At 42.2% G+C, this 144,179-nt stretch overlaps 2 protein-coding genes across 2 annotated transcripts in view; both read left to right on the forward strand.

Annotated features, from left to right (window-relative positions):
* Positions 1 to 27,458: 27,458 nt before the first annotated feature.
* On the forward strand, positions 27,459 to 94,537 carry LOC134444597 (NACHT, LRR and PYD domains-containing protein 3-like; the record flags this gene model as incomplete). Its single annotated transcript, XM_063193856.1, has 13 exons — positions 27,459 to 27,520; positions 29,160 to 29,258; positions 31,403 to 31,501; positions 31,671 to 31,754; positions 35,069 to 35,147; positions 35,898 to 36,093; positions 36,203 to 37,964; positions 39,902 to 40,075; positions 44,762 to 44,935; positions 51,514 to 51,687; positions 51,792 to 51,965; positions 69,464 to 69,637; positions 94,390 to 94,537. Coding segments are annotated over exons 1-13 (3,399 nt in total), but the record flags the coding sequence as incomplete, so codon positions are not given.
* Positions 94,538 to 125,476: 30,939 nt separating this feature from the next.
* Positions 125,477 to 144,179, forward strand: part of LOC134444598 (NACHT, LRR and PYD domains-containing protein 3-like) — a 71,101-nt gene continuing 52,398 nt past the window's right edge. The window contains exon 1 of the mRNA XM_063193857.1: positions 125,477 to 125,670. Within this exon, the coding sequence (XP_063049927.1) occupies positions 125,477 to 125,670 (194 nt within the window). The remainder of the gene's footprint in view (positions 125,671 to 144,179) is intronic.

The raw sequence follows: 144,179 nt of genomic DNA on the forward strand, positions 1-144,179 counted from the left end.
CCAAGTTAAACTCACTTGCAAGGCTCTCATAGCGGTGCGTCAACTCTCCTGGCTGTGTTTCCCGGTGTTTCCCAATTTACATAAATAATGCAGAGAAACGAGCGAATCACGAAAGCCTTTCTGTGTTTCGTCACGTCGAAAGAAGGCGTTGCCCACAAAGGTTTATATCGACCCATTTATCTAAAAACATGTCGAGTAATTTTTTTCTGCTTGTTTTCAAAACAAGCAACGTCTGGTGGCCCGAAACATAGCTTAGCTTAGCTATCAGCTGGTTGCTACTCTCAGGTACACACACTGTCAAGTTGTCGGTTTTGTTTTGGTTTTTGTTTGTTTTTTCAGTTTTGTCTGGTTAAAGTTCTGTGCATTATTTTTCCCCAACTTGAAAAGAGTGTCACTGATGGAGTTTGAAGACTGGAATTCACTCAAGGATTTTGGACAGGACAACTTTGATCCGTTTTGGTTTCTCCTTTTTTTCTTTTTATTTAGAATTCAGAGCACATCCAAGCATAGCAATGGTTGTTAGCACCAGGAAACAAAGCAGTTTTTGTCCTCTTTTGTAGTGTTGTTTTAGTTGAACATAAAATAAACAGGAACAGTAGTTAGTGACCACAAATGTGCAAAAAGCAATTCTCCTGTGCAAATGCATGCTTTCAATATGTGCAAAGATGCTACCAATAAATATTTACAAAAAATAAATATTTACAAAAATAGTTACCAAGTTCATACTGAAACCAGAATGAATATTGCATTTAGTATTTGTAGAAAAATACCTCATCTTGGAGTTACAATAAATTGAACACAAGAAACCCCACTATAAAATGTGAAGCGCCCGTGCTCTACTTGAAATGCAGGGTTTGAGATTACAGTCAATGCGCTAAAATCGCCACTCAGACTGCAGGAAAAATGATTCAATGTGCCCAGGTCATTAGCTTAACTTAAATTGCTACAGAAGACCAATATTAAGCACTACCATGTTTACAACAGCAAAACACCCCAAACTACAAAACATTGAGTGCAGTTAAAATCACAAAGATGAGAGCTTACCGGCTACCACTCCAGGTTTTCAGTGACTTGTAATGCACGGTACTTCAAAGTTTGAGAGCACAGCTCAATTTTGCGTGTGACTCTCTCCAGTTCTCTCTCAAACTGAATGCAAACCCACTTAATTAAACCACCTGTGCAACGGGTTTGCCACGTAGCCCAATCAGCCGAATCATTGACAGCTGACGCTGATCAGTCAGCCTGCGCTTTTTTCAATTAACTTGCGTTTACCACGGTGCGGACACCTAATTTTTTTTTCCAGTTGTTTCTCCCGTGTTTTTTTTCAGTGAAACTTAAAACAATCAGCGCAGACCTAGTCTGACGCGACACCTCCCACTCGAGCTTCCCGTCCTTCGACAGGAAGGTCGACCCCAAACAACCCACCCACATTAACAGTAAAGGCCTTGCAATACAAACCACCTTACAAATCTGTACCATAAAATTGAGACTAGTATTCAAGGTGGGAACTGCTGGTTGCTGAAGGTGGACTGAGACACAGCTTTCTGGGGTTCAGCATCTCTGACTGGGTCCAAACAGTTTGAATGAAGTGGAACGGTCCACTGACGGGTCACCCACGGCTTGTTGGCGGACTTGAGCTCTGGCCTTCTGGCAATGGATGCACTGGTTGATCTCCTGGGCACCTTGAACACCTTCATGGCCTTCTTGCCTATTTTGGCATGCCAGCGGGGTCCCCAAGAGGGTCAGTGGGACAACCTGGTCGTAGTCTTTGGGGAGCTGGAACCTGCCACCGTGCAGCAACAGCCCACCACCTTCATCCGTATGCATGGCCAGTTGGTCTGTTGTGGCGCTGGGAAAGGTGGCTCCATCTTTCACCACAAGGCAATGGTCTCGGAAGGAGCTTTCAGTTTTGACCACGGTGACTGTACCGGCCGATAGGACTGCCTCCCACTTTGGTTTTACCTGGTCTTTGAAACCAAGGAACTTCTTTGCTGCCCTCCAGACCGGTACAAGTGCCTTCGCCGGTATGGTTTGGCTGCTGAGCTGCCGAATTGCCACCAGGTTTGTAGCTGTAGCACCAAGAGGAGGTCTGTGTGGGTTGGCAGTATTTGAGGTTGGTTCCAGCTTGGATTTGTTCTTTGCTCCAACTTGGGTTTGAGCGGAGACTTGACTGAGGAGCTCTGGCTGGGTGAGTGCATTTGACTCCTGGGCCTTGACCTCATTCTTCGAGCGGTTGACTCTCAGCCATACTTTCCTTTTCTTCCTCTTTTTGGAGGGATTTGCTCCCAGCCATTTTTTCTTTTTGGTGAGTTTTTCTCTCAGCTATTTTTTCTTTTTGGTGAGTTTTTCTCCCAGACGTTTTTTCTTTTTGGTGAGTTTTTCTCCCAGCCGTTTTTTCTTTTTGGTGAGTTTTCCTCCCACCCTTTTTTTCTTTTTGGTGAGTCCTTCCATCCGTTTTTTCTTTTTCTTTCTCTTTTTCGAGACGTTGACAGCCACCATCGAGTGAAGCTTGTTTTGCTCTGAATTGTACGCAGGACTCTGGGCTTTATGGTTCTCCTCTGGGAGTGGATTTGGAGGGACAATCACTGCAGGTTCTCTCTTCCGTAGATCAAGTGGTTCTGGCCTCCCACTTTGACCTGAGTAGGCCCTGAGCAAGTTATGCAGACTCCAGCTATTCCAGGTGGTATGGACTGGTGTACTCACGGGGCGAGGCTTTGGAACAGTCAAGTGGCTGTTGTTCCACGCAGGCCCATTCCAGCTTGCCACATCTTTGAACAGTTTGACAGCGAACCTCTGCTTCACCTGGACTTGAGCTTTGTTGGCCGCCTTCAATTTTGGCTTCCTTGCCGACTGCTTTTCTGTCCATGGGGAAGTTGCTTCAACTACTGTCCTGTTCGGAAAGGTTGCTGGATCTTCCACCCATTTGGCGTGTGGCTTCTTGCTGTGGCTATTTTCAGTGGTGTCCAGTCCACCCTTTATTTGCACCAGTTCTTGCTCTTCCGAGATTGACATCTTCTCTCCATGCTGACAGCCACCGCACGTAGACTCGCACGTTGTCCCGACACCATCTTGACTGACCGCAGACAGTGTGGCGTGGACAAGCTGAGGTGGCTGCAGAGGTTTAGAGGTCAACTGTAGCAGCAAGCCCTCCACACTCCAGATCCGTTGCTGGAAGTCAGGTCGCTCCGCTTCTGGGATCCACTGAGTCCATTGCCGCATGGCGTCTTTTGCCCTCTTCACCAGTCTCTCCAGGTTGCTGAGCATCAGCTTGTAGACCTCCAGCTTCAGGTCAGGCTTCCTTGCAGTCAGACTTTTGCAGTCCTTTTCAGCTGCCTCCAGTGGAAGAGAGAGTTCGAAACAGCCAAAGCTTTGCCACAGCACCTTCTGGATGACGTCCTCCACCTCCTCCAGCTTCTGCGCGCAGTCCTGGGTTGTTCTCTTCACATCGGCGCCGATGTCTGCTTTTGCAGAGGCTTCGAGCTCCGCCTCTTCAGTGAAGATCCCCACCTGCTTATTTGCCTCCATCACCTTTTCAGCCTCAATTTTTACCTTGCTGAAGGCTTCCATCAATTCTTCTGCCGACATTTTCTTGCAGGACTTTAGAAGTGAATTTGCATGCCGGGTGAACCTCAGTTTGGCAGTCGTTCTCTCCCTCTTCAACTGTAGTAGAGACTTGGATTCTGCCATTTTGGGAAGATCGATGGGCCTGGTTTTCAGCGGCAGGCGGGCTGGGCGTGGACTCAGCGGCAGGCGGGCTGGGCGTGGACTCAGCGGCAGGCGGGCTGGGCGTGGACTCAGCGGCAGGCGGGCTGGGCGTGGACTCAGCGGCAGGCGGGCTGGGCGTGGACTCAGCGGCAGGCGGGCTGGGCGTGGACTCAGCGGCAGGCGGGCTGGGCGTGGACTCAGCGGCAGGCGGGCTGGGCGTGGACTCAGCGGCAGGCGGGCTGGGCGTGGACTCAGCGGCAGGCGGGCTGGGCGTGGCACGGCACTCCAGCTTGGCTGGGCTGGCTTTGTCGCGGTGGTGGGCTGGGCTGGTTTTGTTGTGGCGCTTCAGTCTGGCTGGATCTTCAACCAGCTGGACGCCGGTTTTTTACTGTCAAGTTGTCGGTTTTGTTTTGGTTTTTGTTTGTTTTTTCAGTTTTGTCTGGTTAAAGTTCTGTGCATTATTTTTCCCCAACTTGAAAAGAGTGTCACTGATGGAGTTTGAAGACTGGAATTCACTCAAGGATTTTGGACAGGACAACTTTGATCCGTTTTGGTTTCTCCTTTTTTTCTTTTTATTTAGAATTCAGAGCACATCCAAGCATAGCAATGGTTGTTAGCACCAGGAAACAAAGCAGTTTTTGTCCTCTTTTGTCCGCCTAGGTAAAAAACCTAAGTTGAACATAAAATAAACAGGAACAGTAGTTAGTGACCACAAATGTGCAAAAAGCAATTCTCCTGTGCAAATGCATGCTTTCAATATGTGCAAAGATGCTACCAATAAATATTTACAAAAAATAAATATTTACAAAAATAGTTACCAAGTTCATACTGAAACCAGAATAAATATTGCATTTAGTATTTGTAGAAAAATACCTCATCTTGGAGTTACAATAAATTGACCAAAAATTGAACACAAGAAACCCCACTATAAAATGTGAAGCGCCCGTGCTCTACTTGAAATGCAGGGTTTGAGATTACAGTCAATGCGCTAAAATCGCCACTCAGACTGCAGGAAAAATGATTCAATGTGCCCAGGTCATTAGCTTAACTTAAATTGCTACAGAAGACCAATATTAAGCACTACCATGTTTACAACAGCAAAACACCCCAAACTACAAAACATTGAGTGCAGTTAAAATCACAAAGATGAGAGCTTACCGGCTACCACTCCAGGTTTTCAGTGACTTGTAATGCACGGTACTTCAAAGTTTGAGAGCACAGCTCAATTTTGCGTGTGACTCTCTCCAGTTCTCTCTCAAACTGAATGCAAACCCACTTAATTAAACCACCTGTGCAACGGGTTTGCCACGTAGCCCAATCAGCCAAATCATTGACAGCTGACGCTGATCAGTCAGCTTGCACTTCTTTCAATTAACTTGCGTTTACCACGGTGCGGACACCTAATTTTTTTTTCCAGTTGTTTCTCCCGTGTTTTTTTTCAGTGAAACTTAAAACAATCAGCGCAGACCTAGTCTGACGCGACACACACACACACAGTTTTACCTCATACATAAAGCCAGCTCACTCTGGTTGCTCCGTGCCTGCAGCTCGCCTAGGGGTCGCTGTCGAAAGGGGTCGCTGGCGCCCCAATAGTGCAGTACCACCCGGGGAAGTGGCGACTCTGTTTCCCATTACATTCTCTCCAAGAACAATTCTCGCCAATCAGAGACGCATTTCTTCGAGAGCAGGAGGAGTGAGCCAATCAGAGACGCATTTCCACGAGAAACACAGAACACTCTCTCGTTTCTCCACAAGCCACCTTGCCAGCTTGCAAAAACGTCTTGAAACAAAGCAACCAGAACGTTTTTTAAAACAGGACCAACGCGTAACACATTCAATAACAATGGGGAACACGGCAATATTAATTAAATGACGTTGAGAGGCCATCTTTAAGGAATGTCCTCAGATCTGAAAGTCATAAGGAGCCAGTGCCGAGTCTGGATTTAGGCTACTGCAGGTACAGTGTACCATTTTCTGGCTGTCCATTATGTCATACACACAAATACTGTGTCAAGAAGTCTTCAACTCATAGTAAACTAGACTGCCTGTGCAGTCGCCTTCGACTGCTTAAGGTAGGCCTATATCCCCGAAACGCGACGCTTCCAGTCCCCAATCATTCCTACCACTCCCGTCCACCTTTTCATAAACGTTAATGATAAATACAGACGTGACATGACGTGCATAGGCTTAAAACCAAACAACTATTGTGAAAATGAAGCAAAAAATGGGGCAAATGGTAATACTGTTTTAATGGTTCAGTGGATCTACCACATTAGGTACAGTGTAATAACCAGTGCAACAACATTTAATGCCATGTAATACCAGTGTAACACCATGTACCAATCTTGTACTTACATCATGTATTTGTGTGTAAGTGGTATTACAGGTATTGCATATTGTTACACTGGTATTACACTGTTATTACATGGCATTAAATACATTACGCTGGTTATTACACTGTACCTAATGTGGTAGATCCACTGAGAGGGTGAACCTTTAAAATAAAGTGTTACGGGGCAAATCAATCCACCCAGTCAGAAGTTATGTGCCAAATGAAAATTCCGCCATTTTGAAATTATTGGCCTCCAAAATCTAATCAGTTCATGAATCTACCCTAGAACATTGAAACACCAAATCTGGGACAAATCCATCCAACTGGTCAGAAGTTATGGGCCAAACCAAAATTCAGCCATCTTGAATTCAGCCATCTTGAAAGTGTTGGCCTCCAAACTCGAATAAGTTCATGAACCTACCCTAGAGCATTAACACACCAAATCTGGGACAAATCCATCCACCCAGTCAGAAGTTATGGGCCAAACAAAAATTCGCCCATCTTGAATTCAGCCATCTTGAAAGTGTTGACCTCCAAACTCGAATCAGTTCATGAACCTGCCCTAGAGCATTCACCCCAAAAAATCTGGGACAAATCCAAACATCCGTTCAAAAGTTATCGCGTTAACACGAAAGACCTTACGCGGCGGCGGCGGCGGCGGCGGCGGCGGCGGTTACCCTGTAATGTCACAGCTATGTTGTTCTGATGTATTTGAGTGTTTAGTCGACGGTTCCATCTGCAGTAAGAGGCATGAAATGCAAAGAAAACTTGTAGTTTGGGGCAGGACCCAGAAGTGGACTTACCATTAGACAAACAGCAATTTCCTAGGGCCCCGACCATAGGCCATAGACTATAGACCACCATAGGCCTGAAGACAAATTGGCCGGATCTTAATTGGTCACTTACATACTGTATGTAAAGAAATCAAAGATATTTATGATACACAAAGCGCCGATTGGTGACCCCTATTTTGTGTGCGTGTTTCAATAATGACTTTTGAGGTCGCCACATTCATGTTCCACCTAGGGCCCCCAAAAAATGGATAGATCTGCCCCTGGCAGGACCATTATCTTTTGCAGTATAAATACTGTATTTATGTACCCCCTGTTTTCTTTCATACCCGCCCCCCTAGTTTTGTGTCTTTTGTTGTGTTGTTGTTGTGTTGAAATAACATTCCTAACCTCTGCATTTTATACTGTTGACATGGTTAAATAAACTTGAACTTGAACTTGAACTTGAATATTCTGTAAACTCGAGTGTCGTAGATATGAATGGTAACACTTTATTTTAGGGATACATCTACAAGCACTAATAAGTACAATGTTAATGCCTGATTAAGTAACTTGTAAGGCATAAGCAAACACCAAGGCCTACTAGGTGTTTACTAAGGTTAAATTGGTAATAAATCCCTTATTGTGCAAGAACAAGACATTTGTGAATACATGCCTAACAAATGCTTGATTTTGCTCTGTACATGCCTAACAAGTTACTTACTCTGCATGTATCAGTGCTAGTAGATGTACCCCTAAAATAAAGTGTTACCCAAATAACATTCCTAACCTCTGTATTTTATATTGTTGATATGGCTAAATAAACTTGAACTTGAACCTAAACTTGAACCTGAATATTCTGTAAACTCAGAGTGTCGTAGATGTGAACTTCTATGAGCATGTCACTTGTGCAGTTGGCCTGGCAGTTGAAACAAATCTGTGCATATGCAACGGGTGGTAACATGAGACTGCAAAATAAAACCTGCATGGAATAAATGTATGAAACGGCAAAACAATACAACACCCACCTGATAAGGGCCGTGCCACACTATTTTCTTTCAGTGCAACTGGTTAACACAACTTGATGAAATTGGTGCATTCCTAAAACCATTCAAGTACTATAGAAAGCATAACACATATATAAACATTGTAAAGAAGAAACTGATTCCACTTTGTTTAGCTTATTTTTGTTTTATTTTAGATAGGCCTATTCAAGTTATTTAATGTATAAAATAATTGAGTTGATTTCACAATATTTTTCCTGCCAACCTCCCGCGGCCCCCCAGGGGTCCCCGGTCCCCACTTTGAAAACCACTGTCTATAGTGTGCAGTGCATGATAACACAATGCTGATTAAAAAACTCACCTGCAGTAGACTTTGCTATGTGTCATCCTCAGACTCCTCCCCTCCTCCTCCTCCCCCTTCCTTCCTTCATAATGCCAGAGAGAGTAGAGAGAGAGGTTCCATTGGTCCATTGTTTCCGGGTTCTATTATTAGGGGGGAAATCCCCCTTTAGGCAGACCTACAGTAGGCAGACCTAAGGACTGTTCTATTCAATGCTAGGAGCATTATGACACGCCCCTTTAGGCAGACCGGAACCTGGTCACGTTAGGTGCCCATAGACACCTATTACATTGGCATATCTCTATATACTTAAAGAATCTCTGTCTATAGTGTGCAGTGCATGACAACACAATGCTGATAAAAAAAACACCTGCAGTAGACTTTGCTATGTGTCATCCTCAGACTCCTCCCCTCCTCCTCCTCCCCCTTCCTTCCTTCCTTCATAATGCGAGTATCAGATTACAGGAAGTTGTTTCTTCTCCTTCTGTGTTTCCCACGCCCATCCCCTCCCCGTTTGTCCTCGAGTAGAGCCGGATGTTTAAAGTTACTTCCTACTGCTGCTCTCTGTTTAAGCCACCAGCCTGCCAAGAAAGATTAAGAGGTAAGTCGAAGTAGCCTATATTTAATGTAATATAAGGATTACGTAGTGTGACAGAAGTAGAGATTAAACTTTTTTTTTACTTTAACTGGAATGAGAGTCAGTAGGAGGTTATGTTTTTTTTCTGTGGCTGATAGTAGTGTAACCTGTAAGGTTTGAGGAGTGTGACAGAAGTAGAGATTAAACCTGTTTAACTGGAATGAGAGTAAGTTGGAGTTCAAGGGTTTCTTCTGTGGCTGATAGTAGTGTTACATGCAGCAAAAAAGATTATGTCGATTTGGCAGCAGAGGTGTCAAAAGTGAAAGTAAACACTTCACTAGCACCAGGGCCGTAACCAGACGTTTTCAAATACAGAGGTCAAAAACTGCGTACTCTACTGCACATTTAGAATGCTTCCAACACTTCAGTCAAACTCTTAAGTTTGTTTTCATTAACCCATTGATGCCTATGGCACCTTGCCTGGTTAACACCAGACCTAATCACAAGTTTCAAATCGAAACGGTTGTGTAGAACTAAAGGCAGTATGGGAGTTCCCAGGCTATATGGCACCTGCAAAAAAGGGTGCTGAATGCCTGAACCCTTTTTAAGAAAAGCTGCCCTCGGCCTATAAAAACCTAAATATCTCAGCTTCTGAGGCACATAGAAATATGCACTAAGTTGCATTTAAACGCTAAGACCGTCATCTTTCATGAGAATGTGTTGATTCATCTCAAACAAACAGAGATTTTTAATAATGATGTCTCAAATCTCATGAGCCTGAATGTTGCGCAACGCAGCTCCAGGCGTCATGGTCAATGTACTGTAGCGCAACGTAACATCAGGCATCAATGGGTTAATCACTGCCTTGAGGATACATGGGGATGGCATATACAGACTGAATTTATCATTGTTGATCATATATAGTCAGGGGTGGAAAGTAACTAATTACATTTACTCAAGTATTGTACTTGAGTAGCTTTTATGAATACTTTGTACTTTTTAAGTAGTTTTTAAAATTAATACTTTTACTTGTACTTGAGTACATTTTGACCCAAGTACTTTAATCAGTTACACTGGAACCTGGAGTAAAAAAAAAATTGACAAAATGGCATGCAAAATCATGCCACAATCCACGCAGATGAAAGATTATGCAGGATGGCACACAGCATTTCCACTATTTTACTATATTGAATCAATGTATTGGATGATGGCTGGTGCCAAGCAAGAGATGGAGGATATGAGGACAATATTCAAGAAAAAGAAACATTAAATTCTCAAGAGGAAAGCTAATTAAAAGTAACTAAGTAACTTTTACTCAAATTACATTTTAAGTGAAGTACTTTTTACTTTTACTTGAGTAGATTTTTAGATAGGTACTTTTACTTGTACTTGAGTAGAATTTAGGCAAAGTAAAGATACTTCTACTTGAGTACACATTTTCTGTACTCTTTCCACCTCTATATCGATTTTCATCATAAATACATTTTACATTACAGAGAAAAAAATACATGACCATGACTCACACATGACATTATATAGTGGTTTCACCATTTACTCCATTGTACCTAATGGCATAGATAGCAGGCTTGTACGAAATTCCGAATTGAATGAAATTCAATTCAAAGTAATGCCATAATACAAACACTAGGTGGTGTCATTACCTTGAATATCTTTGAACACCATCACCTAGTGTTTGTATTATGGCATTACTTTGAATTGAAATTATTTCGATTCGGAATTTTGTACAAGCCTGATAGATAGACTGTGCTGTTACTAAAAAAAACCTAACAAGGGCCCACTACAACCTTGATCAAACCAGTGCAGTCATCTGATTGTATGACAAGTGCACAGGGGCACATTTCTCAAAAGAGAAACTGTTAGCCTGTTAGCAACGTCGGTAGTTGCCAATGGAAAATGCATTGAAAACAACAAAGTGGCTAATGTAGTAAGCAACGTTGGTTTCGAGAAATGCACCCCAGGTGTGATTGTTACTCAGATAAATCACCTGGTTTGGAAGGAAACTGTGTGTTCTTTTTTTACTTTTACTTTTTACTTTACCCACCCACACACGCCTATGCATCGTACAGGAAGACAACTGTGATTGCACTGCATGTTTTCACCGTATTACTTGTAATAATTGTGTGAAAGTGACAAATAAATCTCCTGGTATCCATACATCCTTGCAAGATAAGGATTGAGTAACACATTGCATAAGCACGTCACACCGCAGGAAATTCACTGAATTGTGGCCATTTCAATCCTTTTGTATACATGACTGACCTCTGAGATCATGCTAGCTAGATAATGATATTGTGTTTAATCTTAATAAACACAATCTTTATAAAAAAAATTCTCCTTTTATAACTATAACTTGCGGACCAGGAGTACGAGTTGGTCTAAACACTAGTTGTTGTGGAATTATATCTTTTACCTCTGTGTCCTGCCATCTACGTCCATCTTCAGTTTGCGGCAAGTCTCTCCCCCTTCCTCCTGGCGGGCGGCCGACTCCTCGTCCTCTACCTCTGCCACGTCCAGGAGGCCTACCGCGCGGCCGGCCTACTCCTCTGCCCCCAATCTTCTTCGCTGGGGGTATGTATTCATCTCTGTAATAGAAAACAATGCACAGAGACTTTCAAAACATGTTACCCCGACCGAACAGCTCTTGGCCCGGTCTGACTAAAAAGAAAAAAAACACTCAGTAATACACAGAAGCGCTGTCCATGGTACTTACCCAGAGTCTTCGTCTTCGTCCAGGGACGAATTCAAAAGTGTTGTGTCTGTTAGGTCGCTGTTTTCTCTGTGAGGTTCCCATTCGTCCCCGTCACTGGATACTGTTGGTTCAGTGCTCGCCTCAGTCGTGTTGCATATTCTTTTCCGAGGATTTTGTGACATTATGCAGAAATTAGTCTAGTTCTATGGAAAAACGCCAAAAATATGGCGAATATTGGGCAGCATGTACACTTTTACACTTCAGCTTCAATAACAAGCTGCACCTGTGCAGTACAGAACTGCATGCTGATTGGATGTTGCACTAACTCGACCGGGGGGCTCATTGAGTGTTGATTGGAACCCGCCGACGGGGGTTCATCCCGGGCGCGGGGCTCATTGATTGTTAATTGGAACCCGCTGACGGGGTTCATCCCGACCGCGGGTTGCATTGATTGTTAATGGAAACCGCGGGCGGGTGTAATCACTGGCCCTCAGCTGGCAGCGGCAGCTGGGTGTTACACATGCAGCTGCAAACCCCAGCTTCATGTGCCTGGTACTGTCGGGTGCCTACTGATGCTTAGTGCCCATGGAATGTGGTATCTGGGCAGGCTGGTTGGTATCAGCTCAGCCCTGTGCAGTGGTAGTGGGGCCTGGCAGATTGGGGTGTCTAGTGTGCCCTGATTACCCATAGCAAGTGTCTCTCGAGAAGTCATGGTGGTGTGGATATGGTGGTGGAGAAAACTCTTTGAAAAAATTGATTCGTAACCGCCGGCCAGGCTGTATCCCGCCCGTGGCTGGTGAATATTAACTGGTTAATGTTACAGTCACACCGCAGGATATTTGAAATATAAACCTTTACATGAATCTTAACAAAAAAAAAACTTTTACTTTTACTTTTGACACCTCTGTGTGGGAGACACAAGCACCCCACCCCCTGCTCCGTCCAAACCGAAGACAGCGAGATTGTGGATTACGAAAGATTTGTTATCATCTCACTACTCTTGAGTGTTGACTCTGACTAAGCAAATAATACAATCTCCAGCCTGTGTAGTCAGTGTTGCCAGATTGGGCGGCTGCCCGCCCAATTGGGCTACTTGGGATGAGCTTCTGCGGGTAAAAACGGGAAAAATTGGCCATTTGGGTTTGTAATTTGTTGAATTTGGGCGGAATTTAGCACATTTTGACGGGTTTTGAGAACCTTTTGGGCGGGATTTGGTCAGACATATCTAGCAGCACTGTGTGTAGTGCCTGTTAGTAGTGGGATTGTGGATTGCGAAATCTTTATAGTGTAAAATATCTTATATTGTTATATCATCTCATTAATCTGGTGTGTTGACTGTGACAAAGCCAAAAATAAAATCCCCAGTTAGTACAGTGGGGGGCAGCCATGATGCCTGTTAGCGTCTTGAGGAAGTCACCTGTAGCTGACTTTTGGAGGGCACACTAACTCTGCAAGGCTGCTCAGTGCAGAACACTACCAGATTACTATTCCAAGAACATGGATTAGTGTTGAACCTGGCTAAGCCAACCTACAGGAAGTGGTAAACCTCCTAATAGATAGTCCACACGTGTCATTTAGCTTAGAAAATGAAGACTGCAGGCTCTTCTATTACATGATTTACCACTAGGCCTACCTAAAGGTTCATTTAGGCCTACCTAAAGGTTCATTTATCCTGGTTTACTACTTAACCAGGTTCTTGGAATACTCCCCTGATTACATGTTGTCGTTGTTGTTGTTGTTGTTGTTGTTATTATTACATTATGTATTTGTCAGAGTGAAGTCCAGAGGAAAATGGCTCTCTGCATGTCGACTGAGGAAGCGATCGAGGGGCTGCAGAACAACCCAATGTTGTGGTATGAACACACAAACACACGCACCCACACACACACGCACATGCACACGCACACACACATACCCAAGTCGTAGCAGCATCTACGTATCTTGCACACAAACACATTCCTTTTACTGCATAAAGTACAGCTGTATAATTCTATTTCCATTCTTTTACAATATTTACGAGGGCCCACCAGGCTATGACATGAAAAGTATAGTTAATACTTTAAGTACTTAAGCACAGTTAACATTAATACTTATATTTAATACTTTAATAAGTACAGTTAACATTCAAGCCATAAAAGAAGAAGGAAAAATCTGCACACTGTTGCTGCTCACCGATTTATTGAACACAAAGTTTCAACCTCAGGCGGTCCTCGTCAGCTGTATATTGACCTATACCTGACGAAGACCGCTTGAGGTCAAAACGTGTTCAATAAATCGGTGAGCAGTAACAGTGTGAATTTTCCTTGTATGACATGTGCATATGAACAAAGTGGCAATAAAAGTGGACAGTGCAAGCAGCAAGTCTCAATGGAATTGCAATACCACAGTGACACCAAGTGGTCATTTGGCATAATAACATCCACATTACAGAGTGCTACATAGTAGACACTCTATTTAACATTAGAGAGTGCCATGTCACCTAAATACCCACCTGATATAGTTTTCCTACACGTAGTTCTCCTATTATGCTATGAAAACAAGTTCCATTTGAAAAAACAGTGCAGATAAACGTTTTGTTTTCTTAACATTGACATTCATTCATTCATCCATTTTAAATATCTTGTATGCACGTGATATTATAGCCAGTGTTTCGATTATGTGTATAAGATTGATTGTTACATTGAACAACATAAGAATGTGAACACAACACCCTCATTATTTCCACTTTGTGAAATAGAAATCATGACCTTCCCTTGGAACTTGAATGTACTACAATAAAACACAATCAACTAACCAACATGTGTGTGTTTGTGTGTATGTGTGTGAGTGCGTGCGAGTGCGTGTGCGTGTGTGTGTGCGTGCGTATGTGCGTGTACTGATGGTTACAGGGTGTCTCCCAGTTTTATTTAATTTTTATTTCTCCTTATATACATTGGGGCAGTTTCCTCTTTTCCACGTGGGCCCTAGATCATTTCTTGTCACTCTGACAAGAATAACTACTCTGTCTCACGATCAGCTGACTCTGCACTGGTTGGTTCAAGTTTTTGATGAGTTCTTGTTGGGTTTTTAGTGTTTTTCAGTAACAACATAGTCTGCCTCATTAGGTACAATGGAGTAAATTGTGTAACATGTAAAATCATGTGTTGTTGTACTTACACACCTCAGCAAACTCATTACAATCAACATCATTTATTGGAAATCTGATTCCAAAAAATTTACAATTTTGTATTTTGTGGAAGAAAAAACATGCTTTCAAGTATTTAATATGTTTACATTGAAAAGAGAGAGAGAGAGAGAGAGAGAGAGAGAGAGAGAGAGAGAGAGAGAGAGAGAGAGAGAGAGAGAGAGAGAATGTGTGATACACTATCCCCTAGTGGTGGAGACAGCAGCATGCAGTCAAGTCAGTAGTCCGCTGTTTACAGTAATTCACACACTACAGTAATATTCCTTTATGGCCTATGAAGTAGAGCAGTGATTCTCAAAGTGTGGTCCGAGACAGAGCTCAGGTGATCCACGAGGGGATTTCTATTTTTCCAAGACAGGCTAGCAGTAGGCTATATTTGGAACAGTATTGCAAAACTATAGCTGAAGTCTCATTTTCATTTTTCATTTTCACCACAATAAGACAGACTTGTAAATGTGAATAAAAAGTATGTGATCTGCATCGAAATTAGCAGTGTCAAATTAGCACCCGTCAACTGTCAATTCAGTTAACAGGTGGTCCTTGAACATTTTTGGGGGGACTAAGTGGTCCTTGGTCTGAAAAAGTTTGAGAAACACTGATGTAGAGGCATATGGCATGCCAAGGCCCTGGGCTTTTATTCCAGTGGAGACTCATATTCGAGTCTTGTCATCTCCCAAACCTGTCTCTCTCTCCTGCTCACCTTTTCTCCACTCACACTCTCCTATCCAGTCATAATAAAGGCCACAAACAGCTCCTGAAAATGCTTAAAGAAGAAGAAAAAAGAACAAAAAAAGAGATGTATATTGGTTCAGATTATACATTAAATTGCAGAACATTTATAGTATGGAAAGGGTACTTTTATTGACACACTGTACATACACATACAGTACACTGTATGTCAAGAAATGTTATAGTGTAAAAGTATAATAACTTTCCCCTCCACTTTATTCCTAACCAACGACGGAAAGGAGTGGGCATTTGAAACAGAAGCAGTGTTAACTTAACTTAAGACACAGGAAAGACAAATGGCATGATACAGATGAGGAGATGGAAATAAATGAATGTTATATGACAATTTAATTATCAACTGCAAGGTAACATTACATTTAACTCAAGGCTACTGTAGGTTACATAGGGTACAGTGAAATCAAAGACATTTTAGCCAACCTCAGAATGTTTAGGACAAAGAGAGAGAGGGAGAGAGAGAGAGAAACAGAGAGACACATTCGTCTTGTGCATGGGAGAAAGAACTCAAAGAGGGGCTCATTATCATAGGCTTTTATACTGTAAGGAGAGGTGGCCAAGGTCCTTTGTCTTAGGGTCAGTGACACCTGACCCAGGGGTTTCAGCCACCACATGGCATGGGGGTGATGACCTCCTACGTCAACTTTGCTGAGATAACAGCAAACAGTGACAGCAACAATATCAGTTCTGGGTCATCCAATAATCTCCATATTTACAATAGTATGCAGTAAAATATGAACACACTGCAAGTGAAAGCGGTTGTCTTGTATCATATACAGTAAAATGATCTCTGAAGTCCAGGTTGTGGTTGTTGTTCAGCAGGAAGGGTCCAGTTTGCTTCAGGTTACTTCTTAATGGCCTTTTCCCACATCTAAACATCATAAAGAGCCCGTGCAGCGTCTGGATTTAGGTTACTACAGGTATGGTTCACTATTTGCTGGCTTTGTTGGCTTTGTTGTCAAGAAGTCTACTCATAGTAAAATATTAACAATGGCCCGATATTTCAGGTGAGGGAGTGGCGGAGATGGCAGAAACAGGGGAGAGTCATATTATCTCTGGAGTCATTTGCCCAGATTGTAGCTGTTGTTTGGCAGGAAGAGTCCATTGAGCTTCAGGTTACTTCTTGATCTCGATTTTTTTCTCACATCTTAACATCGTAAGGAGCCAGTGCAGGGTCTGGATATACTTCAGGTATTCCTGACCTTAACTTCTTAGAGCAGGGATGTCAAACTCAGGCCCGGGTTGGCCCGCGAAGCCATTTTATTCGGCCCGCGAGATCATTTCAAATATCTATTGCAGTTGGCCCACATACACCCTAATGTATAGCGTAACAAGACTTGGATATGAAACTTGCTGTGTCATGGGATGTGCAGACACATTTGAACTAACAAATATGTTGGGAAAGAGTGTGCGTGAAATTTAACTATGAATATGAAGTGCATGTACACACAATTTTAGTCCATTTTTTAAAATAATCTCTCTACAAGTCTTCTGTTGTCCAGTCTTGCACTTTAAATGTCTGTATAAGCACTGTCTATGTCCATACTGTCTTATGTCCATGTATGAGTACTGTCTATGTCTATACTGTCTATGTCCTTACCTAGATTAGTCTATGTCTGCATGGGAAAGCAAGAAACGTAATTTCAAATTCTTTGTATGACCAGTGCATGTAAAAAAATTGACAATAAAACCAACTTGACTTGACTTGACTTGACTTGATAAATGTTGAATTCGGCCGACGACTTTGTTCCAGATTTTGATTTTGGTCCTCGGTCAATTTGAGTTTGACACCCCTGTCTTAGAGCCTCTGTTATAACCTTATTGTCTTCAAAACTGTCATGAGCAAGTATTAATCTGTTACTTACAGTAAAGCACCCTGTAATGTCACAGCTATGTTGTTCTGATGTATTTGAGTGTTTAGTCGACGGTTCCATCTGCAGTAAGAGGCATGAAATGCAGTGAAAACTTGTAGTTTGGGACCGGACCTAGAAGTCGACTTACCATTAGACAAACAGCAATTTCCTAGGGCCCCGGCCATAGGCCACAGACCACCATAGGCCTGAAGGCAAATTGGCCGGATCTTAATTGGTCACTTACATACTGTATGTAAAGAAATCAAAGATATTGATGATACACAAAGGGCCGATTGGTGACCCTGATTTTGTGTACGTGTTTCAATAATGACTTTTGAGGCCGCCAGATTCATATTCCACCTAGGGCCCCAAAATGGATAGATCTGCCCCTGGCAGGACCATTATTTTCAGCTTTCGCAGTATAAATACTGACCTTGGTCATTTACCAAAGACAGTTACAACATATTTTCCTTATAGGCCAAGAGTATTAGCTCAAAAATAGGCCCAACCCGGAACAAATTAGTAACAAGCTGGATTTCTCAGAATATGCTGAGAATACCTTTAGGAACAACATACTAAAAGTCCCCGGGAATCCACCTTGGGCTTTCCGAGAAATTCAAGATGGTGTCTAAATTATATGATATAATAGTGTTAATGCAATAACTTCTGAACGGGTGAATGGATTGTCACAAAATTTGGTGTGCTAACACTTTGTAATTACTAAGTGATGTGATTTAATTTTGGAGGCCATCACTTTCAAGATGTTTCAAGATGTTTGTGCCATAATTTCCGAATGGTTGAACGGATTTCCACCAAATTTTGCGTGCTAACACTCTATAGTAGGTACGTGATTTGCCAAAAATTTGGAGACCAACGCCTTCAAGATGTTTTTGGTTCAAGGTCCCAGTGACTGTAATATTACAACACGTTATACACATAATGCATATAGATATTGTTATGATAAGTAGTGGAGTCTGTTTCGGTAGAAAAAGGCCTTTACCGTTACGGAGCTGACGAAAGTGTAAAATTTTGCATGGTGCTTCCTTAGGACTTCCTCAATGATTTAAGCCTAGGAGCCCAACTGAAATATTACGTTTTCATATCAATCAAGTGAATAATCCATGTACATATGAAGTGTCAGTGACAACTTGAATGATCTACATCAACAAGGCCATTACAAAGTAAAAATGTATGCTGATTTGTGTTCAGATATGTATGTCCTGAGTGTACTATGGAGTGATAGGTGCCATTATTCTTAGGAAATTATGAACAATTGATATGCAATACAACATACATAGAGTATATTGACAAATACTTTATATTTTAAAAGAGCAAAATGGTAACATGTCTGTTTTCTGTTCTACTTTGGGCTTTAACCTAGACAATATGTTGGCTACCTAACCACTTAATTTATTGATTGCTCGTTATTTCTTATTTGTGGGTGTGGTCCTTTGTTTAAAACATCTGCCTTCCCTCACACACACACACAAAAAGTATTTCAAAAACTTTAAACAGCAGCATAAAAAACGCATTGGCTTTGGAGGGATACAGCTGTCAAAGTAGCCTATAAGTCATCAAGACTATACTGTACTGTACTATAGTGTAATGAACTGTAATATACTCTACTGTACTGCAATGTACTCTGCTACACTGTACTCTACTGTACTCTACTGTACTGTAATATACCATACTGTATTCTACTGTACTCTAGTGTACCATACTGTACTATACTCTACTGTACTCTACTCTTGTGTACTGTACTGTACTCTACTGTACTGTACTCTACTCTAGTGTACTGTACTGTACTGAACTGCACTGTACTCTACTCTACTGAACTGTACTATACTGTACTCTACTGTACTGTACTTTACTGAACTGTACTGTACTATACACTGTACTTAGCCTAACTATACTGTACTCTACTCTAGTGTACTGTACTCTACTGTACTGTACTATACTGAACTGTATTGTACTCTACTGTACTGTGCTGCACTGCACAGTATGCTACTGTACTATTGTACAACTACATAGGGCTGAAACATGTAGAACATTATGAGGTCAAGTACAATAGGATGCAAAAAAAGGTGTGGTGGGAATGAGTTATGTTATTGTTACAACGGTTGTAAAAAGGTCCTCTGGCATTTTGTTGGGGAGGGGGGGATGCATGGTAGGCCATCCTTCTTCCTGGACTATGTGTGCCTTGCATATCAAGAAAATGAATAATGGTTCACCTTTATAGTAGGCCTATATGCCATATGAGAATTGTTGCTTTATATTTATATTTTTCCTATTGGTAAGGGTGGCAAAGACGTACGGTTCATGTTGTCCATAAGCTGCCAGTTTTGAAGTAGCAGTGGAGGTACTCAATGATCACTGAGGTAACGGTAATACAACACAAGTAGTCTACTAGGTGAGGACTTGTTTGCAAATTCTGAAAAAAGAAATCATTTTACCTCTGTCTACTTACTGAACACCTACTTAGAAATCATTTTCTTTATTTCATTTCAACTGAAGATATACATTGAGTAATGTATAATGCCATTCTTAAAAATGACTGAAATGCACTCACTATATGCACAATACTACCTGTGAAGATGTAGAATTTGGTGATGTTATGGGTTATTCACACATATGGAGAGGTCTTGTCCCTTACTCTATCTCATGCAAATAAAAATATCTGTGTAATGGAAATTAGAGGATGGAGAAGCTGCTACCTTTGACACCTTGTTGCACTGACACCTCCCCATTCAGTATGCTGCTGTGTTAGCATTAGCAGCAGTCTATTCTCACCGTAGTGTAGAATCATGGCTGAACGACGGCATACCCGATTCGGCTTTACATCTGGAACAACTAACGTGCCACCGAGCGGACAGAGCCCTTGCAGAGAAAAAACGAGGAGGAGGAATATGTGTCTACACACATGATGCTTGGTGCAATAATGCTACGGTAGTACAGAGGCACTGCTCTCCACGAGTGGAGTTCATGATTATCAAGTGCCGACCCTTCTATCTACCCAGAGAAATATCCGCTATCCTATTAGTCGCCGTCTACCTCCCACCCAGCAACAACAATGGCGTCAAAAGCGAGGCACTGAACGAGCTGCATCGGGGCATCAGTGAACAACAAGATGCACACCCAGATGCCTTCACAGTGGTACTGGGGGATTTCAACCACGGAAATCTCAAAACAGTACTCCCAAAGTTTCATCAACATGTCAACTTCCCAACAAGAGAACAAAACACCCTGGACCTCGTTTACACAAATCAGAAGAGAGCATACAAGGCAAAGCCCATCCCCCACATTGGATCATCAGACCACACGACAATTCTGCTACTGCCAGCTTACAGACAAAAGGCAAAACTCACCAAACCAGTTCAGAAGGAGGTGAGAAAATGGCCTGAGGGAGCCATCTCACGACTTCAGGACTGCTTTGAAACCACAGACTGGGACATTTTCAAAACAACTGCCACCCACAGCAATCACATTGACATTGAGGAGTACACAGACACCGTGACCTCCTACATCACAAAATGCATCGATGATGTTACAGAAATAAAACACATCACTACCAGGGCCAACCAGAAGCCATGGTTCACAGGAGACGTTCACCGACTGCTGAGGGCCAGAGACAAAGCCTTCAGAGCAGGAGACGTAGCTGGCCTAAAGACAGCAAGGGCTAACCTGTCCCAGGGCATCAGGAAAGCAAAAAAGGAATACTCAGACAAAATAACAACACACTTCAAAGACAGCAGAGATGCACAGAGCCTGTGGCAGGGCATACAGGCCATCACGGACTATAAGCCTGCACCACGAAGCTGTGACAACAACACCTCTCTGCTAAACGACCTGAACAGTTTCTTTGCCCGCTTTGAAGCACAAAATGACACTCACCCACAGAAAACTCCCCCTCCCCCCCATGATCAACCCCTTTACCTGTCCTCTGCCAGTGTTAAGAGGACACTGGCCACCATCAACCCACGCAAAGCAGCTGGCCCAGACAACATACCAGGCCGAGTGTTGAAGGATTGTGCAGAAGAGCTGAAGGATGTCTTCACAGACATCTTTAACATCTCTCTGGAGCAAGCAGTCATCCCATCACTTTTCAAAGCTGCTACCATCATACCTGTGCCGAAGAAATCATCACCATCATGCTTCAATGACTACCGTCCTGTAGCACTGACGCCCATAATCATGAAGTGCTTCGAACGGCTAGTCCTGTCACACATCAAAGCCACCCTACCCCCCACCCTAGACCCCTACCAGTTCGCATACCGAGCCAAGCGATCCACGGAGGATGCAATTTGCTCTGCCCTCCATCCAGCCCTCACCCACTTGGACAATAAAGACTCATATGTGAGAATGCTGTTCATTGACTTCAGTTCAGCATTCAATACCATAATACCACAACAACTCATCAGAAAACTGGACAAACTAGGTTTCAGCACCTCCCTCTGCAACTGGCTGCTGGACTTCCTGATGCAAAGACCACAAGCAGTACGGGTAGGGAACAACACCTCGAGCACCCTGACCCTGAGCACGGGGGCTCCGCAAGGTTGTGTTCTCAGCCCCCTGCTGTTCACGCTGCTGACACACGACTGCACAACGACCCACAGCACTAACCATCTAGTGAAGTTTGCGGATGATACAACACTGGTGGGCCTCATCACCAAGGGCGATGAGACTCACTACAGAGAAGAAGTAGACCTGCTGGCCAGATGGTGCAAAGACAACAACCTCCTGCTGAATGTCAACAAGACCAAGGAGATTGTTGTCAACTTCCAAAGGGTCCAAAAACAACTGCCACCACTGACCATCGACGGCGATGCTGTGGAGAGAGTGAGCAGCACCAAGTTCCTTGGAGTGCACATCAGCGACGACCTCTCTTGGACCACCAACACTACATCACTGGCGAAGAAGGCCCATCAGCGTCTCTACTTCCTGCGCAAACTAAAGAAGGCAAGTGCTACACCCTCCATCATGACAACATTCTACAGAGGAACCATAGAGAGCGTCGTGTCCAACTGCATCACAGTGTGGGGAGGAAGCTGCACGGAGAAAAACAGGAAGACACTCCAGCGTGATGTGAACACAGCGAAGAAGATCATTGGAGTACCCCTCCCCTCCCTGCAGGACATTTACACCACACGCCTCACCCGGAAAGCACTGATGATCATCAAAGACACAAGCCACCCTGCACACAAACTGTTCAGCCTCCTGCCCTCTGGAAAGAGGTACAGGCGCCTCCGTTCCCGTACCACCCGGCTGGCGAGCAGCACAATGCACCAAGCGATCAAGATGCTGAACACTCAACCCACTCTCCCTCCACTGTCAGCCTCTAGCCAGCAAGGCCACTGACAACCCCCCCCCCACACTGTCAGCCTCTAGCCAGCAAGGCCACTGACAACCCCCCCCCATCCCCCACCACCATATCTGCGACTGAACATTCCACCTGCACTACTATACTTGTGACTGAACTTTCAACCTGCACTAACTCAAAACATGCACACACACACACACACACACACACACACACACAACACACACACACACACACACACACACACACACACACACACACACACACACACACACACACACACACACACACAAGCACACTGCACTTTCTGCACTAAACCCAAACATACACACACTGACACACACACACACACACACACACACAGACACACAGACACACGAACACACACACAAGACGCACACCGCACCTTCTACCTGCACTAAACACATACACACACATACACACACACACACACACACACACACACACACACACACACACACACCACACACACACACACACACACACACACACACACACACACACACACACACACACACACACACTGCTGCTGGTGTACTTGACAGACCTTTTTTATATTTATTTTCTTCAAAATGCTACTATTACCATGTCAGAACGCTATAAAGGACTTTTTTAGGAAAAGCACAAAAGCACAACAAATACCTCTTAATGTATGTCCTCTACAAGTCTTCTGTTGTCCAGTCTTGCACTTTAAATGTCTGTATGAGCACTGTCTATGTCCATACTGTCTTAAGTCCATGTATAAGTACTGTCTATGTCTATACTGTCTATGTCCTTACCTTAATTAGTCTATGTCTGTATGGGAAAGCAAGAAATGTAATTTCAAATTCTTTGTATGACCAGTGCATGTAAAGAAATTGACAATAAAACCTACTTGACTTGACTTGACTTGACTTGACTTGAAATACTAATTTTAATTCAGGCCAAGTATTAATCTTAAGAAATTGTTCACAATGTTACATTTGCTGTCATATGACATGTTAGAAAGTTTTTTTTCAGAGGGCTCCTAGGCTAGAATTACTACATATACCCTAAAGAAACACCATGCAAAGTCTGGTGCTTTTGTCACTTCCATAACGGTAAAACCCTTAACAGACTCCACTAAAGTTGTTATCTTTTAATATAAGCATTTAAACAAGACCTAATGATGAAAATGATTCTACATCTACCATCAAAACATGCATTTCCACCTTTAGACTGCTTTTAAATGACATTTCAAGCCTTAGATATGTCCAAATCTCCAAAAGGCGGCAATTTTGGACGCCATCTTGAATTTCTCAGAGAGCCCAAGGGGGACTCCTGCGGATTTATTCTAAACATATCCTGACATTTTCAGCTTGTTACTAATTTGTTTCAATCCACCCAGTGATTTGTTATTGCGCTAAAACATGAAAAATCATCAATTTTGGACCCCACCTGGGCCACCATACTGAATTTCTCAGAGATGCCAAGTTGGATTCCTCTGGATATTTTGGTGCCAATCCAGCCACCCATTGAAAAGTTATTACATGAAAACATTTAAAATATCAAAAAAATTGGACGCCATCTTGAATTTCTCAGAGAGCCCAAGGGGGATTCCTAGGGACTTTTAGTATGTTATTCCTAAAGGTATTCTGAACATATCCTGAAATGTTCAGCTTGTTACTAATTTGTTCCGGGTGAAACTCTAATACTCTTGGCCTATTACGGTCTGACTTATTCTGTGTTTGTGTGTTGTGTTGCTGGAAGAGCATTCTGTGTTTTTCTTAACTGCTAATTGTGTTGAGTGAATTTGCAAAATATGAGTGTGTGTCTTAAAGGCTACACGTGTTTGTATATTTGTGTATTTGTGCTTTACAATTGATAGACCATCTGAAACATAAGGATGAATCAATCATAACATTGCTGACTGAATCCTCAGTGCTGAAGTGCGTATTCAGTTTTGACCTTTATTGCTCAATTTGAACTGCAGATTGTCTTGGTCATGTCTACATGATTAACTGAGCTGACATAGTCTGATTGACTGATTAGAGCTTTGCGTTAATGAGCAGTTGAAAATGTATGCCTATTAAAGTGGCCGGTGCGTTGAATGTCCTGAATTTCACTTGCCTCATTTCCAATGTAGGCTCAATGTTGGGGGTGATGTCAGTGGTTTAGGCCGCAAGGCAATCAACAGCTATGGCAGAAAAAAACAATTTCTTGTCAGGCCATATTTACAGTACAATAATTTATATTCACCACACATAAGTAAAAAATCTGAGCTTTCATGTGTAGTGAAGTTATGTGTGTTTGCTAGCCTGCCGAGCCAGACCCGTACAGCAAAAAGCTGTACAAGGGTCTGGGCGAGCTCGGAGAGAGTGTGGGCGGGATAAAGGGTTGTCTATCAAAATGCCTTGGCAATAGGATGGTGGAACAACCAATCCCCACACAGTTCTGTGTAACGTCAGGCACAGCTGTCTTTCAGAACGTACACGCGACACGCCCCTTTGTAGATGAAGCGGCAACTTCGTGCCTTCATAGGAATGAATGCGTGTTTTCACTCACACAGTTTAAAAATGTCTCGTTTTCAACCACATGGCCCTCCTAGATCAACATGCGAAACATGCGCAACATGCGCAATATGGGGCTTCTTAAATGGTTATATTTATGATTGTTGTCAACATGGCATGTTTGGTGTTAGCTAGCTAGCTGTATACCCATAGAACTAATACATGGCTGGATACCTAGCTCTCTGTTATTGACGACAGGTTGGCTAGCCGCTAAATCGGTAGACTGGGTGTCATTCCCATCTATTTAGTAAGCTACTTAAAGACTTTCAAAGCTCCCAAATGTCTCGTTTTTAATGGCATGTGTCTTATTAGAAATTGGGGCAGCAATTTCATTCTACACCTACAATAGTGGTCTGATAATAGCATGTGACTATCTGGTTCTGTAAAATGCTCAAATTAGCTTACCGAGCTAGCTTAAAACATCGAATGATCAAATGGTAATGTGTAGTGATAAGTTCATGGTGTATTTTTACATCAATCCATGTCAGTCACGAAATGTATTATCATCCAGGCTTTTTAAATTAAGTAAAAATGTTCGAGCTGTAAGTAGCACGAGCGGCCGCCATGTTTCTTCTTAGAAAGTTTTCTGTGTTTACTACGTAGCCCGGCCCCCTATCTCGCCCCTCGCGATTTGATTGGCCCTGTCATCGTGGGGGCCGCTAGGGGGGGACAAGAGGTACAGATTCTAAGGGCCCAAGCACTGATAGGGGCCCTTAAGGAGGCCCAAGCACTGAGAGGGGCCCTTAAGGGAGCCCAAAATTTGAATCTTTCATGGGCCGCAGCATTTCTGGCAGCGCCCCTGCCTGTCATCGAATAACTTTCAGCCTCGCGAAACGACCGGGGTCCGCTAGACTGCCCACGGGAGCAAATTCAATTTGCGGTCGCTAGTTTGCGGTCGCTAGGTCGCTAGCAACTTTGTAGGCCTTGGCCTTGACACAAGCAGCCAAACCAGTGAATGTGCAATATTACTGTACAGGTAGCACTGCATAATAGGTAATGTACATGAAGTGATTCATAGCAATTTTTATTTTTGCTTGAACAATAATTTGGACAGGCACGGAATCTTCTGTGCTTTAATTCACAAATGAATGGCTTTATAGACCTGAAAGCACCACTAATGTTGATTTTGCTATACAAAATGTCTGCCATCTTGGATTTTGAGTTGATGTAATGGCTGACTTCACATTCATTTAACAAATATTACCAATGCAAGTCAACAATGGCTTTATGGACTTAAAAATATAAATATGCCATTTTTGCCATATGTGAATTCGGCCATCTTGGATTTTGCCACAAAAAATGAAGGAAAGCATTCGAAACAAGTTGTTTTCTATTCAATGTTGAACCTTAAAACAGCATTAATGGTGAAATGTCTTCACACAATGGCAGCCATCTTGGATTTGCCACTAAACGTTAAAGGGGGTGGGGGTTCTAGAAGTTAAAAATTCTGGAAAAATGAAATGTTCCAAAACTTACATGGACCTACACTATTTGGTTGTTATCAGACTTGTTCCCAGAGGCGGACATTACATAAGGCAAACTTAGGCAATTGCCTCGGGCCACGACCGATTCTGCCATTCATAGGGGCCCCAAGTGTCACACCAGTCGCAATAAACACACAAAAAAGTAGGCCTAATCTTAATTTGTCATTTATGTAAAGTATTCGAAGATATACGTATACAAGACAAAATACAGAGACAAAATATCACCCTCACAACGTCCATGCCTATTGGGACAAGTTTAAAGATGACATGTATGAAGAATGACTTTTGAGGGCCCCATGTTTTTATTTTGCCTAGGCTAGGGCCCCAAAATGGCCAGACCCGCTCCTGCTTGTTCCACAAGTGTGTGGTGGTGTGTAAGGGGTGCCATACAACTGTGAAGAAATCCTTTATAGTCTTAAGTGCAGAACAGGACAGAACTCAAATGTGAACTTTGATCAGTAGTATGATGCTCTGACAATATGCTGTACAATGACTGTTAAAGTGGAGTTTGGTTATTTTGCATTTTGTAATTTCCAAAGGCAGACAGGTCATTCCCTGTCAACTGAACAATTCTTCATACACATAACACAGATTGAGGGTGTGTGACTAAACCAACACAAACACACTTATTTTAGAAAGCAGTAAATTCAAGAAGCCAAGTGTTAATTTTTCATTAGGTTAGAAACATCCAGCATTAATTTTGTGTTACTTTGTTTTAAGTATTTAAACTACGCAAGTGTCTAATGTCAGGGGCAATTGCAAATGCTGCAAAATGACTAAAAACAGTTTTGTGAACAGACTGCTGATTTCTCATGTTTCTCTTGTAATCAGGTAATGAGTTGAGGTGCTGCCATCTGGTGGAGGAAAGGGTCAGTACAGGCTCCTCAGGATGAGTTCCCCTGGCAAACAGGAGTCCCAGCTGGGGGAAGAACCGGAGGCTCAAACTCACAGGTAACATCAGTTACAGCTTCAACTTGAACTTTTCACCTGGCAGGTCTCCTTCATGTGGTACCAATAACTTCTTCATATCTCATACACACCTTTACAAACCTGGTCAAAAAGAGCATCTAAAACAGTGTGTTCAGTTCAATTACCTCCGCCAAGTAGGTTATGTTTTCGGTCGCGTTGGTCTATCTGTCTGTCTGTCTATTTGTCGGTCTGTTTGTCTGTCTGTCTGTCAGCAAGATAACTGAAAAACTTATGAACTTATGTGTTGTTGGAAAGCGCCAAAGGAACAAGTGATTGCATTTTGGTGGGGATCTGGATCACAAACCTGAAGCAGGATTAAAAAAAGGATTCTGCACCATTGCTAGCCTACAAATCTAGACGCCCCTAGTAACCGCAAATTGAATTGCAGGACAGGACGAATTTTGACATTCCAGTTTGTAACTCCACAAAAAGAAGGCAGAACAAATTAAATAAAAATAGGGTGTAGCATAGTCAGATGCTCCATCAAACAGCCTCCTTGGCGGAGGTGTGCACTCTCTGAGTGCATTTCTATTTCTTGATTTTGATCGGCTGTTCCAAGCCATAGACCACTAAAGTCTTGGAACCAGGGGTGGGGTTTTGGCCAGATTTTGGTCTATGCTAAGTTGAGTGTGCTTCTATATTAGGGCCTCGAAAAGGACCAGGATCTGTTGAGTCCATGGGGAGCAGGGCCGGCCCGAGGCATAAACAAACTATGTGATGGCCCCACGCCACCAGGTTCCCCCGTGAGCAGCAAAGTTCCAGGAAGAAATTAACTATCCACCATTTTCCCAAGTTTTTACCATATTTCTTTCTCATGTACCACTTACTGCCACAATGGCACACAATGGAATGGGTACACAATCTAGACGCAGCCTACATCCTTAAAGCGGCGTACACACACAAAGCTAGCTTTTCGCTTGCTCGCCTACTCGCCACTCTTTCATGGAACGTTCACTGAAAGTTCCCGCGGCTTTAACTGCCAATGAACAGGCGAGAAGTACCGAACTCTGCATTCCAATTGGTTACTCGCTTACTCGCCTCGCTGGAAGATAAAATATTTTCAACTCGGAATCCGCCCACATCGCATCGCTTGTACAGTGCTCGCCTACTCGCCTGCGAGTCTCGCTGGAACACATCGACATTCTATTGACTTCATCCGCTGAGCGAGTAACTAGTAGCGACGTGTGTGTACGGCCCTTAACCCTCTGGGGGCTGAGTAGGTGGTGGTATGTGGGCCCCGGATTAAATTTTGCTTAGGGTCCCATAAAAGCTTGGGCCGACCCTGATGGGGAGTGACTGGTCTAAATATGATGGCCCTTGCATGGCAGAAAGGTATTAGACTGGTGCCAATGTATTATGCAAAAAGTCTTACTTTGTCCATTTGGGTGTGCTGATTTCAAAACTGCAATTTTCCAAGCTCTACCTGACCTCTGTTGACCTCTAGAAGTTAGGCCTATTGAACTGTAACTAAGGTAACTTAGCAGGCATGCTTATAATGCTTACATGCTGATTATGCTAACCAGACCCGGCAGCAGAATCAAGCTATTGGACATCATGTACCAAGTTTCATGAACTAAACAAGGAACACCTTGTCCTCTGTTTTAACCCTTTATTCTAGCAGGCTCTCCAGGAAGGGACCAGGTTCTGGTGTGTCCAGAGCTCCATCCATGAGGAGTGACTGGTCAAAAGAAGAGCCCCCTTACATGGCAGAAGGGGAAAGGTAGACATGGGCAGACATTGGTATACGTATGTGAATCAGGGGCGTCAGCTGGCTTAATACTATACAGGAGCACAGCAGGGCACAGAAAAAGAATGGCAAGCATGCAAAGCACGCGAGCAATTTTTGCTTGCACTTTAATTTTAGAAAAGCATAACAAATTGCAAAAATAGCATAATAAAACGCAAATAATTCAGGTTTTATTCAATGTATCTTAACTAGCTTGTTTCTCAATAAGTAGCCTAATTTTGCCATACTTAATTAGGCCTATGCATAGGCTACTTTCATTGCCTTGACACAGTTGGGCCTACTGGTCCATTTACTCTTTGCAATAATGACTTAGCCTAACTTCACCATAACATCATTGTTATGATAGAGCAGAGATATTTAAGTAACAGATTAAGACTTGGTCAATACAATTTTGCTGACAGGTTATAACAGAGGCTCTGCGCAAAGGGGTTATTAGCCTACTACAGTGGGGTATTTGGATAGCCTATGTGTGTGAATATGGTCAAAGAAAAATAATAGTCATGCCTCATAGCCTACTTCATCCATCAATAGGCCTAAACAAATTCTGAAAATAAATGCATTCAGATAGATTGGTTGTCTTTCATAGGAAAAATCTACTAATCTTCCATAGGCATAGCTATTACCATTTTACTGGGGAATTGCTGCTGCAACCTGCAGATGCTTGGTAATTCACTAACAATGACTACCATTAACAGCTATCAAGAGTGCTAAACTTCTCTATATGTAACACTGGACGGATTTTCAACAACACAAAAACGGCAATTTACACATTCTAAAGATCAATTTAGGCTCAAAATAACTAATTGAAAATTCCTAACGATGTCACAGGTTTTTTTTACAAGGGTCTACATTATTCTCAACACTCCCAAAACGGACATTTGACAAACAAGTAGTAGGCCTATTCACAAAGATTGAACGATGCACACAAATGGCTAAAATTAGGCAAAAATAAAGTGTAGCTTGTATTCCTGCTGAAACGAAGTCAAAACCCAAAACCCATGACACTGACTGGAAGAAGCACTCGCTCATTGAACTGCACCCTATAGAGTTCGCAAGTCACCGGGAAGCATGTAGTAGACGGCAGTCTTTCTTGTTAGCATTTAAGGACTTCCCGGTTCCCACGAGCGATCGAAAATGAATGGGGACCGGTCTCAAATAAGGCGTGTGTGCAAAAATGCGATTAGCGTACCCCCACAAACTGACATGGGTGTTAAAAATGGTTACATACCACCATTCAGACATACCGCCATTCCAACATTGATGTTCAATTGTCTGAATGGTGGTATCGAATTTTCCATCTCCGTGCGTCACTCGGAGCAAATGCAAATTTCAGCACCACACAAGTGGACAGCTCCGGGCACACCGTTGAAGGTGTAAGCTCACGTCACTCGGACCAAACACAGATTTCAGCACCAGGCACGTGGACACCACCGTTTAGATGTAGGCTCGCGCGTGAAAAGCTCCCCATAAGAGAACCGTAGTGTCAGAATGGCGGTATGATTAAGTGTGGAGGTGTGTCGGAATGGCAGTATGCTACAATGGAACACAATGGAATGGGTACACAATCTACAGGCAGCCTACGTACGTATGTCCTTAACTCCTACCCCTCACTCGTGCAAGTAGCCTAAATGATGCCGAGTAGGTAGTAGTATGGGGGGAAAGTAGGTGGTGGAATGGGGGGCCCCGGATTCAATTTTGCTTAGGGCCCCATAAAGGCGTGGACCGGCCCTGACGGGGAGTGACTGGTCTAAAGATGATGGCCCTTACATGGCAGAAAGGGGAAAGATATTAGACTGGTGCCAGAATTGCAAGGAGTTAAGGGCATTTTTGAGACAAATATCTTATTTTGTCAATTTATTATGCAAATATCTTATTTTGTCAATGTTGGTGTGCTGATTTCAAAACTGTAAGATGCAGAGTCCTGTCTGACCTCAGTTGACCTCTAGAGGTCATTGAACATTAACTAAGGTCACTTAGCAGGCATGCTTATAATGCTTCCATGCTGGTTATGCTAACCAGATCCAGCAGCAGAATCAAGCTATTGGACATCATGTACCAAGTTTCATGAACTAAACAAGGAACACCTTGTCCTCTGTTTTAACCCTTTATTCTAGCAGGCTCTCCAGGAAAAGACCAGGATCTGGTGTGTCCAGATCGCAATCCATGAGGAGTGACTGGTCAAAAGAAGAGTCCTCTTTCATGGGAGAAGGGGAAAGGTAGGCATAGCAAGATATTGGAGTACAATTTTAGCATGTGAACTGGCCTCAATGACATGTCTTAGTTACATGGTTTAAGGGTGGAAGTTGGAGGAAATTCACTGCGCCTACGGTGGCAAAATAAGGACTAATAAAAAATGTCTGTCTGCATTAACTCTTTTTGTACCAGGCTCTCCAGGAAGGAAACAGGGTCTCCATCCATGAGGAGTGACTGGTCAAAAGAAGAGCCCCCTTTCATGGCAGAAGGGGACAGGTAGGCACATTCGAATATACCAGATATTGGTGTACGCATGTGAATCAGGGTCGTCAGCAGGCCCAATACTATACAGGGGCACAATAGGGCACAGAAAAAGAATGGCGAGCATGCAAAGCACGCGAGCAATTTTTGCTTGCACTTTAATTTTAGAAAAGCATAACAAATAGCAAATAGCATAATACAACGCAAGTAATTAAGGTTGTATTCAATGTATCTTTACTAGCTTGTTTCTCAATAAGTAGCCTATTTTTCTTTCTTAATCAGGCCTATGCATAGCCTACTTTCATTGCCTTGACGCATATGGGCCCACCAGTCCATTCACTCTTTGCTGAAATGACTTAGCCTAATTACACTATAACAGCATTGTTATGACATAGCAGATAGATTTAAGTAACTGATTAAGAATTGATCATTACAAATTTGCTGACAGGTTATAACACATGCTCTGTGCTAAGGGGTCATTAGCCTACTACAGTGGGGAAGGCTACTGCTTCATGCCTCATAGCCTACTTCATCCATCAATAGGCCTAAACAAATTCTGAAAATAAATGCATTCAGATAGTTTGTTTAGCTTTCATAGGAAAACTCGACTAATCTTCCACAGGGACAGCTATTATCATTTTACTAGGGAATTGCTGCTGCAACAGGCAGGTGCTTGGTAATTCACGCCTAACAATGGCGGTCATTAACAGCTATCAAGAGTGCTAAACTTCTCTGTATGAAACACTGGACGGATTTTTGACAATACCAACACAAAAACTGCAATTCACACATTCTAAAGATCAATTAAGGCTCAAAATAACTCATTGAAAATTCCTAACGAAGTCACAGGATTTTTTTTACAAGGGTCTACATTATTCTCAAAACTACCAAAACGGACATTTGAACATTAAAAACGGACAAATAGTAGACCTACTCACAAAGCTTGAACGATGCACACAAATGGCTGAAATTAGGCAAAAATAAAGTGTAGTTTGTATTCCTGCTGAAACAAAGTCAAAACCCAAAACCCATGACACTGACTGGAAGAAGCACTCGCTCATTGAAGTGCCCCCCATAGAGTTCACAAGTCACCCGGAAACATGTAGTAGACTGTAGTCTGATATAAGGACTTCCCGGTTCCCACCGACGAACGAAAATGAATGGGGACTAGTCTCAAATAAGGTGTGAGTGCAAGCACGCGATTAGCGAACCCCCGCAAACTGACAAGGGTTTTAAAAAGGGTTACATACCGCCATTCTGACATATCGCCATTCTGACATTGACGTTCAGTTGTCTGAATGACGGTATCGATTTTTCCATCTCCTTGCGTCACTCGGAGCAAACGCATATTTCAGCACCACGTACGTGGACAGCTCCGGGCACACCGTTTAGGTGTAGTCTCGGCGTGGACAGCTCCCCACAAGAGTAACATGGTGTCGGAATGGTGGTATCATTAAGTCAGTGATACTCACTGTTTTTTCCTCAAGAGCCACATTAGGAGAAAAAAAATCAGGAGGAGAGCCGCATGGAGCGCAACACCCCCTCCCCCCCCTTACTTTTCAGGGCCTTTCTTTTTTTTGTACTACTTCATGTACTACTGTACATGGTTGTACAAAGTAGTATTATTTATGCTAATTATTATTATTATTAGTAGTAGTATTGATAATTAAATAATTAGCATTATTAAACTATTAAATTATTCATTAATTACCCTATGTCAGCAAATGCTGTTAGGCCTCCTAGCTCACTTTTAAACACTAAAAGACACCTCTGCTGAAGGGCACTTTTACATCAAAGAGCAATAGGGCAGTTCAGTTTAACCTGGCGCTGACAGATGGCCAATACATGCAACCAGAGTCAAAACCAACACAAAAACAGAGGGACGAGTCCAGTTTTTGTTGTTTCTCTCTCTCTCTCTCTCTCTCTGGCGCTGTCTGCCAGCATATTTTTGATGGCTGATGGATAGACCTCCGGATCGTCATTCACAATGTAACGAGGACGGAATTAACAGATTGGCTCAAGAGTTATTGAGCTTGTGAAGGATGGTTGCCTGATGCTCTTGTGAACTTATTATCTATAAAAACGTGACGTCGCCGAAAGCACTGAGTTCTATCAGCTGTGCGGAGAGAGAGAGAGAGAGAGAGAGAGAAAGTATACGTTTCCAACTTGCAGCATTCCAACGCGACTCCACGTGCTTTATTCGCGCTCTGCTTGCCTTCATTGCCCGTTTGACAGCGCCAGGTTAAACTGAACAGCAATTTGGGAGGCGATCACCAAGCAATCTGCGCGAGAGTTTTACACCAGGCGCGAAAATGAACAGCGATTTGCGATGTGGTCACCAACAAAGCAATCTGCGCGAGAGAGTTGCATCAGGCGCGTGCACGCATCATTCACAATGTATGATGGAATTACTCGTTTGATGTGGACAAGATAATTTATTGGTCTCCGCCATTGAGTGTCGTGGCGTTGTTGTGAAGGATGTTTGCCGAATTAGGTTAAGTTTCGAAGCTCTTTTCTCTGCTGATAGACGACCCCCAGCCATTTAGAATGTAAAGCCCTCTGTTTTTAAAATAATGCAAAACTAAGCCACCAATGAAAATGTGAACAAACGTCCATAAAAATGACAGCCAATGCATTTTCAAATAAGATCTGTGATTGATTTTCGCGGCTCACTTCGGAGGAGAAATGTGGCTTGCTGCGCGCCCGAGTCAAATTTGTCAGTAAATAAACGACGACGCATGGGGTGCTGGGTCAGCCAGGTGGAAAAAAAGAGATTTTGATGAAGACGTGCCCATAGCCTAGCCTACTTGGCGTGATGCAGATGACTGTGGTGCGTGTTTATTGTATAGGCCTATTTATGTAGGCATGGCAGATTTTAAATGTAGGTCTGTTGATTGTGTTGGGCTATAGCCTAATATTTTTTTCTATAACATTGCGAGTCGCCAAGTTAGGCACGCGAGCCGCGCAATGAGTAACAGGGGATGTGTTGATGTGTGTCGGAATGGCAGTATGTCGGAATGGCGGTTGCCCCCCATTAAAATTAGGCTGTAGAGATGACAAGATTGATCATTTTTGTGTCAAACGGCAACATAAATACGATGTTGCTATCACATGCTTAACCCGGAAAACTGGCAGACTACAGGAGGGAGATTTCACGAGCCGTGACCATGGTAACCCACGGCAAACTGCCACAAAACTTACTATTTCTAACCAAGCTCTGATACAGGTTGTTTTTCACTTCTGGTAACACTCTTTTGATAAAACTTAAAAAGTGACATTACTGCAATTACTCTATTCGTAATGAATCGTGTTTTATTCTTTATCATCAGGGAGGAAGAGAAAAGATATGAACCAGGCACCACCAGCTGCAGTCAGGATAAGCAACGAGATCTACTTCGTATTTTTGAAGTAAGTGATTCAGTTTGCATCTGACTTAACTCTTCCACTCTGATGTTACAGCAGATTCTCTGTTCAGTAAATCCATCTGTTTTGAAGCAGTCAATAACTGATTCATTCATCGACCGACATACAGTATATTGATTGATCAATTGATTTCAGCGTTCATTTCATATTAGCCACTGAATACATAAACGTACTATTTTTTTTAAGCTCTGTTGAATACGTAGATCTTATTTACATGTAAATGAATATGTATATACGTAAACCATTTGGACCTTTTGTTTACAATGTAAATTTATAAATAATAATAATAATAATAAATGAGTGAAACAGATATGTGTGAACGAGACAAATGCAAGAAATCTGCTTTTCAAAGTTTTCAAAAACAATGGCTTTATTGATACTTGATACAAAGACTTGATAAAAAGCCAATCCCATGGTGAGGGAATCCCATGTAAATGTGTATTGATGTAAAAATTGGGTTTTAATTTTGAGATTCATATTAATCCATGCAAAATGCCATTACAGGTAAACAAAGCCATAGTGGAAATTGAAAGATTTAGACTAACTTTTTATATGAACTGGAAATTGTGCAAATAGCTACATGAAAATATTCCAATCTATTACAATGGCAGTCACACCTTGAAGAACAAACCAAATCAAGTGCTCAGGTCTGGACAGTAAATGCTAAAAGTGTGTGACATGTGCTTCACAGTAAGGGCCCGTGTGATGTATGCTTGTATGGGATGTGTGATGTAGGTGCTAGAAGAGAAGATGGTCACCTTTTTAAAGAATGAGCTGCAGAGGTTTAAGCAGATTCTTAGTCCAGACTACCAGGAAACCCTTGAGATGAAATCAGATTATGAAAGTGATGCCAGAGAAGGAGCTCTCAAGATGGCATTGCACTTCCTTTGCCAGATGAAACACCAGGATCTTGCTGATAAACTCAACGAAAGTAAGAATGTTTTTCTTGTTAGTAACACTGTAATTCTACATCATGAAAAAAAAATGTTCCTTCTCGCTTTATCTTTCTTGTTGCTTATGTTGTATTTGTATTTAACCAGATGAGCTCAATATAATTTGTCAGAATGACTTGAAAAGAAATCTCAAGAGCAGATACCAGAACGTGTTTGAAGGAATAGCCAAACCCGGAAACTCTGTTCTGCTGCAAAAGATGTACACAGACCTCTACATCACAGAGGGAGGAAGTGGGAAAGTAAATGAGGAGCATGAAGTCAGGCAGATTGAGTACAGATCCAAGAGATCAGCTGATCAGGACAAACCAATCAAATGCTGTGACATCTTTAAGCCTTCATCTGGTCAGGACAAACCAAACAGGAGAGTTCTCACTACCGGGGTGGCTGGCATTGGCAAAACTATCTCTGTGCACAAGTACATCCTGGACTGGGCTGAGGGAAAGGACAACCAAGAAATTAATTTCATCTTCCCACTGTGCTTTCGGGAGCTCAACCTCGTGAAAGACAAAGAGTGCTCTTTGATGGATCTTCTTAACCACTTCTTTCCAGAGACAAAGCAGTTGGCTATTAATAGCCAGAAGAAAAACAAAGTGCTTCTTGTGTTTGACGGCCTGGATGAATGTCGGCTCCAACTCAACTTCAAGAGAAATGAAAGTTTAGCTGATGTGACAGGTGTCACCTCACTGGATGTACTCTTGACAAATCTCATTAAGAGTAATCTGCTCCCCTCTGCTCTCATCTGGATAACCTCTCGACCAGCCGCAGCAAGTGCAATTCCTCCTGAGTGTGTTGATCTGGTGACAGAAGTGCAAGGGTTCAATAACTCACAGAAGGAGGAGTACTTCAGAAAGAGGATCAACAATGAGAGTATTGCATGTGAAATCATTTCACACATTAAATCATCAAGGAGCCTCCACATCATGTGTCACATACCTGTGTTCTGTTGGATTGCTGCTATGGTTCTTGAGATGATTTATTCCTCAGGACAAACAGAGATTCCAAAGACTTTGACAGAGCTGTACAACCATTTCCTTATTGTCCAAACCACACAGAGAAGAAGCAAACTTGTGAATGATACTGACCCACAATGGAACCATGAGCTGATCCTCCATCTTGGAAAGCTGGCCTATGAACAGTTGGAGAAAGACAACCTGATCTTTTATGAAGAAGACCTCAGAGAGTGTGGCATTGATGACAAAGATGCAACAGTGTTCTCAGGAGTATGCACCCAGATCTTCAGAGAAGAATCTGGGATCTTTCTTGGAACTGTATTCTGCTTTGTGCATCTCACTGTCCAGGAGTATCTCGCCGCTTTGTACGCGATGATGATGTTGGGTATTGAAAAGAAAGACATAATATCCTCACCACATTCACCTCCAGTGATGAAATCGATAATCACCTTGCAAAAGAATGCTGTGGACAAAGCTTTGGCTCATGAAGATGGACACTTCGACCTCTTCCTTCGCTTCCTTCTTGGCCTCTCTCTGGAATCCAATCAGACTCTCCTGCATGTTCTAACACCGCTGAGACAAATTAAGATGGACAATGATGAAACAATCAAATACATTAAGGAGAAGATCAGGGAGGCCTCTTCCTCAGAAAGGATGATCAACCTCTTCTATTGCCTGAATGAACTGAATGACCACTCCTTAATGGATGAAATCCAGAGCTTCCTTAATGCAGGGTCACTTGATGAAGTCCAACTATCATCTGGACAATGGTCAGCTCTAGTCTTTGTGCTGCTGACGTCAGACCAGAATCTGGATGTGTTTGACTTGAAGACCTACATCAGGTCTGATGAAGCTCTCCTGAGGCTGACACGAGTAGTGGAGGAATCCCACACAACTCTGTAAGTAATGGTGTAATGAAAATGTTAACAATTAATTGGCTCTGTTATGTGAGTTATGTATTATATATATATCAACTGGTCCCCTTTTAAATGCACAACATTGAAACGGTGCATGTTTCATAAAAACCTCAATATCTCCATTTGAACCTTCAATAACCAAATAATATGTGTCTCTTTTATTAGCTAGGGCGTAGGCCTATGTCACCTGGTAAGCTTTGGTATTAGTTCACCTGTAAATTAATTGTGGGATTGGCAAATGTGATTGGTCATGCCATATAGGCCCTACTGTAGACTAATTTGGAAATTATTGGATCCCATCGCTATAGCCTTGGTGACATTATTCATTCATTGTGTTGTTGTAAACATTTTGATGACTGCCAAATTTGGCTGCATGCCTTTCATCACATAATTTTTTAAGCAAGTAAAGAGGTGGATCGCACTCAGGGTCTTCTCGTCTCCCTCAGTGCGATCCACCTCTTTACTGGCTAAGTTTATTCAATTGGAGACGCACCACACGGAAGACCGCGGTGTAACTATCAATTGTTTTGCCACAATATTAAATGGCGCAGCTATTAATATCCACCCATAATATATAGTGAATGATATTACTACGGTGGTCAACCGTGCCCTTGGGGAACGAGAACGCTTTGGGATCACGGTCACTCAAGCTCACAACACAATTTTGATTAACCTTAAATCTAGTGAACTGGATACCTTTTCATCCGCTCTCTGTTCATCACTATCCCAACCACTGTTCACCGTTATTAATTTTCCAACCCTTCGTACAAACTTCAACTTGGCAGACGAGAGAAAGCTGATTTGGTTGACAGGGAAAACACTCGGTGAACAATGAACTCCGCCAAAGTTCGATTTCATTGTTTTCAATAGAACAACGCACACTGGCGCCAATGTCCGCGGACATTCGCTGATGTCGGATCACCTGAAATTTGGTTTGGGGGTCCGAATTATGTCGGAAGCAAAGTGCGCCGCAGTGCGGTGGGAGCCAATGTGCGGCTGGCCAAATGTAGTAGTGAACTGAATACCTTTCCCTCCTTGGCGCTTGACTGTTAACCTCTTTTCGCCGTTATTAATATCTCTCCACCCTTTGTGAATTCAACGGAACAGGGAAACACTCTGAGAACAATAAACCCAGCGAAAGCTGATTTGGTTGACAGGGCAAACACTCGGAGAACAATTAACTCCGCGAAGATATATGCCATATTGTAGGCACTATTATTTGGTGTGATATTGGCTACGCAGCCATATAGGCTCAGAAAATCTGCATGTGATAGCCTACATGCTGGCTGTGGTCACTGTCCATCCACCTCGCAAGCGCGCCCTGTCATTGCTCAATTCACCTCGACCACCCTGTGGCAGGCCGTGAAATAGCAGCAAACGAACAAACGGACATGCCACCACAGAAATCGGGCGATCACATAACTTCCTGGTAAAAGCTTGTTGAGACACACAGTTTTCACCGACTAAGAGTGTAAAGTCTACACTTTCAAAAGAGCCATGTTTCAGTGGCCCTATTTCATAATATACTGTAACTACAAAAAAAATGCAAAAAAGGGTTTAGAAAGCCGGTGTGCGAGATCAACGTGGGAGTTCGATTAACTGGGGATGATATGTTTACATCCAGCACAGCTACATTTACCTTATGCAGTTGCCGATTCGAGCCTAATGTTGTGTCATCACAGATTGTCTAGGAAGTCTTAGGGGTGACCTGCACCGTGAGGCTCGAATCGGACCGCAACTTCATTAGGTAGCCTAAATGTAGGCCTTGTTGCGCCGATTGTAAACAGATGTTGGTGATGCCATCCCAACTTAATCGAGCCCCATGTTGATCTTGCACACCGGTAATCTATGACGTAATTACGTAAACACTGCCGGTATTCAATGTGTTAATACTCACTGGTTGCCCTTTGCCATTTCAGGGTTGACAGCTGTGGCCTCTCTGAATGGAGCTGTGAAACACTAGCATCTGTCCTATGCAAAGAATCATCAAAACTCAGACACCTGGATCTCAGTGACAACCACATTGGAGATGTTGGAGTCAAGAAACTGTGTATAGGACTGGAGAGCGCCAACTGTGCACTTGAGACACTGAGGTTATAGGCCTACATGATATCTTTGTAATAATATACAGTAAATTCCACTGTCCTGCCTGTTGTTGTTGCTTGACATCTGCATGCTAATAGCTCAATTAGTAATTGTTTTACATTTTACAGTACAACAGGTTATTTATGTTGCAGAATTAGTCATTGCCTAACCCTAACCCAAGGTCGATATCATGACAATTCTTAAGTGATTCTGAAGGGCCATTTGTCATGGCAATTTTCTTAATATCATCCAGTCACTTTAACCCTCTGAGGTCTAAGGCCTTTCAGAGGCTTTTAGGCTGCTTGCACCACCCTGACATTTTCAAGTATTTTCAACTAACAGTAAGCATCTATGCAAAAGTGGAATATATGGTTGTATTGTGAAAAGCCTGACAAGAAATAATCTGAAAAAAAAAATGGATGTCATACAAACATGTTTTATTTAAATTGAGTATAAACACTGTACAAAAAAACAGGTTTCAGAGGTCTTCAAAAAGTTCAAGAAAACACACAATAAATATATCTAGCCAAGAATTTTGAAGTTTGAATCTTGTAAACAAATGTGTTGGCAGCATAAAAGTGAAAAGGGCATTTAGAAATGTTTTGTTGTTTTCATACAAAATGCAAAAAAGAATGACTATGTCACTGCCACTGCCTGTCTCATTTGAATACTAATGAGATAGGTGTGAACAAACCTCTAATGGCCCACACTCCCCTGTCAATCCCCATGTGCTCTGATAGCCCCAACCCCCCTGTCACTCTACGTCTGCTGTGGCAGGACACTGTCTTTGCCTCTGAAAGGGGCGTGTTGTCACCTCTGAATAGCCACTCAAGCACCAGTACTTTACATGTGAATAGCTATAGGTGTGGCTGCTACAGGCAGAGAGTACAGAATATGCGAAGATTTCTTTTCACTTTCTTTAAATTGGGCCAGCTATATAATTTATTTTATATATATATATATATATATATATATATATATATATATATATATATATATGAAATATGGAAGGTCTGAGGTTTCTAATGGTGTAACTTATGTGTTTCAATGACAAAAACTCACAGAGTTACAGATTTGTTTTTGGAGACATGTCAAATTGCCCTCTCAAGGGCAATTAGACCTCTATGGGTTAAAACTTTGCCGTGTAACCCTAGCTATGGACATAGGAATGTGCATATAAGCAATCCAAACACGTATTGTCTACAATGCTAATCAATTGTAATTTCAATTGTAATTTGATTGGAAGGCTTTGTGTAGTCTGATCCAGTTGTCATAATGTACACATTTTCCGATTTCGTTTCTGGAAGATTTCCATGATATATGCCAAGGTCTACTGTATTGCCAATGCCAATGCGCAATTTGACTGTAAAGAAACACTCTATTTGGATCAGATGTAGCCTAGAAATCTAGAGGCCCCTAGTGACCGCAAATTGAATGTACTCCCGGGGGCAGTCTAGCGGACCCCGGTCGTTTTGCGAGGCTGAAAGTTATCCGATGACAGGGCCAATCAAATCGCGATGGGGGCCATGCTACCTAGTAAACACAGGAAACAGAAGAAACAACGTGGCCGTCCGTGCTACTTACAGCACGAAAGTTTTTACTTAATTTAAAAAGCATGGATGATAATACATTTCGTGGCTGACATGGATTGATGTAAAAATACACCATGAACTTATCGGACACAAATAGATCACAACACATTACCATTTGATCGTTCAATGTTTTAAGATAGCTCAGTAAGCTAATTTGAGCATTTTACAGAACCAGATAGTCACACGCTATTATCAGACCACTAGGCCTACTGTAGGTGTAGAATGAAATTGCTGCCCCAATTTCTAATAAGGTACATGCCATTAAAAACGAGACATTTGGGAGCTGAGTCGTTGAGTAGCTTCTAAATAGATGGGAATGACACCTAGTCTACCAAGCTAGTGGCTAGCCAACCTGTCGTCAATAACACAGAGCTATGTATCCAGCCATTATATGCCTGCCCCAAATTCTAATCAGATCCATTTAATTAAAAATGAGACATTTGGGAGCTTTGAAAGTCTTTAAGTAGCTTACTAAATAGATGGGAATGACAGTCTATCGAGCTAGCGGCTAGCCAACCTGTCGTCAATTACACAGAGCTAGGTATCCAGAAGTGTATTAGTTACACAGCTAGCTAGCTAACACCGAACATGCCATATTGACAACAATCATAAATATAACCAAGTCCCAAATTGTTCAACATTTAGCTGGGCCATGTGGTTGAAAACGAGGCATTTTTGAACTGTGTAGGTGAAAACACGATATTATGAATTATTAGGAAACTTGTTTGTGGCTGTGGTGATCACACGCATTCACTGCTATGACGGCTTGAAGTTGCCGCTTCACCTACAAAGGGGCGTGTCGCGTGTACGTTCTGAAAGACAGCTGTGACGTTACCAGTGTTAATTTCGTCAACTTTTTTTTATTTAGTCTTAGTCTTAGTCACAATGACGAAAATCAATTTTAGTCTTAGTCATATTTTAGTCATTGCCTTCCCAATTTAGTCTTAGTCTTAGTCAAAATGACGAAAATCAATTTTAGTCATAGTCAAATTTTAGTCGTTTTAGTCATTTTCGTCAATATTTCAAATTTTAGTCATCTTAGTCAATATTGTGGTGTAAAATAAATAACCTACAATGGCTACTGTTATTTCAGAAAGTATTACTAATATAGCCTATTGCAGCAAATATTCACCTTGTTACTTGGTCATTTTCCACCAAAACCCAAATCAGTCATTTCAACATCAGAGCAAAAGAGCATCGCGCGCACACACACGCACACACACACACACACACACACACACACACACACACACACACACACACACACACACACACACACACACACACACACACACACACACACACACTTCCAGGTGCAGGCTGCTCTCTCTCTCTCTCTCTCTCTCTCTCTCTCTCTCTCTCTCTCTCTCTCTCTCTCTCTCTCTCTCTCTCTCTCTCGTGCATTAGAAGCTGCTGCATATTATTTGATTTTGAGTTTGATCACGGAGGAAGCTAGCCTACATGCTCTTCTTCACCTGACCGCGTGACTTACAGCCTGCAGATTGCCGGCAGTGGGAAGACCAGACATCCCAAGTCTCCATGAAGTTCAAGAAGTCTCCCTGATAGTGGCTTCCCGATGACCACGAGTCAGATAAAATATTGCTGATGTTAGACTATGCAAGTTAGCGTTTTTTGTTTTCAATTGGCAATGCGAGCAATAATGACTCCTTCGGCATGCGTGGAATAGGCTTAAATAGATTGCGCGAGCACACTTCGTATGCCCTGCAAAAGTCCCAGGAAAAATAGTTAGGCAGGGGTATGCAGACTGGACGATAGAAAGGACATGCACATACAAATATTTAAACACTAATGCTGTTTTGTTTGTAGGGGGTGTCGAGGCTCGATAAGCATGACCTGAAAAGAGTTTTTGGAACTTGGGAAGACGCATGGAAATGCTGTCGACTTCCTTGGGTCTTTTAGCGTTGCTCTCGACGAGAACAAGTTTCAAATCTCAACAGTTTAAAACTCCTTAGCGATCGCCCATCCATTGATTCTTTTCAAAACTACAGTAGCCGTGCCTCTGTTTAGACAGGCCAACTTTCCCCCCGCTGGCGCGCGCTCCCGCGGTGACTGATTTAAATAAATTCACAAATCCGACCTTCATGATTTGCTTGCGAACTGCCTACTCATGTGGTTAAACAACAAATATAGCAAACATTACAAAAAAAGAACAGACAACGAACGCCGGGCAGCCTAAGCAAAAGCAGAAAAGCGAAAAGTGAAATGGAGAATAGTGGAAGCTCGAGGAGGTTTAACATGACAGTATCAGAGGAGGATTGGCGCGACGACTGTCATTACTGCAGAAACACATGTCTTCGTCATGGACAAGAGGGTTGTTGAACATGTTTCAAAATTAACACTTCCCTCAACGTCGGCTATTTTTTCTCTTTCTCTGGGAATGTTTTAGGACCTAAACTCAACTTAAATGGACTCACTGAACTACTAGGCTACAGAACTACTGACTGAGCCGCGCCATGCACTGGCTGGCTGCCAGCAGAGACAAGCGAGGCAACACAGCGTGAGCGTGCAATCACCTATGAAGTTCAAGACACTTAGGCCTTAGGCCTACAATTACAAATTAATTATAAATAATTATATTTTTTAATGTCCATTTATCCATGTCTTGTACATTTCGTCTCGTCTTAGTCTCCTTGACGAAAATATTTTTTTATTTTCGTCATATTTTTATTTGCTGGAGGCAATTTTTAGTGCGTCATCGTCAAGGGAAAAAGGGGCGTTGACGAAATATTTTCGTCATCGTCGTGGTTGACGAAATGAACACTGGACGTTACACAGAAGTGTGTGGAGATTGGTTGTTCCATCCTGTTGCGTGGCGTTGAGTACAGAGGCATTTTGACAGACAACCGTTTATCCCGCCCACACTTCCACCGAGAGACACTAGACCCCTGAACAGCTTTTTGCTGTACGGGTCTGGCTCACCGGGCTAGATCAGATGATCAGGTTAGATCAATTCCGAAAAAATGTGTTTCATGTCAGGATAGCCAATGAGCAAGATCAGACTATAGACCTCTCTCTGCAGTTTTTCAGACTAAACTCTTGGTTCTCCCTCCAAATTGTCAGACTAAACTCCTCTCTCTCCAGATTGTCAGCCTGTGGTGTAACAGGAAAAGGATATGCTGCTCTGGCCGCAGCTCTTAAATCAAACTCTTCACACCTGGAGGAGCTGGACCTGAGAGGAAACGACCCTGGAGACTCTGGAGTGAAGTTACTCATTGATCTATTACAGGACCCTCAATGTAAACTAAAGAGACTGAGGCAAGAGCTGTTTTGAAATTAAGTTATTAACCCATTGGCGCCGGTTGTTGCATAATGCAACATTGTTGATTTGTCATTATTTTCAAGATACTGTGTGTGCTTATAAATAAATAATACAACATAAAAGACAGTAACCAATATTATTATTTTATATTACTTGACAGACTGTTAAAGACTAGTGCAGCAGAGGAAGCCTGTGAGTATCTGACTTCAGTTCTGGGTAGAAACCCCTTACTCTTGACAGAGCTGGACCTGAGTGGCAAGATACCAGGAGATGCAGGAGTGAAGAATCTCTGTGCTCTACTAGAAGACTCACAGTGCAGAATCAAGACACTCGGGTTAGTGATTTCAAAATGTATGCTACACGAGAGGTTTTAAAATGTGTTTATTGGTGGTGTTTTCAACATGATTCTGGGGTGGCATTCTCGAAAGCGTCTTTGCTAACGATGGCAGCAACGTTCTTTCATAAGAGTGACTCAACTCTCTCTCGACAGCGACGCTCACCACTAAATACCAAGGGAATGGTATTATGTCTTAAGAACCAGGGGTCCGTTTCTCGACTCGTCTTCTTGGTTGTTTTTTGTTTTACATAATAGTACAGTACATAGCATGGTTTTCCACATGGTGTGTGTGTGTGTGTGTGTGTGTCTGTCTGTCTGTCTGTGTGTGTGTGTGTGTGTGTGTGTGTGTGTGCGCGCGCATGAGAGAGAGAGAAAGTGTGTGAACAGACTACAGACCTTTCTCTCCAGGTTGTCAGACTAAACTCTTCTCTGTCCAGATTGTCAGCCTGCATCGGAAGTATACATGCAGTGAAATTTGAGTATTTAGAATGCACATGGCCGCTGACAGCTTTGGCCAGGCCCAGTACAGAGTCACCTGAAAGCGCTCCCCCTCCCAACATGTACATACAATATAATGGGCATACAATTTTGAACCCCCTCTCTCCCTGGGCCTGGGACAACATACCTTACCATACCATTTCTTTTTTTCATTTGCGTGTGTTATCTCGTTATGAATCCTATATCATTTTCTTTTAGCAGCGCATTTCTTTACAATTTGCAATGTTCTTTGCCATTGCAATTGCTTTTCTGTTTGCAGCACGATTGACCCCCCTCTGTAGTATACTGCAGTTTGAAAGTGTTTTTGTTTTTGTTTTGTTTAAACATACAGTATGTAGGTATATGGTACATAACATTGTTTTTGTTTGTGTCTGTGTCTTGTGTGTGCGTGCATGTGGGCATATCAAACTTTTGACTTCCTCATTATGTGTGCTCGCAGGTGTGTGTGTGTGTGTGTTTACAATTACTGTGTGTGTCTGTGTGTGTGCGTGCGTGCGTGCGTGTGTGTTTATACAGTGGTGCTCATATGTTTACATAGGCTACCCCAGCAGAATACACGCTTTCTCTGAGATTTCTCACAAAATGTGACGGATTACACCAAACCTTTTTTTTGACTCATTGCTAGTGATTGGCTTAAGATATTTATTAGCAATATTCTGTGTTTACTCTTTCAAAAGCATGATCACAACCCAAACTACCCAAATGACCCTGTTCAAAAGTTTACATGATTCTGAATATGGCCCTGTTTAACATCAAGGACCGCTCTAAATTGTTTGTGGTAGTTGTGGATAAGGCTCTTAATGTTCTCAGATGACAAAACAGCACATTCTTCCTGGCAGAATGGTTGTTTCCTATAATATCTTTGGGTGTCTTGCTGGAACCTCACATTTGAGGTTTCCCCTGAGTGGCTCAATGATGTTGAGATTAGGAGAGTGAGATGGTCGCTCAAAAACCTTCATTTTATTCTTTCTGAAGCTAATGATGGGTTGATTTGGCTTTCTGTGTCGAAATATTGTCATGTTGGCACTGTTGGAATTTCAATTCAGAAATGCAATATGAGGGGTTTGGTTGGAATCAAGCCAATGGGCAAGGGAATCATTGCATTGCAATGATCATTGCAAGGGAAATTGTTCAGGAGGCATAGGACAACCAAAAAATAACTTCAGGTGAAATATAGGACAACATGAAAAAATGTTTTAAACTGTACAGGAAAGAGGCACTTGAGGAAAGATGGGCTGTTGGGGGTTGCCAGGAGAAAGCCATTACTACAAAAATGCAAACATGTTATTTTGCATATGATACACCAAATAGCATAGTGAGAAGCATCAGAATGCATGTGACAAAGTCATTTGGAAAAATTAGATCAATATGGAACTTTTTTCAGCCACTATTAACAGTACCATTTGGAGAACAGTCAACGGAGCCTATGATGAAAGTTACACCATGCCTTCTGTGAAAACATAGTTATGGACCATTGATATCATGGGGACATTTGAGTTACAAATGCACTACACTTTTGGTCCATACTCACAGAATGATGAATACATTGCCCTGTGAAAAATACTGACACTCATCAGCCTTGAATCTGCACATGGTCCATTGTTTGGACATGCCAACATGACAATATTTCAGCACAGAAAGCCAAATCAACCCGTCATTAGCTTCAGAAAGAATAAAATGAAGTTTTTGTGCGACCGTCTCACTCTTCTGATCTCAACATCATTGAGCCACTCAGGGGAAACCTCAAATGTGAGGTTCCAGCAAGACACCCAAAGGTATTATAGGAAACAACCATTCTGCCAGGAAGAATGTGCTGTTTTTTCATCTGAGAACATTAAGAGCCTTATCCACAACTACCACAAACAATTTAGAGCGGTCCCTGATGTTAAACAGGGCCATATTCAGCATCAGAAACTAGGGTATGTAAACTTTTGAACAGGGTCATTTGGGTAGTTTGGGTTGTGATCATGCTTTTGAAAGAGTAAACACAGAATACTGCTAATAAATATCTTAAGCCAGTCACTAGCAATGAGTGAAAAAAAAGGTTTTGTGTAATCCTTCATATTTTGAGAGAAATCGCCAAGAAAGCGTATATTCTGCTGGGGTATGTAAACATATGAGCACCACTGTACGTACAAGATTACACATTCCTGATTGACTGAAGGGTATAATGCAATCCTTTGGGTTAAAGTTAGGCTCAAATGCAAATTGTTAAATATGGATGGATTTGTAATGGCCAATCATAAACATTGTCTCTTTAAATAATGACCTAATAGGGGATTGATTCTTGTCATTAGAGCTTCTTGTCAATGGTTGCCATTCAGGGTTGATAGCTGTGGGCTCACTGGTCAGAGCTGTGCAACAGTTGCATCTGTCCTATGCAAAGAATCATCCAAGCTCAGAAAACTGGATCTCAGTGACAACTGCATTGGAGATGTTGGATTACAACAACTGTGTAGAGCAGTGTTTCCCAACCTTTTTTGTGACCAAGGCACACTTTTTCCCTTGAAAAAATCTCGCGGCACCACCAACCAAAAATGATGAACTAATGAAAACAAATTATTCTCTGATAAGAATGACTATAGCCTATTGTTAATATAGGCGGCTACAAAGTGTCTTGAATAGCAATCAAATAAACACAAAACTGTATTTTTTTAGTCATATTTTATATTTCCTCTTTCAAATAAAAAGTGCACTTAATGTTCACTTCTTAAAGGATAGTTCCGGCGTAAAATGAAAGTTTCACCATCGCTTTCCCATGCCACATAATGTATCTAATGATGAGCCATTCCGGGCAATGCCGCGCCGTTATGGAGTTAGCTAATTTTAAGCTTTTTGGTGAAAAACGCAGCCAACGCATCACGGCGGGGCCAATTATAAACCTATTCTTTTCTGATGTTTCCCCGCTATAAACAACTTCAAAAACGCTACACACTTCATCACAAAGGTCTCGTCAATCAAACCGAGGCACAGAGAATGTCATCGGACCACACAATCTTTCACTGGCCAGTGTTTTCAGAGGTGTCTCACTGTTGCAACTCTCTGACCCGGATGCAGGCTACTCAATCAGGTGGCTAGGTAGGCTGAACATGGTCCGCGGTTCGCACCGGCTGCGACCGTAAAATGAAAAGCTGGAAGCCCGACCGTTTTCACCGACTGCCACTGTCTAAACCAGCCATATTACGGGAATGGCTAATAGCATTAGAAGTGGACGAAACTGGCGTAAAAACCCGGAGGGATCGCTACCGTGTGTGCAGGCAGCAGATTTGAGAGTTGCATGGAGAGTAGCCTACAGGTAGGCAGACTACTCTTACAAAGTAATTGCAACACGGTATAATATAACATGGATTCAGCTTTGTAATAACACACCACTGGTGGTGTATTTACATCTGTAAGAGTACTTCTAGTACGACTTTATAAATTCCTCCAGCCCTCCTCCGTTGCGTAATGGTCCATCTGACCTCGCGCGCCCTGGTCATTAGAGTCTACTTCACTGAAACTACTCTAGCATGCTTGACATCAACCACATCGAATGCCTCAGGTCGCACAATTTCACAATTTCACTTGCCATCCCGCGCTATTTTGTTTTGACAGTGTATTTATTTCCTGTAGTGGGCTACATTTACTGTACCTGTAGGCTATGCCTTCCCAAAACAGAGTGCTTGCTGGCAAAGACGCGCGGTGTTGCAACCAGTTTCACAGATTCACAGACAGTCAAGATTCATGAGCCAGACACATTTACACATGTTTCTCTCTCTTCAAACATACCTCCATAGCCATGCGCCTTTTTGACACAGCATTCCTCTTTAGACGGTTTCGTTTAGGTGTTCCATCTCCCTTACTCTTCTTGTAGCCATCATCCATCATCCTCGAAATGCTCCCTCCACACACGGTAGTAGCGATCCCTCCGGGTTTTTATGTCAGTTTCGTCCACTTCTAATGCTATTAGCCATTCCCGTAATATGGCTGGTTTAGACAGTGGCAGTCGGTGAAAACGGTCGGGGTTCCAGCTTTTCATTTTACGGTCGTAGCCGGTGCGAACCGCGGACCCTGTTTAGCCTACCTAGCCACCTGATTGAGTAGCCTGCATCCGGGTCAGAGAGTTGCAACAGTGAGACACCTCTGAAAACACTGGCCAGTGAAAGATTCTCTGTGCCTCGGTTTGATTGACGAGACCTTTGTGATGAAGTGTGTAGCGTTTTTTAAGTTGTTTATAGCGGGGAAACATCAGAAAAGAATAGGTTTATAATTGGCCCCGCCGTGATACGTTGGCTGCGTTTTTCACCAAAAAGCTTAAAATAAGCTAACTCCATAACGGCGCGGCATTGCCCGGAATGGCTCATCATTAGATACATTATGTGGCATGGGAAAGCGATGGTGAAACTTTCATTTTACGCCGGAACTATCCTTTAAAGAAGCCATAAACTTCAAAGTAGGCCTACAATTTATACATTGTTTTTCTGTCCAAAAGCATTTTATTAGCAGGAATACAGAAAATAATGCTTATTCTGACAGTAGCAATATTTGGGAAATATTTCACTGGCAATGCATATGTACAAATATCAATCTCTGTATATTTTACTCACTTAATCTTAATGTGAAACCTATGCGTCTTTCACCTTTGGCTAAGGCCCGCCATAAAATGCTGTTTGACCACAATCACAGCGCTGCTAAAGGACGAGGTCGGTCAGAAGAAGTCGGACAGATTGACAGCGCTCCATGAACTCAAAGCGGAAATCTCATGTTTTCAAATGCAAGATATTACGGGCATATTATTATTAAAACTGATTAAAAATTGTGCCTGGGGTGTTTGTGACAAAGGTGCAAGTTTCCCCGAGAGGTAACAGGAGGTAATCGCTTTCCCCTTTCCCTAAAACCGGGCTAATTATGCTTAGCCTACCGGCAGTTGGATTGTCTTGAAGGGTCTCGGCATCCTCACACTCGACTAGAAAGCACGCGGACCAACAAACTACGTTGTGTGCTCAATCATGCCACTACCTCACTCGTTTAACTTTTCAGTAAGGTTGTAAGCAAAACACAAATCTGTTTCAGGGTCGGATTTTGGTTTTCTGACCTAATTAATGATGAAACAGCGCTAGCAAACTTGGCCTATCAGTCACGTTAGGATTGTTTTGACTAGCAGCTGATGGACATTATTTTGTTAGGCAACTGAAGATACATCAATGCAATTCGCTACCTGCTGCCACCTAGTGATAAGGAATTATTTCATGCTTAGGACGCCAGTCAACAGCAGACACTAGGCTACTAGAAAATGACATAGGCATTATTTGCTGATAATAACGATGAATTCACAGAAAAAAAAAAAAAATCCCCAAGAATTTTCCACGGCACACCTGACGTAGTGTGCCGCGGCACAGTGGTTGGGAAACACTGTGCAGTGGACTGGAGATCCCCACCTCTGCACTGGAGACACTGAGGTTATATATATAACATTTTTATAATAATATACTTTGTAAATCCTACTGTCGTGCTGGTCTTTGACACTTGGCATCTGCATGCTAATGGCCTAGTTGTTTTACATTTTGCAACAAAACAGACCAATGGCTACTCATGCTGCAGAATGAGTAATTTCATGAGTTATGGTCAATATTACTAATGACAATTCTTAAGTGATTCTGAAGGGTCATTTGTCATGGCAAGGCATTTAATATAATACAGTCACTTTAACATTTTGTAAACATAGTGATTCTAGTCATTGGCTGCTGTTTCCCCCTTCAGGGTCAATGGCTGTCTGCTCACATCACAGAGCTGTAAAACACTAGCATCCATCCTCTGCAAGGAATCATCAAATCTCAGAAACCTGGATCTTAGTGACAACTGCATTGGAGATGTTGGAGTCAAGAATCTGTGTATAGGACTGAGGAGCCCAAACTTGGTTTTGAAGGCACTGAGGTAAATCTCATAGGCATTTGTATTATAATATAGCTCTTCATTTATTTTATTATTGATTCTTGTCAATAGAGTGTCTAGTCACTGGTTGAACATTTCCCCTTCAGGGTCGATAGCTGTAAGCTCACTAAGCAGAGCTGTGCAACATTAGCCACCATCCTCTGCAAAGACTCATCGAAGCTCAGACACCTGGATCTCAGTGACAACCACATTGGAGATGATGGACTCCAACTACTGTGCAGTGGACTGAGGAGCAGAAACTGTGTTCTAGAAGCGCTGAGGTAAATCTCAAACTCTCTGTCTCTCTCACTCTCTGTATATATATACAAGGTATTTCATAATAATATAAACACCACTGTCCTTCTGGTCGTTGACACTTAACATCCGCATGCTCATGGTTTATCCAGTAGTTGTTTCACATTATACAGCGGAACAGACCAATGGCTTTTTATATCGCAGAATTAGTAATTGGGGGGGGGGGGGGGGGAATACCAAATACCACAATTGTCCTGATTTCCCACCCCTGTGTAGTTTCGTAAATTTTTTAGGAGGAGCTTAGCTAGGGGTGTAAATCACAGCCTCCATGACGATTCAATATCGATATTTTATCATTCGATGCGATGCGTTTTGATTATTTTCAATACTTGAATGCCCCACGATACAATACGATTTGATTCGTCTTTTTCCAATTGCTTTTCCACTTCAACTATGTTATGGAGCTAGGGTATTGGGCAGTGGCCAGCGATTCGATTATTTTCGATACTAGAGAATGCTCCACGACACGATGCGATTGGATTCAATCCTCAGATTATAGTGATATATCGATACATTTCGATCATTATTTACAACCCTAATTAGCTTAGTCTTAGAGGTCCGAGCAAAGGTGGAAGAGCAAAACAGTGGCCATGCGTCAGCAGGGGGCTTGGACCAATTGGGAGCATGCACTAACTCAGAAGATCACCTGGTCAGAACTTTAGAGGTCAGAGCCAGCAAGAAGTTTCTGATCCAGTCAGTGTATGACGTCCTACCAAGTCCAGCCAATCTGCATTGCTGGGGGCTAGCTGAAGCACCATCTTGTCTTCTATGCCCTGCAAGAGGATCGCTGGTGCACATCTTAAGCTGCTGCCCGAAAGCCCTGGGAGAGGGGAGGTACAGATGGCGCCATGACCAGGTGTTGAAGGCAGTAGCGGACACCATCTGTGCTGAAATCCAGCAAAGCAAGCACCAGCCCTTAGCAAGGCCACACATTGCCTTCGTCAGGGCCGGAGAGAGGCCTCAGTCACAGCCAAAGGTCCCATCTGGGCTGCTATCCACAGCGGGTGACTGACAGCTGAAGGTGAACCTGGGGAGACAATTGACGTTTCACATCACCAGCACTACACTCAAGCCAGACATGGTCCTGACATCAGAGAGTGCAAAGCAGGTGGTGCTATTGGAACTTGCAGTCCCCTGGGAAGACCGGATTGAGGAAGCTTTTGAGCGGAAAAAGGCGAAGTACGTGGGACTAGTGGAGGACTGCAAGCTGACAGGGTGGAGGGCCCACTGTGAGCCAATAGACGTGGGTTGCAGAGGATCTCCAGGACATAGCCTGCACCGATCACTCAGGCTACTTGGAATCAGAGGTGCTCAAGAAAGGAAAGCCACCAGAGACATCTGTGAGGCAGCTGAGAGAACCTCGAGGTGACTGTGTGGATCAAAAGGGGCGACACATGGCTTAGTGGGTCTGATCACCCGTGAGGGAGCACCCACCTAAGCTACGGAAAGCCCTAATGAAAGATACCCCCAGGGGTGCTCGAGAGGGGGGGAGGATGAGCACCCCACATGGACGGACCTTCTGGTACAGAACATGAGTAATGGATTAACGACAACGAGAGTATCCTGTATGTGTGGCAAAAGCTGCAAGAACCTAAGAGGTCTGAGGGTCCATCAGACGAAGATGGGCTGTACGAGGAGGAAGCAAGCAGAGCAACGCACAGCGCGGCCCCTGGTAAGACGGAGGAGGAGCAGGACCCTGAGTCAACCCACAGTGTCCAGAACCTCCAAGCTCAGCTCGCCCCCAATCCATCTGAACATCGCAGGGTCTTGTGGCCAGCAGCACACAAGGAGTCTGAGTGGCGCCAGTTCGACAAAGACGTAGACGGTTGTTGAGGCATCATTGAGAGGGGGTGTAGACCAGCAGCTCCAAACGATGTGCACCTTCATCGTCTGCATCGGTGCTGAGCGATTTGGTGTTAAACAGATAAAGGCAGAACGCAGACAGGCCCAAAAGGCGAGAGAACAAGACAGCGAAACAGTGTTTCAAGAAGGCGAGCGAGGAAGAGAGGCCCGCCCTGGTTGAGCTCATGTAACGGAGGCTAACTAGCAGAGTTGGCGTGGAACCAGGGATTAAAATGAACTTTTTTCACAACCGTCCCGGAACCGTTCCGAAAATCATTGTGAACCGTTATGGTTTCTGCGACAGTGAAAAGGCGGACATATTTTTGGATGGGGGGTTTGGGGTTTCNAACACAAAAAAAAAAANGTTTTTTAGATGCAATTTCATGCATTTTAATGCATNTTAATCAACCAGGTGTCTGGCTTAATGCTGTGCCGTACATCTGAAAATTATTATTAAAGAAAGACGGTCCGTCCTAAAGACGAATGTATGGCCACCCTATAGGCCTATTCTGCCCTACAAAACAAGAACGTAGTAACTCAGAATCTGGCAAACTGAGAAAAAAGGCTTCAAAGTTTCCAATATGGCGCGACAACTGTGTTGTCGATAAAGTGGTGGTGACACTTCCTTGTGATGCGTTTTTAGGATAGAAATTAAATGCACACAAAAAACCCTGAAAAAACAACATTTATGTGTCTTTTTGCCACAAAAAACGGAGTTACTGCGTTCTTGGCTGGTATTACTGCCACAAAATGGAGTTACTGCAGGAGTTACTGTGTTCTTGCCTATCACTGTCTACTCCCAAACCATTCCCATTGGAAAGTGCAGCAGTAACTCACAGACTTACTGCGTTTCTGTTTCTCACGACGTAACCTTAAATCCAACACTGCAGTAACTATTTTTTTGTCATTTTTGCACTTTCAAAATGATTTTTCTCTAAAACGGGACGATGTTGGACCACCATGTTTTGACACAAGACAAATGAGGTAGTTTAAAGCCCATTTCCGAGCTAAACTCAATTTCGACCATTTTCGAGTTACTGCGTACTTGTTTTGCACGGCAGTGTTGGTTACTGTGTTATATTGAACAAACATGGTTAAGTAATAGGCTTTTTGGCATAGGCTAGGCTACTGTGCACAATTTCAGCAACTTGTTGGGCATCAAACCAAAACACTAGCAGTGATGAGGCATACAATTTCATAATGTAAGGAAATTTACACTTTGATAGGCCTAGGCTACATTACATTGTTCTTTCCATCATGCAAGTCTAGGCCTACATTTACTTAGATTTTTTAGTTTAATTTTAGTTTGGAAGCCAACACATATGCTCAATAACAAGTGTAGCTTAAGTTTGAAATACTTTGACAATAGTGTGACGCTCAGTTTGCAACATCCAAAAAAAATCATCTGATTTCAGTTGTGGCAGTAGATGCGCAGTATCGCCAAAGTCTCCTCCCGTCACAAGGACCAAGGGAATGAACAGCGCAAGTCAGGCTACACATGATAGCCTAAATGTATACACCCAACGAATCCATTTCTCCTCACAAAGATAGCGGTTGATCATTTGTAAACGTATAGGCCTATGCCAAGAGGGATTTAGCATTTCTAGGTTGCATATTGTTTAAAAGTTAGGTTATTTGATGATCTGACTTCTCGCTCTCCCTCTCCCTCCCAGTGCCGTCACACGGGCAGGCGCCCGACAGGCACACACCTTTCTCTCTCTCTCGCCCCCTCTTCCCATCATCAAGCTGTCTTTCAAACTAAGGATGTTTCAGAGATTAATAAAAAGCCTTTTGACCAGACATCCCCGAATGATGACTGTTAAGGCTACACGCGCTGTTTGGCTGGCAGTTGACGTGAAGTGTTTCGTCGCGCATTTCATTGATTCGAGTAGACTTGATCATGGAAATTTCCACATCGTTAAAACAACATGCAACTAGAATGGGCACTCGGTAGAGCGCAAACCTTCGCCTACGCCACTTATTTTTTTCTGGCCATCTTCAGAGTGTGGGGCATAACATTCTCCAAATTTTGGTGTTAGTTTCATTTAAATCGGACCGAAATATCGTAATATTACATTTTTGGCCCATTCTTGACCTCTTATTCAATTCAGCATGCACACGTTGTTCTGGCATATAGTGCTTGGCAAAGAAAAGTCACTGGAGCCACATAGACAATAAAAATCCAAAAAGTCCAGAATTGACCGAGTTAAGATGAGAAACATGCATTTCGCAAGGTCTTGACCCCACAGACCGTTGACCCCCAAACGCTAAAAAACATATGGACACCACCATGACGTGTGGCACATCACAAGATCGGAAATTGAATTCTGCACATCTTGGCACTGGTTTCAGGCAAATGAATGAATGAATGAATGAATGAATGAAAAAAATGAATGAATGAATGAATGAATGAATGAATGAATGAAACTTTATTGTCATTGTACAGGTACAACGAAATTGGTAAAGTGCAGATGCTCACGGTGCTTAAAAATCAACAAAGAACCTATATATATACTGTATAAAAATAATTAAGATAATTAAATCGGATGCCAATTAACCGAGATATCGCAAATTTACGGTTTTGACCTTTTCGTGACCTTGACCTTTGACCCAATCACTCCCAAAAAGTAATCGATTGTTCCTTGGGTCATGACCAATCATCCCACTAAATTTCATAAAAATCGGCTCAGTTCTGACTGAGTTATACGAAGTACAAACAAACAAACAAACATATTCACAAACTAGAATGGGCACTCGGTAGAGCGCAAACCTTCGCCTACGCCACTTATTTTTTTCTGGCCATCTTCAGAGTGTGGGGCATAACATTCTCCAAATTTTGGTGTTAGTTTCATGTAAATCGGACCGGAATATCGTAATATTATATTTTTGGCCCAGTCTTGACCTCTTATTCAATTCCGCATGCACACGTTGTTCTGGCATATAGTGCTTGGCAAAGAAAAACGTTTTTGACCTTTTCGTGACCTTGACCTTGACCTTTGACCCAATCACTCCCAAAAAGTAATCGATTGTTCCTTGGGTCATGACCAATCATCCCAGAACATTTCATAAAAATCGGCTCAATTTACGTTTTTGACCTTTTCGTGACCTTGACCTTTGACCTTTGACCCAATCACTCCCAAAAAGTAATCGATTGTTCCTTGGGTCATGACCAATCATCCCACTAAATTTCATAAAAATCGGCTCAATTTACGTTTTTGACCTTGACCTTTGACCCAATCACTCCCAAAAACTAATCGATATTTCCTTGGGTCATGACCAATCATCCCACTAAATTTCATAAAAATCGGCTCAGTTCTGTCTGAGTTATACAAAGTACAAACAAACATTTTGACCTTGACCTTTGACCCAATCACTCCCAAAAACTAATCGATTGTTCCTTGGGTCATGACCAATCATCCCACCAAATTTCATAAAAATCGGCTCAGTTCTGTCTGAGTTATACGAAGTACAAACAAACAAACAAACATATTCACAAATAAATAAATAAATACACAGCGGTCAAAACATAACCTTCGCGAAGGTAATAAAAATAATAATAAAATAAATAAATAAATACACAGTGGTCAAAACATAACCTTCGCGACAAAGTCGTCGAAGGTAATGAGGAGGATTTGCAACAGGAGCTGCTGAAACAGTCTACAAAAGTTATGATGAAACTTTTGAGGATTCTGCGACCTACAGCTATCAATAGCCTGCATAACGGAAACACCGCTCCATGTTGCATTTTTTTAAGAATTAAGGGGCGAAATCCTCATCACCTTTGTGATGTTCATAGTTTTTAGTAGTCCTAACACGGGTGCATGCAAGACGCTCGTGTAATGGAGGCCAACTAGCAGAATCCACAGCCTTAGTGAAAGCAAGAAAAGTAGGCTAGGCTACTTGAGATATTTTCTCGCCCATGCTTTCGCGTGATGCAGAGTCGTAATTTTAATCCCTCCGATAGCGTCATACAGTCTCGGTGCCGCTGGGCTCAGAGACTAGTCTCCATCTCTTGATGCACATTGGGCTAGTCCAATGAAATGCTTTGGTTCTCGAAGGCTCGCCCCTCCCTACAGACCCTCTTTTGAAAAAACTCATCATCACCCCAAATGTAGTTGACTAGCTATGCTGTTAAAACTGGCCGACGGAGAGGACGCAAAATGGAGAAAGAAAAGAGTGGCTATGACAAGCGCAAGAAAAAGAGAAAGCAAAAGCTAAAAGAGGGCCCAACAAAATGTGCTAAAATCACTGACTTGTTTAAAACTAACAGCATAAGCTCGCGCTCATGTTTCGGCCCGTGGGAGATGGGGAACCACTGCCAGACAGCTCAATCTCAGGTTGGGACAGACAGTGGGGCTGGAGCCGCGAGCGCACAGGTGGTGCAGAATGAAGAGGAGGTGTAGGAGATGGTTCGAGTAGGGGAAGAAAAGAGGAGGAGACGGTATACGAGACGTGACCCAGGGAGAAATTGAGGTTAGCTTTCACCCCCCAACACACCCGATATGCAGTGTAGCCAAATTACTCCCCTATTACCCATACCGTCGATGGGGTTAGCTACGCGTTCTGCGTTTCGTTTCGCATTGTCTGAGACCAAGTTGTCATCCTGATTTTATCAAATCGGTCACAAACATGTACCCATTTTGATACAAACCCCAACTCATTAGAAGTTGGGACGAAAGGTTAATTGTGAAATAGTAACAAAATACTGCCATTTTCAAAAAGTCTGGGTCTGACATTAGTTAGAGAACGGTACAAAGAAAACATATCAGCCATCAAAACTGACCAAAATTATTGTGTTGGGGGATATTCATGAATTTGTAAATCCAACGTGTCTCAAATGAGTTGGGACGGGGTCAATAAAAGGCAGCAAATGTTGAGGAAGACTAAAACAAAAGACAACACTTGTACCAATGATGTACCAATGAAGACTCTGGAAGAACTAGGAATTCTCCGGCGGCATAGGACTACATCGGACCCGTCTGCCTCGCTATGCCGACGCCGAAGAATTAGGAAAAGGGGCAAACGAGGTGGCGTCGAGACACGGCTTGCAGCCAACCCAACTCGTCCAGCAATACCATCAATTCTCTTGGCAAACGTCAGATCTCTGGACAATAAGATGGATGAAATACGGCTACTAAGATCAGCGAACAAAACCGTGAGGAACTGCTGCGTTACGGTGTTCACCGAATCATGGCTGAACGACGGCATACCCGATTCGGCTTTACATCTGGAACAACTAACGTGCCACCGAGCGGACAGAGCCCTTGCAGAGAAAAAACGAGGAGGAGGAATATGTGTCTACACACATGATGCTTGGTGCAATAATGCTACGGTAGTACAGAGGCACTGCTCTCCACGAGTGGAGTTCATGATTATCAAGTGCCGACCCTTCTATCTACCCAGAGAAATATCCGCTATCCTATTAGTCGCCGTCTACCTCCCACCCAGCAACAACAATGGCGTCAAAAGCGAGGCACTGAACGAGCTGCATCGGGGCATCAGTGAACAACAAGATGCACACCCAGATGCCTTCACAGTGGTACTAGGAGATTTCAACCACGGAAATCTCAAAACAGTACTTCCAAAATTTCATCAACATGTCAACTTCCCAACAAGAGGACAAAACACCCTGGACCTCGTTTACACAAATCAGAAGAGAGCATACAAGGCAAAGCCCATCCCCCACATTGGATCATCAGACCACACGACAATTCTGCTACTGCCAGCTTACAGACAAAAGGCAAAACTCACCAAACCAGTTCAGAAGGAGGTGAGAAAATGGCCTGAGGGAGCCATCTCACGACTTCAGGACTGCTTTGAAACCACAGACTGGGACATTTTCAAAACAACTGCCACCCACAGCAATCACATTGACATTGAGGAGTACACAGACACTGTGACCTCCTACATCACAAAATGCATCGATGATGTTACAGAAATAAAACACATCACTACCAGGGCCAACCAGAAGCCATGGTTCACAGGAGACGTTCACCGACTGCTGAGGGCCAGAGACAAAGCCTTCAGAGCAGGAGACGTAGCTGGCCTAAAGACAGCAAGGGCTAACCTGTCCCAGGGCATCAGGAAAGCAAAAAAGGAATACTCAGACAAAATAACAACACACTTCAAAGACAGCAGAGATGCACAGAGCCTGTGGCAGGGCATACAGGCCATCACGGACTATAAGCCTGCACCACGAAGCTGCGACAACAACACCTCTCTGCTAAACGACCTGAACAGTTTCTTTGCCCGCTTTGAAGCACAAAATGACACTCACCCACAGAAAACTCCCCTCCCCCCCATGATCAACCCCTTTACCTGTCCTCTGCCAGTGTTAAGAGGACACTGGCCACCATCAACCCACGCAAAGCAGCTGGCCCAGACAACATACCAGGCCGAGTGTTGAAGGATTGTGCAGAAGAGCTGAAGGATGTCTTCACAGACATCTTTAACATCTCTCTGGAGCAAGCAGTCATCCCATCACTTTTCAAAGCTGCTACCATCATACCTGTGCCGAAGAAATCATCACCATCATGCTTCAATGACTACCGTCCTGTAGCACTGACGCCCATAATCATGAAGTGCTTCGAACGGCTAGTCCTGTCACACATCAAAGCCACCCTACCCCCCACCCTAGACCCCTACCAGTTCGCATACCGAGCCAAGCGATCCACGGAGGATGCAATTTGCTCTGCCCTCCATCCAGCCCTCACCCACTTGGACAATAAAGACTCATATGTGAGAATGCTGTTCATTGACTTCAGTTCAGCATTCAATACCATAATACCACAACAACTCATCAGAAAACTGGACAAACTAGGTTTCAGCACCTCCCTCTGCAACTGGCTGCTGGACTTCCTGATGCAAAGACCACAAGCAGTACGGGTAGGGAACAACACCTCGAGCACCCTGACCCTGAGCACGGGGGCTCCGCAAGGTTGTGTTCTCAGCCCCCTGCTGTTCACGCTGCTGACACACGACTGCACAACGACCCACAGCACTAACCATCTAGTGAAGTTTGCGGATGATACAACACTGGTGGGCCTCATCACCAAGGGCGATGAGACTCACTACAGAGAAGAAGTAGACCCTGCTGGCCAGATGGTGCAAAGACAACAACCTCCTGCTGAATGTCAACAAGACCAAGGAGATTGTTGTCAACTTCCAAAGGGTCCAAAAACAACTGCCACCACTGACCATCGACGGCGATGCTGTGGAGAGAGTGAGCAGCACCAAGTTCCTTGGAGTGCACATCAGCGACGACCTCTCTTGGACCACCAACACTACATCACTGGCGAAGAAGGCCCATCAGCGTCTCTACTTCCTGCGCAAACTAAAGAAGGCAAGTGCTACACCCTCCATCATGACAACATTCTACAGAGGAACCATAGAGAGCGTCGTGTCCAACTGCATCACAGTGTGGGGAGGAAGCTGCACGGAGAAAAACAGGAAGACACTCCAGCGTGTTGTGAACACAGCGAAGAAGATCATTGGAGTACCACTCCCCTCCCTGCAGGACATTTACACCACACGCCTCACCCGGAAAGCACTGATGATCATCAAAGACACAAGCCACCCTGCACACAAACTGTTCAGCCTCCTGCCCTCTGGAAAGAGGTACAGGCGCCTCCGTTCCCGTACCACCAGGCTGGCGAGCAGCACAATGCACCAAGCGATCAAGATGCTGAACACTCAACCCACTCTCCCTCCACTGTCAGCCTCTAGCCAGCAAGGCCACTGACAAACCCCCCCCCCCCCCCCCCCCCCCCCCCCCCCACCCTCCCCACTGTCAGCCTCTAGCCAGCAAGGCCACTGACAACCCCCCCCCCATCCCCCACCACCATATCTGCGACTGAACATTCCACCTGCACTACTATACTTGTGACTGAACTTTCAACCTGCACTAACTCAAAACATGCACACACACACACACACACACACACACACACACACACACACACACACACACACACACACACACACACACACACACACACACACACACACACACACACACACACACACACAAGCACACTGCACTTTCTGCACTAAACCCAAACATACACACACTGACACACACACACACACACACACACACACACACACACACACACACACACACACACACACACACACACACACGAACACACACACAAGACGCACACCGCACCTTCTACCTGCACTAAACACATACACACACACACACACACACACACACACACACACACACACACACACACACTTTATTTTCTTCAAAATGCTACTATTACCATGTCAGAACGCTATAAAGGACTTTTTTTAGGAAAAGCACAAAAACACAACAAATACCTCTTAATGTATGTCCTCTACAAGTCTTCTGTTGTCCAGTCTTGCACTTTAAATGTCTGTATGAGCACTGTCTATGTCCATACTGTCTTAAGTCCATGTATAAGTACTGTCTGTCTATGTCTATACTGTCTATGTCCTTACCTTAATTAGTCTATGTCTGTATGGGAAAGCAAGAAATGTAATTTCAAATTCTTTGTATGACCAGTGCATGTAAAGAAATTGACAATAAAAAACCTACCCTACTTACAGTTAATAGCATTAACCGATGAGATGTTTTTATATTAAAAACAGTGTTGATTTCTATCTTGGACATGGTTTCAACAGCTTAAATGGAAGGTGTATTCCTTGTCATGTCTTGCAATGTTTTCCTTTCTGTAGTGCTTACACTGTGGCAGGTCTTGACCAAAAGCCAGCCATTTTATGTCTTTATGTTGGAGTTAAACTGTTAAAACATAGTAGAGAGTAGAGTGTGGCTCGGGCCGTTTTTTTCTGTCCGAGCCCGGCCCCCAGCCGACAGAAAAGTGATCAACCCCGACCCGAGCCCGAGACTAATTAAAATGTTTGTGTCCGAACCCGTCCGAAGCCCGAGACCACTGTAATAACAACAGAACCTGTGCGCAAGCAAGATTTTCTATGTGGGCTCCTCCATACTCAAAATAGCACGTGATAAACAGCCAGGATAGGCAAAGACGTTAGGATGAGGCAATTTGCAGTAGCCTAATTTAGTTACGCACGCATAGTAAGTATAAACACACACACACACACACACATGTGACAGCGCACCTTATGTTTCTTTCGGTTAGACCAGAGATGTTGGGTGCGGTGATCAAATGCATGGGAGGGGCGTGAGAGGATAAGACAGGCGAAAACTAACGAATAAGTTTTGGATGCAGTCAGCGCGGCTATGGAACATTTGTTACGTTACTGTTAGTGCAAATAAATCCAGCGAGGCCCGTGAAGCTGCCGCTCCTTGTCATTAAGAAGGATGGGCTATAAGTTAACCCGAAGAACAGTAGCCTGTTCGGCCCTCCAAGAGAATGTAATTTCCCCTGATGTCCATGCGGTCAATATAAAAACAGGAAAGGTTGCACGCGCATAGTTACAACTGTACAGTAAAAGTGACAAGAATTAAGAACCTACGTGAAGGACATGAAATGTCACAGCGGACAAAATAGTAACAGGAAACCTCTTCGCCCCTACCTTAGGCAACTCCACGTAGCGTGTGCGTCTTCTTAAATCCATATTATGCTCCTTGCTACCCTATGCTGGAAATGTAATCCTTGGCGAGCAATGCAGTGACAAACTTCGTCATTTTATGTTCAACATTTAAGACAGCATCGAAGGCATGCTAAAACATGGCCTACATAGGCCTACAACAAAAGACCACGCGTTCACTGACAACTGTTGATTTGGCGCTTATTAAGAAAGCAAGTTGACTCGGCATTCCTGCTCGGCTGACTGGGAGTGAGCGTCCATGTTGCCGCTGGTAACTGGCGCGTGCATACAGCCAATAATAATCCTCGCACGAGTAGCCTACCAACATTTTCATTTATGCATATTCAATTACTTATTTTTTAATCACAAAACTGCCGTTTGCATGAACTGAAACGTTTCCTCTGGTTGCTTACACTTTTCACAATGTCTGTTTGCTTCAAGCCCGAGTCCGACAGATATTCTTTTTTTTTTGTCCGAGTCCGGCCCGGCCCGTCGGGTTCCGACCCGGCCCGTCGGGCTTCGGTCGGGTTGCCATGCTCTGGTAGAGAGTACAATTTGTACTTACCGTATTGGCCCGAATATAAGACGTGGTTTTTGTTCTAAAAATAGTACTCTAAAAAGGGGGGTCGTCTTATTTCCGCGCGCTAGACTAAAAACTTTTTTTTTTTTTTTTTTTACTTTACCTGAATGCGGCCATTATGCTTCACAACAATGACACAAAACTCAATAGCCTTATGGATAGGGCGAGAGATTGTTTTGTCCATATCAAATGTGCATAGGCCTATGCTAACTGCGTTTCGTGATGAGTGTTGCACCGCCCGTCTATCAACTGTCAATGTCAACGCGATGCGGGCCGACAATGCGAGGGGGAAAACACAACAGTCAATCGCGATCCGTTGCTCTGTTTTTATTTGTGTTCGGTTTTACAGTCTCATCAGGAAAACTTTGGTTGTTCTCTCTGGTCACCAGTACAACTTGAAACTAAAGAAATGAAGGGTGATTTGATGAACAACATGTAGGCTAAGTTTTGGATGCTGTCATCAGCCAATGAATGGTCATTCATGTGCGCGAGAGAGCGGCGCCTTGACAGGTGGTGCCTATTTGACGATATCCCTCACAACAATACAGCGACAGAGAGTAATGGTTAGGGCAAGAGATTGTCTTGTTCATATAAAATCACTAAGAGTTTTACCCTTGGCACGAAATGAATGCCAATCGGACTTCTAATGTCAACGGTGCTGATAGGCAGCGCATGGGTTTCAAATGCAATGCGTCAATCTGCTTTTGGTCACGTTCGGTTTCTACAGTCCAACGGAAAACTTTGGATGCATAAAATGAACGGCGATTTGGCGAGACGGCTGCTGGTTAGATATTGCTGTCAACAAAGCATTTTGCCAAAATCTGTGCATTGCACAATAGATAGTCTATCTCTACTGGACTGGTTGCCTGGCTGGTGCAGACTGATGCTCTGCGAGTGTAGTATGGAATGTTGTGTCGCACTTAGAACAGTCACACCCAGGCGGCTGTACAGTAGGTGCCTACTGGCGCTTTTCAGGTAACCACTGAAGTGAGCAAAGAAAGGAAAAGGGTATGAGTAGCTATCTGTAGTTTTTTATCATGAAAATTACATTGTGAAATTTGTTCTATGTAAAAAGCCTAAGCTTTTCCAACAAATTAAAAATTGCATTTTGAAAGAAGTTTCCAATGCGAAACTAAATTTAGTCTTCAAAAAACTTTTTTCCCCAAAACATGAACCTGAAAAGGGGGGTCGTCTTATATTCAGGATCGTCTTATATTCGGGCTAATACGGTACTATGTGGCAGTAATCGAAGATCTCCCTTCAAAATATATTGCACGAGTGGCTTTTCATGCTGTTTAAAACCCATTTATTTCATTCAGTACTGTATTCAATTCTACAGGTGAGTTAGAACAGCTTACTGTAGGCTACTACTGCACCCCCATGCTATCATGGAGGCTGACTTTTGAAGTTAGCACTAATACATGTTGCATGGTCAATTTTCACTGTAGCACAGGATGTGCAAGACTCTATTATTAAGAATTGACTTCTGCAACTGCTGCTGACTTCTATAAGCAAAGGACAGTGTCTTCTGGGTCTATTTCAAGTGAGCTCGGGTGGATAGGGGAATGTTAAACCCCTCTATCATTTGCACACATGAAGCGTCCTTAATATGGTCAAGTTTTCACTAGCTGTAATTCTCGGAGTGCTAGAGTGAGACTACAGCCAATATATATTTCATGATGTCATGAACCTATACAATGATTTTAATGACAAAAAATATGTCTTACAGGGTTCTAGCTAGGTTGAAATTATAGCGTAGCGGTCGAGGGAGCGAAGCGACCGAGAGGGCGGGTTGCGGAGTTTTTGACATTTTAAGGTAAAAATAGGCCATTCTAGGGGTACCTAAAAGGTAAATTATCAGTGTTGGGTTGCAGTAATGTAACTACTTTTTTCTGATAAAAGTAGTGTAGGCCTAACGGGTTACTACTAAAAAGTAACGAAACACCCTTGTCTGTGAACTTTTGCGATTAGAGAGAGAGCCTTTATGACTCCCTCTCTCGGGTGCATAAGCGCAAATAGAGATCTATGCGGAGGAAGAGAGAGGTGTGTCGCGGAGTACCCTCCTTCTCACAGTTGCACTAGTTTTGAAAACGTTGAGGAGCACTGGTGAACCGTGTGTGCATTTAATAATAGGGCATATCAATGTCCGAGTGATCCGATTCCGAGACAAGTGCAGTTTGACACATTTTCCGAGCTCGCGCTATTGTACAGCTTGCGCGTCCTAAAACCACAGGACTGGTGCCTGGTGCATTTCGCAGGCAATTAGCCTAGCCACAGAAGACGCTCATTACCTTTTGCTACGAATGCTTTTTTTTGTAGTGACTCAACCGACAAGCTTAGAAACAAGGCCGACAGGCGGACAACAGATGCGTCCCTCTATGCCAGTTCCAACAATGCAATTTTTTCCCCCCCAAACACCCCCCTGACCTCCTCCTAACCTGTCAACGGCCCCCTGAGGATGTACTTTTTGTTTATTGGTCATCATGGACACTCCAAATAATGTGGCAGGCAGCAAAATGGCAAGACATGGCTTTATTTTTTGCAGTTTAGGCTATAATAAGCTTATCATTCTTGGATTTGGAAAAGAACCATATGATTATTGCCACAAACCTTCTGCATCTAACTTCTTCCATGCAGACTTCAATTTCCTGGCTGCGATGTACCTTTCTATGGTACAATGTACTAAATAATGAGCTGGTTGTCTGAGGGCATGTGGGGGCAATCTTCAAAGGAAATGGCTGAATGAATCTGAAGGATACACTAATATCTTGGGAGCTGATGCTGCCTCATTCCCATCGCAGGTCTCCAATTACACTAAATAACCACAAGTGATGCCTTTTCCCTCACCACTGATCTCACAATACAGTATGTCTGAATTCAGTGTCATCTGTAGCCATGCCTTGGTGCACTGCAAGTTGTGAGATTGGTAATGGACATCTTGAAACTTCAAGCCACATCTTGATGTAAGCTGAAAGTCCTCTTTCCAGTTCCTGTTCAAATGGGCACTTTCTTAAATGGGGAGGCACATCACTCAGAGAAGCTCATGGGGTATGGCGCCAAAGACATCAGCAAGATCCAGGAAGATGACATGGAGGTTCTTTTTTCCAGCTTTGTTGTTTGGATTTAATGTCAGGTCATGCTGTGTGTTACCCAGACATGCCGCCCTTTGAACAGTATCAATGTGCATGATTGGCCAGCCTTTGTGAAATAACACTGAAAAGGAGATTACTTTCCAAGATAGAGATCAGGACCCCACCTGCTCTACACATGCAGTCAATGATTTCAATTCACTTTGTGTGCTTCACTCTACTATTGGACTCGGAGGCAACAATCAATGCAAGGCACATGTACTAGTTTCCCTTGAATATCTTTTCTATCAAATCCCTGTGAGATTCCTTCTTCCCTCCAGCATGTTTGTGGAGTTATAGTCCCGCTGGTTGGTGTTCTCACAAGTCTCTAGTATAGTTATTGTTCATCATGTACTTACTCATTCTCAAACATCTAGTCACAACACGTATGAAATTAAACAGGACTCACCTGATGCCATTTCTGTCTGTATCATGATGTACCTAGTCTTATCTGTCTTTGACACTACAGCAGTCAACACACCCAACATACCCAGCAAGTCAGATTGTACGGTATGTTTAAAAAAAGACACATTTTCAGAAAAAGTAATGATCTAGTTTAGTTCCAGACAAAATGAAAATACTGTTATGCAGGATCTCCATGTACTGTTCTTGAAACTGATGTGTGTGCAATTGCAATCGCATCTTCCATTTTTTTCCGTTACACTTTAGTCCTACCTTCATTCTGTAATATAGCCTAGTTTGATTTGATTTTCAATGGCTAGATGAGTTTTGAGTCTAAAATAACTCTACTGCATATCAAGCCCATTTGTTTTTCCAAGGTGCAGTACAGTAGCTATATAATGTGCATTGAGAGATCTGTCAACTTATATTGAGCTATACCTTAGTTCTGTAATGCACTTTGCATTACCTGGAAGTGCTTTGATTGTCAATGGACGGCTATGAGGTTTGGGTCTAAATAACTCTGTAATGTGTATCAAACTGTCTAATCCAGGGGTGCCCAACCTATTCCAACTCGGGGTCCCCTTGAAATGTTCATACTTCTTCAGGGTTCATCACTGACTGAATAAATAAAACAAAACATCTACTACAAACAAATATGATTTTGATTTTTAGAAAATGATTTCAAGTCTCACTTGGAATACAGTAAGGGCCAACCAGTGGGCCCAGGCCTAAAGTTCGAGAATCATTGATCTAGTCCATATACTTTCTAAAGGTCTACATACTCTAGATGTGATATAATATGCATTGGGACAACTCACAAATTTCCTACATTAATCTACAACACATTTCTGTAATATACTTTGCATTACATTGCAATGCATGGGTTTTCATTCAAATCCATTGGACAATTGAGTTCTAGGCCTAAAATAGCAGCATACCTTATATTAGGCGATCAAACCCATGTTTTTTTCTGAAAGCACACACTCTCCAGATATGATATAGCAAACGTTGCAATCCAACCTATCCACCTGGGGTCTCCCAACTTCCTCTATCCGTACTTAAGTTCTGTAAAGTACTTTGTACTTTGAAATGCATTGATTTTTAATGGACGGCCATGAGGTGTGGGTATAAAATAACTGTGTAATTTCTATTAAGCTATCCAATCCATTTATTTTCCAAGGTCTACACAGTCCAGATGTGATATAATGTGCATTGTGACATCTCCCAACTTCCTACATTCCTCTATACCATAGTTATGTAATGTGTTTGGGATTACATTGAAATGCATTGATTTCCATTGAAATCCATTAGACAGTTATGGGTTTTTGGCCTAAATAGGTGTATAATTTATATTAAACTAGCAAACCCATATATTTTCTGAAAGCCCACACTCTACAGATATGATATAGCAAGTATTAGGATTTGACCCACCCTCCTACAGGCTTCTGCATCAACCAAACCTTCCATTATATTGCTGAAAAAGTGTATGACGGATATATTTTGACTTATATAATTCATAGGAAAGCACATTATCCATCAAAACTGTATATTTTCAAAATCCCTAAGGTGTCTACATGTGATGTAACATCAATGAAAATATATCCCATCATCACAGACACTTGCATACGCCTACATCCATATATAGGCATGTATTGCGAAATGCACTGGGTGTCATTATAAAAGTGAGTAAAAATATAAGAAAGCTACCACTTCCAGAGGGCTATCATACCAAATAATGTCCCTCAGGCATGGAGGATTACAAAAAACATTGATAGACTTTGCCACCCCAGGTGATACCAACTTCTGCTCCGGCCCATGGACTAACACTCCATCCATCCATCCATCCATCCATCCATCCATCCATCCATCCATCCATCCATCCATCCATCCATCCATCCATCCATCCATCCATCCATCCATGTCCATATCTATATCTATATATAGTTTCATAACCTTTTTCTCTCTCCAGATTGTCAGACTGTGGTGTAACAGGAGAAGGATATGCTGCTCTGGCCTCAGCTCTCATATCAAACTCTTCACACCTGGAGGAGCTGGACCTGACAGGAAACGACCCTGGAGACTCTGGAGTGCAGTTACTCACTGATCTATTACAGGACCCTCAATGTAAACTAAAGAGACTGAGGCAAGAGGATTTTGAATTATTTGTTATTAGATTGCATTTTGTCATAGAAAATGCTGGAGTATGCTTGCCATTCATGCATTTGTTGCCCTTCATGCATGCTCAGCTCACACACACACACACACACACACACACACACACACACACACACACACACACACACACACACACACACACACACACACCGCAACACATTGTTTAACGCTCCAACAGAGAAAAGCCAAAGACATGTCAGTGTTTCCCACAGAAATTTGGAAAATTTTGGAAACTATGGGGGCAGCCAGGATTTTTTTGGGGGGGGGGGTATGAGTACAGTATGACATTGGCGCGTTGAGAAACTACAGGCCTACATTTCAGGGTTAAAATGGGTTAAAAATACTCACTTTAAAGAACTAACGTGCCCCTTTACCTCGCATGTAGCCCAATCATGATTCGAGATTGACAAACATTAAGACATGACATGACATATAAGTTGTTCTCTATCATGTTTGTCCCATTATGCGATCCCTCCCACTACTAGTAACGCATGTGTGTTATACGCTGTGTGTTAATGTGCTCAGTGACGAACCCTTTGCTTCTTGGGCATATGGTTCTAGTGATAGTAAATGTTATTTCTTCTGTGCTCAGTTTCATTTCTAATGCTAGATGAAGGACAGCAGTGCATAACAGTGGACAAAACGAAACTGTTGGTAAAGATAATATTATGAATTTCCAACTCCCATTGTCATTGTGACACAGCACTCCACAGCACACAAGTGAACACTGCACACTGCACACAACGAAATTGCATTTATGCCTCACCCGTGCAAGGGGGCAGCCCTCAGTGGCGCCCCATGGGGAGCAGTGCGGTGGGACGGTACCATGCTCAGGGTACCTCAGTCATGGAGGAGGATGGGGGAGAGCACTGGTTGATTACTCCCCCCACCAACCGGGCGGGTCGGGAGTCGAACCGGCAACCTCTGGGATGCAAGTCTGACGCCCTAACCGCTCACCCATGACTGCCCTTATTAAACATCACTCAAGTTTTCCTTTGAGTTGAAGTGCATTTATTTTCCTTCATTTTTATTACATGGCAGCAGCAGGAACAATGCCATGTTCACTTCACAATCGAAAACAGATCTGATTTCCTCTAGAACCCACATGTGCAAAAATAAGAGTGCTTCATAAGCATTTCATTCTTTTACCTCAGTTTATACATCATGTTTTGAACACTTACACTGACATTCAAAAGTTGGGGTTCATCTTAATATCTCAAGTTATGCAATGTGTGAAACCGTTCAAAAGCTCTGTGTCTGCCCTTTCAAATGGTTTGTTTATGAAATTTGGGGCATTGCCACCTCAGGTACAAATTCAAGTCAAAGCAGCTGAATTAATTTTCTACCCATCAGAGATTAACCTGATGGGACTTGTTAATTTTTATGCTTGCGGGCAAGCAGAGGATGAGGGCCCTCATTTACCCTCATTGAAATGAATGGTAAAATGTTCAGAATGATGATGTCACAAGCCTTGGGTTTTAAATAAAATAAAATAAACAGCTTCACCTATCGACTAGGTAAAGGCATTGTCAGAGAGGTCTTAGCTCCGACTATACACTGTGTTAAGATCATTTGCCAACTAACTGCCACCTGTAGAATGTTCATTCATACACACACATGCAGCCTTGCAGAACTTTAGAACTTTGCTGTCACCTGGCCAACCATGGCCTATGCTGCTGTGGTCACTGTTTAGGCCTCCAGGTATTGGCAGTGGCCTAATGGGTAGGGCGTTGGACTTTTATTATATTATATTGCATTTGGCAGATGCTTTATAACCAAAGCGACTTTCAAAAGAGGACATAATCAAGCCAACATCACAAGCAAATACAGAGTGCACAGGAGATATACAGAACAACAAGTGCAGTTGCAAAGAGGGGTTAGTTTTAAAAAAAAAAATAATAAAGAGTACACACACACACACACACACACACACACACACACACACACACACACACACACACACACACACACACACACACACACACACACACACACACACACACACACACACACACACTAAACTAAACTAAACTAAACATCATGTCAAGAGTCTGCCCTGGGGCAAGGCCAGCTCAAGCATTAGTCTAGTGACCCCTTACGGAAGGAAAATATACTGCAATATACTACAATTTATACTGCAATACATTAGAAAATATATCACAATATATCACAAACACGCTCATATATTTGAAAATATATAGCAATATATTATTGAACAACCTATTACTATATATTGATCCATATATTTTAAAATATATGGCTGGCAAAACAAAACTGTATTCCACTATTCGGTCTGTATTTCTTGATGTTTTTAGTTCAGCAAGCACATTTTGCACGACATTGGACATTTACTCGACATTATAAAGTCATTTTAGGTGGACCATATATGGCCATATATAATAATATATTGATCAATATACAGCAGTCTCTGATTGAATCATCTCAGCTCTCATATCACGTATGACGCGCCTACGTCACGTCGTCACAACCTGAAGCTAAAGTGGCGAGAGAGCCGTCTCGGCTCGAGCGCGGTCCGGATTGTAGCTCCACACAGTCGCCAGCCAGACTTCCCACCACAGTGACACAAACCAACCAGCCGCCTCGAGGTAAGTTATAAAGAGAAGTTTGTTAATTTGTTAACATAAATATACAAGCATATAGTCTGAAACGTCCACAGTGGTTGATGTGCAAAGTTTAGCCAAGTGGTTATCGAAGTTGGATGTTTGTTCATTTTTTCCCCCAAGGACTAGAAATACGTTATTTTTTTGAATTTCCCGCGCTACCAAGCTGTTGTACTACTAGCGATATTTGCGTTGTCGAAATGGTGTGTAGTTCTCATTGACAGTAGATATAGTTCTACACATCTCGAAAACGTAAACGTAATACTTGGGTCGATATTATATGGTTGTAGTGGTCAATTTTTTTTAGTGGTCAATTGAGCCCACTTTATTTGGCTTGTCAGAGAACGTTAGCAACGTCTATCTGGCTAATACTGCTGAGCCCCGACGTCAGCCTAGAAAGCCAGGCCTCAGTTAATTAGCCGCCTAGCTTACTCGGCTAACGCAAGGGAATCAAAGCAGACGTGAAGTGCGACAAGATCTAAATGCACATCGCTAACTTGCTTAAAAAATGGGCACTACAGTATAGTAAAACGAGGCAATGTCCTGCATTATTTTTGGTAAAGCATAGCTGTTGCTGCTTCGGTTTTCCCATTGTGGTAACATCAATAGGTTTTTTTGAGTAACTTGCTCACAAACTAACTGCACTGTCCCGTTCTTGTAGAGCTATTGTTAGAGGTTAACGAAGCCTTGTCGTCAAATTGGTGAATTTCAAAACGGTACACGTCGTTGTCTTCAGCTACTCTGTGATAGTTCGGAGTTTGCTTTGCTCACAGCAATTGCATTCATTGAGTCATGTTGATGTTCATGTTTACTCTTAAAAGAATGCGCGAGTCATTCTTGTTCATCGGAATTCATTCTCGCCAGTTACATGCATGAGTTTAAGTCTTCCTTCGCTTCATCATCTTCATAAAAGAGTGCCTTCGTGCCAAGAACAGACGTGCAACTGTTAACGATGCTGGCTGACATTTCATTGTAGGTGGTGTGGTGTTTTATACTCCCTCTTGCCCTCTGGCTTTTCACTTGCTATGTGGACTCTGTATGAGCATTGGTAGTCAGTCAAGAGACAAAATAAATGTTTCCCAAATCATTTACAGGACTTTGGTCCATATATTCTTGCTAGCTTAGCAACATTCTTCCTCTGAGGATATGTAAAACAAAACCAAAAATGAATAATAAGATATTTTACACACCCAGGTCAACAATTTTAAGTGTTACCCCTAAATAGTTGCCTGCCCTTTTAAAGATGCACTGTTTAGGATTGTTCCCAGATTAGTTATTGTGACTATGCTGCTCATTGAAACTACTACTACCTAATGTACTGCACAGCCATGGAGAAGATTAATCTTTCATGATTGAATGGTGTAATATTCCCAGCCATAGTGAATACTCTGTCTGAAATTGATGGTTATGGTAAGCATGTAAGCAGGTGGGGGTTGGGCGTGTCGAGCAATGTTGCCATCGAAACCAAGTTTTTGTTTGTCCAGTTAAATAGTTGGCGTAAAAGACAGAATGAATCCTCGTGCATTTCCTCCCGACAATTATATGTTCTCATATACTATTTTATGGACATACATGGCTCTGCTGTCAAGTGTTTACCCACCAGTATAATGTTGTAACTTAACTCCATGAAATAACTTTCATTTGAAACCTCTCCCACTTGCTACAGCTTCACTAACAATGTATTTCAGTGATGGGACAAAGTTCAGTTTTAGTTACAATCCAGTTCCACATATTCCAGGTGACCTGTTTTTACCTGTCCAATTCAGCCTGGTGATTCGATGGTGGAATGATCACATGGTTGAATTAGACAGGTAAAACAAGGCCATTTGGAATGTGTGGCCCTAGATTGTAACTGAAACTGAACTTTTTTCCCATCACTACGTTTCATTAGCATATCTTTCAGCCGAGCCCAACTTTCCCGCCCGCTCGCCTCGCTTGTCTACGTCACCAGCCTCTGCTTCCTTGTCGCTTCCCAACGGTAAAAGAAATGGAACGTCTCGCCTGCACAATGGGTTAGAGAGTTAACATTCTTTTTACTTTACTTTTGCAGATGCTGTTGCTCAGGCACATCCAGGTGCGAGGATGGGGGAGATCCGGATGTCGCTAAATAAAAGAATCTGTGAACTGCTTCACCAAGAGAAAAAGAAGTCCATGGACAGGCCTATGAGCCCTCTTGTTGACTTTGAGTGACTGAGGCTGCGGACGGTCTGCCCCTGAATTCACCTTCACTTTCACTTTAAAAAAAAAAAAAATATATATATATATCTGAAGGTGTGTGTGTGTGTGTGTGTGTGTGGGCGCGGGCGCGGGCACGCGTATGTGTTTGTGTGTGTGCATGTGTGCATGTGTGCCAGTGCTTTATGTGTTTCGCTTACCGGCCACAGCCACAGTTTTTTGTTTTGTTTTTGGTTTTTGGGGGGGGGGTTTTAGAATATTTCTGCATTTACATTTTAAGTACAAGTTACTGGCCAAAGTGGGAGACTGAAATTGTTACTGGCCACAGGCAAGTTTCACCAGCATTTGGCCTGTTGGCCGGTGTCGTTGTCAAGTCGTGGTTTGTGTGCGTTTCCCTGCCTGTCTGCCCCTCTGTCTCTGCATGTGTGAGCGGTGGTGTTAAAGGGTCGGTTGGTTTCATGTTTTTAATAAACCAATGTCAACAGTTGAATGAATTGAATTGATGTTTGGTCATTGTTGTAATTACACTACTTCATAAATGCCTTGTATAAAGTACGTTACAGTATATTGTGTAGTGTAATGCAATACATAAGTCAATATATGATTTAATTAATAAGCCATATACTATGGGATATAATCCAATATATGCAACAGTATACTTTACAGTATAATGCAATACATAAATCAATATATGATTCATCAATAAGCCATATATTATGGGATATAATTCAATATATGCAGTAATATACTGTACAGTATAATGCAATACATTAATCAATATATGATTCATCAATAAGCCATATATTATGGGGTATAATTCAATATATGCAGTAATATACTGTACAGTATAATGCAATACATTATTCAATATATGATTCATCAATAAGCCATATACTATGGGGTATAATTCAATATATGCAACAATATATTGTACAGTATAATACAATACATAAATCAATATATGATTTATCAATAAGTCATATACTATATGGGATATAATTCCATATATGCAACAATATATTTCACAGTATAATGCAATACATAAGTCAATATACGAAAACGGCAATAATGTCTATATTCTCGTATACCGCAAAATATATCACTTTATATTGTGCAATATACTGCTGTACAATATAAAATGATATATTGGCAAACAATATATTGTAGTATATTATAATATATTCATATGTTCATACAGGTATATTCAAAAATATATTATCCATCCGTAAGGGACAGTGGTTCCCAAACTTTTCTCCTTGCGCACCCCCTTGTACATTTCAATGTGGTTCGTGCACCACCAGATAAGATGGGGCCGTTCCTGTGATGGTTTTGTAGGCAAGGGTCAATGCCTTGTGTTTGATCAGGGCGGCTATCGGTAACCAGTGCAACTCAATAAATAGAGGAGTAACATGGGTCCTTTTGGGTTGATTGAATATCAACAGTGCCGCCGCATTCTGGATCATCTGCAGAGATTTTAGCTCACAAGCAGGTAGACCTGTCATGAGTGATTTGCAGTAGTCAACGCGGGACATGACCGTGGCCTGGACCAATCGTTGTGTAGAATATTGTGTCAGCACAGGTCTGATATTCCGTACGTTGGACATCTGGAATCAACAGGTCCGGGTGACTGAGTTGATGGAGCATGACAGCTCATCATCAATCATGACGCCAAGGTTTTTGGCGACTTTGTTTGGGGTCACGATGGTGGAGCCTATCTTGAGGTTGATGTTGTGACTTAAGCTGGGCTTACACTGTGCGACTTTTGCCCCGATTTTGCCCCGATTTGGCACTCGCACGACTTTTTGAGAGTCGGGCCGATTTCTTGCTCAATCGCAGGTCAATCGAGAGTCTTGCATCGTGCAGTGTACATGGGGTAACGACAAGCGATTTCGCCTCACGATCGTGCAATCGCAGGGTCGCAAGAAAATCAAAACGGTTTGAAATTCTGGTCGTGGCTCGTGCGTAAATTGCACAGTTAAAGCAGTGCTACGACCCGATTTGACACTTCACATGCACAAATTAATGGGGCCGTGCGATTCGCTGTTGAGCGCGACCTCATCTCCACTTCAGGTGCGCATGTTCCCTCCTCTGCAGACTAGGGAAACATGCCTGTCTCGTCGTGCGGTGGAAGCATTTCGCTCGCATCCGACTGTCGGCTCGTGTAGTGTGAGGACGTGAGTCGTGAGTTGTGAACTTTTAAACAGTGAAATTCCATCGTGCAGTGTGAGCAGAAGCTTAAGACCCACGAGTGAAAATATCTCACAGTGTATGCCCGGCTTAAGCGACTCTTCAGCTGGGATCACCAGGAGCTCTGTCTTGGCCAGGTTCAGCTGTAGATGGTGGTCCTTCATCCATGTTGACAAATTGAGCAGTGACTTGAATGTAGAAAACAACTTGGTGTCTGTAGTGTTGCTGATCTTGTCGTTGTAGTAGGTCGTCTTGGCAGCTGTTACAGAGGCGGAGAAGGAGGCTAGTAGAGATCTAAGTTTTTCGAGGTCAGATGGGTTGCGGGTTTTGCGCCATTTCCTTTCCGCCGCTCTGAGGGTGGTACGTAGAGCTCGGATGGTCTCTGTCAGCCATGGTCGCGGTTGTGAAGGTCTTGCAGGTTTAGTGACTAGTGGGCACAGGTTGTCGAGGCAAGAGGTCAGTGTGGAGCTGAGCTAATCCGTAGCAGTGTCAACATCGAGTGAGGAGAGCACGCTTGCTGAGGGCAAGGCATCTGCCACCACTGATGCAAAGCTAGTGTGTGACAGGTTGCGTAGATTCCGCCTATATGTGACCAAGGGAAGGGGGGTGGGTGTAGGGTCGGGTAGTGAGGTGGTGAAATGGAGGAATAAATGGTCTGAAACATGCATTAATGTTGTCCGCTTGGCAGTCCTTAGTCATGATCAGGTCGAGCTTGTGAGTCGGGGGGCAGCTGGCTAGTTGAATGTCAAAAGAGTTCATCAGGGCCTTGAAGTCTGTGGCGTACGGCTTGTCTAGGTGTATGTTGAAGTCGCCGAGGACAAAAAGGGGGCCGCCTAGGTCCGTGATGGAGGAGATCAGCGTATCCAATTCGTCAATAAAGTCGCCCAGTGTTCCTGGGGGACGGTAGATCACAAGTACAGACACCTTGATTGGGGCTGTGACTTTGATGGCATGGTATTCCAGGCAGCTGTAGTCGTTGGCAGGCAGCAGGGGGGCATAGCTCCAATGCTTGTTGATGGACTGTCATAGGGTTGCAGGTTCGAATCCCACCCTTACCTCTCCTTACCCATCTATGGCTGAAAGACACCTGAATCAATCCCATGCCAACACGCTTGCCAACACTCTCTCTCTCTGTCTCTGTCTCTGTCTCTGTCTCTCTCTCTCTCTCACACACACACACACACACACACACACACACACACACACACACACACACACACACACACACACACACACACACACACACACACACACACACACACACAGTAAACTACAGAGACTGAGGTAAAGAACATTTTTGAATTCATGTTAATAATTAGAAAAACATTCAGAGAGTGCACCTCTGCTCTCTGGTCAACAGAAAAACCAACGCAGTCTCACCCCAAGTAGTCAATTTCTGACTACCTTGGACCAGACTGCAATTTTTGACGTCTTGGGTATTCCTTCCATGTCACATTTTGACTATGTGGCCTAACCCTAAACCTATTCCTAAACCTAACCTCAATGACGTTATGCTGCCACAAGGGGACGCCTTTGAGGACATAGTCAAAATGTGACGTGGAAGGAATACCCAAGACGTCAAAAATTGCAGTCTGGTCAAAGGTACTCAGATATTGACTATTTGGGGTGAGACTGTGTAGGAAAAACACATGTACAGCGAATGTACAAACAAATTTACTATCTCATAACTTCCCTGGCGGAGGTAATAAGCGTATCTAGTGATAGGAAATGTTGGTCTTTACTTGTGCTCGGTTGAGCTTCTATTGCTATTTGAAAGTACAACAGTGCATGAATCTATTATGGATGCTAAAATAAGACTGTTGATATGAATATCTGTGAACTATCCTGATGCTACAAAGTATACATTGTAATTTCCACTGTTGTTGTAGGCCCATGTTTTTCTAAGCATCCATTGTATTCTCCTACCAGAATTGATACATCATATTATGCATATTTACTAGGCCCGTAACGGTGCACTGTATTCGTAACGAACCGAACCAAAATGGCCTTCGGTACGGTACGGTGCTGTACCGAACGGTAGAGTTAGAGTGAGAGAGTAAAGAGAGTAAAATGTTATATGTTTATGAAATTTGGTGCATTGCCACCTTGGCTACATGTTCCTGTCAAAGTAGCTGATTGAATTTCTACCGATCAGAAATGAACCTAATGTGACCTATATTGTTGGAAAGCTTAGATTCTCCTCTTCCAAATGGTATGCATAACATCAAGAGCAGACATCCACATTTTCATGCATGGATATCATAGGACTCATTAAAGGACCAGTTTGGTCAATTTCAACATGCAGTTGTAATGCTCACACTACCCTGGACTTGTCAGTACCTGAGGTTTTTTTTCCCTTCTTCTTCAGCCTTTTCCGAGATCTTGGTCATTGTAATGGGGGCAGCTCTTTGTTTACATTTCATAAAAACATTTTTATTTATTCCCAAAAACATCCGAAAGGTTATACAACATCAGCAGACAACTAGCAAACAGCGGCATCTCATGGGAAAATATTTGGAGTAGACCTATGTTAATTTAAAAAAAAATGTAAACAAACGCTGCCCACATTACAATAGCTCATATCTCGGAAAGGGCTTAGCCGAAAAATGTGGCATCACCGGGTACTGACAAGTCCAGGGTAGAGTGAGCAATACAACAGCACATTGAAATTGACCAAACTGGTCCTTTAAGGGTGGTAGTCAAATGTTTAGTATAGATTTTACTCCATTCTGGCCATAGATCTGAAAAATGCTAAATGCAATGTATTGTAATGTCAAGTCAAGTCAAGTCAAGTAGGTTTTATTGTCAATTTCTTTACATGCACTGGTCATACAAAGAATTTGAAATTACATTTCTTGCTTTCCCATACAGACATAGACTAATCTAGGTAAGGACATAGACAGTATAGACGTAGACAGTACTTATACATGGACATAAGACAGTATGGACATAGACAGTGCTCATACAGACATTTAACCCTGTGAAACCTGAACCATGAAAGCAATGAGAGAAAATTATATTTTTTTGGAATTTGCTTCAATATTGGTCCCTTATAAGAAATGTAAAAAAAAAAAATCAAAATTTTGTTAAGGTCACTGAGATATTTGATGCATCATATATGATGCATCAGGCTTTAAAGGGAATGAAAATTCCAATTTCATGACCATTGAAAAAATACTTTTAATGCATTTGCATCTTTTTTTTAATTTAAAAAAGTTGTCAGACAATTTAATTTGAGGATTATCTTTAAATATTTAGTGAGATCCTGCCATTTTTTTAAGCCTATCCTTGTTTTAGCAGGACCATATTTTACATTTCCCACAGCCTGGTTGGGTAATTTTTTAAAATCTATGTAAAAACATAGCTGATCGAATGCTTAACAACCTATTTATGAGTGTAATATAGATCATTATTCATTTTTTATGTGTAATTTGAATATATGGGTCCATTACTACAATTGGACCATTTCTCCATTCACTTCAATGCATTTTTTACGAGATCATAATTTCAACATTTAGCATTACATTTTCAAAATCGCAAGTAAAACGTGTTTCTTAAGGCAATATCTTTGTCTTGAAGTAAAACAACTTGTGTGTTTTGTTAAACGATCGTCGTGGTATGCTTTGTAAGTTTCCCTATGGAGCAAATGCATTGATGGCTGACTTCCTGCCACCGCCGGATGGTGCTTATATGTCTCATCAGTTTTAGCACGATCTCTCTGCAACACGGTGTAAAAATATAAACTCTTCCTTGATTAATTGCACAAAGCAAGTGTTCAAATTAAAGGATGTGGAGTTATATTTCGGAAATTTGTACACAAACCTTTTGCAATTTGTCGATATCTCAGCGTCGGTCAGGGAAACCGCTTCTACTCCATTTTTGCATTTTTCGCCGAGCTGTGATCAACTTGTTGTTGACCGCTGCTCTCTTGTGGCGGTTTCCGCGTACTGCAGGACGTTTGGAAATGACACGCAGGATGTTTTTGAGATGGATTTTTTTTTGTGTCAGCGTGGAGAGGGCTTTGAATTTGATGCATCATAGATGATGCATCCGGCGCGATAGGGTTAAAGTGCAAGACTGGACAACAGAAGACTTGTAGAGAACATGTATTCTCTATGAATACATTCCATATTTCCTTTGATCAATATCAAATTGCTTGTTTGTTATATGCATTAATTCCAAAAAGCAATGTCACGATACAATGATTTTTAACTAGAACTAAAATTGAGCCATAATAAGATAAGCCAAATTGCAAGAAAAAGTATGGTGGGGGAAAGTGTACTGTATTTACCTACTGGGGTATTGTCCACCGACAAGGTTTCTTCAGGCATCTCTGTCCTGTGCAAGTCTGTTCGGTTGTTCCCAAGTGTAGCCTTCCCTATTGTAGTCTGCCTGTAGATCACGACGGCATGTGTTTATTGTCTCCTCTTTCCTTGTGGATGTCATGTGAGGGCTTGCCTAGTGGTGTTGGAGGTTGGCTTTTGCAGAGGCCAGTCCATCTCCAACATTCTTCATCTAGTGGTTGTTGACCTGTTCGGCGCCAGAGCTCTTCATTGCTGATGGTTTCTGGCCAGGGGATGCGAAGAACATATCTCAGTCAGTTGTTGATGAATGTCTGGGTCTTTGTGGTGATTGCCAATGTGATTCTCCAGATTTCAAATTTCAACAGTAAAACTGACTTCACATTGGAGTTGAAGAGTCTGGTCTTGGTGTTGATGGGCATATCTTGCACTTCCAAATGTTCCTCAGCTGGTTGAAAGCTGCTCTTGCCTTGCCTATTCTCATTTTTACATCGACATCTGTGCCTCCATGTCTTTGTCAATGTTGCTGCCGAGATATGTGAAATGATTCACTTTTTCCAGTGCTTCTCCTTCTCCTCGGTGGATAGGTGCTTGATTGCTGGAGTTGATTCTCAGGGTCTTCATCTGTCGTCTGTGGATGTTAAGGCCAGCCTTTACTGAGTTCTCAGCTACACCAGTGGTCTTATCTTGCATTTGCTGGTGAGTGTGGGAAAGTAATGCAAGATCGTCAGAAAAGTCCATGTCGTCCAGCTGTTTCCATAGAGTCCACTGTATCCCATTTCATCGTTCTGCTGTTGAGGTCTTCATCGCCCAGTCCATTACCAGCAGGAACAGAGTAGGTGACAACAAGCATCCCTGTCTAACCCCTTTTCTAACCTGGAAGGCTTCTGTGAGGTGTTGTTCTTGTCCATGAACTACTATTCGTTAGATGATGTTGGTAATCTTCCTTGGAATTCCATAGTGCCTAAGTAGTTTCCACAGGGTCCCTCTGTCCACGCTGTCGAATGCCTTCTTATAATCGCCAAAGTTGTTGTATAAGGGTGCATTCCACTCCACTGACTGCTCTACAATGATTCTGAGTGTAGCGATTTGGTCTGTGCAAGATCATTATTTTCTGAAGCCGGCCTGTTGGTCAAGAAGCTGTGTATCTATTGAGTCTTTGATTTTATTTAAGATGATTCTGTAAAACACTTTGCTTGGAATAGACAGCAGTATTATCTCTCAATAGTTATTACAGTTGCTGAGGTCTCCTTTCTTTGGTGACTTGATGAGGTATCTTTCCTTCCATTCTGTTGGTATCTGGTCTTCTTCCCAAACTTCCTTGAAGAGTGGTTGAAGTAGGTTAGTTGTGATTTCCACATCTGCTGTCAGTGCCTCTGCAGGGATATTGTTTGGGCCAGTCACTTTTCCGCCCTTCAACTGTCTAATGGCCTTGTAGATCTAATTTGTGGTGGGTTTGCTGCAAGGAGGGGGGGTACCCTAAACTTTTCAGTGGTAGTGTATGAATCAACAACAAAACATCAAAGATATCAATATTGAAGAATATTAATTCTTTTCATTTTATTTGCAGACTGTTGAAGAGTGATGCGGCAGTGGAAGCCTGTGAGTATCTGACTTCACTTCTGGATAGAAACCCCTTACTCCTGACAGAGCTGGACCTGAATTGGATGACACCAGGAGACTCAGGAGTGAAGCAGCTCTGTGCTCTACTGGAGGATTCACGCTGCAGAGTCGAGACACTCAGGTTAATGATTTCAAAATGTAAGGTACATGAGAGGTTTTCAAGTAGCCTATGTTTATTGGTGGTGTTTTCAACATGATTCCGGTTCTTAGTTGCTGATAGTGTGCAGTCAGGCTGGACACTACAAAGACAAAACTCATGGACCTCATATGTCACTTGCTATTGACAGTGAAATCTCTGGATTTGCCATGTTTAATGACATTGATTGTACTATTGTATTCAGGTGTATAATTTGAAAGTTCTTGTTGTTTTCTTTTACATAATAGTGCTTATCACCTGGTAAATAGAAAGAATGTCTTCTGATTGGCTGAGCAGGTGTCTATTTTCCCACAATAACGGGACACCTATGAAGTCGTGTGTGTGTGTGTGCGTCTAATTAGTTGTGCATGCAATATTAGTTTGGAATGCTCACAATATTTAAGTGAAAACCCTGTAGAAATCATGCGGAAGATATACCTTCAGCATTCCAAATGAAGATTCAATGCACAACTAAGTTAGGCGCATGCCCGCTTGCGAGAGAGACGCGTTTAAGGTTGGTCAATGGACTCTGGTGCACTTGGCTTGGCAGTTAACACACCTCGACGGCCACCATCCTGTAGCCTTTTTAAGACAGTCTAACATAGGCAAATAGCTATTCATACGCAGAAGATAAGGGATATAACGGCAACCACGTTTTTTCCACAGAGACAGCAAGGCCATGCAGCAAGATCACCGGCAAGGCTCGCCGAAATGTCACAACTTTAAATAGCCTATGAATGAACGTAAATTGCAATCGAAATGGCAGACAACTAAACAAATCATAGCCTAGCAAGGAATGACCCCAGAATCACAGAATTGTTGAAATAAAATCTAGCAAAATGATCTGCCTGCAAACATTGTTGTTTGAAGGTAGGAAGTGGTGCCCATAGCAACGAACCAAGCACAGTGGTTAATCTACTTTCTCACAAAGCCTTAGATTAGTGGTTCTCAAGCTTTTTGAACAAATTCTCCCTCGGCCTCATCACAAGCCTCCCAACACTTCCTTGACCTCATCATAACGTCGATAAAGCCCACCCTCGGGTATTAAAAAAATTAAATGGACAAATGCCCCTCAATGGCAATTAAGCACCTCCCCCTCTCAGCTGTATCCTTCCGTGGATGATACAGCAGGAAACAATAGTAAATCCAGTGAGTCCACATGAAGGCGGAGAAACGGTTTTGGCTATACACTTTTTTGCTTCCAACAACAGACATCAGTAAACATACAAACTGGAATGTTCTTCCTAATAGGGCCCAGACAGTGTAACCCATTATTATTGCTATCCACTATGTAACAACAGTGATTCATTGTAAATGAATGCTGGGAGGACAAGTGAAAGGTCCAACAAATGTTCAATTCAATTCAGTACATTGGGACCATGTACAATTAAAACATATATGTTGCCATTTAAGGCTGGTTTTCATCTGCTGTCCCTGATAGAATATTAAACATAAAGTAAAAAAAAAAAAATACAATAATATAAAATAATATAGAAAATCCATAAAAAACACAAGAATACATGTATACAGATAAAAACAATAAACAAATAACTTATATGGCAAGCTTTTAGAACTTGTTAATTTGTGCTTAAAGTGATATCATCATCATCATCATCAGTGATATTCAAACTAAAACATGTGTACTGTACTGTATGTAGGCTATCTACAGGCATAGTGTAATGCAGTGGTTCCCAACCTTTTTCTTAAGGGACCCATGTTTTTACTATTGTAAGCTTTGGTGACCCAACCACGCGAACGCCCGCACGAGGAGGAGTTTCCTACGAAAACTAATTTTAGTTATTTTATTCCTCAATTCGTCTTTGGTCAAATATAGAATAAATGTTTAATGTAGCACTTACAATTTGCTGCTTCTATGCATTTATTAGTTAAATGATTTGTCTTTTATTCAACATGGGATATATATATTTAAAATGAAACCCCTTAAAAACAAGAGGACTCCGCGACCCCCTGTGGATCTTTGGCGACCCATAAGGTGGGTCCCGACCCATAGGTTGGGAACCACTGGTGTAATGTTTCTTGACATGATTGCCTAACTCATAAACAGCCTCAATAAAATATGTATTAAAATACCTGCAATTGAGCCATTGTCTTTAATTAAGTCACCTTGAGATTTAAGTTGTATGTCTTCAAATGGACGTCCTCGTCACCCAGTGATAACAGTAAGACATTTTCAACAGAAAGCATGTGCAAAAAACAATTGTAGTAGCTAACTTTAGCAGCTAATTTGGACACATAAAATTACTCCAGTTCGGTTGAAACACAACTACTAACATCTACAGCATCGCTATAACTGGAAACCACGCAGGTAATACTTACAATTTTCATCCGCGCACACCACAAACAAACACAAAGTAGGCAGACGGCACGTTTCTTCAGACCTACTCCCAAAAACTGCTGTGAAATAATGGCTGTGTTAAGGATTCTGAAAATGTCTACATAAGTCCAACCTGTAGAGGGCGCTGTTTCCACTGTAAGTCTATTGCCTTTGAAACACTAAATATGTACTGCATTGATTGAATATATACATAGATGAAATTATTTTTAAAAACTTCCAGCTAAGCACAGCTTCCCCGTCGCCTAGCAACATGTCAACTGATGATGACAGTGGACATTACCACATGCTGGCAAAGGAGTTTTAGTTTCTGTCAGACGACAATGACTGTTATTTTTTCATCAGTTTGTTTTCTAATATCGATCGTCATGGCCCGTCCCAGCTGTCCCAACAAGGGTGATTTTTTTTTCACTGCAGCACTATGCACAAAGCAAATTGTAGAATCATTTTAGTAGTTAATGTCTTTAGACTACACAGGAGTATAGAAAGTGTTACAGAAAATAAATGGCAATTACTTTTTTTTATAATTTTTATTTGTAAGGCCTTCCCTTTCTTCTGCATGCCAGCAGGCACAAATCAGTCCCCCCAGGAAATCGCGATGTTGCGATCGCGTCGTTTTTCGCAACTTCAATGAATTCCCGCGAATTCTGCGCGAGAGCGCAACTTAAACCAATCACCGCGATTTCCCGCAACTTTGAACACTTTGAACCAATCCATGTTGCGCTGACTTCACTGACGTCGACAAACTTCCTTTCAAAAAGGATAATTCAATAAAAAATACAATAAAAAGTAACCTAGCAATCAGTCGCAGCACTTTACTATGCATGTACAAGTTGTCGGTGAGGGGAAAAAAACTAATAAATACGAATGTAGGACGCCATGTTCTCATTGCGCGTCTGCTCGCATGGTCACAGGAGGGAAAATGTATGACTAGTCTGGCATAACCAATAGGCCTACATTTTTAAAATGTGCTAGGCCTACATAAATATATAATTAACCCTTCATGACAGTCGTCTAGGCCTACATTACGCCAAGTATAGGGCTCCTACAACAAGATGTTTTCTTTTTTCTAAAGCGGTCCATCTGCTGGACCACTTTGGTGTTTGACTTGTGCGCATACAGAAGGCAACAGGGTCATTTCACGTGAAATCAGACGCTTTGGGACCCGACCGACCCGGATTTCAATCATACTTGGTGTGCCTTTTTAGTAGCAAGGTAGCACCCCAGAACTGCATTGGTTTGAATCTGACACTAATATTAAGGGAGAAACAGACTAGGAAAGGTTCACATGTGAGGGTAGGACACTATACATTCAGCCTTGAATATATCAGTCAGTGTTAGTCACAAAAAGATGCCTGTGGTATTGTTTGAAAGCTCTTTTCTGGCTCTACATATTACACAATCAGCTTGGAATACAACAACTCTCAGAATATGAATTATGATAAATTGAAAAATTAAAAATTGATTATCTAAAAAAACTATATTTTAAAATGGCCAGTTCCTTGTCCAAACGTAGCCGGCAATGTCATTAGCAACACCTCAAATGCTGGTGTTCGGTTCTTTATTCATTTCAGAGAGAATTTGACTCACAAATATGGCATCATACAGACCACTTACTAATAATATGGTAATACCATAGTAGCATCACATGACAAAACAAAAACAAAACAAAAATGGTCAGTTTCCATGGTCCCAGGTTTCAGAAACTAAGGCAGATGTCAATTTATACACACCAAATGATGATATGTGAATGTTTGAACATGCCTTCTCTGTGTACCTGTGTCATCTTCCCTTTACCGTACTTTAAAGAGATGATCAATGGCTACACTCTCATTTTGTACTCTACCAGTGCATTTGAAGCAGCAGCTGTGTCTTTTGTAGATAATGTATAAGTACGTCCCGTTGCAGTTATAGGTTCCACTACCAGAAGCACATCCTGATGATCCATGACAAGTCTATCTGGTCTGAAGGGAAAAGTGAAGGATGGAGATGGTCCATGAGGATGCAAGAAGTTCAGTTTCACCTCTCCAGTGCTCGGCATACATTCCTCAACACATGCTAGCCACCAGTTGCCATCATATACAGCTACAACATACCCTTTGATGCTTGAAAATGTAACACATTCCTTTACTGAGCTCACTCTTTCAACTCTGCCTTCTCTGAATGCTGAAAATGGCCTAACTTCCACTGTGTCCATTGACAATGGGCAGAAGCTGTGTAGTTTTTGAGTACCTGCAATAGTTATTGCAGATTCCAACCTTTTCAACAGGTTCTCAGCTTCATGATGGTACATCTCTGTTGTGGCAAACTGGCAATGGATGTTCTTGAGAGAGATGCACCATCATGAAGCTGAGAACCTGTTTCCTGGTGAACCAGAAGCTATGTGTTGACGCCCAGGGGGCTGGGCTACTGGTTCACCAGGAAAGAGAACCTGTTGAAGAGGTTGGAATCTGCAAGAACTATTCCAGGTACTCAAAAACTACACAGCTTCTGCCCATTGTCAATGGACATTAGGCCATTTTCCGCATTCAGAGAAGGAGTTGAAAGAGTGAGCTCAGTAAAGGAATGTGTTACATTTTCAAGCATAAAAGGGTATGTTGTAGCTGTATATGATGGCAACTGGTGGCTAGCATGTGTTGAGGAATGTATGCTGCTGAGCACTGGAGAGGTGAAACTGAACTTCCTGCATCCTCATGGACCATCTCCATCCTTCACTTTTCCCTTCAGACCAGATAGACTTGTCATGGATCATCAGGATGTGCTTCTGGTAGTGGAACCTAACTGCAATGGGACGTACTTATACATTATCTACAAAAGACACAGCTCCTGCTTCAAATGCACTGGTAGAGTACAAAATGAAAGTGTAGCCATTGATTATCTCTTTAAAGTACGGTAAAGGGAAGATGACACAGGTACACAGAGAAGGAATGTTCAAACATTCACATATCATCATTTGGTATGTATAAATGGACATCTGCCTTAGTTTCTGAAACCTGGGACCATGGAAACTGACCATTTTTTTTGTTTTTGTTTTGTCATGTGATGCTACTATGGTATTACCATATTATTAGTAAGTGGTCTGTATGATGCCATATTTGTGAGTCAAATTCTCTCTGAAATGAATAAAGAACCGAACACCAGCATTTGAGGTGTTGCTAATGACATTGCCGGCTACGTTTGGACAAGGAACTGGCCATTTTAAAATATAGTTTTTTTAGATATTCAATTTTTAATTTTTCAATTTATCATAATTCATATTCTGAGAGTTGTTGTATTCCAAGCTGATTGTGTAATATGTAGAGCCAGAAAAGAGCTTTCAAACAATACCACAGGCATCTTTTTGTGACTAACACTGACTGATATATTCAAGGCTGAATGTATAGTGTCCTACCCTCACATGTGAACCTTTCCTAGTCTGTTTCTCCCTTAATATTAGTGTCAGATTCAAACCAATGCAGTTCTGGGGTGCTACCTTGCTACTAAAAAGGCACACCAAGTATGATTGAAATCCGGGTCGGTCGGGTCCCAAAGCGTCTGATTTCACGTGAAATGACCCACATTTTCCCTCCGAATTGAGATGCGCAAATGCCTTGTCCACAACAAAGGAGTAATTTCCATCCTTCATTGTGAATGCTGCGTGCGTGCCTGGCCGATATAGTAATCTCTTTCGCGCAAATTGGGCTATGGCTGGATAAGAGCACTTGGTGACCGCGGAGACCGTGTCGTCAAATCACTTTCGTTTAACCTGGCGCGGTCAAACGGGCAAGAAACACTGAACATGAATAAAACCAGAGCAGACACGTTGGAAAGCTGTGGGAGTAAGTTGGAAAACTACTTTCTGTCTCTCCCTCTCCTTCTCTCTTCCTTGTGCGATTGACAGTATTGATTGACAGCTGAGACCTCCGTTCTGCAGGCGACGTGGTGTTTTATAGCCTAGATAACAATCTCGTCGTCTTTTATATTCACAAGAGCACCAAAATTAATATAATTTCTGAACATTATTCAGCAAGCACCCTTCACAACAGGAAATCTGTGAACTCCATCCTCGTTACATTGAATGATGATCATCAGCCGTTAATTTAAAGCCGGCTGACGGCGCGGGAGAACAACAAAAAAAAACCTATAGGCCTATGCCTTCTTTCGAAAGCGACCCCTCCCTCTGCTTTTATTTGTGTTGCTTTTGACAAGCTTGAAAATTAAACGCCGACACACTCAGGCAGGCTATGTGTAGCAGACGACTCACATTAACCAGGATTTCAGTCACAAGAGTTCCTGTCACCACGTAGCCTACCCTCTTCAACTGGGTGGACATGCCCAATTCAGCCCGCCTACTTCTAGTTAATTATGTAGGCCTATCCACTGTTTAAGTCAGGAATGGATATCGACATGATACGAAGTTTGTATGCTTACAATTAGAAACGGTGATGACATTTAAAACAGAGCCAAACGGCCATAAACAGCATTGTAATGAAGGGTCTCGTAATGGCAGCATGAAAGAGATGGAACTCTTCACGGCATTCTGGCTAAAAACTCGCCCTGGCCGCTTCCCTGCTTTGCTTAAGGACCAAAATTATAATATAAAAATGGAAATAATATAAAAACACCAGAGGACTGGAATGTGGCAGTGTTCTTTACTTTCAAGCGTGGGGAAACACATTAAAAATCGCAACAAAAATCGCACCTTTCACTTCATGCCGCAACAAAATCGCAACAACACAGTAAGAAGCTCCGCAACTTTTATCGCGATTTTCTGGAAATCCTCGTGCACCATCCGACCGCGATTTTTTGAGAAAATGCCCGCGATTTCCTGGTGGGACTGACCAAAAAAAAAAAAAGAGAAATATAAGCAACCTATTGGGGAGGTACAGAGGATGGTGTTATAGGTGAAGTAAATGAAGTAAAGGAGAGGGATAAAGTGTCAAAGCAAACGACTATGGGTGGTCTGAATGCAAAGTTTCAAAAAGTAAAGAGGGTGTGCTGGGCCCAGCCTCATATCTTGTCAGTTCGTCGGTGTTAACGAGGGGCAACTTTATTTTTGCTTATATAACCCCCTGACAACCCATTAATCAATATTTTGGCTGTTGCCACCCTCGAAACTTGCACATTGATTATAAAAATTACAACAAAAAATAGCCGACCGAGTGACGTCACGTCAATGAAAAGGGGGCAGAATGCAACTAGCGCGCACATGCTACTTGGAGCCGTCAGCTTTGAAAAAAGTGGGATCACATGTTGTGTACATGCAAAAAACATATATATTTCCCTCAAACTTTCAGAAGTGCTCTTTTTTCGCTGTTAGTGTTCGGTTGTCTTTCCTTCATTATGCAATGAGAGAGACAAAAAGAGGACAGGTCTATTCCCTCAAAGCAATAGAGCAATGAGGTGAAGGGGGTAGATGAATTCGCCAAAAAACTACAGCTCCAGGCCACTTTATTAGAATAGCATGAAAAAGTTGATTTATTTCCATAATTCCATCAATAATGTTAAACTGTCATGGATTATAGATTCATGGTCCAGTTTTTTTAACTATTCCAATCATTCAATTGTTTTGCATATTTTGGGCTTCCAGCTCAAAAAAATCCATGAATTGGGGAATTTGCATCATTAGAATATTGTGATAAAATCACATGTTTCTTCAGCAAAATTCAGGTCACATCAAATCAATTGAAATTTGGTACTATCTACATATCATGCGACGTTCAATACTTGGTTGGTTGTCTCTCTGTCTTAATAATGCCATGATGTGTTTAACATTGAAGTCAATGGCAGAAACAGTACATGGAAGTTATGGAAGCCCAGATATCCTTGATGCTTTGCTGTCAGCTGTTCTTGTTTGTTGACCTGGTGACCCACCCTTCACTCTTCAATATACCCTGTAGATTTCCATGCCACGTTTTGGTGTTAACTCACCAGTTTAATTCTAACTTAGCAGAAATAAAACCCCATTTATTTTCAATGCGGTACTTCCCAGAATGACTCATCACTAGACACATTACGTTTGTGGCATGACCATTCGATGGTAAAGCTTTTCATTTTACACCAGAACATTCCTTTAACAAACACACCCCAATAAAACTTTAAACCATTGTCAAAACCATGCTGAAAACCATGAATTACCATGATCCATGGTTAGTCAGGAACCACGCTTTTCATGGATACCCCCCCCCCCCCCCAAAAAAAAAAACAAAACAAATAAACAAACAAAAAAACACAAAAAACATGGAGAAGCCATCGTAATACTATGGTTGGTTCAGAGCAGGGCTTGAAAACGAAATTATTTTTCAAACGTTCCGTTCCGAACGGTTCAGGCAAGTTTCAATTTAACGTTTTCGTTCCTGCAATCGTTCCCCCACAAAAATATCGTTCCTGAACCGGTTCGGAACGAAAAATAACGTTCGTTCTTAACGTTCCTGCAGTGTTTAACGGCCATATTAAGTCTATTTTCGTGGACTTTATCTTAGAATAGAAGTACTCATTATTTCCCCTTGATTTACACAGCTATTCTCAAAAATAATAACACACCCAAAAACACTCAGATGGGCTATCCATCCTGGCAGATTTAACCGGATGCCTATAATTCTTATCAAAAGTAGCCTATGCCAGCCCAGTAGCGGTGGGTGGATGTTGATTAGGGAGGCACAATACAGCCAGAGAGAGTTTAAAAAAAATAGCCAGAGAGAGTTCCTAAAAAAATCTCTGGAATAGCGCAGGTAAACGTCAGCATAATAAGAGGTGTCGATAGGCATGGATTTCAGTTCTTGCCTAGCTCTATTTAATAGGCCATGATGAGGTTTGCAGCAAGTGAAACGTGTAAGTAAAAGGGACACAGTTTGCTCCACAAAAAAATCTGCAAAATGTGCACGATGCAAGGGGTCACTAGTTCTAGAGAAGGGACAGGTTGCATAGTCTGAAACCTCGGATATGCTCTCAGATATCGGCTACCAACCATTCCAGTGCAAATCCATCACCACAAAACCGGAGACCTTTTGTTGCCTAACAGACAAGCGTCACAAAATAGTAAGAGTTTCCACGTAGTCCATCCCATCAGCCCAGCCCTCTGCACGACAGAAGAGAATAATAACTTAAACAACAAATGCGCTGTCTTTCTCTATCCCTGCTTGTTGTCACACGCGACCTACTGTTATTCGTGATGACAGCCAGGAAATATTGTGCAATACTGAGGAAACCATCGAAACATTGAGCGGGCCAGCTAACGTCAGCTAGCGTCTGTCCATCTGCCACGAATGACTTTATACTCATGAACGACCATCCGGGTACTTTGCTCTTAAATTTGCGTTACGCCCCTTTATGGGTGAAAACAAACCGAATGTCTCATTGACTTACATGCTAAATCGGCTAGCCTAAATGAACACATTCCATGCTTCAGCCACGGCTGTTTGGCTATATTATTTGAACAGCCGGCAACACAACACGTTTTCGGCATGTTGTGCGTGAACAACGATAGTCTACAGGTCCGTATCTTACGTTTATTAAACCCCAACATCACCAATTGACTTGCATGGGTTGTTTTCCCCCATAAATGGGCGTAACGCACATGGAAAACGTCACGCCGTTCATGAGTATCCCGCATTGACCACAACAACAGATAAATAAGACGTCCTTGATAACAGCACATAAAACACCAGCTCTCACCTCTCTTCTCTACAACCGACAGTAGGATACGCTGCGCACAACAAAAGCACTTCAGTAACTTTACCACAACATAATTTGCCATAACCGCATTGAACATCGAGGCACTCGGCGGTGCCATTACAAGTAGTAAGCTAAACATGACTTACCCACCAGTTGCCTCTCGAGAGCACTCTGCGAATTAGGTTCATCAAATCGCCTATCCAATTCCTTTGCAAATCTTAGACTGTATGGTCCAAATACTCTGTCCCTGTAGGAATCCCAACACCGATCTCAAGACATGTTCTCTTTTGCTCTCCATGGTGTCAATATAAAACTCTGTACTGTCCGTGAATGAGACTGAAGAACAGCGCGGGTAAAGTGTCATTTCTCTTATAAAAACTTATTTGATATTGGTGGTCAAAAACTTTAGGGCGGGTTTATTAGAGTCAACTTCCAATCACTACGAGAAAGCCAGGAGAACAGAGACAGTTTAGTTCTAGTTTCCTATCAAATTCTCTGAGGAGAAGCACATCCTAAATTTACCCAGGAAGTTTCTCCATACAATGCACAGTCGCACTCTGATTGGCCAATGCTCCTCAATATTTTATCAATCGGCGGCAAGAGCTCAGGTGAAGCAAAATGCTGTTGCTGTAGGCCTATGCATGTTTCCCCTCATACACCTCAGTAGCAGTGTTGCCAGATGTGTCTGACCAAATCCCGCCCAAAAGGTTCTCAAAAACCGCCAAAATGCGCTAAATTCCGCCCAAATTCAACAAATTACATTGACTTCTATGGGCCCAAAACGGCTTAAAAACCCGCCAAATAGCCAAATTTTCCCGTTTTTGCCCGCCGACGCTCATCCCAAGTAGCCCAATTGGGCGGGCACCCGCCCAATCTGGCAACACTGCTCCGAACTAAAAGACTGCTCGTCGCCATGGTTACTCCTCAAACAAAATCGTGCACTTGTATGAAATATAGAGAACAAAAAAAAAAACGTTATTAACCGGTTTGTGGATTTCAGAATAACGTTTTTGTTCCGGAACACTTGAAGACCATTTCGTTTTCGTTTCCGTTTCCGTTCCTTGTAAAATTCCATAAAAATTTGTTTGTTTTCGGTTTTCGTTTTCGTTCCTTGAACCGGTTCGGAGCCCTGGTTCAGAGTACTTAGAGTAACCATAGCATACTATGGTAAAACCACGGTTACTACAGTAAAACCATGATTGATTTTCGTAAGGGCTTCGCCTTTGGACTAATCAGGACTCTTATTGCACAAAAAAATAAATATTATCCTCAAACAGATGTTGCCATGAATGTGTTCTCATTATGCATGTCTTCGTCAGTCTCAGCCATGTGCATAGACTGGATTTAACATCAGTGGACTAAGTAAAAGAAGGGCAAGATGGCTTGCGAAATACTGCTCAATATCAGCAGTTAAATAGGTAGCATGCTCATCAGGAAAATATCACATTTCCTGTATCCCTGAAAGTGCATCCCCATAACAAGATGCTCTTGTATGTCAAAATAGTGGTCAGATTATTATTAAGATTTGCTTCCTATGGTGTGTGTTTGTGTGTGTGTGTGTGAACATGCATGTTTATCTGTGTTACCGTGTTCTACTCTCTCTCTCTCTCTCTCTCTCTCTCTCTCTCTCTCTCTCTCTCTCTCTCTCTCTCTCTCTCTCTCCCTCACTAGGCTTGACAACTGCAGTGTAACAGAAGAAGGTTGTGCTGCTCTGGCTTCAGCTCTGGCATCAAAACCCTCATCACACCTGACAGAGCTGCATCTGTATAGTAATGAACTGGGAGACTCTGGTGTGAAGCAGATCTCTACTCTACTCAGGAATCCAGACTGTAAACTACAGACACTGTGGTAAGTAAATAGACAACAAGTGTGTGATGACAGCTAACATGAGAAACAGTCAGGTTCTGATCAGGGCTTGACCTTTCCCCCTGGCAACAGACCAAATGCTGGTAAACCTTGGCTGTGGCTAGTAATACTTCCAATGTCACAAGGCAATTTGGCTGGCAGCTTATTCCTTGTTATGACATATGCATCAAAGTAGCCTATATTCTCAGTTCAAGATTTGACTTCAAGAAAAAGCTCAGTAACTCAGTTTCTATTCGCTTTTACTTCCATGTAGAAAGCTACAGTATACAATCATCTTGCTTTAGTGCCTCATATCCTGAGGTTAGACATACACTATCATGATAAATAGAAGAAAAAAAAACAAGAGTGGCTAGTGGAATAGCTGAATGGCTATTGACTCGGGGTAAAAAAGTTAATGTCAAGCCCTGGTTCTGATACTGATAGACTTATTCTCGTTCTCTCTCTCTCCCTCTCTCTCTCGTGTGTGTGTGTGTGTGTGTGTGTGTGTGTGTGTGTGTGTGTGTGTGTGTGTGTGTGTGTGTGTGTGTGTGTGTGTGTGTGTGTGTGTGTGTGTGTGTGTGTGTGTGTGTGTGTGTGTGTTTGGTATTCAAATGTTTAAAAGGTATTCACTTGTAATAGGGGGATATTGTGCTGCCCTACAAAGGCAAAGCGCTGTAACTACATATTTTGTCGAAATTGAGTTTAGACTGAAAATGTTCTTCCTTACATGTTCAAATTTTCCCAATTTAGAGACATTGGTAGGTCAAATTTGCATTAACTACAATATACAACCTAATACCAAGGCATTTTTCTCAGTTTAAGTGTAGGCATAGTAACTGCTCTTTGCCTTTGTAGAGCAGTGTGCTTGAGTGGGGTTTGCATCTTCACTCCTTCTCTCTCTCTCTCCAGGCTTAACTCCTGCAGTATAAGAGAAGAGGGCTGTGCTGATCTGGCTTCAACTCTGACATCAAACCCATCACACCTGAGAGAGCTGCATCTGGATAGTAATAAAGTGGGAGACTCTGGTGCGAAGCAGATATCTGCTGTACTCAGCCATCCAGGCTGTAAACTACAGTCACTGTGGTAAGTAAAGAGACAAAAAGTCTGTGATTACTAGTGGTGGGCATAGATTGTTGTTTTTTAATCTAGATTTTTGTGACTAGAATCAGATGCAATCTAGATGAATCTGGTAACATTTGGATAAAAAAGGCGGCTGCTCCTTTACACGTCAACTTCCAATAAAAAACAGTTTTTTCTCCTTTTGAAAATCTGACGGTCACCCCAAGTTGAACTCACATGCAAGGCTTCTTAGTGGTGTTTCAACTCGCCCGGCTGTGTTTCCCAATTGACATAAACAATGCATAGCCACGAGTGAATAACGAAAGCCTGTCTGTGTTGTTACATTGAAAGAAGGCGTTGCCCACATGGGTTTATGACGACACATTTTTCTAAAAATATGTAGAGTATTTTTTTCTGCTTGTTTTCAAACCAAGCAACGCCTGGCGGACCGAAACCTAGCTTAGCCTAGCTATCATCTGGTTGCTACTCTCAGATACACACAGAGCACACAGCCAGTTTACATACAACCTCCCCACTCTAGTCGATCCATGCCTGCAGTTCGCCAGGGGTCGCTGTCGAGAGAGCATAGCCCAGAACGGAGCCTGCACGCCTCCGTTGGTACCCCTATAGTGCAGTACCACCCGTGGAAATGGCGAGTCGATAACCTTTAGGATCTCTCTGCAGAGCGGGAGGAGGGAGCCAATCAGAGACGGATATCCACGAGAAACCCGGAAAGCCCTCTTTTTTGTCCACAAGCCACCCTGCTAGCTTGCAAAATCGGCTTGAAACAAAGCAACTAGAGCGTTTTTTTAAACAGGACCAACGCCAGTGTTTCCCACAGAATTTTTGGAAACTATGGGGGCAGCCAGGGTTTATTTTGTCCGGGGGGTGTATTCTTGCAGCGTAAATGCAAAACGGCAAAACAATGACTACAAACAATGACCTGGGCCTATATTTCAGCCATTTATATTTTGAGAAATAAGGCTACATAAGATTTTACCCATGACTTGTATAATAGTAGTACATTGTCATTGTCAAAAAATGCAGTACAGTGAATAATTTCTGTTTACAACACAGTTTCATTCGTCCCTCATGCAGGGGTCTGGGAAACAATAATAAAACAAAATAGGAGCAGAGATAAGAATTTAAGAGCACTGTGAAATTGTTAACGCATAGACAAAAAGGGTCTTAGAGGGTAGGCTATGCCTTTTCCCCCCCACACATANCTGTAGGCGTACACATTTTACATGAGGTGCTGGTCACAGGGTCACAGTTTTTTGTCCAAATTCCTCCCATTAAAAGGGCTGAACAACATATTACACATTTATGTCTATATTCACATTCATTACACATTAATTTCTATATGCAGCCCGATGTCTCCTCTGCTGTGTCAATGAAGGTCTGTCACCAAACTCATTACAACTGTAAAACAAAGCCTAGGGAATGTTAGTAAACTCATCCCAACTGTCCCTTCTCTGAAGGTTTTTTATATTGCTCCCAAACCCAAGTAAACTACAACAACTTGACTAGGCTTTTGATCCCTGTCTTTCAAGCACTTGTGGTTCTCTCTATAGCAGGGGTTCCCAACCTTTTTTTAACCAAGATCTACTTTTGAAGTTGATGGTCTGCCGTGATCTACCAAGTCAAATTCAAGGATGTCAGTATGGAAATTTAAGACCACCATTTATTAATCACCATTATTATGAACAAAATGTTTTCAGTAGGCTACTATGGCCGTATCTTTTCAGTGTGTTTTTAAAGTGTGTTGAATAGCCTATCTTTACAAAGCAATGCAGCACTGATAGTATGCAGAGATAATTTCAGTCATACACAAGTCATAAACAACTGAAACAATTTCAAAATGATAAACATTTGGTATATAAAAGGCACATAGGCCCTATTTCTAAAATATGATGAAGCATTATCATGCCTTCAGTGGTATAGGCTACAAATTAAAAAGGGCTCAGAAATTCACCATTTGTTATGGGTAAATAGTAGGCTACTATGAGAGAGAGAGAGAGAGAGAGAGAGAGAGAGAGAGAGAGAGAGAGAGAGAGAGAGAGAGAGAGAGAGAGAGAGCAAGCAATGAGAGAACTCATTGGATTGGTTAACACCCCTGTTAAGTGTGACTTCTTCTATGAAGGTTTTTTTTTCCAGCTCTCTGGGACAGTAGCACAGCAAAGGCTTTCTATTGTGAGTTTGGCCAATCGTTTTGTCCACAACTGAAGCAAGAAACAGCACAAATTGAAGTGAATTCCATACATGTCAACAACTAACATTAACCTTACACGCGGCACGCGATGTAAACGCAGTTAGCGATGATGCATGCGACTAGCGATTTGGACGAAGATCCTCGCATATAGGCGTGTCATAACGCATCGTTGCGCACATGTTCTGTTACTCACCCGATGTTACACGTGTGCACACATGAATCAACTGTAATACCCTTACGGTATGCTTTCCCCTCATTCTGTGTTACCGTGGGACTACTTATCTAACCAATACAGAGTCTATAGGATGTATTTACTCCAGGAGGAAAATGCGAAGGAAATTCAAAATCGTAATTCAAATCGTTTTTAACAAAAACGGATATCGTTAAAAAAATAAAAAAAAAGTTAAATTTTTTTTTATTTTTTTTTTACATTTTCGTAAACTATGGCGGCCAAATGTAAACTATGGCGGGCCGCCATAGTTTCCTCAATGTATGGGAAACACTGAACGCATAACACAATCAACTAGAATGGGCACTCGGTAGAGCGCAGACCTTCGCCTACGCCACTTGTTTTTTTCTGGCCATCTTCAGAGTGTGGGGCATAACATTGTCCAAATGCTGGTGTTTGACCCAATCACTCCCAAAAAGTAATCGATTGTTCCTTGGGTCATGACCAATCCCAGTAAATTTCATAAAAATCGGCTCAATTTACGTTTTTGACCTTTTCATGACCTTGACCTTTGACCTTTGACCTTTGACCCAATCACTCCCAAAAAGTAATTGATTGTTCCTTGGGTCATGACCAATCATCTCACTAAATTTCATAAAAATCGTCTCAATTTACGTTTTTGACCTTTTCGTGACCTTGACCTTGACCTTTGACCCAATCACTCCCAAAAAGTAATCGAGTGTTCCTTGGGTCATGACCAATCATCACACAAAATTTCATAAAAAATCGGCTCAGTTCTGTCGGAGTTATACGAAGTACAAACAAACATTTTGACCTTGACCTTTGACCCAATCACTCCCAAAAACTAATCGATTGTTCCTTGGGTCATGACCAATCATCCCACAAAATTTCATAAAAATTGGCTCAGTTCTGACTGAGTTATACGAAGTACAAACAGACATATTCACAAATAAATAAATAAATAAATACACGGCGGGCAAAACATAACCTTCTGGCGAAGGTAATAATAACTATGGGGAACACAGCAGTATTAATGAAGTAATGATGAGAGGACATCTTTAATAACTGTTTTTTTTGTCCTGCAAGAAATGAAAGCCATGCAGGGACATGAGAGTTAGCCCAAACAAAATCCAATGGGTAAACCCAACTGCTCATCTCAGAGTGCTAGTAAGTAAGGAGTAGCAACTGAAAATGAATTGCGTCTGCCAAACTTTTTCCTTTACCGTACGTGACAACCGACAAACACATTTACCAACATGCGCATTTTCACACCTCATCGCATTGTAAATGCACTGTTAAGACAAATACGCAACTGCTTGCTAAACAAACATTTTTAGTCGGGGAGGAACGGTAGCCTACCATGCACCCCCCCCACAACAAAACGCCATATGATTTTTTTTGATCGTCAAGATGTCCTGAATAAGAATTTGAGTGGTAACAGTAATATAACTCACTCCCACTATACTTTTCACATCATATTGTAGGCCTATATGACCCCAGAATGCTCAATGCATTCTAGTAGTACACTGCCAAATCCTTTAGAGCCATGATTCAGTTGGTTATCATAGCTTATGATATACCATATGAAAGCTTGGAGTCTGCAGTATACATATATTAAACTGTATTTGGTGTAGCTTTTTGCATAGCAACGGTTGCTAGGCAAAGCATCTTCCTTAGCAACCAACATCAGTGACACAGTTCCTCTGTGATTACATTGCGCTATGATGTCTGGATCTAGACCACTTTTCCAAGGTTCAACATGACTTGTTTGAACCTCCAAGATGTCCTTAATAAGAATTTGAGTGGTAACAGTAATATAACTCATTCCTACTATACTCTTGTACATCATATTGTATATGACCCCAGTACGCTCTATACGTTTTAGTTCTATGTAGTAGTAAACTGCCAAGGCCTCTACAGCCATTTTGCAGTTGGTTATCATAGTTTGTTATATACAATATGAAACATTGGAGTATGTAGTTTATGAACATTGTCATATTTTTGGTGTACTTATAACATTTGGGAAAATATACTTGGTTTAGTGGTATGATGTCTGAGAGCTGAGAGCTGAGAGCTTTTCCCCTTGATTCTTTAAATGACCAATTCTTACATAAAGACCTTAAAAGGAAATATATTAACAATTTGGAAATGTCCAAACCCTAATGTGATGTAAGCACTAACTACTTGAACTATTGACAATGTTGCAATCTGTACGGCCTGTGTCACTGTCACAGTCCATGCAAGTTGGTGCGCAAGACCACAAGACCCCAATAGAAGGAAACCGGTTGAATCACAAATTGAACACTTGGGTAAAGGTATAGTCCAAGGCGGAAAGTTCATTTACTGCTACTGTCACTGTCTGTGCTTGACCAATCACTTTCAATTTCACTCTCACTGCTACCACCACAGTGCACTTTACAGTGATACAGCTGGTGATGATGCTCTCAATGGTTCCTCTGTAGAAGGTGGTCATTATGGCTGGTGGGGCACTGGCATGCCTCAGTTTGCGCAGGAAGTAGAGGCGTTACTGGGCTTTCTTGGCCAGTGATGCAGTGTTGGTGGTTCAGGAGAGGTCCTCGCTGATGTGTACTTCAAGGAATTTTGTGCTGCTCACCCTCTCCATAGCAGCACCATCGATGGTCAGTGGCAGGAGTTGGTGGTGACCTTTCTGGAAGTTGACAACAATCTCCTTTGTCTTGCTGACATTCAGTAGGAGGTTGTTGTCACTGCACCACTTGGCTAGGAGGTCCACCTCTGTCCTGTAGTGTTTCTCATCAATGTTGGTGATGAGACCCGTCAGGGTTGTGTCATCTGCAAACTTCACCAGGTGGTTGGTGCTGTGGGATATTTTGCAGTCGTGTGTGAGCAGGGTGAAGAGTAAAGGGCTTAGCACACACCCTAGTGGAGCTCCTGTGCTCAGCGTGATGGTGTCCGAAGTGTTGTTGCCAACATGCACTGCTTGTGGTCTCTGGCACAGGACGTTTAGCAGCCAGTTGCAGAGGGAGGTGCTGAGGTCCATATTGTCCAGTTCGCATATCAGCTGTTGGGGTATGATGGTATTGAATGCTGAGCTGAAGTCAATCGTTGAAGCAGGATGGAGATGACTTCTTTGGTACCGATATGATGGTGACGGCTTTGAAGCAGGAGGGGACAATGGCTTGTTGTAGTGAGGTGTTGAAGATGTCAGTGGAGACATGCTTTAGTTCCTCAGCACAGTCTTTCAGCATCCGTCCAGGGATGTTGTCTGGGGCTGTTGCTTTGTGTGGGTTGATCCTGAGAGCCCTCTTCATGCTATCAACAGGTAGACACAGGTATTCTGTGGGTGGGTCTTGTTTTGTTCCTCGAAGTGTGTGAAAAAGCTGTTGAGGTCGTTCAGCAGGGATGTGTTGTTTTTGCAGCTCCGAGGTGATGGCTTGTAGTCAGTGATAGCTTGGATGTCCTTCCATAGGCTCCGTGCATCTCTGCTTGTGTGTATTCTTGCTTTGCCTTTCTAATGCCTTGTGACAAGTTGGCCATAGCTGTTTTCAGGCCCGCTTTATCCCCAGCTCTGAAGGCTTTGTCTCTTGCCCTCAGCAGTCTGTGGAGTGATTATCGAGTGATTATTGTTTTTGTGTCTGTGACGTCGTCTATGCATTTGGTGATGTAGGATGTGACTGTATATTTATACTCCTCAATGTTTATTTGGTTGTTGATGGCAACTTGTTTAAAATATCACAGTCAGTTATTTCAAAGCAGTTTTGGAGGGCGGATAAATCCCATTCCTAATTATGATGCGCTAATTAATTCTCAAAACCCTTTAAATAATTTAAAAACTACAATATTTTAATATATCATAATTGGCTAACATTGTGGAAGGGAGTCATTTAAAGAATCGAAAAAAATCAGAGCTCTCAGACATCATATCATAAACCAAGTCTATCTTCCCAAATGTCATAGATAGGCCTACACTATACATATGTAATATTCATAAACTACACACTCCAAGCTTTCATATGGTACATAACAAGCTATGATAACCAACTGCAAAATGGCTGTAGAGGCCTTGGCAGTTTACTACTACATAGAACTAAAACGTGTAGAGCGTACTGGAGTCATATACAATATGATGTACAAGAGTATAGTAGGAATGAGTTATATTACTGTTACCACTCAAATTCTTATTAAGGACATCTTGGAGGTTTAAACAAGTCATGTTGAACCTTGGAAAAGTGGTCTAGATCCAGACATCATAGCGCAATGTAATCAGAGAGGAACTGTGTCACTGATGCTGGTTGTTAAGGAAGATGCTTTGCCTAGCAACCATTGCTATGCAAAAAGCTACACTAAATACAGTTTTATATATGTATACTGCAGACTCCAAGCTTTCATATGGTATATCATAAGCTATGATAACCAACTGAATCATGGCTCTAGAGGACTTGGCAGTGTACTACTAGAATGCATTGAGCATTCTGGGGTCATATACAATATGATGTGAAAAAGTATAGTGGGAGTGAGTTATATTACTGTTACCACTCAAATTCTTATTCAGGACATCTTGACGATCAAAAAAAATCATATGGCGTTTTGTTGTGGGGGGGGTGCATGGTAGGCTACCGTTCCTCCCCGTCTATTTGCAAGAGTAGACAACAGTATGACATACTTCAAAATACACGTGGCTGATGGTTCGTCAACTATTCCACGGGCAGGATTTTTTGTTTGCATTGGACGTCAATGTGGTGTTTGTGAAATGTTTGTATCATATATGTGCCATCCTTACATCACAAAGCACTCACATATTACCAAGCTATGATGGAGAGCAGGCTTGTACGAAATTCCGAATGGAAAGAATTTCAATTCAAATAATGCCATAATACAAACACTAGGTGGTGATGTTGTATGTTCTTTCAATGGGTGGTGTAGATTAAATTCAAAGAAATTCAAGGTAATGGCACCACCTAGTGTTCATATTATGGCATTATTTTGAATTGAAATTCTTTCCATTCGGAATTTCGTACAAGCCTGGTGGAGAGTAAGATTCACAGTGTTCATGTTTGGTGCTAATCCAGAGATGGGGGAGAAGCAACGGAAGGAAAGTGCAATAGCGTGGGAAAGGTCTGAAACAGTCTGCCATGCAGATGCAGTGGCGACATGCCCAATTACCCAGCTCCCAACCCAACTTTGAGAATAGATTTACCATTGAGGACGATATTATTAGCCCCCCTCCTGAAATTAGACATATCTCTTCATTGATAATTGAGAATGATCATTATTAATAAATGTATGTTATTCTGGAAATGAATACACCATGGAGATAGTATCCAATAAGTTAAATTTGGACTTTTCCATTTTCACAATGAGTTTAAACAAAAAAGTGTAAAAATGGCAAGGACAAAATTATTAGCCCCCTTATCATTAATAGTCAACACAGTGCCATTTTTGAACAAAAATTGACACCAGGCACTTTGATTAGTTGTTAACTATGTTGGCACATGTCCTACCAGGGATTTTGGCCCATTTTTGTCATTGCAAATATTTAAGCTGGTCCAAATTGGATGTTGAGGATGGACATTCATTTTCAGCACTCTTCAAATACTATCTAAAGGATTGAGGTCTGAACCACTCCATGACCATGGTTTTAGTATCCTTGAAGAACATTTGAACTATTTTGGATGCAAGTTTTGGGTTATTATCTTATTGAAATATCCAGTGAAGAGCTTAAATCCCTCTATGAGCATATTTTTGCAAGGTCACTTTCCACATTCTATAATAATTTTCAGTTTTTATGGTGCCGTACACCCAAACAAGGTTTCCTGTGGCTGAGGCTGCCACAGAATGATGCATCCACCACCATGTTTAATTGTGGAAACCATCTTATAACGAGTCAAGGCCTATCCCTTTCTTCACCTGGCAGAAGCAAAATTCATGCATCAAAGCAGGTGCAATTGAATACCATCAGATGAAAGCAGAGACGTTCAAAACAAATTTTTGACTTTCAAATGTTCACAGGCAAAGTTCAATAACACTCTGATATGCACTGCCTTTAGTAAAGGGGTTCTTCTGTGATTATGACCCCAAAGCCCAATATGATGACAAGCCCTAACAACTGTCTGTCTTGGGGGGGCGGGGACCTCCAGGTGAGGCCAGGTGAATAACAATCATCTAGGCAGGTGTCCAATGCTTCTTTGGTCTAATGAGGCTAAGCAGTTTCCACAGTTACACATAGTGGAAGGGCATTAAGTTTAGTCTGTTATTCAGCCTCAGACACAGGGAGTCTGGGTCTGAATCTGGATTGCTGGGTCTTCCAACAACATTGTAACCCAAAGCATACATTTAGATTAGTTCAGAGGTTCTTCAAGGACACTAAAACCATTCATAGTCCAGTCCTCAATCCCACTGAGAGTTTGTGATTAATGTCTATGCTCAGCATCCATGCGATTTGGACCAGCTAGAACACTTTGCAGTGAAGAAATGGGCCAAAATCCCTTGTGGGGCATGTGCCAACCTATGTATCAACTTATCAGAGCCTGTTGTCAGTTTTGGTTCATAAATGGTGTCATATTGACAATTAATGATCATGGGGCTAATAATTTTGTCCTTGCCATTTTTCCCCTTTTATGTTTAAACTCGTTGTAACAATAGAAAAAAACTAAATTTCACTTTTTGGACATTATCTCCATCAGTGTATTTGTTTCCAGAATAACAGAAGCTGTTAATAATGGTCATTCTTACTGAGACATCAAGAGAAATGTTTAATTTCAGGAGGGGGGCTAATAATATTGTCCTCAACTGTACGTCTGTAATAACAACAATAATGGCCCACCACTAGTGATTACGCAGATTGAACACACCATTACAATAATCATGGGGGACATACAGAGTCTGAAAAGATAAAGACACAATATGCAAATGTTTATACTCACAGACATTTGCTGTGTATGTGTATGAGAGAGAGAAAGAGAGAGAGAGAGAGAGAGAGGGAGAACGAGAGAGAAGGAGAGCATTATGGGAAAATGACCACAAGTGAAGTGGTGGAGTAAGCATAGATGTGTGTGTGTGTGTGCTCGCGTGCGTGCGTGTGTGTGTGTGTGTGTGGAGCCCTATCTCTTTCATTTCGTGAAGTATTCACGAAAAAAATAACTGCAATTTTCGTGGTGAATTCATGTTATTGCCCGTTTTTCGTGGTTGGCAACGAAATGCTGCCTATTCATTTGAATTGCCCCACTGCTGCTATGGTTATCCAAGCGTCTGCAGGGGCGGGGAGGGGGTGCTGACAGAACACTGCTGATACACTCGGGACTCACTAATTCGACGCCCTTTCGGTACTTACGCCTTATGTCATACGACCCTAAACCTAAACCTAACCCTAACCTTAACCTTAACCCTAAACCTAACCCTAACCCTAACCCTAACCCTAACCCTACTTAACCCTAACCTTAACCTTAACCCTAAACCTAACCTAACCCTAACCCTAAATTGCTTGTTTGAAATGTTTGATTACCATGTGACGGTACCGAAAGGGCGTCAAACTAGTGGGTCGCTAGGCAGCAGTCGGGCAATTCAAATGAATAGGCAGCCTTTTGTTGCCCAACCACGAAAAACGGGCAATAACGTGAATGCACCACGAAAATTTAAGTTATTTTTTTCGTGAATACTTCACGAAATGATAGAGATACGGTTGGTGTGTGTGTGTCTGAATGGACAACAAAGGAGTATTGTGTGTGTGCATGTTTAAGCAAGTGTGTATGTCTCTCTGTGTTACTCAATTTCTCTCTCTCTCTCTCTCTCTCTCTCTATCTCTCTCTCTCTCTCTCTCTCTCCAGGCTTTGTAAATGCAATATAACAGAAGAGGGATGTGCTGCTCTGACTTCAGCTCTGGCATCAAACCCCTCATCACACCTGACACATCTGTATCTGAATAATAATAAACTTGGAGACACAGGTGTGAAACAGATCTCGAGCACAGCAAAGATATACTATACTGAGCAAAAAGTATGGCCTTTTATCGATGTAATGGAAGACGTGACCCACCTGGAGAGGAAAAGGAAAAAAAAAAAAAAGTATGGCCTTTTGAGGAGGACATAATAGAGTAGAGTAGGGTATCATTTATTGATCCCGAGGGAAATTAAGGTGTCAAGTAGAATACATATGTAGTGCCTATGTAAATTGTAATATTCACACTGTAACTGTAATTTGTGTATTGGCATTGTGTTTACAATATCATTATTGGGATAGGTGTCACTTTTCATGAAAGAGAAATTAATGTTCTGTTTTCAGTTCATGAGTTTTGGGTAGGGTGGGCACATCCAAAAACACTTGTTGCAGGTGTCAGACAAAAAAGTCAGATAGTTGAAAAAGGTAGGTCTGCACACTGCCGATCAGCTCCAAAAATAAACGTTATTATTTAAAAAGCAACGTTTCGATCTCGCTGGATCTTCATCAGGCAGGATGCCTGATGAAGATCCAGTGTGATCGAAACGTTGCATTTTAAATAATAAAGTTTATTTTTGGAGCTCATCGGCAGTGTGCAGACCTACCTTTTTCAACTGTTTTCAGTTCATGTCATAGGCCTACAGACAGGGGGCCCTGACACCATTCATGTTTTTTGGGGATTTGGGGGAAGAAGAGGAGGAAGTGGGGAGATCACGAAGGGAGCCCTGATGAGAGACAATACGGAAAAAGCTCTGGAGTAAAAATAGACTTTAGTACTGGTACAGAGCAGTTGACATGTGATTCTGTGAAATAACCATTTCCTCTTCTTCAAAGACACTGTTTTGCAAATACTATACCGTTCTGAAACCGAACTGTTGTGGCAGAAGTTCGTTGTTTAAATCTGTCAGCTAGTTTCACCTGCACTAGTGAGTAAGCTAGCTTTGCCTTGGACACTGTCAGACAGAGGCGTGTTCGAGGCTCGAAGGTGGAGGATCGCTGCCAAGGGGGAGACAGACAAGTGGACATCGGATGCCTGCAATGTTGCGTTCCTGGGTACTCGTGAGCAAGGTCTTTTCCTTGGCTACTACAGTACAGTCGCTTTGACTGGGCAAGTTGTCTACATTGTTGAGCTCCAACTAATGCGTGCCAATGTATTGAATGTGCACCAATGTATTGAATGTGCACCAACGTTAAGCTTACTGGCCAGTGTAATTCATCGGTCGCTGGGACTTTGTTTTTTTCCTTGACTAGGTGGACTTTTAAGAGTTTGAGGTGAAAACTTTGAGAGATCATCTATTGGGTTATCACTGTGATTCACTTTATTTGTTAATAAATGTAACTCTTGTTTTTATTATCATCATATACAACGGTGTCAGAGTTTATATTCAAAGGGTAATTAAGGCACGTAGCGTGCCATTTACATGTTGAAGGGTTCTTGGTATTATTTTAAGTTGATGTGCCTAACCTCAGTGACTATTTTACTTACAGTAAAACAATGAGCCTGGTCATTGGGAGGGCTACACATACATGGAAAACAGAATACACAAGACAATACATGAATAAAAACAGAATAAACAACATTACACACATAGAGCACATGCTTACATACATTTAGCCAAAGTTAGATCCCCCATAGACACACACACACTCACAACCTGTCTGACTGCAATCACACATGCACCCATTTGTTATGATGTCACGGTAGTATTCACTTGTTATTGGTAGTATGGCTAGTACAGCAGCACACATTCACCCACTACTATGCTATTATACCACGGCAGTCTGGAATCTCCCATTGTGACGCGCTAAATTGGGTATTGATTAAGTAAGGGTTAACGTTCGGCGAGAAGGTCGCTACCGTGGAATAGCAGCACGACAGAGAGAATCTTTAGACCCCGACGCGGAGCGGAGGGGTCTTGTTCTCTCTGAAGTGCTGCTATTCTACAAAGCGACCGACTCGCCGAAAGTTAACCCGCTTATTATATGGATATACTTAAATTATTCACACATGGCGGGGACATTTCTTTAGGCCTATTTAATGTTAAGTTTATTATAGTTTTTCATGTCAAAAGATTGTTGCTGCGCAAAACAAAACAGTGCCGTTGTGGAACACCGCTAGGCAACAGCTAGGTAGCCAGGACAACAGGTGATGTCTATCACAGCAGCTGATTAGAGTCTTGTTGAAAAGTCGCTTTAGCAGTGAAAAGTCTTGTTGCCATTGACAGCGGTCTGATATAGACCAACACGTCCGTTATCGAAAAATAACAGACGTGCGAACGTTGGGGAGCCCCATTGAAATGAATGGAGCATTCGACCGATGACGTCACACCATATAATAAGTAAGGGTTAACGTTCGGCGAGAAGGTCGCTACCGTGGAATAGCAGCACGACAGAGAGAATCTTTAGACCCCGACGCGGAGCGGAGGGGTCTTTTTCTCTCTGAAGTGCTGCTATTCCACAAAGCGACCGACTCGCCGAAAGTTAACCCGCTTATTATATGGATATACTTAAATGACTCACACATGGCGGGGACATTTCTTTAGGCCTATTTAATGTTAAGATTGTTGCTGCGCAAAACAAAACAGTGCCGTTGTGGAACACCGCTAGGCAACAGCTAGGTAGCCAGGACAACAGGTGTTGTCTATCACAGCAGCTGATTAGAGTCTTGTTGAAAAGTCGCTTTAGCAGTGGAAAGTCTTGTTGCCATTGACAGCGGTCTGTTATAGACCAACCCGTCCGTTATCGAAAAATAACAGACGTGCGAACGTTGGGGAGCCCCGTTGAAATGAATGGAGCATTCGACTGATGACGTCACAACCATATAATAAGTAAGGGATAACGGCCGACGAGGTGACCGGTTATACGAAATTAATGGCGAGGCGGCGGCTTTGAACTTTGGCGACGCGCGCAGCGCGGAGAGAAAGTTGCCTCCGCCAAGCCATTCATTCCGTATAACCGGTTGACCTCGAAGGCCATTATCCCGCTTATCTGCCGTTATGGTAGGGTACTTTTTAAATGTATTATTGTCTGTAATGTTGTAGGAACCATGTTCTTTCAAGATAGAATGTTGCTGTGCGGGCGTCCAACTTGACGCGCCTAGAATCTTTGTTTGGTAGCCTGCCGACGCTGTGATTATTTAATTTTCCTTTGGCCCTATACTACGGTGGGATGGAAGTTTAAAAACAAAAACTTGCGAAGCATTTCTATGCTGAATCAACACATGTCGCATTACGCGTCTATTTCCCCCTGCTGATCATCACAGGCTACCTGTCAACTTCGTGCGTAAAAGAGAGAGATAGAGAAAGAGAGAGAGATTCCCCACGCTAGGGTCATTTTTAATAACTCTCCCCTTTCCCCTTTCACACGTGTTCCTTCCCCACAAGAGGAGAGTAGCCTAATTTAAAAAAGGGATGTTTTCGGATCAATAACAAAGGGAAGGCAGCGGGAAATAGCCTACATTTTAAAAACCATGGGAGTGGAGCAGATGGCGAGGTGACTCGTTTCGATACAATTGATGGCGAGGCAGGTGCTTGGAATTTCGGTACAGTGTATTTTTGTCATCTATCTGTAAATTTGTAACCTATGAATTATGCCAACTGCAGAATAAGTTAGTGCGCACGTAATCAGGCGTGCCTCTATCAGATGCATGTAGTAGAACTTTTAGGGCGACAGACTTGACAACCAAATGCGATAGAACTGACGACTGGCTCTTGGCTTGACAACCAAATGCGATAGAATTAACGACTGACTCTTGACTTGATAAACAAATGCGATAGAACTAACGACTGGCTTTTGGCCATAGCAACCTGCAGTTTAGAATTAGTAACGGCAGTTCGCCTAACTTAGTCGCACGTTTGACGCCTTACAGGTTATAGGGAATTAGTTGCAACCCCATCAGCCAATCAGAAAAGAGGATTCAGTTGCGTAGGCAGATAACTGTCTATATATGCACACCTGAAGTAGTCCCACTATTAGGTCACTTTTCTGACCGCATAACTCCAGTGTATCAATGCGCCAAGGCACGCACGTTCATAAATTACACACAAAAAAAGTTGCAAGCATTACGCGCTGAATTGACACATGTTGCATCGCGCGTCTGGAAACACCAGCAATGTATGGTGAATCTGGAGCAAATCTTAGTAGGCCTAATCAAATTTCAAACAGGTTTATTTCTCCCAACTGACCATCACTCTGTCAACTTTGTGTGTGTGTGTGTGTGTGTGTGAGAGAGAGAGAGAGAGATTTCCTGCGCAAAGAGGAGAGGTTTTCCTGTGGTTGTAGCGTTTATCAGTTGAGAGAGTAGCGTAACTTGTGAAAAGTATGGGATATTTTCGGATCAATAACTATGGGAACGCAGTGAAAAATGAATCAAAGGGAGTTTCCTATGAATGGAGAGCAGATTGACGAGGTGCCTGTTTTGATGAAGTTAATGGCAAGGCGAGGCATTTAGAATGTCGCCAAGATGCGCTGGGTATTTTTTTTTTTTTTAATCTATTGAGATCTATACATTTCTAGGAATCATGCCAACGCATAATCTAGTGGGCAAGGATGGGTAGAACATTGAGGCGACTGACTTGACAACCAAGAATTAACGACTGGCTCTTGACTTGACAACCGAATGCGATAGAACTAACAACGGTGTCTTGGCCGTAGCAACCTTCAATTTAGAATTAGCAACGGCAGTTCGCCAGAAAGTTATGAAAAGAAGCTTCTTGTGGCGGAAGGAAGTAGTTCTACAGAAAACCTTTGTTTTAGCCATTAAAGCAGGGGTCCCCAAACTAAGGCCCGGGGGGCGGATGCGGCCCACCAGCCCCCTTTGACCGGCCCTCCACCTCTCTGCACCTCACCATTTGAACTGGCCCAAAGAAGCAATCCTTACAGAAAAAAATAATGATAAAATATATTTTTTAAATATTTTATTTTGTTTATCAACAGGCCTTCCTACAGTTTAATTTTCACTAACCTAGTGTGAATCACCAGAAGTTTCTTGTCTTGATAGTTTCTCGTCTCAGTTATATAAACAGGCCTACCATTTCTATTGTATCACTCAAACTGTTAATCACCATATTTTTCTAACCTTTCCTTGCTATTTTACATGGTTATTAAAAGGAATACCTGTGGTATTTCAAATTGAAAAACATGTGAAGTACTCACTTCTTTTGCAAATCACTTGTAATGATGAACTATTTTGTGCTAGAAATGATGGCTATAACAGGCAGTGGCCTAGTATACAGCCCACATGATTGATCCCGGCCCCTGATCACAGTCAGGAACGATAATGTGGCCCCCAGAGAAAAAAAGTTTGGGGACCCCTGCTCTAAGGCATCGAAATAATGCCTCAAATAAATTTTAGACAGTGTGGCAACCGTGGTATAAGCGGGATAATTTACTTCACAGTGTGCGTATAACAGGAAAAATAATGCACACCGAGGTGTAACGGCCACTCCGCTTCGCGTCGTATGAACTAAGTTCATAATTTGGTCATGACAAATGATGGGAGGGGTAAACACAGTTGATGTTTGAAATGTGCGCCCTGCCTCCCTCGTGGTTAGCTGGTTGCCTGGTAACAAGAGTTACAACCCCCCCAAGATTCAGATTGTTAGGAAATTCAGAATTGTTTTTTCCATCTGTGCAGTGTGTGTGTATGTGCGTGTGCCTGTACCCAGATTTATGATTATAGCACGTCAGTCATTTTTTGTCACTCTGATCACACCAACAGAGATAAAAGAAAAAAGTGAAAATGATAGGTGAATTTGTTGCAAAATTGTGTCCTGACCAAAATTATCACTAAACCTAACCTCATCTTTACGCTGTGTCATGATGGCATGTTGAAATATCATTGGCTTTCATCACAACATGGGGTTCATATTATTAAACTCTTCTGGTGACTAAGTGTGGTTCATATTATTACATTGTTCTGGTCACTTCATGGGGTTCTGTTGATGAAGTGATGAGGGAGGGGAGGAGAGGAAAAGGAAAAGAGGAATAAAGGTGTTCTGATGAACAGATGAGTAAGAGAGGAGAGTAAAGGCATGGATGATGAGTGTCATGATGAAGTGATGTGTAAACGGAGTAATAAGGGGGAGAGGTGGAATAAAAGGGGGATGGAGGATGAGAGCACTGATGATAATCAAAAGGAGCAGTGAAAACAAATGGAGGGATGTGAGTGAACTGAAGAGTGGTTACATAAACATGCACACCCTAAAATTAATACTTTGGCTTTTATTAGAGTGCTCAGCTTTTTTGGCTAAGAGTCTGCCATACCAGTGTGGGACATGTCGATGTCGGAATATTTGCCCACTTCTCTTTGCAAAACACTCCAAATCTGACAGATTGTGAGCGCATCTCCTGTGCACAGTCCTCCTCAGATCACCTAACAGATATTCAAAGGGATCGATGTCTGAACTCTGTCTGGGCCATTCCAAAACATAATATTATTCTGGTGAAGCCATTCTTTTGTAGATTTGGGCGTGTGCTTAGGGTAATTGTTGTTCTGAAAGATTAACTTTCCCTGCATCCTCAACTTTCTAACAAGGGGGCCAAAGGTTTTGTCCCCCTACCATGGCCACTGTGGAACTGACCATGAACCCTCCTCCCTGACTAAGGCCCAAGTTCCAACTACTAGACTCTTACAGTTTTGCTAGATGTGTCTGATGAAATACCGCCCAAAAGGTTCTCAAAAACCGCCAGAATGCGCTGAATTCCGCCCAAATTCAACAAATTGCATTGACTTCTACGGGCAGAAAACGGCTGGAAAAAAAAAACGCCAAATGGCAAATTTTTCAGATTTTTACCCGCAGACGCTCATTCTAAGTAGCCCAATCTGGCAACACTGGACTCTTACCCAAATAAGAGAGTGCTGTAATAAGAGCCAAAGCAGCTTTAACAAAGTATTAGTTAAAGGACCAGTTCAGTCAATTTCAACATGCAGTTGTAGTGCTCACAGTACCCTGGACTTGTCAGTACCTGAGATTTTTTTCCTCCCTTCTTCAGCCTTTTCCGAGATCCTGGTGATTGTAATGGAACGCTTTGTTCACATTTCAAAAAACATTTTTATTTATTCCCAAAAACATCTGAAAGGTTATACAACATCAGCAGACAACTAGCAAACAGCGGTACCTTTTGGGAAAATATTTGGAGTAGGGCTATGAAAGAAATAAAATAAATGTAAACAAACGCTGCCCCCATTAGAATAGCTCATATCTCGGAAAGGGCTTAGCCGAAAAATGTGGCATCACCGGGTACTGACAAGTTAAGGGTAGTGTGAGCAATACAACAGCATATTGAAATTGACTGAATTGGTCCTTTAAGCGGTGTGCATTTTTATGCAAACATGTTAATTCAAGTTGGTTTTTTTGTGTGTTTTTTTTATTATTTTATTATTATTTTTATATTTGTTCCTTGATTGCATTTTACGTATTACTAGTTTAGATTAAAGGTGGGAAAGATGTGAAAGTATTTGTCTTACTGTAATTTTTGACATCACAAAAACCTGGCATTAGAACAGGGGTGTTTAGACTTTTTATAGCCACTACCGGTATACTATATGTCAAGAAATGTTTAAGTATGTACTGTAGTGACATAAACCACTGCAGGTTAAATAGTGTGGCTGATATCATATACAGTCAATTACTCTACATTATATTATATTCTATTATATATATTTATAACAGATGCTCTGTGGTAAGGGGTTAAACTGCAGGGATGTCAAACTCAGGCCCGGGGTCCAAATTTGGCCCGCGGAGTCATTTTATTTGGCCCGCGAGATCATTTCAAATTTGTATTACAGTTGGACCCCCCTACACATTAATGTATTTTAATATGACTTGAACATGAAATTGTGGGCGTCACATGTTCATATAAGTGCATTCCACTCATTTACAACAGACTTTGCAGGCACATTTGAACTCTACAATATCTGCTGGGATTGACAGTTTAAGATGTAAGCATTTGAGTATTGTAAGCTTGTGCAGGCATATACAAGTTTAGTAATTATATCCCCGAAACGCGGAGCGTCGGGGATGTAATGGTTTTGCGTGCGCCGCCGCCGCGTCCGCCGCGTCCGCCGCGTCCGCCGCGTCCGCCGCGTCCGCCGCGTCCGCCGCGTCCGCCGCGTCCGCCGCGTCCGCCGCGTCCGCCGCGTCCGCCGCGTCCGCCGCGTCCGCCGCGTCCGCCGCGTCCGCCGCGTCCGCCGCGTCCGCCGCGTCCGCCGCGTCCGCCGCGTCCGCCGCGTCCGCCGCGTCCGCCGCGTCCGCCGCGTCCGCCGCGTCCGCCGCCGCGTAAGGTCTTTCGTGTTAACGCGATAACTTTTGAACGGATGTTTGGATTTGTCCCAGATTTTTTGGGTGAATGCTCTAGGGCAGGTTCATGAACTGATTCGAGTTTGGAGGTCAACACTTTCAAGATGGCTGAATTCAAGATGGCCGAATTATTGTTTGGTCCATAACTTCTGACCAGGTGGATGGATTTGTCCCAGATTTGGTGTGTGCATGCTCTAGGGTAGGTTCATGAACTGCTTCGAGTTGGGAGGTCAACACTTTCAAGATGGCTGAATTCAAGATGGCCGAATTTTTGTTTGGTCCATAACTTCTGACCGGGTGGATGGATTTGTCCCAGATTTGGTGTGTGAATGCTCTAGGGTAGGTTCATGAACTGATTCGAGTTTGGAGGTCAACACTTTCAAGATGGCTGAATTCAAGATGGCCGAATTATTGTTTGGCCCATAACTACTGACCGGGTGGATGGATTTGTCCCAGATTTGGTGTGTGAATGCTCTAGGGTAGGTTCATGAACTGATTCGAGTTTGGAGGTCAACACTTTCAAGATGGCTGAATTCAAGATGGCCGAATTATTGTTTGGCCCATAACTACTGACCGGGTGGATGGATTTGTCCCAGATTTTGTGTGTGAATGCTCTAGGGTAGGTTCATGAACTGATTCGAGTTTGGAAGAAAACATTTTCAAAATGGCGGAATTTTCATTTGGCCCATAACTTCTGACTGGGTGGATTGATTTGCCCTGTAACACCTTATTGAATGGTCCATCATTTCAGTGAATCTACCATATTAGGTACAGTGTAATAAACAGTGTAACAATATTTAATACCATGTAATACTAGTGTAATACCAGTGTAACAATATGCAATACCAGTTACAGTGTAATAACCAGTGTAACAATATTTAATAACATGTAATATAGTGTAATACCAGTGTAAAAATATGCAATACCATGTAATACCACTTCCGCACAAACACATGATGTAAGTAAAAAATTACATTGTATTAAATATTGTTACACTGGTTATTACACTGTACCTAATGTGGTATATCCACTGAACCATTAAAACAGTATTACCATTTGCCCCATTTTTTGCTTCATTTTCACAATAGTCATTTGGTTTTAAGCCTATGCACGTCATGTCACGTCTGTATGTATCATATACGTTTACGAAATGGTGGACGGGAGTGGTAGGAATGATGGGGGACTGGAAGCGTCGCGTTTCGGGGATATACCTTAAGCAGTCGAAGGCGACTGCACAGGCAGTCTAGTTTTTGAATATTGAGTTCGGGACTTCGTCCCAGATTTAGATTTTGTCCCACTGTGAATTTGAGTTTGACACCCTGGGTTAAAGAGTGTAGCTGATATCACATACAGTCACATGATCTCTGGAGTCCAGAATGTGGTCGTTGTTTGGCAGGAAGGGTCCAGTGTGCATCAGGTTACTTCTTGATGGATTTCCTCACATCTGAAAGTCATAAGGAGCCAGTGCAGAGTCTGGATTTAGGCTACTTAATATGTGGTTTACCATTTGCTGGCTTTCCATTATTGTCATACACACAAATACGCACTGTGTCAAGAAGTCTTCATCTCATAGTAAAAATCATACCAGTAAAATATTAACCTTGGGCCCATATCACAGGTTATGGAGTGGGGAAAATATCATAAACAGGTGAGAGTCACCTGAGAGTCACATTTTTGGAGTCCTTTGTCCAGATTGTATCTGTTGTTTGGCCGTAAGAGTTTCAGGTTACATCTCCATCTCGATTTTTTCCCTCACATCTAAACATGTTATAAGGACCCAGTACAGCGTCTTGATATACTTCAGGTATGGCTGATCTTAACCCCTTAGCACAGAGACTCTGTTATAACCGTAGGCCTATTGTCTTCAAAACTGTCATAGCATCTTAAAGAGACACTATGCAACTTTTTCATAGTCATGAAATGGCTTGGTACTCAAGATTTTGCTTGACTGACCCGTAATGGGGAAAATGGCAATATTTCCATCACCGCCTAGTGCTCCTGCTCCGAAACAGCACTTGCAGTTTTGCCTGGCGGCGCCGCGCCTTTTGTTGTTGTGCAATTTGTGGCCGCTAGGGGCGTCTAGATTTCTATGCTGTATGAGCGGAGCGAGACCTATTCCTTCGTTTGCTAACTAAGTAGCAGGCAGCCAAGGAGGTCTACATAAGGCAGCAGCTTGCTGAAAGCTGGCTACTGGCTAACTGATTGTAAAATATCACGCTGGCATGCAGTGAAAACAACGAATGGGACTGCAAATAAATCACGAGATAATTGAGATGAAAGGTTTGGACAGGCAAATAAATCGCTTGTGTGAACATTGGAAAAGGGCTTCTAACCGGAGAGAGCCGAACGCCATAAGATGGGGATTTTATCATTCATTCACTACACTGGGATGTATGCATTAGCATTCTCAAAACCCACGCCACCTCGTTTAGTTTACAAAGATACACAAATGTATACGAGTTGAAATCTGATGTCGCACATTTTATTTGATGTCAAAGGACACAATCAGTCGAGCGAGGCTAAAAATATAGGCCTATGTTGTTGCCGATCAAGAGGAGACGAAACGTGATCTCTAGTCGGCATATGGATGTCCACTTTCACTTTCAACACCACAGGAGATAAAACCGCGTCTTGTCACCTCGACCTCGAAATCGTTATTATGACAACAAAATAGCCGTTTGTTTCCTCGTTCTTCTAATGTAGGCTACAGGTAGGCCTACATAGTTACTGGAAATGTGAAATATAGACGGAGATATCTGCCGAGAACAAGTGGATCAAATAATATCCATCTGAGGGAAGTGCAAACATGATTGCAGTTGTGTGAAGTGAATTACGAAGCAGCCAACTCATAAGCAAGGGGGGGAATCTCACATATGATAAAAGCCCCTTAGAAGTGGAGAGAACTGAATGCAAGGAAGGGAATCCGGTTAATTACAGAAGACGACGAAATTTAATTCGCACATAATCTCGAAGCTAATGTCTGTCTAATTTAGTTCAATGCACATTTTCGGCAGAACCACTAGAGGCCGCTATAAAGTTGTTTATATCTAGTGTTTATGTCAAAGTTGCATAGGATCGCTTTAAAATGTTACTTAAAGCACCCTGTAATGCAGTGGTGTAGTCTACTTTTTTATGGTGGGTATACTGTATATTTGAGCATTTTTGAAGTGGGTACACTGTGTATATTTGTACGATTCAAAATAATGGATCAATCAATTTTAAGTGGGTATACTGATATAGCGCCCCCTACAATAGACTTCGTAGATTTAGCGCCCCCTGCAGTAAAGACTACGCCACCCCTTGAATTTCACACTTTGAGAGCAAGGGGAACTCTGTCCCAAAAATCCACACAACAACGGTAATTAGGAAAAGTATAAAAATACAGGTTTTATTAAATACACATTAAAATTGATCAGAAGTGTTGCAACAGGTGAAACATAAATAAACAAATACATTGGGGGAGAGTTTGGACAAAGACACACTGGTTCCTACAATGCCCGGGTCGACGCTAGTCTACTGGGCCGAACAGAGGGAACAATCAGGGCCAGCCTCGTAATACACACGTGAAGGGAAATGACCCCTAAGGCAGAACACAAATAGTCCAAAGTATTTAGCACTGCAACCCCTGTTACACACGAGTGGGGCAAATAAACCCGTAAGGTGGCACACAGTCAAGAGTCCCACACACTGACTCAGATAGATCTCACACACTTCCACTACACACTCAAGTGACTGTTTCAACAAGGAGGCTGCGTACCCTGGAAGCTCGATCATAAGGGGCCAGTAGGGCTGGACTAGTACCGGGAGCTAAAGGGGATCGGATCCAGTGTGAATTTGGGAGGGACAGACTAACAAAGGGAAGAGGAAACAAACTAAACAAAAAAAAAAAGAATAGCCCCCCTCAGCCTGTGGTCTACCCCTTAGATCAGTCAGCTATAACCTCTGGCCACTTGGACAGAGGGGGGAGAAAATAACACAACAAAACAAACCTCAAATTTACAATGTAGCAGCAGCAGTTCACACTTCACACTCGCACGACAACAATCATACGTTCTATAGAACTTCTATCTAGAGAGAACAGCAGCTGAGCCGCGCAGCACAGAGTTCTGTGACTATCACGCCACACACATAGGCCTACAGGTGAATGGCTCCGTAGCCAACTCTGCTATCCCGACCACCACTGGCTTCTTGCACACACTCGAGTAGGCTACACACAGGTAACTGGGCCCCGGTCACCAGCTGCACCACTCAAGCAAACGTCGGACTACTCGGGCAAATGTAGGCTTGATCATGAAACAAGCCCGGAATACAGAAGATGCTACGCCGTTTTGGGGAAGGTGCTCCTGGATACCCCTCCCTAGGCTTGCCACGGAAAACGCCACCAAACACGCCGCCAGCCACACAGCTTCTGAGCTAGCCACAGAACAAGCTACCTGCTCAGGACCCCACAGGTGCCCTGAAGATGCCAGCGCCTAATTGCAGACCAATCACGTCAGCGTTTATGATGGCACATACCCAAGAGGAGGAGGATAGGGAAAAAAACAAAAAGAACGAAAAACAACTATCCTGCTCCCGTTCCTACATGCTACACTGAAATCCCTGAAATTTAGAAGTGGGTTTAGTTTAGTTTATTAGGATCCCCATTAGCTGGGCGCAAACACAGCTATTCTTCCTGGGGTCCAACAATAAAATCGTATACAGTTAAAAGTTCTACACAAATCTGTACATTCATTTAATGTACCATACATTGAAAAGAAAGAAAGAAAAAAAAACAAAAAAAGAAAAAAAAAAAAAAAAAAACAGTGGGTATACTCTGTATACACACATTCTACGTAGACTACACCACTGGCTGTAATGCGATAAGGTACGCAATGTAGGCAGTTGCCTAGGGCCCCCGAGTAGGTGGGGCCCCTAAGGACGACAGGTTATGGACCCCCCCCCCCCCCTTCCAATAGGTTTGCATCAGCGACAGCGACGTGATATTAGGCTACTCTCTGTACTGCAACCAAACTGTCCCAGGCCAGTTGACATCGCACAGACAGCGAGATGCTTCATTTAGGCTACAGTGTTATGTTTTCAAAAACATCCGTGAAGCATTATCCATGTGCTGTAACAAGCACTGGGCAAACGTCGATTGTTCAATAACGCACCTTTTTTCGACACGGAACTGTTTTGAATGTGGACAAACGCAAGAAGAAACTAATGAACAATGTGCATATGCATATGCATATGACCAATATTTCGGATAACACGAGTCACACAAGTGCGCTGGGATAGCTACATTGTAGCCCACTTTCTTGCTATTATATGGATTACACATTGGAATTTGGGACCATGATTCTGGAAACTTGTGGATTACAGTGAGAGGTTGGGATACATTCTGCGGTCAAGACAACTCAAGGTAAGGGCACCGGGGTATTGGTCCCCTATAATTGACACAGCTGTCAACCACGGAGTAACGTAGGTGGTTGTTCAGTGATCCTTGGTCGCTACAGAGTAGCCTATTTGTGTGTGCTGCGGTATTACTAACAACACAAACATTTGGATTGTATTTTCAAATGCGTGGTGGATGCAATACGAAAAAAAAATCTCGTCGGGGAGACCCCCCCTGGCTTGGTTAGAATTCTTGCTACCAATATCACATCCCCCCAAACCCCCCACTGTGCCTGCTCATTCGTTTTTCAGCCTTGAGTTTCTGGACTAGGCCTATTGTTTTATGAGTCAATATTTATTTTGGTAACACTTTATTTTAGGGATACATCTATTAGCACTAATACATACAATATTAATGCCTGTGTAAGTAACTTGTAAGGCATGTACTAAGCAAAATAAGACAGTTGTTAAGCATGTATTCACAAATGTCTTGTTTATGCCCAATTAGGGATTTATTACTAATATAACCTTAGTAAGGACCAGTAAGCCTATATTTCTATTTATTAGTAAGTAGTAAGTGGCAGAATACAATGTGTATAAGCTCCCGACACACTGTGTGAACAAACCCTGAACAGTGTGAAAACAGATGCGGAATAAGGGTCCCTATTCTAAAGTGATGCATTGGTCAGCCCAGATGGCTCAGGGCCTCCGCACTACCAAAGTCCCCCTCGTTACCTAGTGCCCCTACAACCTAGCCCCCCGAACTACAAAGTGTAAGGGTATATTAAATAACTAATATTTATTCAGCTGAGTTGTCTAGTTTTCTCTTTTTCATAACAATGGGAGGAAGGTAACAGGAGCCTTAATATAGCAAGGATTGAACGTGCACTTGTCAATGGCGGTGGGTTGGTGAGATTTAATTTTTTTCATGTACCACTGAGTTTTAATTGTAAAAAAAATAAAAATAAATAAATGCAGAACATTAGAATAATAGTTTTGAAGCAAAACTAAACTATTCTTTTGTGATAATTAAGTTAATGTTTGAGAACATTAGCTTCAAGAAGTGCAGTGCATGATGGGTACGCAATCTAGGCCAACAGACAACCTACCCAGTTCTGAGCCTACGTCCTTAGCTCCTCCCCTCACTCGTGAAATTTAGATGCTATCCAAACAATTTGCCATGTACGTAACAACAGAAATATTATCATTGCTGCATTGGCCATGCATTGCATTTCTGACTAAGGGCGTACCCATCATGCACTGCACTTCTTGGAGCTAAGTTTCTCAAACATTAACTTATTTATCACAAAGGAATAGCTTAGTTTCACTTCCAAACTATTACTCATCGTTATATTCTGCATTTATTGTGGGGTTTTTACAATTAAAACTAATTGGTGTATGAAAAAATGACATCTCACCACCCACCGTCGTTGAGAAGTTTAGTCCAATCCTTCCTATATAATGCTTCCAATCACTGTTTAAAATACTGAGTAGAATAAGTGAGATCTACATATCTAATGAGACTAATTCAAAGTCAGATATATTCTTAGACTTTGCTTCCGCGGAGGGGGGGTTAGAGTCGGGGCCCTAGGTAGTGTGGGGGTCCTAGGTAGTGCGGGGGCCCTAAGCCATCTGGGCTGAGCAATGCATCACTTTAGAATAGGGACCCTTATTCCACATCTGTTTTCACACTGTTCAGGGTTTGTTCACACAGTGTACCAGGAGCTTATACACATTGTATTCTGGCACTTACTGCTTACTCATAAATAGAAATCTAGGTCTACTAGGTCCTTACTAAGGTTATATTGGTAATAAATCCCTTATTGTGCATGAACAAGACATTTGTGAATACATGCTTAACAACTGTCTTATTTTGCTTAGTACATGCCTTACAAGTTATTTATACAGGCATTAATATTGTATGTATTAGTGCTAATAGATGTATCCCTAAAATAAAGTGTTACCGTTGTTTTTGGACAAATGGAGCACCCTTGGTTAGATTTTAAAAGTGGTTGGAAAGATTAGACCTTTCTTTATTTGTGATTGGCAATGCAGATCATGATTTTCGTGGTAGGGTCAAAAATCTAAATTGGGCCATATAGGCATACTCTCATGTGAGACAGGCCAGGTTAAACTGAACATTCAATTAGCCTACTTCATGAGCGGAGCCTACTGAATGGAATGAGCTATATTTGCCCAGGTCTTTCTTCATAAAGTTTCATAAAATGAACTGTAGGGACTAGTTATCATAGTCAGGGCTGTAGTGGAGGGTAAACGCACGTAAACGCCGTTTACGCACCTCTGGAATTTAGGAAATAGCGTTTACCCACCTCTAAATAGCGTTAACCCACCTCTAAATAGCGTTTACGCAGCTCTTAATGGCAATTACGCACGTCAAAGTTCCCTGCGCCTTGTGATCTGCCGTTGGAATAATCCAAAATAAATTTAGTGTCATTTAGTGTCAAAATATTGTTAAACATAGGCCTACTTAACGCTTTAGTAGGAATCATTTTCATCTGCTCTGTATCCGGGTATGTGACCTTCCAATCAGTGCCTTTCGGCTGCGGCGGCGACACCAATCAGGATACAGGGAATATGTAAACATAGGCCTACACGTTGTGTAGTTGCCTGCCTGCATAGTTAATCATAGTTAATCATCATGGATAGGGTGACCAGATGTCCTCTTTTTCCCTACTTTTGAGACCTAAAAATGTGCGGGGGGAATTTCAGAAATGTCCGGGATTTTGTTGGACTGCCTGAAATATAGACCTAATTCATCTGCATTATAATGTTCATTCCGTTCCATTTGACTCCACTGCAGGTTTCTCTCTACCGTTCGCAAATTAGTCACGCCTTTCTCATCAAATGTAGCCACTTCGCACCGTGTTTCCGAAAGAAGTAGGGGACAAGCCAGTGCGTTCCATGTTTACAAGCGAAAGCGCATCTGTCCGCCGGTTCTACGGACGGCAATGCCGATAGAGACGCAAATGCACGTTCGCGCGGTGGAGTTGAAAAACAAAAAAATCCTGCGTGTGAAGCCAGGTATGAAAGTAACCTAACACAGGAGTAAGCCTAGTAACACCACCAAATCCATCATTTAGGGAGGTACACGTTTTGTTACACCTTGTCACAAGATTCTTTCATGATCTGACATTTCCAAGTTATTTGCAAAAACAAGTTCTCAGAGCTAGAAGGACTCATTCCTGAGTTAAGAAATTAAGCTTCTTCTTCATCAGCTTCTTCTTCTGTCTATTGCCTTTGCAGTTATTGATAACGATGTATGGGTTAGCTTATTAAACTGGTAAAACTCCAGTTCCTCTCTTATTGGCTGCAGTGCCTATTGCTTATCTCTGAGCATGCCACTACAAGTAGGCCTAATGGATGACAGTGGAGGGGTAAATTGTGAGCTGTCTTATAAACATATAAGCCTAAAATGTAGCCTAATAGCACTTCCTTATCAATTCAGTTGAAAACCACAAATGTTGTGTTTTTTATAATTAGTTTCCAATGTTATATAGCCTAATGCCATTCATCTTTGTGGGGAATGGCTGAGATGGGCCTACATGATGGTGAATCTATTTTTAAAAACCTAATGCAGAAATTGGAATACGCCTATGAAATTGAGCTGCATTGTTATGCTGTTGATCTACTCCAATAGGCTATAGGTGTTAGGCCTACTATCTAGGATTGTAACAAAGGCACACTCTGCATCATATGATCACACAAATTATGTGATAGGCCTAATAGGCCTAACTGAAGAGATTTTAAATGTCATTTATAGTAGACAAATGAATGTGCATGGCAAAAAGTTCTAGTGGCTTTTAAACAAATTACCATTTTGGATGCATTGATACCCATACTTTATAGGCCTACTATCATGCCTGGCCTCATACCCATTTCAATACCTGTAGATACACAGATGCACCGATGACCCCCCCCCCCCCCCAAATAAAATAAAATAAAATGTGTCGCGTTGCGTTGCGTTACGTTGCGTCGCGTCACGGTCTGTCTGATCAAAAAAATCATAGTTTACCCACCTCTAATTTGACCACTACAGCCCTGATCATACTAGATTGCATTTCCTCACAGGAAATGCTGGTGTATGCTTGCTCTTTATGCATTCATTGCCCTTCATGCATGTGTTGCCCTGCCACAACACTGTCTATAAGGTGACTTCTTGTTTGTTCCATTAGATTTCTATGGTTTCTGTGACATTGTGTTGTAATGGTAGGCTATGTGACAATCCAAAAATTGTCTGGCCCCTCCGAAACCTGAAACAGAAGTTCTGGTGCCGTGGCTACCCTGTCAGGTAGGGCCCCGACAAACAACCTAGGGCCCCGACCACCCCTTTGCCTAGGGCCCCCAAAATCATAGAAACGGGCCTGAATGCGATAGCTATGTTGTGATGATGTAGTTGAGTGTTTTCAGCAAAGGGTGAATCAGCCAATCGACGGGCCCATCTGCAGTAAGACGCATGAAATGCAGTGAATTGTAGTTTGGAGCAGGACCATCATCTCAATAAGGGTCATTCCACGCCAAATCAACAAGAGCCCGCACACTTAGGTCTCAAAAAATTCTGAAAATATTACTGAGTGTACCCATGGTACTTAAGAGAAACACTGTTACTTTATTTGAATGTAAGATGTATACTCTCCATGTTACAGCCAATTTCACTGGGGGAGGGGGGTGCCCATTTTGTTCACACTCTTTTTTTTGTCAAAGTTCACAAGCCCGTAGCTCAAGAACTAAACCTAGTAGGAAGCTCAAATTTGGCATGCTGGTACATAGATAGGAATAGTTTGTTGCAAAACTGTCAGTTTTGGTCTGTATGATCCTGCATCGTCATGGCATTCCCTCAAAGATGATACAAATTATACTGGAGTTTTTGGCTGTGCTCTGTTTAGGCCTTCAGAAGACATATTTGTGCCCAACATAGCCTCATGATTTTTCCCCCTTGTAGATACAAGTAGAAACACAACAACACAACATACAAATCTATAAATAGAAAGGAAACCCCATCAGTGTTTGACCAGAAGACCTCACAAGTCTGACAAATCATTTTGGGTGTCATTTTCAGAGCACTAGAACACCTTGTGGGATTGTCCACAGATTTTTATTTTATATTTTTCTTCATTCTCCATGAAGTCTTCTTTTTAAAAATGCCAATGAGACTTGTCTTATGTGATGTTTTCTTTTGTAATTTCCACCCTGAACATGGGCAAAATGCAAAAAGAGAGCAACATGATTTCGATAACATTTAATGTAAAGACTAAATAATCAAATGCAAATTTTGCCCAGACATGATCACCCGAGAGTCCCTGTGCAGGGGTGCAGGTATCCCTTTCAATTTAAATGATTTCAGGAGCGTTCAATGTGGGAGCAGGTTCACACACCAAAAGAGACAGTAGGTCAGGCACAAGGAGTCATGTTGTTACTTTTTTTGACCAGCAGATGGCAGCGGAAGAAACGCATAGAAAACATATTGCCCTCAATGTGCATGTTGCCCATGTTCAGGTTGGAAATTACAAAAGAAAACATCACATAAGACAAGTCTCATGTGCATTTTTAAAAAGAAGAATTCCTGGAGAATGAAGGAAAAAATGAAATAAAAATCTGTGGACAATCCCACAAGGGGTTCTGGAGCTCTGAAAATGACACCCAAAATGATTTGTCAGACTTGTGAGGTCTTCTGGTCAAAGACTAATGGGGTTTCCTTTCTATTTATAGATTTTTATGAGAGTGTTCCTACTTGTCTCTACAAGGGGGGAAAATCATGAGGCTATGTTGGGCACAAATATGTCTTCTGAAGGCCTAAACAGAGCACAGCCAAAAACGTCATGCTGTGTAGCGTAAGCACCTGGTCACGCTATGGCATTGTCGGTGGTTGGCCTGAGACACTCATGGCTCAACCTCTCATCCATGAATGATAGGGACAAAGCGGCGGTCATGGACCTCTCTGAGTCAGGCCTCTTTGGCTCTGCTTTGATAGATGCTATCCAGCAACAGTCCGAGGTGCTGGAGAAATGGCAGCCTGCATTCAAGGTTGTGGTCCTCCCCGTCAGGTAACTTATGCCAAACCCGCTCTGAATTACCAACAATGAGTCTCATATTTGGCGCCGGCGTCCCCTCAGCGACATGACATGACATGACATGATGCTTAGTTTAGTTTGTGTGTTGTTGAATTTGAGTGGTATATCAAGCTGCATTTTGCAGCTGACCAACAACTGATTGACCATACTGTTAAGTTTTATAAGGAAACTTTTGCCAGTCCTGTGTTCCAATCAATTGGGCCCTGGAATGTGGCATGTTTACTGTTACTTTGCTGATATCTGGAGAGCTCAGAGCGAGAGCCTCTGCTGTTGAAGGCCATTGTGCCAAGGCACAGTGTGCTCGCGCCTAACTTTCCAGATAGCAGACACATCTAGGCTGTGTGTTATCCTTAGCGATAGGTGTTTTTATGCTTCGTCACTACTGGAGACATGGAGACGACATCTTCCTTAACTAAGATCATACTTGCATACGTGTAACCTGCTGACATGAGGAAGACGGTATAAAAACCGTTGCCACCATTTTGTCAGTTGTCGATCGATTTGCCTGTCATTCGCCAGAGATAGGATGCTGCCTAGATAGTGAGACGCTGTGAGGCTTTGTCTCATTTTTATTTCTTTTTATACTTCTTTTACTTTTACTTCTTTTATTTTCTTCTTATTCTTTTTGTAATCTCACTTTTTCTATAATAAATTGTATCCTGATCGATCCTTTTAATTACGAAGTCAAGACTTATTTTATTTTTGTAAGTGAGTCAACTAAAACACAACGCAGAGCATTCATCCTTTAATTTTTATTGGAGAAGAGTATTCAGCCTTCAATTTTTGTTGGAGAAGAGAATTTTGGAACACCTCCAAAATCTAACAGTGTGTGTGTGTGTGTGTGTGTGTGCTCTTTATTAAAAAACAAAAACAAAAACACTAACCCCTCTTTGCAACTGCACTTGTTGTTCTGTATATTTCCTGTGCACTTTGTATTTGCTTGTGATGTTGGCTTGACTATGTCCTCTTTTGTAAGTCGATTTGGTTAAAAGTCTCTGCCAAATGCAATGTAAGGTAATGTAATGTAAAAGTGCTTTTCCAGAAACATGTCATAATTCATTTGTATGTAATGCTAATCTATCAAAGTTACATAGTTTACATTTCATTTATGTAATTTAACCCTATCCAGACTGGGGGGGGGGGCTAAAAGTGCCCGCAGCAACTTTGATGTTGTATAATTCCTGAACGACTTAAGCTATGACTACGAAACTTTGTGACTTTTCCTAACATTTAGTTGGCTACAGTTAGGTACCGAAAGATTAGGTTTATCAGTTTTGCCGTTGCCATGGCAACGGTTTTCTGACAGGTATGCCTGACCAAAAATCACTTAACCATTCCATGACGCCATATATTTTCATATTTTTTTGTTATTTCCATTAGCATCAGACAACTTTGTGAGCATTTAAGTGGTTTGAAGCATAAAATCATTAAAATTTAAGTGCATTACCTAAATTTGTTGGAAAATCCATTATGGCGAGATTTTGGGCATAATATGATAATGATGTCATAATGACGTCATAATACCAGATAATTACACAAAAATGATGTCATTCATAGATGTCCATATGTAGATCATCTCCCCCAAGTTTCGTAGTCATACTGTATTCCGTTCATGAGTTATGAGGGGGGGGTCAAAAGAGCCCCCCCCCAGGCCCAGGAATGCCAAAAAAGCCCAGTCTGAATAGGGTTAAATATTAATATGTATTATCAAGCACATGCATTTTTTCCTGCCAACTGAAATGAATGGAGGGAAAAAAAATGAGGCCTTCAATGAAAAGAACACGGTCCCTAAAGTCAAACATGGCAGAGTTTCCCTGATGTTTTGAGGTTGCTTTGCTGCCTCTGGCACTGGACTACTTGATGGAATTATGAAGTCTGAAGACCATCAACAAATTTTGCAGCATAATGTAGGAGTCCATCCCCGTGTAGCATAGAAAACCTATGGAGAGATCTCAAAATGGCAGTGTGGAGAAAGCACCCTTCAAATCACCTCAAGGATGGTCTAAAATTCCAGCAGAGTGTTGTAGGAAACTCATTGATGGTTATCAGAAGAGGCTGTTTGCGGTTATTTTGTCTAAAGGTTGTGCTACCAAGTATTAGGCTGAGGGTGTCAATACTTCTGTCTGGACCATTTTTTTGTAAAATGTATTTCATTTGAGTTTTTTTTTTCATTCTCTTTTGTGTTTTTTCATTGCAGGAGAAACAAATGAAGATATTAATAGCAAAGCATTTGTGATTGCAATCATTTTCTGGAAGAAATTGAGTATTATCTGACAGAATTGAAGGGGTGCCAATACTTTTGGCCAGCACTGTATATGCATGTGGTATCAGCTTTATGCTCTTCCACACACGCGCACACATGTGCACTTACAGTGGTCAAACACACACACTGTAAGAATAATTATAAATCCCTGCTTTAAAAATTGTTATCATCATCAGCAAAAATGTCTTTTGTACAGTCCTGTAGAAAGTCATGAGTTCAGAAGCAAGGTAAACTAGATTGCATTTCCTCACAGAAAATGCTGGAGTATGCTTGCCCGTGGGCAGCCGTGGCCTAGTGGTTAGAGAGTTGGTCTTTCAATCTAGGGGTTGCCGGTTCGAATCCCCCCTGACCTCTCCCTACACCTCCATCCATGGCTGAAGTGCCCTTGAGCAAGGCACCTAACCCCACATTGCTCCAGGGACTGTAACCAATACCCTGAAATAAATAATAGATGTAAGTCGCTTTGAACAAATGAAAACATCAGCTAAGTGAAATGTAATGTAATGTTATGTAATGTCTTGCATTCGTTGCCCTTCATGCATGCCTTGCCTTTCATGCATGAATTGCCCTTCATGCATACACATCATACAGTTAATCATCTGTACATGAGATAACTTCCTGTTTGGTATGTATCATATTGGCAAAAACACATTTTCACTAACTGTAGCGCCCCCCAGTGGCCGTATTGCACTGAATTCGGTAGGTACCCTCTGGGTGTACTGGAGATCATATGTGAGAAATTTCGTTAAAGGTACACTGTGCAGGAAATGGTCAAAAAAGGTACTACAGCTATGCTGCTCATTGAAACTGGGCTGCCTATTGCCAAAGTTAATCTTTACATGACAGTAATAAACAAATATTTTCTAGTATGGTCCAAGTAGAGTCAGTTTTACAGCTAAAAATGGTTATTTCTGGAAATTCAAAATGGCGGACCATGGAGAAGATCCCCCTTTTCATGTATGAAAAGTGCCATTTTTCCAGTCATAATGAATACTTAGAATTTGATGCTGGTGGTAAGTATTCATGAAAAAGGTAACATTAGTGAATCGGCAGCATGAATTCTGGAAATAAACAACTAAAAATCTCACACAGTGTCCCTTTAAGATCTGTCAAGGCGTTGCTGAGATATGAGCTAACTTCCTGTTTGGACGGTGCGTTTGTCTTTGTTGTCAAATTTGATTGGCTGCTGTGCGCCGGTGCTTTCAGCTATTGCTCTGTAAATTTCAGTATATGTGCAAAATAGTCCGATGGTGGTGTGATAAAAATTGTAGGACAAGCAGACAAAAATTGTGGGCGGAGCTTCATTTTTATTGATTTTTGAATATGTCAAAATGGCGGGAAATTCATGATTGTAAATATGACATCATAGTATGCGTTGGATTCGGCTTGACCCAAGGATTACGGCGATACCAAGCGTTTGATTAATTGAGGTCAATATGGGCCAATATGGTTAAAAACACATTTTTGCTTATTGTAGCGCCCCCTAGTGGCACATTTTAACGAAAACCACTATGTGACCTCTGGAGATAGTGCTGATTAGGTGTCTAAAAGTAAGTTCACATACAAGTAGCCGTTGCTAAGATATGAGCTCACTTCCTGTTTGGCGTCTTCGCCGCAAACTTTGATTGGCTCCTGTCTGGAGACGGTTTAATCAATCGTTCCAGGACCTTTAAGGTAAATGTATCTCAGTCCAAAGATGCCCTCATAAAATTTTCGTGACGATCGGTCGAAAAATGTGGGCAGGGCATCAATTTTATAGATTTTCACAAAATTCAAAATGGCGGAAAAACTGTCCAGGCGGAAAATGACGTCATATGGTGCATTGGATTCGGACCAATTCCGACCAACGGTTCAAAAGTTACAGCATGTTACAATTTGCAACTTTGACCTGCTGGTGGCGCTACAGAGTTTGAGGTAGCCCTGTGAAAAATACAAATCCAATCCGTCTTATCGAGCCGAACGTTTCGGTCTTTGAACGGATTTTCTATCTTGAGCGGTTCTTCAAAACAAATGGTCGTAGACGGAAGGAGAAAATTAAAAAGGGGAAACGGGTCGAATAACAATAGCATACTAATTATAGTTCAGAGGATGCTCTTTCAGAATGCTGACTTAACTGAAATTTTTAAATACTTGAGGATCTTGAAACCAGACAGCACGTGTGTGTGTGTGTGTGTGTGTGTGTGTGTGTGTGTGTGTGTGGTGTGTGTGTGTGTGTGTGTGTGTGTGTGTGTGTGTGTGTGTGTGTGTGTGTGTGTGCGCGAGCGTGCGTATGTGTGTGTGCGCGAGCGTGCGTATGTGTGTGTGCGCGAGCGTGCGTATGTGTGTGTGGTAGAAGCTTTCTGTGGGATGAGTGCAGAGCCAGCACTAACCATAAGCAGAGTATGCAGAGTGCTTGGGGCCTCAACGTACGTAACAGTGGACTTTCAATTAGTCGTAAAATGTGTGAAAACAAACTCCCTGGCAAAGTTAAACGAGCATTTTGAGTTGTTTTGCTGTCTGAGTTTTAACTACTTTCTCATGGCTCCCTCATGAACAAAATTCTTGTTTCTTCTTTCATTTCCACCTGTCACAACACAACCAGTTCCTCTTACTCAGGCCTGGACTGGGAGAACAAAATGGCCCGGGCATTTTTGGCCCAGACCGGCCCCTCATAATCAGCGGAGCACATCCGACTACTTATTGACCAAGCGGCCTATGCGAAAAGGCGCAATATTCATGCATGAATCTCTCTTTCAGCTACCAGATTTATTTAAAATGAATCTTAGTTTGGGCAGTGGTTTAGAAATGCAATAGATGACCACACTCACAGCAAAAGTAATCTAGGCCTACTCTACTGCTCTCTCTAACTCAACCTCATCCTGGCCTGGTTTGACTAGATGAGAAGAGGGAGATAGATTATTTATCACAATGTAGCCTATGCAGCACTTGCAAAATATTCAAATTAATATAGTATTCAGTGTATAGCCTACTCATAAATTGACCTAGATTAATGTTAAATTGAGGGTTTCTTCTAACAGGTGCATTAGAAGAGGGGTTAATTTCCTGTTATCAAAATGCATCTCTCATTGCATAAGGAAGCTACTTTAATAGCTTGAATGATGAAAGAAAATCAAGAACTGTAGCCACAATGTTTTAGTGTGTCAAATATGTTAAGAAAGCATTAACATAGACCTACTGAAGTTTCAAAATGAGCAGTGCTGAAAGTGGTAGGCTACATATAAAATAGTCTACAGATAAAACTGTATCAAAAGCTTATTCAAAAGAAATTCTTCAATCATTTATCATTTCTAATTGTCCTGGATAAAATAACAGCTGAGAGAGAGAGAGAGATGCTAGGTCTTTACCTACAGAATATGGTTTGATTGTGCTCCAAGAGGAGTTACAATTTAAAAAAAAAATGCGTTTGCCAAATCTTTTCCACACGCGAGACGCGACAACCGTTACACGACATAGCCTATGGACATTTTCACTGCGTGGTAAATGTGATTACGCAAACGATCGCTGAATATTTAGCGAGAGTAGGCACGAGTTTGACAGTCTTCGAAACGCATTTGGTACACGGAATGCTTTAGAACAACACCACTGGTGTTCCATTTAATGCTATACATTTGGCACACTGCCGTGGCTACTAGGCCTATATTGTTAATATTATTCACGTCAGTGGTTTGGTGTATGGAATGTTTGTCTTCTCAATTGCCTATGCATGAGTACTGCGACCGGTTCAAAGCACTCAAGCACACTTACAGATGGTGTAACTTCAATCTGCTCATTACCGTGCCATGCCGCGGCAGCGTACCGTGATCATTACACCTTGTGGCCATTCGGAATGCGGGGGGCAGTATAGCACTGCTTTTGCAGAGCAGCGTCTGCCTGTGTCTGTGGTCTGTTATTGCTTCCGTGCTTGCCCGTCCCCCAGTTTTAGTAGTAGTAGAAATACAGTCAGCAAATTGCACGTTTTATTTAGCATTGGGCATTTGATAGGGCATTTGATAATAACACAAGTGTGAGCCCTAAACAAGACCACAATGTGAATTTAAACTCGACTTTTTTCTGTCTTGCATTCACCGTCTCCCAATCCGTCCCTAACTTATTTCAGCACTATTCAAGCCAGGAACGGGTATCCTCAGGATACAGAGTTTGCATACCTACTACAATATGAACCGGTAAAGACAATTAAAACCGAGTCAATCAGACAGGAACACCATTGTAATTAAGTGTGTCCCGTAACGCCAGCATGAGAGAGATCGAATTTTAAATTTGGCGACGACATTGTGTTGCACGTAACATTGGGCATTTGATAATAACAGAAGTGTGCGCCCTAAACAAGACCATGTGAATTTAAACTCACTTTTTTCTGTCTTGCATTCACCGTCTCCCAATCCGTCCCTAACTTATTTCAGCACTATTCAAGCCAGGAACGGGTATCCTCAGGATACAGAGTTTGCATACCTACTACAATTTGAACCGGTAAAGACAATTAAAACCGAGTCAATCAGACAGGAACACCATTGTAATTAAGTGTGTCCCGTAACGCCAGCATGAGAGAGATCGAATTTTAAATTTGGCGACGACATTGTGTTGCACGTAACATTGGGCATTTGATAATAACAGAAGTGTGCGCCCTAAACAAGACCACCATGTGAATTTAAACTCGACTTTTTTTCTGTCTTGCATTCACCGTCTCCCAATCCGTCCCTAACTTATTTCAGCACTATTCAAGCCAGGAACGGGTATCCTCAGGATACAGAGTTTGCATACCTACTACAATTTGAACCGGTAAAGACAATTAAAACCGAGTCAATCAGACAGGAACACCATTGTAATTAAGTGTGTCCCGTAACGCCAGCATGAGAGAGATCGAATTTTAAATTTGGAGACGACATTGTGTTGCACGTAACATTGGGCATTTGATAATAACAGAAGTGTGCGCCCTAAACAAGACCACCATGTGAATTTAAACTCGACTTTTTTCTGTCTTTCATTCACCGTCTCCCAATCCGTCCCTAACTTATTTCGGCATTATTCAAGTCAGGAACGGGTAGGCTATCCTCAGGAGTTTGCATACCTACAATTTGAACCGGTAAAGACAATTAAAACCGACTCAATCAGACAGGAACACCATTGTAATTAAGTGTGTCCCGTAACGCCAGCATGAGAGAGATCGAATTTTAAATTTGGCGACGACATTGTGTTGCGCGTAACATTGGGCATTTGATAATAACACACGCGTGAGCCCTAAACAAGACCGCCAGTCGTTGTTTTGATTATTCTGCATTCATGCCAGGAACGGATTGTGAACACTTATGACTGCTTCTTTGGAGGCTGGATAACCTGTCACACCACGACGTGTCACAAAAGGCTGTGCACTGCCTTTTCTTTTTTAAAAACACAGCAGTCGTATTGTCACGGGGGTGACAAACTTGGACTAACTGTTATTCTCACTGATTGCAAATGTTTGCAGGTGCCAGTGGGAAGAGGGAGAAAGTGATTGGGTGTACGAGGTGGGTGTGGGCTTTTTGAATGCAGGTGGCAAGATGGCGAGGAGGATCCGGAGAAGGACAAGACGCACAGCTACCGCACGAGAGAAGGGTCGGAGAGACTACCGCGGCCGGGGGGCAGCCTTGGGAGGGGGGTGAGCTGCACGCCGGTATCCGGATGGGGCCAGGAGAAGATGGGGCACGCATTCGGTTCTTTGGACGACACAAGCAACAGACGACTACGAATGGCGCGGACGGCATATTGCCTGAACGAGGTTTGCGGCCAGAGTCACGAAGAGGTTGCGTTGGAAAGCTGGTGGTGGAGGACGCTCACCACCGAAGTTAAGTGCCACGCCTGGTCACCATAGCCTTCACCTTGAAGCCTCCCCGCTGTGTGCGCTGCCCCTGGCCCGCTCTGTCTGTCACTCACTCACTCTCTCACTCCCGGACCCAGCGAATGCACGATCGGAAAAGACTTTTTGCGCAGCGAGGATGGCCACCCCTACACCATCGTTTTATGTGTGCTGTGTTGGTTGCTGTGCTGCTCACGTGTGCTCCTTTAAATAAGTAGCTTATAGTTACTCGTGCTGTGTAGGCCTATTTTATTCACAATTGGTGATGGGAGTTAGCATCCCCCTGTGCGTTATTCATACGAATTCAGAGACTGGAAGCCTGTTTACCCTTCTCCTATCTCCACCAGCTGATCCGCCTCCACGTGCCCAGACGAGCCAGGTGGCCCCGCCCAACCTGTCGGAGGCTACGATGCGCACGGACCGAGTGAGAGGTTTGAGGTGCTGATCAGAGACATTGGACCATTAAGGACCCCGCGGACAGAGAACTGGTTACACATCCACACACACGCGCACACACACACACACACACATGCATACAGAACTATGTCTCCAAATAGAAAATAAATACTTGATTTAAATGACTTTGTTGTCTTGGTGTTTCCTGATGTGTACAATGCTCCTCGGGGTAGTTGGTATTAAGTGGGGGTGCCGCTGTCAAACGCGCACCCCCCACCTGTGACAGTATGATAAGTGTTTCCCAACCACTGTGCCGTGGCACACTAGTGCCGTGGGAAATTCTTTTTTTTTTTTGCTTAGGCCTAATTTTTTTGGGCAAACGTATTCATTAATAGGCCTAATTAGGCCTACTTCTATTGTTAAGGCGGCTACAGAGTATAATTTGTTTTCATTATTTCATAATTTTTGTTGGTGGGGATATAGGCTATAAGCCTAGGCTATATAGGCTATTTTTAATTAGGCTATTTGAATGATTCAACCAACCGCCCGAATTTAATTAAAATATTTGGCTATAGGCTACTTTCGATTGTGTTAATTCGATTCGATTGTGTGTGCTCTTCTTAACACTAGAACTACCACGGAGGGGTCAATTGACCTTTTTACCTAAAAGCCCCACAAGGGGGTCATTTGACCCTTTGGACCCCCTGCGGACACTCCTTTTGTTGTGGAAATGTGGCTGTTAGCAGCTCACAGCTGTCACTTGAGACACAGAATATGTGTGTGTGTGTGGATCATTTCCAATGCCTGTTGAGTGCTGTATCTCTGCATCTTCGTTCCTTGGAGAGGAGCTTCTTTCACCACAACATTTTTGAGGGAAATTAAGCAGTAGTCCACATGCACTGGTATTTATCCATCTAACAATTGCCAGGTTGCATTCACATGAGTCGTTATGGTCACATGGCATGGGAGATTCACACGTTACAGTTTTTCGATTGGTTTGGCTAATTTCTCGAAACTGAGATGACATTCTCAAAACAACACGGACAAATCCCCAAACCAACTTGCAATTTCCCAAAACAGAATGGCATTTTTCATTGCTTTCATCAGATATCAAATGCTTTGTACATGTCTCAAATGTTTAGTACATCTCTGCAGATGGATATGTATAAATACCCTTCAGTTGACACATTCAGCATACATTCAGCACATTTTCCAAATAAATTCACCTTGCTTATCTAAACGAATTAGACAATTCTCAGTCTAATGGTTGCCCTCTCCAAAACACGTCAGCATTATTTCATTGTGTAAGTCATCATATGCAAAGTGGTCTACGTAGTTCCCAAAACTGTCAAGGACATCATATTTTAAGAATTTCATTACATAGTAAATTCATGACAGTGTTCAACAGGTCAGATGGTATTGTAACTTTACTAGTTAGTAGAAAATAATTTTACAACCGTGTATACTACAGTTTCCATGTTATTTGGCTAATTTCATGACATTTTTTCAAACGACATTCTGTTTTGAACAATTGCTAGTTGCTTTGGCATTTATCCATGTTATCTCTGTTTTGAGAAATGAGCCAAACCCATGAGAAACCTGTGATATATGGGCATTACTTTCTGTATATGAATTTACAGTAAAGAAAGTTACTGATAAATGTCCTTGGTAAATTATCTGTGTTGTTTACACATAGTCGAAATCTGTTAGCTGAACGTAGATAAAACACCTAACCATTTTGACTGGCAGTGCTTACACAATGGCAAAGGGACAATGTATTTTGAGGGTACTGATGATATATGTGGGGAAGAAATTTAGTTTTGACACATGGGTAAACTGTTTTTGTGGTGATATGAGTGAGTGATGAGGATCCATGTAGTTATGCTGAACCATCCAGTTTATTTTGACAGAAGGACTAAATGAATGCAAATGAGCCAAAGCAATTGAGAAGGATCTATGCCATTTTGATGGTACTGACTATTTATATGTCAGACGGTTTAGTGCTGATGCAAGAATGAGGTGTTTTGGGAGGTATATGACATTTTGCTAGTTATCTGAACTGTTGTGCAGAAGTGTAAGAATGTTTGTCCAAATGACCCAATGGTTATAGGAATGTCATCTCAGTTTCAAGAAATGAGCCAAAACAATCGAGAAAAACTGTAATTCAACCATTATCTGGTTGCAGTCATATGATTCGTCATGATCACATGGGACATTCACACGTTCGTTCATTGATGACTTATATGAAGAAAATGTGCTGACATGTTTTCAGGACAACTATTACACTGAAAATCAACCAATTGGGATAGATCAGCAAGGTACATTCAGTTGAAAATTCTACTAAATGTAAGCTGATTGTGTTAACTGTAGGATACTTGTACATAACCATTTGCAAGGATGTACTAAATGATTGAGACATGTACAAAAGCATTTGAAATTTGATGAAAGCAATGATAAATGCCATTCTGTTGTGAGGAACTGCAAATTAGTTTTGGGATTTGTCCATGTTTTGAGATTGACATCTCAGTTTCAAGAAATGAGCCAAACCAATGGAGAAAAACGGTAACAAACTGTCCGCCAAACTGTGCTATCTGTCTTTATTGCTGATATCTTCATGCAAGTTGCTATTTACCTGTGGTGACTGATTTTGGAGGCTGACAGCCCTTGGGAAGAAGCTGTCTGTCCCTCTGTCTTGGCTGTTAGCACTGTAAGGTGTGACCCCCTCACCCCTCACCCCACACACGGCCCCTAACAGCCTCATTACCATAACAAAATGAGTGATTAGTGTATTAGGTAAAAGCCACCGGGTCAAATGACCCCTCTCTGGTACTTCTAGGTAGGCAGAAAAATCCTGGTAGTTCTAGTGTTAAAACCTGATTTTAATATGGCAACCAGCATAGGCCCTACACATTGTGAGGGACTAAACAAGTGCGTCCAATGCGAATATTCCCTCTTGTGTTGTTGGGGGGGGGGGAGAGAGAGAGCTCTTTTGTGTGCGTGTGGGGGTTTAATCACCCCCTCCCCCACAGACAAACATTCATACCGTCACACAGTTGAAGACTGTAGTCAGTTGACATCTACGTATGTAAGCGCCCCTCCAAGCGTCTGCCTGTATCTGTTTGTGCTTCCGTGCTTGTCCATCCCCCCAGTTTTAGTAGTAGTAGAAATACAGTCAGCAATTTACATGTTTTATTTAGCATTGGGCATTTGATAGGGCATTTGATAATAACACAAGTGTGAGCCCTAAACAAGACCACCATGTGAATTTAAACCCGACTTTTTTCTTGTCTTTCATTCACCATCTCCCAATCCAGTTTGCATAGGCCTACCTACAATTTGAACCGGTAAAGACAATTAAAACCGAGTCAATCAGACAGGAACACCATTGTAATTAAGTGTGTCCCGTAACGCCAGCATGAGAGAGATCGAATTTTAAATTTGGCGACGACATTCTATTGCACGTAACATAACACACGCGTGAGCCCTAAACAAGTGTTTTGATTTTATTATTCTGCATTCATGTCAGGAACGGATATCCTCAGGATACAGACTAGGCCTATTATTATTATTATTAGTGCTTGTGAACACTTGTGAACTATGACTCCTTCTTCGGAGGCTGGATAACCTGTCACACCACGAGCTCTTTTGTGTCCGTGTGGGGGTTTAATCACCCCCTCCCCCACAGACAAACATTCATAGCGTCAGTTGACATTTATGTAAGCGCCCCTCCAAGCCGTGTGAGTTTGACAGTTTGCAGCCAAGAGGTTTTTTCACGAGAGCGCGCGCACACACACACACACACACACACACACACACACACACACACACACACACACACACACACACACACACACACACACACACACACACACACACGAGAGATGCAAGGCAGAGTATGGATATTGTTTCAAAAGTTTGAATGTTTATTTGTTGTGAAGATCTATGATCGAAACGTTGCTCCCAATAAATTAAGTCTTTTGCAAGCAGTGTCCTTTCCCGCTCCTACATGTGACAGTTTTTTGATCTGGCACCTGCTGATGCTTTTTTGCTGGATGTGCGCACTTTCCACTACACAAATAGCAATAAAAACATAGATCAATAAAAAGGCGTTCAAAAAATCAAACTATGCCTAAAAATAAATCCTTACAAAGTCTTTTAAGTGTCCAGGTGTAGGCCTAGCCTACCCTACTTCAATGTCCTTACTCCCGTGTCCATACAGTAAATCCCATGGTGCAAAAAGTGCAGTTGGCTAGTGACTCAACAAGGGTGGCAGCAACGCAGTCTGGTCTTGATTCAGAATTCACTCAGGACAAAGGCGGCATTCAAAAAAATCTAAGTAGGCTATGCCTAAAAATAAATCCTTACAAAGTATTTTAAGTGTCCAGTCACCTGTATAGGCCTACAGTCATCGACCAAATCATCGATCTAGGTGGTGAGCCCACTGATAGGTGAAGGGAAACAGCGCACTACTGCACAAACAACAGACCGAGTCGCAGGAGACACAGCGAAAGGGACGGAACGCAATTCTGGTTAAGCCGGGCAGAAAGGATGTTTTCTGCTGTCTTTATCTGCAGTGTAGCCTACATTAGGCAACTTGTAAAGGCTGCTGTATAGGCATTGTCTACTAAAACTCTGTAGGCCTACTTGTAAAATAAATTTTCACTCTTACTGAAAGTTTAGCCTACGTTTATTTGTTTATACACAGAATTAAAAATCAATACAATAAAAACAATATGAGGTAATAAAAGAGTATGACGTGTGTGGATCCGTTTTTTTTGTTCAACATTGTTCAACATTGTCATAAGATGGTGCGGAGAACCAAAGACCACAAATAGACGCTAACCAGACATGGATACCAAATTATTTCTATTTATTTATTAGGCCTATATTTTTAGGCTTAAACATATGTTAGATTTCAAAAAACATTTAGAAGGCAAGGGAGCACACGTCCAACTATTATTTATTGATTTCTCCTCTGCCTTCAATACGATTCAGCCTCATGTTTTAATTGAAAGACTTCTGGAGCAATTTAAACTGAGCAGGAATCTCTTGGGCTGGGTGCTGCATTTTTTAACTGACAGGACACAAAGAGTGCGGGTCAATGGAGTGCTATCTGACCAGATCTCTACCTCCACGGGCTCGCCTCAAGGTTGTGTTCTGTCCCCCCTTTTGTTTATCCTCTACACCAATATGTGTCGCAGTAGCCAGGAGGACCGATATATTCTGAAATATGCAGATGACTCAGTTATTGTCAGTCTGTTAAAGGACAAGGACACGGGTCATGGTCCAATTGTTCAGGAGTTTGTAGATTGGTGTGAGCAGTCCTTTCTACAACTGAATATTTCTAAAACAAAAAACATGTATGTGGACTTTAGAAAACACGCCACTAATAAAGAACCAACTACCATAAAAGGTCAGGTAGTAGTAGTAGTGGAATGTGTAGACAATTATAAATATCTTGGGACCACAATCGACCGTAAGCTCACCTTTGTGGCACACTGTGAATCTGGGTATAAAAAGGCGAACCAGCGCCTACATTGCCTAAGGAAGCTGTCATCCTTCCATATAGATAAAAAGCTGCTAACCATGTTTTACAGATGTTTTATTGAGTCAATTCTGTCCTTTAGCCTTGTGTCATGGTTCAGCAACTTACCCCTCAAAAACAGAAATTCCCTTAATCAGATTGTGAAGTGGGCTGGTAAATTAATTGGAGAATCACAGCTCAACATGGAGTCTCTCTACAGTAGGCAGTTGCAGAGACTGGCGGGGTCTATCTTAAATGATACATCCCACCCACTATATGGTGAATTTCAGCCTCTCCCCTCAGGTCGTAGGTTCCTAATGCCGGCCTGCAAAACTAAGAGGTATAGATGCAGTTTTATCCCTTCTGCTATTAAAACACTGAATAGCACATGAGTCCAACATTTTAAGGTTTTCCCCTGTTTTTATATACATATCCCTATACTGCACGGTGTTGCCATATGGCAACATACCATTGTTTTGCCATTTCCTGGTATTTAAATATAAATAATAGACACTGATTGGTTTTCATATTGAAACTGTGGCCTTGTTTTATCCAATTATGTGGTTTGTTGACATCACATGACACCACACACTACCCCAGGCTCGCTCTTTCCCTCACTGTGCATGAATGTGTCTCCTTGACAGATTGCTCTGGCATTAGCCACGATTTTTCACACTTTTTGCAATATTTACAAAATTTAAAAAAATATTGGGATGATCTATAGTTAGTCATGATCTGTTTTCACCATTTGTTTTGTTTTCAACTAAAAATTATTTCCTTTTTATGTTGAAAAATAGGTATGTTGCCATACGGCAACATTGTGCGGTAATGGAACAAGACGGTCAATAGGGAAAGTGTATTGATACAAATACCCAATTCTAATTGATTGATTAATTTATTAATTTATTGATTGAATGATTGATAACTGATAATATTTATAATTAGTGTAAATGGCAGTCTGTAATGAACATTAAAAATGTTATAATAGGTGTACAGAACTGTTTTATGAGCTTTCACTCTGAGTACATGCAGAAAAGCGAACAAGGCCTATGCAGCTTCCCCAGACTGCCAAAGGTATACCACAAAAATCCCCAAACCCCAGATTAGAGCATGAAGCTACTGTCATCTTGACCATTTTAAGCCTCCAAAATGTTTTGACTTCATTTGTCTGTTATAAATAGGCTAATTAGCACACAACGTTTGTGCAAATCTGTCAACCCGATCAAAAAATGTTGTACAAAGTCAACCATTTTGAAAGTCAGCCATTTTAAAAGCATAATATCCAAATTTCAAACAGCTCATAAACCAATTTTATTATTAACACACAAGAATTACTGCAAATCCAAGCACCCATTGAAAAATTGTGGCGTAAACAAAAGGTAGGCCGCCTCGAAAGATTGCCAACTTCAAAGTCAGCCATCTTGAAAGTCAGCTATCTTGAAAGCACTGGCCTCACAATTTTACATGGCTTATTTACTCATTATAGAGTGTTATCACACAAGGTTTAGTGTAAATCCAAGCATCCATTCAAAAGTTATGACAAATAAACTGTCAGTTATGTTGAATGCCTGGCCCGCAAATCGGCCATCTTGGATGTCGGCCATCTTGAAAGTGTTGGCTTCCGAAATTAAATCAGTTCATGTACATATTATAGACAGTTACCATACACATTTTTGTGCAAATCTATGCACAGATATTGTGTTAATACCTAATATATTCATTGGTGGTTGGTCAACGTAATACCACTGAAATACTGTTTTTCGTGGATATAATAAACAGTATTCATTTGTTCTCTCAATGGCAAAAATGTGTTAAATAACTCCCTCGAACTTGTGGGTAAACTGTCAATGTTTTTCTGAGAAAAAACAATTACATTCCTATAAAATAATCCATAATGTTGTATGACCCTTGTTTGGTCTTGGAGTAAAAATGTACACTGGATCCTTTCCGTAACTGCACAATGTTGCCATATGGCAACAAACCTAAAAGTACCCCCCAAAAAAACTTTTTTTTGAAAAAAATTGCAAATATGTCTTAAGAAGTTCATTTTATGTGACAAAAACCACAGCAAGATTTTTTTCCATGATGGGATAATAATGCGTGCAGTATAGGGATATATACATATTTATTGTTTATTATTCTTCTTCATATCCTGGTTTGGAGCACTTGTCTGCTGTCTGTCATGTTTTTGTTTTGTTGTCCTTGTTTTGCTTTGTTATTGTCCTTTGTCACTGTCATTAGTAGCCTATTGGGCTGTTGGTGCAAGTTTTTTGTGTGTCAGTACTTTTGTGTGTCAGTACTTTCTGTGTAAGCTTTTGCTACTTTTGCCTGCAACCAAATCTACCTTCGGGTACAAATAAAGTTACCTTACCTTACCTTACCTTACCTTATGTTAGACTACTAAATATTGAAAGAAGGAAAAGAAAAGACAGACACGTCGAGGCTACTGGTCGCCTATTACAGCAAATCGAACATGCGCTTTATGCACACATAGCAATAAAGTAGTAAAAGGAATTCAACTTCGGAGCGCAGTGGGTTTCGTGGGTCCGGGGGGATGGTGATGGCACGTTTGGTGTCTTTCCACCACCCCTGCACGGAGAGTGCATGGATGGAAAGCATATCCATAAAGCATCTGCATTCCTTCAGGAAGAATTAGGCTACAAAGAGCTGGTTACAATTTCAGTAGGCTATTATTTCCATAAAGGAATCGAATAATTGTCATAACAAATGTTGCGGTTTCAGTCAAATAGCTCATATTAAGTGGAGGACGAGTAATATTTCATAAGCATATTTTAGTTCATATATTATGTAATTCATTCTGCAAAAATGAGTATATTTTTCTCTCAAAAAATGACATTGGTTTCAATGAGGGCACTCTTGTTCTGGCAGGGACTCGCTTTTCGGCACGACAGTCACATTCAGGCTACCACAATAAGATGAGCACAAAAATGAGTACGCGCCTTTCAATGGGCGGCTAAATATGCCTGTTGCATAGCGTAATTATTCACACATCACGTCAACTTCAAGTCACAAATTAGTAGTCCCTTGCAGTTGACCTATGTCAAATTAACGTCCTCTCCTAGCCTATATGAACACGCGGGTGTGTGTGTGAGTGAGTGAATGAGAGAGAGAGAGAGAGAGAGAGAGAGAGAGAGAGAGAGAGAGAGAGAGAGAGAGAGAGAGAGAGAGAGAATCCCTGGCTGCGCAGACATTGTTTAGTTTAAAAATGTTTTGGCATAGGCATACTTTTTGGGCATAATTTAATGGCATAGGCCTACACTACACTCAGTGCATTGATTAGTCATAGCAAACAGCAAAAAATGCAGGTGGGGATGTGACATCTGACACGTGACATCTGTTCTGTTGGTTATGGCTCCGCATGTGTGCGCCTGTACCCCGACAGTTGCTTACACTTAATTTGAGCACGAAAACAGCAATATCAATCGCTTGCTAATTTTTTGCCAATGTGACAACATTAAATTCATTACGGAAGTGTAGGTTAGGTTATCGCCCCAGCTGTTGGCGATGTAAGATAAATAGCCAACGCTTAAACGCTCAAACGCGGCGCTGTAGGTTACTGCGGTGAGGTTTAGGCCCCCTATTGCACTCTCCGTAATTTTTACCAAACGAAAAAAGTATCCACATCCAGAAAACAAGTTTGAAGTTGCAATATTAGACGTTTCAAATCTTGCGATGCGAGAATCGGTATAGGGGCTTGTGGCTACACTCAATTTAGGTCTACACATAGAGCTTGCACATTAATGGCAATTCATCCGATCATCATAAAAAAAGAAAAGAGAATTCATTAGGCTATTTATTCTTTTTATGACTCTTCCTACTTCCTGGAGCTGTTCTCACACAATTTAATTAGGCATGTCGTTATCCGCTGAATCGGTGCGTGCTGGTGAATATGAGCATATTAATATGCCGTCAACATCGTCTAAAATATTCCATATGGTAATAAATGTTGCCAACACATTTGCGCTTCTTCACCACTCTGTGCTATGGTTATCTGATATGAACAAGAGAGAGAGAGAGAGAGAGTGAGAGAGAGAAAGAGAGTGTGTGTGTATGTGTATGTGTATGTGTGTGCAATGCCGGGGTGGACATTAAAGTGATCGGGAGTTTTCCCGGCCCAAACCATCGACGTGGCCCACGGCGACAACTAATTTTAACTTTTTTTTTTTGGTCACTTCTTGTGTCTTATTCTTGCACTAATATCAATTAAGTTGCAACCGCCAGCTGCATCATAGTGGATTAAATAGGTCCAAAGCCCCTTCCTAGAAATTCTGTGGTTCTACTACCATGTAAGCAGCATAATTCCCCCGACCCCTCCCACGTGTTTCAGAAGGTTTGGCCCAAAGCTCGTCTTTTTAAATCACACTGGCGCGAAACAGAGCGTCAGTGATGGAAAGCAGAAAGAGGGCTAAAATAAAAAAAGAAAGGCAGTGGCAGCCAAATGTGCCAAA

Source organism: Engraulis encrasicolus, unplaced genomic scaffold (assembly GCF_034702125.1).
Source record: "Engraulis encrasicolus isolate BLACKSEA-1 unplaced genomic scaffold, IST_EnEncr_1.0 scaffold_61_np1212, whole genome shotgun sequence".
NCBI classification, from domain to species: Eukaryota; Metazoa; Chordata; class Actinopteri; order Clupeiformes; family Engraulidae; genus Engraulis; species Engraulis encrasicolus.